Raw genomic sequence first — 143,468 nt, forward strand, 5'->3', positions numbered from 1 at the left:
GCGCTTTCGTTCGAATCAACAAGAAATTATTCTTTACTCATCATAGCCATATTTCATTGCGTAAACACCCCAAGCAGTGGTAAAATTTTATAACAAGGAAAAAGTGAGACGATACATCCTGCATTCTTTTCAAAGGTGTGCCTCTGTTGGTGAAAACTAACTGGGGTGTGGTAGAGGCCTCGGCCAACAGGAAGTTCAAGGCTTATGAAAACAGAGGCACTAGAGGACACCTCATCGCAGACAATGGAAAACTCGCAAATCAGTGAGTGCACTGCTTACTCTGACGGTCAGAAACAAATGAACAGAAGGTAGTCGGATGGGAAGTTTTGAAGCAGTTTTTTTTTTTAAAGCTTTATTTCCGTTCAACGATGATGTATTTCTTCACACAGATTTGTAGGGCAACACACAGTGCAAAGCAAAACCCTGGCCAAGCTTGAAAGAATTCCGAATAATACAATTACTTGGATGTATGTGAAAAGCATTAATTAACAGCAAACATCGATAAATGACATTGTTCACTGACTCCGGCATGCAGGAAAAAAAATGGAATCCGGCTCATATTTGTGAGAAGAACTGCTCTTTACCTTTCTCATAAACAGAAACAAAAGGTCACACGTGATTTAACTGTGTTACAAATAAAATACGTGGTTCTTTCCTTGTTTACTCAAAATTATTTTCCTGAAAACTTACTTGCAATGGTCCATGAGACCAAGGTCTGCAGCATAATATTCACTCACTCACCGTAGCAAATAATTAAAAATAAATAAATAAATAAATAAAAGTGCCACAGGAATTTCTGACAATGTTTTGGGAGGAAAAAAATGAGACCTTTTTTGAGTAGCGATGGAATGTTGTTTTAGTGGGTGGAATTAGTAACAACAGACGCTCACTCGGGAACATACTTATTTTTTTTATTTAGTGGAAAAATGCTTTTCAAACATGTTGTCGTTTATCTACAGTAAAACCAGTGAACACAAAAGTGAAATGTATTATGCATTTTCGGAATCATAAAAGTCAGACAAAAACTTAAGAAACTTCATTTACATGGACAATGTGTTAAAAACTAATGTAAAGTAATGTTTTTTAACATAGTGATTGTTAAGGTGGTCTGGTAATTAATGCTTCTCTTTGTTTTTACAAATATTATGATATAGATAAATAGAGATACCAATAGCTAGAAAGATAGATGATGGATAGATAGAGAGATAGATAGAGAGAGAGAGAGAGATAATAGACAGACATGAAAATAAACTACTTTATATCAATGGTTTTCCATATGCATATTTTAAGCAGGGGAGTGCATTTAAAGCAGAATCATTCATTTAACTTAAAAAGCTGTATTGATTGTATCATCAGCTGTACTGCATTGCTTAGGATCACAGGTAGATTGTCGGTTTCATTATCAATATCTATTGAATGTCCACAGTGCTCTATAAAGCAAGTACTCAGACCCTTATGCCAAAAATGCACAACGTGAAGAAAAAAAAAACCCCGAAAACCCACAATTTCCAAGCTCACCATTTCCCTTAACATCACACAGGAAGACTTCTGCAGAATTCACACGGCCTTGCAGCCTCTGCCGTGATTTCTATCATGGCCAATATTCCAATATTCAGGTGAGAGGAGAACACAGAAATCGGATAGCGGCCAGGGCCGCCAAGTCCCGCTGGGCATCGGCACTACCTCAGGAGCTGACGAACAATGACTGTTTTTAGTATAAATACGTCTCGAGTATTGTGTGCAGACTTACATACAAAAATTATTCGTCGTTTTCCTAAAATTCAACTTCAGTGAGGCCTCTGTGTTTTACCTGGCGTGGCTATTGGTAAAACCAATTTGATATACACACAATCTCTACTTTTCACTTTAGTGTGTTCATGAAAATCATACCAGAGAACTGTAAAATAACGATCATTTTACCCTTACTGAACATAAACTGCTACTTAACCAGAAATCGCCATTTGTATTATCAGATACCGCCGTTCATTGGCCAATTAAAATGCAAATTGAGGTGATTTTTCCTGATGCACATACTTCAGGGATAGATAAAACTCATGAATAACTGATTAATGATGAAAAATGATATGTGGGTTTTAATGGCACTGTTAGGGAAGTCAATCAATGAAATTGGAAGCAGGAAGAGGAATAAATGGCTGTATAATTATAAGATGCTTTATGGATTACACTAGAGCGAGACATCTCCTGGGGCTGGGGGGGTTGGTACAGGGGGCTATTTCTAGGAAGTGCTGGGGCACACGCAATCACGTCACGTGCTCCCTTCTCTCCCTAACCAGCAGTTTTGTCCAGCTGGAATCTACTTAGAGAAATTTCAAAGGCCCCCTTGAGGAAAAAGAAGCCACAAAAAGGCAAAGGGGAATTGTCCCATCGTTTGCTTTAGAAATCTGGGGAGAGAGTAGAAAGTGAATGTATGTACCAGTCAATTTAGCAATAACCAATGGGGAGAAGCAGTGGAAAAAAACTGAATTGACCTCTTGAGTTTCTCCGGTACCCCTCCAACAACGGGCCCCTCTAAGACGAAGGAAGGATGTCATCTTTGGTCTAGGGATGGCTTCAAAAGAGAACTCAAGAAAGTATAAAATATGGTCAACTGTCATTTATAACTGAGACGTCCAGGAGTCATAGATTTTTTTTTTTTTTAACACCTATGGCACCTGGGATTCCAAGGTGGCCTCCCATTTAAGTACTAACCAGGCCCGACCCTGCTTAGCTTCCGAGATCAGACAGGATCAGGCATGTTCAGGGCGACATGACCATAGACCAGGAATCACAGGGTTCAGGGAGCAAGAGGTAAGTCTTTTTTCTCTTAAAAATAATACACGCAGCTTGGCTATCAGCAATGTGAAGAAGATCCATCCCCAAGGCGTTTCCTTCCATCAGGTCGTGAAAGGCACCCGTCAGGGGTTTTCGATGTCACCCCCTAATCATTCCCCCTCCACCCGGACAGCCGGGCCTCAGTTACGGCTAGGACCAGGCAGCATTTATCACTCCCTTCGTCACGGCCCTATTTGGACTCTATGAGACAGAGGCCAAGTGAATTGTATAAAATTTTGTTCTGAGTAAAACTTAAAATGCAATAATCTGTCCTCTACTTTTGATGCTATTGGTCATCCATTTTCAAGTTTAGGAGGTCATATTTCAATGGACTTAGATTTACGTAAACAAAATCGAATTTCTTCCCACTGATAGAAAAATCATAAAAGATAAAGGATTTGAAGAAAAGCCGAAGTATAAAAAAAGCAAAGCCCTACAAGTGGTTACGACCTGTAATAAATCATGGGTGACTGTAGTGTGATTATAGTTTATCACACTTGGTTTTAAAGCTAAAGCAAGAGTAAAATCAGATTTATGTGCGATGGGCCACATAACTGGTATTTTTCCCGAATGACATTTTTTTTTTTGCTAGTTCAAAAAGAATCCATCTTATTAAAAACTTAAAGTTGTTTTTACTTAAGATAAACTTATATGACAATAGTTTCTCTAACGTTATCTCATTTGGGAGGGAGGTAACTAGGACCAGAGCAGCTGGAGACAAGATTGATGTATTATTGTTAAGAGAAGACCAGACTTCTCAATTCTGTTCCTATTTTGTACAAATACATTCATAGATTTTGCGTTTGTTTTACTTTAACAAATCATTTCTAAGAGTACGTGCTCATTTTTCACACCAATGCTGTAGTTCCTCAGAATACCCTTCTCATCTTTTATTGTTTTATCATTCTACGTTTCACATGAATAAGTCGTTTCTTTATTTCAAAACAATTTTCTGAAGCTCATTATTTAATGATAGGAGCTATAATTTTTAATACCAGACACATTATTGACTTGACAGTAATCAGTTTTTGTTACAGTAAAAAAAAAAATAGGTGTACATATAACATACGAAATTTACATGGAAATTTTAAATAGGAGTAGACCACAAAAATTATATTTAACCTGAAATGCCATTATCAGTAATAGCTACTTTCCTACCCTCTCATTCATTTTTCATATTGTTTTATTAATTTTTCAACTATTCTTAAAATTTTAAAACAGAAATTTGAAAAAATAATTCGATGAACCAGCACATTGCACACATTATGATATTTCACCTCAATTTTAACCTATGTTTCATAAAAAAAGGATATTCTCTTGTGTAATTGAAATATCATAACTAAGAAAATTAACAATAATTCCCTAACACCCAGTCTATTTTCACACTTCCCAAATTTTATGCAAATGCTTTTTATAGCTGGTTTTATTTTAGATTTTGTTTTCAAATAAAATGTAGTATTTCTACTAATCAAAAATTCTGTGCCAATCTCATGTATGAATATATAAATGTATATTCCATTTTGTATAGGTGTAAAGGCTTGATTAGATTTTATTTACATATCTCCATCCATTTTATAGGTGATATGTGTATTTCATATTGCATCGCTTCAAGAAATATATAATCTGACAATAATAGTCAGATTCTAAGACATTTCATGTAAGGCAGAGACAGTCAGGTGTCTCTAATGCAAGTACTTATAAATTTTGTGACTAAGAGTTAGAGTGAGTCATTTACGACTCAGCAGATGTGCTCCTAGAAATCATCGACCATGAAAAATTACAACATGAAAACTGTAGGGTTTGAGGAAAATGGAGTCAGAGGCACAAATTACAAAAACTTCATTAGTGATTCACTTAAAAAAAAAAAAAAACCACTAGGAAAAAAACAAAAGAAAGAAACCCAGTAAAACTCACTACAAATAGTAGCACAGTTTTACACATGTTAAATGGTTGAGAAATACATAAACACTGTAATAAGTATGGCATTTTCTCCCAATAAGACCTGAAATTGTCGTGGATTGTTCTCTGCGAATTGATGTTTTTTGACACCGTATGGACTCCCTGTTTCTTACCAACCTTTCCCTTCCTAGTTTTAGCATCCATTGATTACCCCTGCCGGAGTCAATGATTTTAATGGCAGTTGCAAAGCAGTGGCTTTCAAATTCCATCTGTCCTTCTGCATTTATGAGCTAACACTGATCCGCAGAAGAGGCTTCTCCTCTCCTGGCAGAGGTGGTCTGTGTTACCCCTTCGGCGTATGCACAAGTCTAATCCTTCTGTTCCCAGGTTCTTCTTCCAAGTTTTAAAACCATGCTTTTAGATTCCCTGAGTCTTCGTGTCTCCCAATTAAACATCCCTGTTCCTTTAAGTTTGTTTCTCACACCACATGCCTTGGAATTCCTTCACCATTCTGGTCACTGTCTTTTGAATAAGCTCCAATTTGCACACACAAGATATGATTCCCTAGTGGGGTCTAACAGGGCCCCAAATTTTTATCCGAGTCATCAATAAATTTGATCAGCAGAAGGCCAAAGACGAAGCCTCTCTTTGATTAGCATCATCTGACGTTTCTTGATTACGATCATTCATCCAGATGATCAAACTGTTCTTGCCTCTAGGTAACATTGCTCCATTGACTCCTCAAAGGTATTATATGAGAGACTTTGTCCAATGCTTTGCTCATGTCAAAATACCCTGGGTCTACAAAATGCCCCTTAATTATCCCTTTGGTCACACCGTCCAAGAAAGAAACAAGGTTAATGTAACATCACTTGTTTTTAGTAAAACGATGCCATAGCCTCATGATGCTGGCAACTCATTCATCAGTGTAACAAGAGATCTTTTTAAAAAGTAAACATGAAATATGTTTAGTAAGCATTATCTTAAATTTCAGATAAAATGTTAAGTTGTAATGCTACCTCATTTAAAATTATCTGAATTTCTACTGTGCTCTGACCACAGATGAATTTTGTAGAAGAAAATATAGTAAATGGCAATAAGAATGATTGGTTTCAAGAGAGCCTTTCATTTGTGTTTTTGATGCACTGTATTAAGTTTAATTGTTATATATTTTTAACAAGTTCTTATTATCTTCAAGAGTTTGCAATTTTCCAAAGGGGGAAAAAAAATGTTAAAGTCAGTCCTACTCTCCAAACCTCCAAATGTTAACATCATTAGTTTGGGACACCACTATGTAGCCATATTAAATAACATTTTTAAATTAAATTTATTGGCTTGATAAATAACATTTCTACATCACTGGCTTTATATGATGTTTGATAGGTCTATAAATCTATCTAAACAGAGTGAGGAGGAATCAGTTAACAGGGTCCAACTGAAGGGATCACTCAGTAATTTCATGGCAGTCAATCTGAAAAATAGATTGGGCCGTGCTTAAAATTTTAGCATTGCAAGTTAGATCCCGGAGTGAAAATTCATGCTGTAGAGTCGACATAACATTACTTCATAAAATTAAAATATCAGTGAGAAAAGTCCAATGACTATTTTTGTATAGATTGAGAACACTGAAGACATGTTTCTGGCAATAAATTTTCCTAGATCTAAAACAGCACCATCTTTGTCTTTGAATCCCTGTAGGAAAATCGATGAGTAGTGAAACACCCCAAATTTCTATTGTGGGTTACTCTTGCTGAAAAGCAACAGAGTAAGGTATGTGCTCAAAATTTTAGAGACACATAAATATGCTTTGACTGATGCACTGAAATATTTGTTTTGTTTATTTTAAGGTGTGAAGATAGATAAAGAGCTAACATCCAGGCTTAAGATTTGGGGGGTCAACAGTGAATATATAAATAACTTGATATGGACTGGAATGCTAGACATCTAATCCAGGAATATGCTTAATATTACCACAATAGATGAAAAGATCATCTCATTGTTACAAAATAGAACATACTGAAGTCAAATAATATCAATTTCAAAATAATTTTTTAAATTCTATTTTAAAAGGATTATTTAATTACTTTGTTTTCCTGAAAAAGAAATTAGCACTTGACTTTTATTTATGGGAATTCCATTAGAAATTCTGGATCTAAATATTAGTTGGTAATTTTCATTTTCTTTTTGATATTGAAATATCAATCTTTTTTCCTCAAATGTTTAATAATGTTCACATTAATCAAGGAATGAAATTTATAAGGAAAATGCTTTCTTCCTTTCTCTCCACATTGAAAACAAAACGGAAATTGCTTCTTTTTCAGTGATTTTTTTTTTTTAATCTGGGTAATTGCTGTGGTTCTGGTATTATTTATCATGTAGCCCGTATTTCAGAAAATTAAGGAATATATGTCACACAAATTAAATCAATTTATTAGTAGTAAATTACACACAATATATTTTAGTATGGAACGCTTAATGTGAATTTCATATGATCCTTCTGTAAATTGAGTTCCCTTCCCTCACCCCCTCTAAACAAACTCTGTGTTATCTGCAAACCTAGCTCTGGCTCAGGAAATTACTGACCTCGCTTTCCATCCATTTGTAGTGATTTCCCTAGGACCATAAAATTAGTGGAATAGAACATTGTCTAGATTTTGTGCCAATTACTTTCAAAGTAAACATTTTTTAACTAAAATGAATGTTGTGCCAATATATGGATTTGATTTAGAAAATAATTTTAAAATTAGAATAAAGTCTTGGCCTAGTTTCTACAGTGGTCTAACATTACCTGAGTTCATTATCCTTTTCAAATGGATGAGTTCCATTGTGGATGGCATTTAATCGCATATAATGCACATCCTTATTAATGTGAACGTTCTTATTTATCTTTTAAGAGGGAGTTCAAATAGTAAAAAAAATGTTATATTTTACTGGTCACATTAAATAATATTTTTTGGTTTGGTGAATATAAAAGGCTTTTGAAGTATAATTGTTTTCCAAACATTTATTGTGTTATACTCAATAACTCAATATTATATTAATTTCACAAACTGACAAATTAGGATTCTAATATTTCCCCCTCTATTTCTTTTGAAATAAACAAAAGTTCGTGTGAGTCTTAGATGTGCTGGTCATGTCTATTATCCTTAACTTTACACAAATACACTTTTTCTCTCTTCTAATATAAAAATATTTGTGAATAACCCACAGTATTCCATGATCCATAAAAGCAAAGGCATTCATAGAAAAGAAAGTTCTCACATAATTCGTTCTGAAATTATCTAATGTCATGTCACATTTTCTATTAGATATAAATATCAGATGATGAATATGCCCTATGCATTACAGTCTTAACTTTGAAGAATATATTTCAAAATAAGAAAATAAGAATGTAGCCACTTCTAGAGCGCACACACACACGAAGTAGACTAATTAGGACCCTTTGTTTCACACCCACACAGAGGACATGGGTGACATTATAATGAGTTCAGATATGTGAAAAAAAAATTGTATAAGAAGATAGAAAATGTATGTGTTTGCAACAAATGTCACAAATATTGATAGGAGGATTGACCTTACACAATCAGGGGACTGGGCAGGCATTCTCTGCCAGGCTGTAATCTTTCTGTCTGGGCTCTAAGCTTCCGTCTGCAGGGCCAGAGGCAGGAAGAAAGGACGGTGAAAAGTGGGGCGCATAAGGGGATCTGGAAACCACGAGCCTGGGCAGGAGCCTGCCAAGGAGGCTGGCGAGTCTCTCGTGGCTTCCAACGCCGGCGATGCAGCGCCCTGCAGGAGGACTGGGTGGGCACTTTTCATCTTAGAGCCGAGCACACTCCGGGCCCAGGCCCCAGAGAAGGGAAGGAGGGCGTGGGGGTGATGGAGCAGCTGCGGGGCCCAGGACTGTCCACGCCACCAAGGCGAGCCAGCAGGTAAGTGACAAGGTGCGCGAGCCGCCACGGCTCCTGTGCCTCTCCGCTCATCCATGGAGCGTGAGAGTAAGAGAACTGGTACTTCAGTCCCCGTCTCAACTGTCCCTGCCATACCTGGAACTATCCACGGACGAGCCCACCAAGGAATGTCGCCCAGCCCAGCCCAGCCGGCATATTGCCAAGCCGCCTGAGCGTGCTCAGGGATCATGCAGACAATGAAACGACAGCACCGTCCTAAAGCGTAGCCCCTCCGAAACACCTGCGAGCTACAGACCCGAATCGCACCTGCGCGCGCGCCGTGACGCGGTCCTGTGCCAATCGGAGCGCTGGCGGGAACCCAACATGGCCAAAGGGTTCAGCGAAGGCAGCTGGAGAAAGGGACAGTGCCCCGAGTGGCGAGTGGCGAGCAGAGTTAAGGACCAAGGAGGGACAGTGACGCCCAGGAAATGGCAACAGTGGGGAGCCATCCCCACCCAAAGTGGCTTGATTTGGCAGGAGGAGGGGACAGCTCCAAGGACAGGGGGTGGCGGCTGAGGCATCTCCACAAGACCTAGAGCCCCCGGAGAGAGCTGGGGACTGAGCACCCTGAATTCCCTCCACTCCGCGTCTCCACTCACACACTGCGCCCTGACGTTGCTGGACCCACATAGACCCCAGCAGCAAGGAGGCCCTTGGAGGAGGCCAGCCTCGGGGAGAGGAGGGTGGGGGGCGGACCGGAGTGGGAAGCGACTACGCAGCACACTGGTCACTCTAGAGCAAAATGGCCCGTTCACCAGCAGACTTCTTTTGCCGAGTGACGAGAGACGTTTGCTGATCCTTCTGAAGACGTTACCAGCCCATAACAGGAAGGTGCACGAAGGGTGATAAATTTCTGGGAAATGCTAAATTATGCCAAAGGTAACTTCCAAAGGTTTGTCTCTCCACCCATCACGGTGGTTCTCATTTGCTATTTAAGTCAGGCTCCCTCAGGGACCAGAGGAAGTGCAGACCCTCCCGGGCGCCTCCCACCCCCTACGTAGTCACCAGCTGTTGGGGGCCTGCTTCCTCCCCAGCTCTCCTCACCCCACCCCCAGCGCAGCATCCAATGGACACGCCATGCCTGGGCCGGAGGCCAAGGAAATCCAGGGCCTTTCCTGTCTGTAGGCCTGCTGCTCCCACACGAGGCCGAGGGACACAGGGGTACCTGGAAGAGGGAGGGCAAGAGCCTCATTCTGTCAGCCCCCCTGGACGAGCCCTGGTCCTGCCAGTCCAAGGTGCGGCAGCTTCCGCCAACCTCCTGCCAAGATGCTGTGCGCATGCGCTTCTGGCCAGGCGCATCAATGCCAAGGTAGACAGACGCGAGACAACCAGGAGCGGCTGAACGCGTGGGTGCCGAGGCCAGGGGCTCAGAGCAGGTGACAGACTCTGACTGGTGGGAGCTGGACCACACGTGAGCTGAGGCTCCAAAACCCCAGATCATGCTCCATTGTCCCATGGGATTTCACCAACAAAACTAATCCGAAGAGAAAGAGATTCTGGATTCCTCAGGGCAGCGTTAACCCGCAGACGGGGGCCCCTGGAACTGCGCTGGTCCCAAGCCAGCCCTGAGCAGGGCTTCAGGGCAATTTTTTCTTTTCTAGAAATTCTATCAGGGATTTTAACTGTGGTTAAAATGAAGCCAATTTCCTGTGTCTGGGACATCTTGCAAATATTCATGAAACGAGGCTTGAATCGTTGAACTGTTGAATGTCTTGGACCCTGAAATAAAGATTTTTTTGTTTTTATTTTTTTTCTAATTTAGTAATGGGGTTTTCTATTTATTAATTACTCATTAAGTGATGTTTTCTTGTAACCTAGCTATATTTCCAGTAACAAGAGCTTTTTAATACTGACATAGGATGAGAAGGATTTTATCCTGAAAGACAACTGGGATCCTTTTGACCCCTGGATGGCTCTGACAAGCTGTTGGGAGATATTTTACAGAGTTTTAATTCCCATTCTAAAAAACAAAAACAGAAACACAGCTATTTCAGAAACAAAACTATTTCGCTTCTTTCCAGATGTTTATTTGCATTCTGACACTGATAAAGTTAATTACTATTCTTGGACGAATATTTGACTCTTTTGGAGAAACACTAGAAATAGAAGATCCTGTGTAAACATTTCTACAACCTACCTGAGTTTCTCATAGCTGAGCTATCAGTATCAATTAATTTAATTATAACTGAATGTCAATTTCAAAGTGTCTATTTCCATTGATTTGATAAACAGAAAGGAATTGTCAAAATTTTGCCAACTATATCTTTGTTAGTTAAAACAATAACGGGAAAGCAATGATCTTGTCTTATAAAGCATGAATTAGCGTAAAATACTTTGCAGTTTTTCTTTTCTTTCTTGGAGTAATTACTTAGGAAATAGTTCATTCTTGTAACAGTCCTGAGTTACAAGATGGAATATATATTTAGTCTCTGATGTAAGAGACTAAAAGATATAAATAAGATTAGGGAGGAAAATATCTCTTGGATACTTCTGTTCCATGATTTAAAATAAGATAAAAATTCAAACAAAAAAATTGAGACAATGGGTCATCCTAAATGGGCAGCATTAATGTTAAAATATTTAATCATAGGATTTCTGAAAATTAGCTATTCTTTAAACCTGCATTTGTATTCATTTTTATTATATAGATGCTCATCGCCTCTTTCAAAATAAGAAGGTACACAAATGTGTATAATAATCGAGAAGCAGTCAGTAAGTTCTAGAAAATATAAAGAGAATTTATTTCATCTCACAGAAAACATTTGAGTTGTGTGTTGCTTTACAAATGTCTTAGGGTGGACGTTTTTGCTATGTCAAAGAATGACTGTGAAATGTGGGGCTTCTGTTGCTTATCTGCATGACAGAGCAGAAGTGACACTTTGAGGATTATGTTGGCTCTTCCCTCAGGAAGGGCCTGGGTCGAGGTCAGATGAATTTTCTCGGATCCATCCTCATCAGGCTCTTCAACTTCCGTGTGCACATGGGGCAGGCCAAATGCCGACCTGTCTAAAAGGTAAGCCTTGTTCCCTGTGTGAGCTGGAAATCGAGACCTAAATACACTCCAGCCATTTGCGGGAATAAAACGTTTCTCCTGCTGCCACTCAATTCTCAGCAGTGACTCAGTTGAGAGAGACTCTATTTCGGGCCGTCACTCCCCAGGGATGCCGTGAGTCCTCTAGAAAGGAGGGCTAAGCCCTTTAGACTGCTATTGTCGGCACTGCCATCCGCCTAGAATTGTTTCCAAACAAAACCGAACCTGAAAATAGTCCGCGACAGAAGGAAATCTGAATCACGCCGATGTTTCCTTAACGGCCCCCTAAGTCTTTTGTTGCTTTCTCTTTTCAAGTTAAATCCTGCCGTTGCCAGAATTTTCCTGAGTTTACGTGCGCACTCAGCAATATTTTGAAGGGCGAATCTGTTAGGAAAGTAGTCTCGAAGATCTTGGTCAAAATTACTCATTAACCATTTTTAACAGATGCTATGAGTTTGCTGTTAGAATGCAGTATGCACTGTATGACAATGAAAATGCAATATTCAAGTAGGTATTTATTGACAGGCATTCATTAATTTCCCGCGTGATGAAGAATTGTCTTTTGCCAAGTGCTTGTCTTGAGTTGATACGCAGTCTCTTCTACGTTGGGGTCTCATTCGACGTCACACTTTTTCATGATGACAACCTCGGGGTAATAACGGGAGAGCAGAGAGAGGGACGCACAGGTGGCTGACTTTGCATTTATCTTGTGGCAATTACTAACATGCAGCCGGAAGTCGTCTCTACCTCCCAGTTGTTCCTAGCTCTCTTGATGAAAAGTTTAGGAATGAGACGGCATGGGAAACTGGTTTGCCTTCTCCCCCTTTGCACGTAACTGTTGCATCATTTCTTCCCTACAAAATATGGTTACCATGGATACCACCAGAGGGTTATTTGGGCATCGACAGTAAGGAAAAAACAGGGAGACAGAGAAGGAACGTGGTCGAACTGTGCGTCTTCTTTTCATGAGGACACGGGGTTGAGAAATTCCTCGGCTTATGTACTTAGAGCCCTCACCGGTGGTGTTGAATGTTATTTCCTTAAAATGTTAACGGTTCATTAAGTTATTTAAATGAAACATCGAGTCTATTACAAATTAAATTTTAATAATTCGGGTTAATATTAATGGAGAAGAGAGCTAAATCAGGGTAAAAGAAATATGTTCCTTCTACAAAAAAAGAGAGATTTTTAATGAAAAGAGCACAGAATAATCTTTACGATAAAATATTCAATAGTTACCAGCTTCTGAATAAGTTTAAATGTATGGGAAGGCTCGATGGTTGCAAAATAATAATCGGTACTTTCCGCACAATGTGGCTGTGGACCCAAAACTCCTCTAAAAACAGTCTTTAAAATCTCTCGAAAAACATAAAATAGTATGCTAAAGTCGGGCACACTCACGTACGTACTGACCGCTTGGGAACCCCGCTCACCCCATGCTGATCGTGGCGCCTCCTCTCCGTAAGGGACAGAGGCACCGTGCGCGGAGGGGCACTGAGTTCAAATCCCGATTTTGTCACTTTTAGTAGCGTGACACCAGGCAAATTAGTTAACCGCTCCGTGACCGATTTTTCTCACTTCTAAAATGGCTACGGGTGCAAAACTAATCGCTTCAAAAGGTCGTAGCGGGATTTAAAACAGTGAAACACATGGTATCTGACAGCTTCTTGGGGCCAAAAGTTCAGAAGCGACTTAGTGGGGTGGTTCTGGTTTGGGGTCTCTTTGAACCCTGCAGCCGAGGTGCGCAGGCTGAGCTGTCGTTTAAGGCCCTGTCTGGGGCTTCCTGGTGGCTCACTCACGTGGTGGCCGTTGTTGGCAGGAGCCTCAGTTCCTATCCTTGGGCTTCTCCGTGGCTGCTCGAGGGCCCTTGCAAGATGGCGATGGTTCAGCAAGAGCCCCTCTCCCCTTCATGACTCCTCTTAGAGATTTTGATCACACCCACTGACCTCCCCGCATTCTGCTTATTGGCTACAAATCCCCAGCTGTCTGGTTACAGCAGGGAGCTGGATACTGTAACCATCCTGAAACCCATCAGAATAACGTCTTCCTTACCTAGTTCCAGCTCAGCTCGGCAGGTCCACAGAGCCCACGGGTGGCCCCCTGGCCTGCCGCACTCTGCGGTGCAGGCCTGTCTCTCTCTGCGTTCCGCTGCGGGTCAGGGCAGATGTAGTCATTCTGTGTTTTCAGCATTTTTCCATGTGATTCTGGCATCAGAACGCCCATAACTCAAATACCAAGGGCGCGGGTCAATTTCTCTGGTTTTCTTGAGACTTTCCGTCTATTGGCTTCAAGTGGGGAAGAAACTGACTCCTTCTCCACCTCATCGGAGGACAGCCTCTTCTCTCTGTGCCCTGAAGCTAGGTGGGTTGGCGAATTCAGGCCAAACAGGTTTTGGAGCCACTCCTTTGGCAAGTCTGGCATAGTTTAAGGCTTAATGCAAGGGCGCTTAGCACCTACTGTTCCCAGCCTCTGCCAGGACTCTGAGCCAAGGGGACCTTAAAATGGGCCCCGGCAGGAAAGCCATTCGGTGAGCACACTTCCACAGTACTTCTCTCGGAGGGAGCGCCTCTCTATCTCAGGTCCTCTGGCTAGCCACTGCCGACCTGTGACTCAGGACAGGACATTCGTACACACCGAGACCAAGGGTAAGTTTGTAATTGTTATGTGATAAGACGTCTGGATGACCCATATATTTTTTTTCTTGCCCTAGCACAAATCTCACGCTTTCCAAATATGTCTGCTGTTAATGAAAAAGAGTAAAATTAGTCCTATGCAAATTCTACTCGGTCTCAGCGCTTTAATAATCAGTGATCGGTGGCCTTGTGTATCACCACGTACATGCAGAAAGGAGGCAAGAGAACTATTCTGTGGAGCCCCAGCGCACATAAAAATATTAACATCCATAACAAAATTCATGTGTTTTTTTTTTCTGTTAATTAGTCTTTGGTCAGTTTCATTTGCATGCTTAAGAGATGGGAAGTTTTACCTCCTCTACCTTTTGGGTTACTGTGTTCTGAAAAATAACAGTGAAAGAAATGAAAGATGCAGTAAGGAATTAGGTTTTCATTGGTGGAGTTCAGGACATGCTACCCCCGAATGTGGCGCCCTGGCGCATGGAATTTCTCAGGCTGAAGGAATCTGAGGAATGGCCCGTGCAGGAAGGAGTGCCTGACCTTCCCCGGAAGCAGGTCATAAAAGGGAGGAAAGACTTTCCGACCCACCTCTGAAACAGGTCAAACACACCCTTTTTACATCAGAGAAAAGGATCGTCCTCATCTGCAGAGACAGAAGGACACAGCAGAATCTGAACACACCTGCTGAGACTCCCGAGTCACCACACCGAGCGCAAGCTCTCGGTCCTATCCGACCTTCCCACAGCTTCCCACTCGTCGCCAGGGATGAAGACGCTCGGGTTTAAACATTTCTTCGGATCTTATTTCTCATATGAAGTCTCCTGTGACACTTAAAACTTCCATTAAATAAATTCGTACGCATTTTAGGGGTTTAAAGTGAATCAGAAGAGTCAACTAGGATTCAAGGGACGGCGACAAAAATGTCAAAGAACTTCTAGATACGTTTCACAATCACCAAGCTCTTTCATCTTGCTCTTGAATTGTCCTCACCTGTTAATCTCTTAACCCCACCCTAATCCATTCACTTAACTTCTGCGACCCCCACCCTGGTCCCAATTGCCCTCACCTCTCTTCCCCTTGCTTCCGACTTGGTACTGCTAAAACCCATTCTCCACTCAGGCGAGGAGAGAGATCTTCTACGAACGTAAATGCAGCACGCCCTGCTCCTTCCCATGACTGTTAGGATAAAAATGGACCTCCCACCCGCGAGGCCTGAAATGGCTCGGCACCTGCCTGCATTCTGACCTCGTCTCCTGACGAGCCATTACCTCTCGTCATGGTCCAGACACACCTGTCTTCTTCCTTCCTCAACTATGGCAAGGCCCGTCACAGCTCTGAGCTTCTCCGAGAATGCTTCCCCGCCCGGTCCTCCGCATTGTTGCCTCATCTCCTTCCCTCGAGGTGCTTCCTCACGGCGGCCTGCTGGCGTAAACTCCTGCAAGCGCCACCAGCCCCTTGCCCCGTCCCCGCGGACCTCGTCCCCCTGTCTCCTCCGTGGCATGGCTGCCATTTTTGTTCCTTCGTTTAATAATGGGATATTGACTCTTCCCTCCCCTTTCTTCTCCATTCCCACTAAATTAATCTCGTAAAGGCGACACCTGATCTGCCCTGCTCACTCCCTTGTCCCCTGCACCTGGAACAAGGCCCGGGACAGAGAAGATGCCCCATCAATATCTGCTGAATACACGAAGCGGCAGGGTCACTCCGTGCGTCTCATGGGTCCGCTCCCTGGGTTTCCGCCCTCTCCAAGGACGTGGCAGCCAGTTCCCCGAACGCAACAGGAATTTATGGTCTCACGGTTCTGCAGACCAGGCGTCCGCGAGCCGCGTGCGGGGCAGGGCCATGCCGGCTCCACAGGGTCTTGCAGGGCGGGGGGACCCTCCCGCGCCTCTTGCAGCTGCTGGTGGTCCTCAGCGATCCTCGATCCTCCATCCTCGGCGCGCCTTCGCCCCGGGTGGCAGTCCGAGCTCTGCCTCCATCTCTCATGGCGCGCTCTCGTGTTCGTCTTTGACAAATATTCCTCTTATAAGGAATCTGGTCGGTGAATAGGGCCCACTCCAACCCGCTATGACCTCATTTTGAGTTGATTACATCTGCGAAGACTCTATCTCCAAATGAAGTCACCTTCACAGGTATGGGAGGGAGGTAGTTAAGACTTCAACAGATCTTTAGGGTGATACAATTCGACCCACAAATAGTTCCTAACGAAGGAAAATGTCTTTTCAATTTCGACTTTGTGACTCTTACTTTAGATTCTCTGCTCGGGTTGGAAGCCGGCCCTGGGCAGCTCACTTATCTGAGACCACGATACCCTCCGAAACCCTGCCAAGCCCCTCTTCGTGGGGCGGAGGCAGGGAGTGTTAATAATTCTGCTTGAACCTGCTGGTTGTCAGTTGCTACTCATTTCCGAAGAGCTACCACTAACGCACTAGACTAGCTTTCACAGGACACATGCCATATTGGATCCCTAGAAGGATTTAATATTCATTCTAGTTGTATAATTTAACTGTATTATAAGCTTTCTTGTTGGGTAGAGGAGCTAATCTGTGAATCTAATGACCATTTATAATGCTGCATTTTTCCTTAGAAACGTTGAAGTTATAATCTAAATTACAAATAAACTCTTGGAATGGAATTGCATAGATAAATTGGGCAACACTTAGAAAAGTTAAAAACGATACGAGAATCCAATAACAATATGATAGTAATATACGATCACAGGGTAATGAACAGCTGATGATGTCTAAAAGTGCTATTGCTTCTAGGGACGTATTTGTATTTTAATAACTTTGAATCTAAAGAAACGAAGTTGTAATATAGAATTTTAGTTGCTGTCACAGGAGGTACAGTGTTTTTTATTTGTTTGTTTGCTTGCTTGCTTGTTTTCTGGATTGGCAGGCCCTCTTGTTGCTTTAGAATCACAAGCATGGGGAGAAGTGTGTGTTACCTATAAATGCTGACTCTGCTGTGGATTTTGAATTCAGTGAACTAACAACTCACTCCATCTTGCCATAAAAACGAGGTGGCTTTAAGAGATGGGATTCTACTCAAGCTGTAGTCTTGCTAGGAAGAGGTGCTAAGTGCCAGGCCACCTGGAGCTGCCCATGGGACTTCTGGCTCTATGCCTGTTGGACGGAGTGATTCCAGCACTTTCTTCCATCGTTGGGTTAACGGGGGATTTCCTGTGATGTGATTCTCTGCTTGGGGACACACCTCCTTGTAAATTGCCTGCAGACCGAGGCGAACACATGCCATCAACTCCTCACTGAAACGGGTATTTGTTGGATTGTTTCGCACTAAATCGATAGGGTTACTTTACACAGGGAAATACTCCTCCTAAGTCATCGGGGGGCCTGGGCCCTGGAAGCAGAGAGGGCAGGCGAGTGCAAGGTATTTATTTTCATTTGTCTGCAAATAAAATCTTTGACTTGGGCCTGATGTACCAGGGGCTCTAATGTAGGAACAGTATTTTGTTTAAGTGCTACCTTTCTGGGGAAACAAGCAGGTGCCCACACACCTTCTGCCAGGTCTTAAAAGCCCTCAGAGTCCATTTTCCTGGGAGGTACCACCATTCCTTTAAGAGGTTCTCAGCTAACAGAACCTAGCTGCTGGTCAAAACTGCACATTTTCCCTAAATATTTATGCTCTGGAAACCAGGAATTTTTCAGTTCCCAAAGGACAACGCAGCCACCCCTGTTTCTTAAAAGTGGACTTTCGAAAGCGTTTTTGAAAGCCCATTTATTAACGGGCTGGCCTCGAGCAGATGGGGAGAGGAACGTTCACGTCCATATTTATTCATCACACGTTTCTGGAGTCCCGATTGCGTGAAAGCGTTTCTTTCAAGGCACAGGTACGGGAAACACAGAGAACAAACACAGCACCTGCGCTCAGAGGAGCGAGGACAGATGGGAGTCAGTGCAGAGTGCGAGGAGGGTTTGGAAGGGGAGGCACCTGGGCGGGTTTTCTGAGCAGGAAGACATCGCTCGCCTGCCATGGGGCAGGGCCGAACCTTGACTGACGATGGATCAGCTTTTCAATATAAAGAGACAATCCGGAGGGTGGGGCTGACGAGGAACTTTCTAGGCAGGGAGCAAAGCATGCGTTAAGGGCCGGGACTCTCTGGAGAGCAAGGTACCCAGCTGAGCCCAGGAAAGCGTGACAGGGGGAAGCCACGGGCCGACTCCGAGGCTGAGGCAGCAGTTTGGTCCAATTCTTGGAGAGCCTTGAATGCCAGCTGACTGAGTCACTACCCTACACTTCAGGTGAAAGGCGGAGCGAACACAGGATTTTTATCTGAAACGGAACGATTGTGAGATGAAAGGTGGCAGGCACTATTAACGTTTGTGCCTAGGCGAAGTGGGACCTGCGGTGACACTAGTGATTGGGAAACTGCGAAGAGAAGCCTTGACTGGGAGGAGGCTGCGGTGGCGTCATTACAGAGCGAGGGGCAGGGGGAGGGGCGGGCAGGCCTAGGGGCGCTGTGTTAGTCCCCTGGGGCCGCCGCCACGGAGCACCACAAACTGGGTGCTTACCACAATAGAAATCCGGTTCTGGAGGCCAGCGGTGCAAAGTCGAGGTGCTGGTCGGGCCACGTCCTCTCGGAAGGCCCCACAGGGGGGACGCTTCGGGCCTCTTCCTACTCGTGGTGGTGGTGGTGGCAGACCTGGGCTTCCCCTGGCGCGTGGACGCATCACGGCAAACCTCTGCCTCCACGGCGTTCGCCCTGTGAGCCTGCATGGTCTTCCCGTCGCGGGTCTGTCTCTGGGTCTCTTTCCCTCGATCACGTGGCATTCAGGTCCCATCCTACTCCAGTATGTCCTCGTACCAACTTAACCCCATCCGCAAAGATCCCACTTCCAAACGAGGTCATATTCGGAGGTTCTGGGAGGATGTAAAGCTTTGGGGCCCACTCTTTGCCCCAGTGCAAGTACCAATGGGGAACTGTGAATGTGTGGAGGGTAGCCAGTGACCCCGGCAGGAGGCAGGAGGCGGGGGAAGGGCCACGGGCAGGCGAGATCGTAGTGAGAGTGTGGAATCTGCTCACCTGGCAGCCTCCCCAGGGGCGTGGGGGATGCTCTGAGCACTGAGCAGGGTGCATTTGAAACATCAGGACAAGATTGCAAGGCTACCCACTGTACCTCGCCCTGTTTCCCGCCAATCTCCTCCAGTCTAGGCTCCTCTCTTTTCCCCTTCTGGAAGAGGGGGAAGGCGTTTCACACTAGGAATCAAACCGGACTTGAATTGAGGAGATGGCAGTTCAAGTCATGACTCAGCGGCTTTTAACTCTGTCACCTTGGGCAAGTCACGTGATCTCCGAGTCTGTCTCCTCTTCTATAAAATGGGGACATTGAGGATGACAGATCAAGATCCTCCAGGCTCTGTAAGCTAGGACTTTGGAGGAGGAAGAGGAACTGTGGTCTGCCGCCCATCAGGGAGCTTTCAATAGGACCCTTTGCCGTCCGCAGCGTTTAGCTGGTGTACCAGACGGCCCTTGCTGCTGCAACGACAGCAATTTCCGTGAGCACAACAGGGATTTATGAGAAGACTACTTGGGCCGGCACCGAGAACGATCTGGTCCCGGTACCATACCACACCGGGCTGGGTCCGGTTCCGCTCCTTTCCCACGCACCTCCCCCATGTTCCCCTTGCTTGCTCAAAGGTCAGAGTCTTGGGCAGGAGTCTCAGGCCCAGGCATGTCTTTCAGCTGTATTGTTGCTGTATTGTTATCCTGTTATCACTATTATTTTAATTTAGAGGTTAAAAGCTCATATTCTGAAATCAGAGTAACCTATGTCTGAATTCCAGCTCTTGCCCCCGAGTAGCTGTGTGACTTTGGGAAAGTTATTCACTCCTTATACTTGTATATACAGAGACCCCTCATCTGTAATGTGGGGCATACTATTGACTTTATAGATAGATTGTTAAAATTAAAGGAGAAGATATATGCAAAAGAGCTTAATGCAATCGATGCCCGGCCTGTAAGGTATACATTACTTCGTAATAATAATAGTCATTATGGACCAGGCAGCAGGTTAAGTGGCTTCTGGGCATTATTTCATGTAATCTTCACAACTATTCGATATAGTTACTATTAACCTCCTCCCCCTTTTACCTTCCCCTTCCGGCCCTCACACCCTTCTCATAAAACAGAAACTGAGGTTACAACTGAGAAACTTGGTTAAGGTTACACAACTATATGAATCGTCGAAGCCCAGAAGCCAGACCAGCCCAGCCAGACTCAGAAGCAGGGGGTCTTTATTCGTCTTTATTTGTCTCCCGGGCTCAGCCCGCTGCCAGCTCAGCGCTCAGCAGGCCTGCTGCACAGCTTCCTGTCCCCTGTCGTCTCGAGATCAGGGGAGGAGGGACACGTCTCCAATAGTGCACTCTATCCCAGGGGTCTTTATCTGAAGGGCCTTAAAGCACTAGGCGGCGGGGTCAAAATGTCTGCTGCTTTTCTGAGTACTATTTGTTATTACCGGCTACCTGCGTGATCCTTGTTTTTTAGTCTACATTCACTGTGATTAGTCATTTGAGAACTGAGGTGTGTTCAATCAGCGTAACGTAAGAAGAATGGTAGGGTTTGTTTAATGAATGAAAGTAAGAACGGAAGATGACAGTGGTCTGGTTAATCACACACAACAAATGACATCAGCGTTGTACGTACCATTCGGTCACACGAACTGATTGAATCAATCGCCTGCCAATCCAATTTTTAAATTATTAATCTAGATTTTGTGGTTAGATGAGTATTGTATATCAGACATTTGTAGGAATTAAGATCAATTACCCGACCTTTTTAACTAACAGCTTTTCTGAGATATAATTCAGAGGTAAATCCACGCATGAACAACTTTCACTTGTTCCCCTTGGCCTATTGGTTTCCTTTTTAAAAGGTCCATACTTTCACAGACAAGGCTTTTAAAGTCGACAATTCTTAGGTTAGATTTTAATACTCATCTTTAATCGCTTTTCTTCCAGAGAGAAAAACATATTTTCCTGGTGCTTCTCATTGACAAAAATAAAATTAGCTGTTTATTTTTTTTGCTACATATCAACAGCACGTTCAGCCAATTTCCAAAGAAATGAGTCAAGTTACCAAACCGCAACTCCACATCACACTATCTCGGAATTCAGCGGCGCAGACAATAGTGAACTATTTATTACTTGTTTGAAACCCGGGCTAAGCGGAAAAGTGGGTGGCTTGAAACGGGGACCAAGTTTTCTCCGAACCAGCAAAGGCGACGACGGAGCCCGGCGCGCAGCGGGGACGGGCGCCCCCCCGGCGGCCCCGCTCCCGCGAGCGTGCGCGGCCGCGGCCGGCTCTGCGGCCCCGCGGGGGCGTCCGGGGGCGCGGGCGCCAGGGGGCGGCGCGGGGAGCCGCGCGGGGGGCGTGGCGGGGCGGGGGGCGCGGGCCCGGCCGGCGGGGGCCGCACCCCGCCCCCGGACGTCCCCGCGCCCCGCGCGCCCCGCCCCGGACGTCCCCGCGCCCCGCCCCCCGCGCCGGGACGCCCGCTGCGCCGCGGGCCGAGTCGCGGGCGCGGGCGCGGGGCGCCCGTCCTGCAGCGGGCGGCGGCGGGGGCGGAGCCGGAGCGCAGGGGCCGCGCGGCAGTGGCGCCGGCGCCGGGCGAGGAAGCGGAGCGGGCGGCCCGCGGGTGAGCGAGCGGGCGGGCGGGCGCCGCGCGGGCCGGGCCGGGTGCCGGGCGCCGCGGGCGGGGGGCCGGGCCGGGGGGCGGCGCGGGGCGGCCGCGGGGCCGCGGGGCGGGGCGGGGCGCGGGGCCCGCGGCCTGCTTCCGCCGCCGCCGCCCGGCCGCGCTCGGGGCCGCGCCGCCGCCTTTGTTGCCCGCGGCCCGCGGCGCCCGGCGCGGCCTGGGGCGCGGCGCGGGGCCTGCGCGGCCGCCCGGCCCCCTCGGCCCGGGCCCGGGGCGCGGGCCGCGCGCCCCCCGGTGCCCGTGCGCGGCCCCGTGCACGACCCCGACCCCGTGCCTGTCCCCGACCCCGTCCCCTGTGCGTCCCCGTGTCCGTCCACGACCCCGACCCCTCCCCGTGTCTGTCCCCACCCCGGCGGGGGGCCGCGGCCGGCCGCCACCCAGGCCCGCCCTCCGCCGGCGGTGCGGCGCCCTCCGGTGCGGCCTGGGCTCGCAGGTGCCCGGGCACCCACGCGGGCCTCAGGTCCCCGTCCGCCCCGCCGCCGGCAACTTCGGGGACAGCGCGGTGGCGCGCCGGGCGGCCGCGCTGTTGACATTGCCCGGGGCAGGTCCCGGCGCACAACTTGGCGCGTGTGCAGCGATCCGGGGTGCCAACTTCACGTGCGGGCGGAATGTGGAATTCGGGGTTCCCGTCCCCACCTCTTGGAATCGAGGGCCAGGTGGGACCTTGCGGTGCGACCCAGGCTTCCGGGAGCGAAGTCCGTGAGGTCGGGTTCAGAGCAGCAAGTGCTTCCTGAACGTCCGCCCCGCAGGCGGCGCGGTGGCAGGTCGCAGGTCGCGGGAGTCCGGGCCGCGCGGGGGGAGCGAGGCGCGCGCGCGACGCGTCCCCCGTGCGTTTCCAGTGGAACGTGCGCCTTGGAATAAAAATGCATCTATAATCAAACAAAAGCAAATCACAGGAAGCATACACTTCTCTTTGACTTTTTTTAACCCAGCAAATACCACAACATGAAACACACCGAGCTCTCGAATGAATGAATGAATGAATTTTAAATGGAATAATCAGTGTTACGGAGAGTCAGCGTTGTTTAAAAACATGAACGGCGTTGTTGATCAAGCTTCACGGGGGAAACCCCGAAACTCGCCTGTGCTGCACGCTCTGCCTGCGCTTCCTAGTTTCTCCCGGCTGCTGCATCGCCCGGCTTGGATTCCCCGGGGATCAGAACCCCTCGGGCTTAAATGCAGTATGTGGGTCACTCCTTGGGTTCCAGCACTGTCCCTAATGCAGAAGCTGGCTCCCCGATGGGGACTGGGTAAGGGTTCTTAGGAGAACTCACTGTCACAGGTTTTGCAAGTGCTGCCCACCGTTCGGTCTGGGGAAGGATCAGCCAGCCAGGTTACTCACCTGAGCCTTTGCGGTTTCCAGGACTCCCTTCCGCATCTCTTTGAAACACTCTTTCCTTTTTTAGCCTTTATTATGATCTTCACCTCTGAGTCCGTGGGATGTATGTGCCCTGTCCCCTTTTCCTTCTTTACTGGGAAGATTGGCAGGCCATATACGAGACCCCCACAGGATCCAGGGACACACCCCTAGGTGTCATCTGGCACCCACCCAAGGCCGCAGGGAGTGGCAGAGTAGGGGTGAGGGTACCCCAGACCCGGGCCGTTGGTGGCCTGGGAGGACAAGCCACTGTGCTGACTGGACGCCTCCTTTCAGGTCCTGAGTGGGCCTTTGAATGGCCCTCGTTTCGGGGACGAGGAGCAAGTATCTTAAGATTGTCTTGTTGTGTAACTTTGCTCCTTAGAGAAAACTCTGTTTTCTCCTTTGTGGCCAGTCCTCAGGAAACTTGTGTGTTACTAAGAGTAGTAGCTTTTATTTTACTCATAGAAGTAATTGTGTGATCTTATTTAAAGTCATAATATGCTCTGGAAAAAGGAAATGTGTCCATTTCCGAGTTTGATGCAGTTAACTGTTCTCTCAAAAATATGCAGTCATGTGAAATGGGTGGATACACACAACTGTGTCGAAATCAGAGGTCAGATATCCCATGTTTGATTTCGTAAAGTAATGGATGTGTATAGCTCTATTTTAATAGCTCGTCGGGGTAGGTAGGTAAATGACCTAGAGCCGAGATCACCTCCTGCTGTTTTTCGTTTGTGCATCTTTTATGGGAAATGAAGAGTCTGTATCAGCTCTGTCTTCGTCCCTAACCTTTCCCACTTTGGGAGTGGCGCAGCTGGTGCCTGAGTGCTTCTGCGAAATTACTCCTTGTAAATGGAGGAATTTACAATAGCGCATGTCATAAAAAGGGGACACTTTTTTGTATGACTAGACGGATCCACAGAGTTGTCCAGGGGGCGAAATAGGAACAGCAGCGGGGCATGCATTAAACCGTATCGAGAGTGAAGTTGTCTTTTTGTTTTTATGGCTGACATGCAGTATATAACCTGTAGGTTCAGCTAGTAAGTAGTGAAAGTTTTAGGACTCAAGGCACATTTTACCTAAAACTCAGGGGCCTTGATGATTCGCACGAACATCAAATTTTACTTAGTTGGCGCAGTTGTTCTTAGGTGGTGGTTGGTCTTGTCGACGTTTCAAGAGTAGACATACTTGGATGAAGTCATTGAAGAGTTCAGTTCGCTCATTGCACACAGAGGGCATCTGGGAGATGCTGCATCTTAAGGAAAGAGTACACATGACTAACCTCGTGACCTTGAACACATATCCCCTCCGAGTCTTATTCCTCAAATGGGGCTAAAGTGGGGATAATAATCACTTTGACAGAGTTATTGTATTATATTTTGTTTAGAGTAAAATCTAAACTCTTTACCATGGGCTAAAAGGTTTGGCCTCGTTGTGCAGAAATTCATAAGGTGGGTTTTAAAATAAACTCTGAGTCTTACTTGCCTGGTCTGTAAAATCGTGCTTTTCTCAGCATTGGTGTGAAAACTAAATGAGATAATGCATATAGATGTACAAGTTCAGTGCCTGGAATATAACACGTACTAATAGTAATAATTAGCTTAAAATATCCTCTGATCAGTTAAAAGGAGTATCCTGGGTTATCAGCAATGGTCGTTCTTGTTAAATAAGCCCTGTGTGAGAGCGAATGGCAGGCTGCAGAAGCATGCACGTGCCCGCCGCTGGAGTGTGAGGGCCGCACGTGGTCGCGCGGGAGCTGCCGGGTGGCTGGGCGCTGGGCCGTCGTGGCCGCTCCCGGGCGGTCTGGGCGTCTGCGAGGCCCACGCTCCTGCGTTCACGCCGTTTTCATGTTCTTTTACCACTCAGCAGCTATCACACTGACATTTTTTCTTAAAATTATTAAAAGGGCCTCACACTCGGAGACCATGTTTGAGGAGCGGCGGCTCTCCCCTTGTCCCCGGGAGAAGACTGTCGAGTAGCGAAGAAAGAGAAGACGAAAGCATGAAGACAAGGCCGGACCTCTGAAGGCCGGGAGACAGCAGTTACCTGAGCGTCACAAGCCCTGAGCTGTCACTATGCCATCCCGAAGTTTCCCAACAGGTAAATTTGGCGATTTAAAGAGGCGTCTCTGTATACAGCAGTTCAGTGGCTGTATCAGATTGTATTTAATTACACCGCTGTGTTTATTTTTTTCAGAAGACATAAGAACATAGAGCTATTAGATAATATTTTTTGTCAAACACAATTTTAAGAGTGCGATGTTATTCTTCAGAACTGTTCAGAGAAGGTGTGTTCCTGGAGCGCTCTAGGTAGCCCGGTATTCGGGGCCGCCTACAGCTGGTACTCAGAGCCAGCTCCGGGCCACACCAGGAGCGGGCTGGGTGGTCGAAGCAACAGGACCAACACGCGTTTTCAGCAAGATGCATGCTTCCTGGTAGACGCGTTACTTCGTATGATTCTCCTTTCGTGAATTTCATTTTGATGTTTATAGTAAGGTTTTTTGTTACTGAAGCTTAATTTTGGTTTTAAAGGAAATAGTAACCCTTTGACGATAGTCATTTTTGTCTATCGACATTGCTTTGAAAGTGAACACAGACGCACAGGGACGAGCATTATTACCAAATATCAGACTGTCGGAACATGCGAGCCTGCACCAAACTTAGTCTTGTGTTAGGATTTTGGTGATTTGGGACATTTGCAGCATTACTGCATTGTAGAGTTAGAAGGAACCTTCTAGTCATTGACCAGCTCCGTTGTCCCACAGATGAGGAGGAGATTGAGACTGAGGGTGGGGACATCGCCCGCCCAGAGCCACGGGCCCTGTGACAGAGTTCGGAACGGAGCCCGCCGTGCGCAGCCCGTCTCGCCACTGATGCTAGATGTGTTCATTCACTCCCAGGGACTAGGATGTGTGGGCCGGAGTCTTCGTGGGGCGTGTCGTAGTCGAGCTGGCTCGCAGGGTGACCTGCCTTCGATCGGGAAGAGCCGCAGATGGCAGGGGCGTCACCTGAGACCCCGCCGGGCAGCAGGAGCTGGGGCATCAGCCTAGAGATTCTTTGCTCCCCGTTCTCTGTTTCTCAGTTTGCTTTGATCTGATGGAGCTTCCTGGACAGGCGATGGGGGTTGTGTGTACATGCGTGTGTGCACACGCGCGTGTGTGCGTGCTTGAGACCCTGCAGGCCAGAAAACGCCTGTGTTCTGAGTCTTTGCTGGGTGGTCTGGCCGTGCATCGGGGCCTGGGTTACGCCTTAGGGGAGGGCAGGCTGTGCCGGTGGCCGAGTCACTGAAATCCCGACGCGGGCCGAGGGCCTTTCTCGCGTTCGCCAGCTGGGCCGTGGCCCGGGGGCTCCGTGGCCTCTTCCTTCGGATCCAGCCCGCTTTCCCCTGCAGTTTCCCCACCCGCTCCCAGGCCACCTCAGCAGACGCAAAGACAGTGGACAGGCCACGGGCTGGCACAGCAGTGACGTGTGGCCTTTGCTCACAGCCCCTCGGCGAGCAGCAGCCGTATGCCCCTGCAAAAGTGCCGGGAAACGTAGGCGCACACGAGAAGGCGTCGATGGTGAACGTGCCGTACCGAAATCTGTCTTCTGCTGGGATTTCGAAGGCGCCGCGCGACCAGCTTCCAGGGCTGCCGCTCACTCGCTGTCCGGTCGTTCGTATATGATTTCTTTCCCGTTCTAGAAGCTTGGCGCTTTCGTATGATCTCCTAAATCCTGAAATTTTACCGTGATGTGCCCGAGTGTTATGTTTTCCTTTTGAGCGTTTCACGAGTCCTCTCAGTCTGTAAACCTGTGTTGTTGCAGCTTCGGGGAAATCGTAAACATTTCTTGCGTCATTTCCTCCCCGCGGTATTTTTCTTTTCCTGGCCGAAGCTCTTCGTCGGACGTGGGACCTCTTAAACTGATTTGTCGATTCACTTTTCTCCAGGTTTTCCGCTCGGAACATTTCTTCCAGCTTTTGTCGCTCATCTGGAGCGCGGCTCACCGCGGGCCGCGCGCTCCCGTTTGTTCCGCCGCGCGGCTCGGCTGCCGGTCGGGGCACAGCCTGGGGCGCCCGGAGGCCGCGTGTCTGGGGCACAGGGCTGCGGGCGCTGTGAGCTCCCGTCGCGTCTCGGGGACTCTGTTCACCTGGGTGTGGTCCGTGACCAGACACTCTGCATCCAAACCCTAAGTCCCGCTTCACTCTCCGCGTTTCCAAGCACGTGTGGCGAAAGTCGGCACCGTTCAGGCCCCGGCCCTGCGTCCAGCCCCAGCTCGGCCGGGGCACGGCCGCCAGCGCCACCCCTGTAGCGACGGGACGGCACAGGTCGCTCAAGCGACAGTCCTTCAGCTACGTGGTGGCATTTGGATTGCATGCCCTCGATGGCCTGGGCAGTTTGACGATCGCCTCAGAGTGAACACAGATATTGAATCTTCTTGATTCGCATGATTTCGTGGGGTTTCCTGGGTCGAATGAATAGCGAACCATTTTCAGAGGTCACTTCAGGCCACTTACGGGAAGGGCGCTTATCGATTTTTTTAAAGTCAACTTCCTTTTTTTTGGTTCTTTTTCTTTGGGGAAATTTTCTCAGTGTTTCGTTCTTTGAATTTTTCATCTTGGCTATAGGAGTTTTTGTTTTCTAACTGTTCTCTCCCCACCGTTAAAATGCGTAGCACGTGACTCTCGTTTCAGGTTTGTGACACCTTTTCTTGGGCTTCCGTTTGTTGCCTTCCCTCCCATGGGCTCGGCTTTCTCCGTTTGTCTGAGCCGGTTCACGCTGTCGTCACTGCTTGTCATGTGCTTTCCGGTTTTTATCGTCCCCGTGGGTTTATTATTGTTATTGTTGTTATTTCGGATAGTGGAGATAAATACATGTTTCATAAGAGGCTCATCCAGAGTTTTTTGTTCTTTGTAATAATTCTCATTTGTTTTGCCAGCATCAGTGACTACTAAAGCCTTTCACTTTGGGGAAACCCACATCTAATTTTTCTCCAAGTTAAAGTTTTCCAATAGCGTGTCATGAAGGCATGTCTGTCACTAAGCTCTGTGTAACTTAAATATGAAACGCCTGCTGACCTGTGGTGGGCAACAAAATGTTTTAAGTTGGATCATTGTAAAGACATCAAGAGGTCTCGTGTTCGGCAACCAAAATAAGTGATTACTTGTGACAGTTATTTTACAATACGTGCAGCGTTTTCCATTTTGCAGGATTTTTATATCGCCTGCTTAACAGGATTGTATTATTAATTTGAATAACTATTGCTCTCCGGGATCCCCTTTATCTCTGAAGATCAGTGAATGAGATTTGTGTTTGCTCTTCATATGTACTTAGTAAATCTACTGTGGATTGTTTTTTGTATCCCAAACCCGTTATTCTTAATTTCAGTGTACTTATAGAAATTGAGGAAAGGCACTTTTAACTGAAAGCTCATATTTTCTAACGCAAACTGACAGAAAAACTCTTACGCATTCTATGTAAAAGCATTTGAATAACTGACACATTGCTTTTTAAATCGGAGCTTTGTGTTAAGGTCTGAAGGCTGAGAGCATTCAAAGAAATCGTGTCTCTTTTCAGTTATTTCTATGCGTATGTTGCCTGTCGGAGTGAAAAAATTTTGCCTCAGTAGTTCAGTATTTAAGAGGCGATGTGTATCAACAACTTAAAACGTCGGAGGACTGAGAGCAGAGACGCCTCGCTGTGCTGGTGGGCGCCGCAGCCCCCCACGGGATGGAGACGGAACGGCAGGCAGGTCGCCGGGCCCTGCGCAGCTGTCAGTTTGTCAGCAGGTCCCGAAGCGTCTTCGCCACCAGGTAGTGTAAACAGGGAGGTCGTTCTTTCTCATGGGCATTGACAGTGGTGAGATTGTTTAGGGAATGCGCTATAATGCTTTTAGCTAAAATATTGGCACGTGAATAGAAAGGCGTAAAAATACAGACATCGAAAATGTAATATGCATATATAAAGAAAGCGATGGATTATTATGTGGGTGTACCGCTTTTTAAATCCAGCATGCTAAAATCTGAATCAGAAAATCGAGGCCTGAGTTTATGTCATTAATTCTTATAAGCCACCTCCATTAACATTTTACCTGGTTGAATTTATGACTTTTGTAATCAATTTAATGGGCACGTATTAAACACAATTATAGGAACAGCTGCTGAGAACTGCTCATGGAGAAGTTCTCTGTATGCAGGCGAAATTTCTGGCTGCATGTTTTTATTTTCTTTGCGTCCGCCACTTGCAGAGCCGGATGTGTTCCAGGCCTCAGCGTCTTCTGCGGGAACAGAGGCTCAAGCGCTTTCGGGCCCCGTCCCGCAGCGGACGGCCTGCCCCCCTGTGGTCGTGCGTCGGGGGCCTACGGAATGGGAGTGAATCACTGCAGAATTTACAGAGCATCTTCTGCAATTATACATTCATCCTTAACTTATTAAACTTTAAGTTAGACGACAGCTTTACACTCATTTTTCTCTATGTGGTTATCTCTAAGTTCTTCGTCCACCTCTGTAGCCATGCAGATATTCCTATTGCTTTTTGACATAAAACGTACTGTGGAAAGATCGAGAGGCCCTGAAAGAGGTCGGAGCGCGTCTGTCACAGCCACCGCGCTTCAGCTGTCGAGAGTGGCAGGCTCGCCCCGCGTGCAGGCCGACGGGTGGGCCTGAGGCGCTGCTTGGTGCTGCCCTCGGACCTGAGCGCCCCGAGCGGGGGACCGAGGACCCCGGATTCTGCATGCGTTGTGAAGGCAGCTGAGATGGGGACTTGGCGACACACTGGATGTGGAGTGAGGCGGGCCACGGAAGACTCCGGAGGCTCTGCTCTGAGCCGTGCAAGGACGGCGGGTGGGGGAGGGGCGGGAGAGGCCCCCAGGCTCGTCCGGAACATGTCAGGCCTCTTGTCCGGAAGACAGTGAGCGGCAGTGTCAAGAAGGGACTGTCTTGGCTTCTTGACCATCAGTAGCTCGATGGAGACAGAAATGTGGCGGCGGCTGGTGCATCGGCGTGATGTGCGGCGTGAGAGCGCGTGAGGCCGCCAAGGGGCCTGGGTGGGCAGAGCGGGGACCCCAGTCCAGTGCCGGGGAGCCCCAGAGTGGCGGGGCTGGGGGGCAGTCTGCGGGGGGGTCAGCTGCGGCGGACGCTGCTGCCGGCACCTAGGGTGAGGGCGGAGGATGGGTGCTGAGACGGAGGGAGGAAGGGGGTGGGGGAAGGAGGGGGAAGAGGGGTAGGAAGGGGGAGGGGGAAAGGGAAGGGGGGAGGGGGTCTCTGGTGTGGCTTTTAGAGGGAGCTGGGAGAGGGGAGCAGGAGCAGGTGCTTCTCCGGGTGTCCCTGCAGCGGGCGGGGATTCGAGGTGGAGCCTCCTCCCTCCCATGCCACCCCCGCTGGGGAAGGCGTGTCGCGATCGGCGTGTGTGCGCGTGAGTGCTCCAGCGTGGGACACTGTCGGCTCTCGTGGTGACGGAGGCGGCGGGTGGGAGCTGACGCCAGGCTGGGGCCGCCATGGCGCAGGGCAGGTTTCCTGTGATGCTTTTAATTTCTCAGGGCATGGGGAAGAGGAAGCTGGGCCGCCAGCTGAGACCCCGCGGAGCGGCATGCAGTGTTGTAGGCGTGAGGATTGGCGGGAGGTGGCCGGCGAGGAGAGCCAGCGGGCCGGGGAAGTGGGGCTGGGTCTCCAGGCCGCCCGAAGTTCACGATCACGACTGTGACATGAGGCCAGAGTGCGCGTGCCTTTCTCCAGCCACACGCCAGGTCAGGGCCTAGGCCCGGCTTAGGGCCGGTCGGCTTCACCCAGGGTCCTGTTTTTTGCCGAGGGGGGGGGGATTAAGGCCTGTGCTTGGGGCGGAGGGTGATTAATGGTGGAAAGCTCAAGCTCGTTGAGTAAGGAGAGGGCGAGGAGCACCGGGAAGTTGGCGGGGCGCCGTTCCTGTCTTCTAGGCTAAATATTTCAGGCGGGTCCCTGACCATATGCACCAAACAAAATGTCAGATCTGCAAAAAGTTGTTCTGGCTTGAGTGAGGAGAAGGAAGCTGTCTACGTTCTAAAAAAACAACAAAAATAACAATATTATTATCTACTGATTTATATTTTTGTTTCGCCATCATGGTTTAACTAAAACCCAAGAAAAGGTCTTGCGTTTTGTTTTAACCTGATAGATTTACTCAGCCATTCCCTTTAAAAAAGTGCCCTAAGAACAAACAAGCTCACAGACTCTGTTCTCTTAAAACCACTTGTGTTTATTATAGAATGTGTTGAAAATAACATTTACGAAGACTTCTTGCGATCCAGTTACCAGTTCTGTTTTTCTTACTGGTCCAGTTTTCCTCCCTATTCTTTCTACATAGTCGAGACTATATATACGATTTTGTTTCCTGTGTTTTTGCATTTAACAAATGAACAGTATGAACTTTTCTCCCGTGTTATTTATAACTCTGTGTAAATATCGATTTTAGTGGTCTCCTGAAGTCCCATTGTGTAGGTGTGCCATGGTTTTGTTTATAGTTCTACTGTTGGAATTGAGCATGCTTCTGATAATTAAGATTAAAATTTATTTTTTATCATATATGATAATTCAGTGGACATTATACTTTGGTTTCATATTATTTCTTTAAGATTTATAAAAATAGCATTGGCTCAAAGGGTATGAATATTTTTAAGAGTTGCACATAACCAAGTTATATTTTTACAACTATATTGACATTTTCATGTAACGAATATCATTATTTAGAAAAAGATTTGCTGATTCGACTTGTGCAAAATCATTGCTTTTTTAAGTTGCATGTCTTCAATTCTTATGAGGGTCAGTATTTTGGGGAATGTGTTGAGCCAGTTGGTTATTTATGTGTAAAAATGAAGGTTAATCCCTGCCTCACTCATAAGTCAGTAGTAGATCAATGAAGAACTTACTCGCGAAAAGCGCAACTTCAGTGTTTTTATAGGAAGCACAGGAGAATGTATACTTCCAAGCGCCAGGATTTCTTAAGGCATTGGAAGAGCCAAACAATAAAGGGAGACTGACAGAGTCGACTCAAGTAAAATGAGAAACTTCTGTTCCTCGGGGAGCCACGGAAAGAGTAAAGGTCAGGACACAGTCCGTCGCAGCCCCGGACCCGTCGGAGCCGCCGCCGCCGAGTGGTGCTTGGGTCTGGACGCGCTCGCCACATCATCCGTCTGTCTGTGCCGCACGTCAAGCCGTGCATTTACGTCACGTTCGCAGAAGAAGAGGAAAACTGTTGAAAAGTCCGCCGGCTTTGCGTCCCCACCAGCCGCGTGCGAGGGGCCCAGTTGTCTGCATTCTTGCTCCAGGCCTCCTCGCTAGCGGGCGCGGTGTGGCAGCGCATCGTGGTTTTCACGTGCATTTTCCCGGTGTTGTTAACGCGCCTCTCGTGTGCTCAGTCATTTGTCTGTCTGTGGTAAAAGGTCCGTTCAAGCCTTGTGCCCGTTTTAAAAATCGGGTTATTTGTCTTATTATTCAGTTGTGAGAGTGCTTTATATACACTTTCTGGGTGCAGATTCTGTATCCGATACAGGATACGCAAATACTTCCGGTCTGCGGCTGGTCTTTCTCTTAATGACGCGTTTTGGAGCACAGGAGTTTGGAATTCGAATGAAGTCCCCACGTTCGGTGTTCCCACACGCGGGTTTCCCAGCGGGTGCTGCCTGTGTCCTGAGTGCTGACACGGTTGCCGTGACAGCGTGGCCCGGCTCTGCAGAGGGGGTCCACCAGCCTCCTCCTTCCTGGATGCCTGGGAGAATCCCCCCGGGACACACTTTTCTTACGCCCATTATCAGATGGAGAAACTGAGCCGGGATCCGAAGGTCACCAGGGGACGGAGGCCGTGACTGCCTCGGGCCGGGCGCTTCCGGAATCCGGGCCCTGCAGCCCCAGGCTCTGACCCCCAGGCCCCACGTGGCCTGAACACAGCCACGTAAAGCTGGCACCTTCTGGGTCACGTGTCAGGGGGTCACCACTTGTGTCCCGTACTTGGGAGCTTCCTTTGCGACGTCGGACTTGATGAGGTTCAGTTTGCGCGCCTTTAAAGTGGAGATGACGATGGTACGTTCCAGATGGAGTTCTCAGGAGGATTCAAGGTTCGTTCCTCAGTGTGTACAAGTCGACGTCGGGACAGGCGGTGGTTGTGTGGCGTTAGTGGCAGTGGTGGCAGGAGCCCTCCCCTCCCGGGAGTGAGGCGGCTCCCCCGGGGTGATGACAGTGCCCTGAGGATGTTTATCTCACAGCCCTTCCTCTGGTCTCCTGCAGATGTTCTCCTACTTGCGTTCTGCACCAGAATCTAAGGCCCCGGAGGGCGTAAGAACTTTTTCTTCCATCCCTGTGTTTTGACTGTGGTTTGCAGCTGTCTCCTGGTGCTTAAGTGCCAAGACAAAGATGTGACTTGGAGTGATAAAATGGGACAAGAGCAGGAGGCAACTAGGTGGGCCGAAGTTAGGGGAATTTACAGAACCGTAGTGGGTGATGGGAACCAGTTGCCGTATGGGGCGAATTTGGTGCCCGGGTTGTTGGATGTCAGGTGTTTGGCTGGATAAAGTGTTCGCGCCTCGTGTCCATAGCGGGCAGGGCCACCAGGAGAGGCAGATTGGGAGGAGGGACGCAAAAGCCTGAAGTGTAGAGTGTGCGGTGCGTGGAGCGAGGCGAGGCGTGAAGGGGAGGCTTGGCACCGTGCGATCAGCAGCCGGGGAGAGCCGGGAGCAGCCGGGAAGGCTCGGGGAGAAGCACCGAGGACAGCTGTTGAGACCTGGACCCTGAGGGCCGCTCTTCCTGACCCAGGTGGCCGACGCACAGGCGCACGTTCTTCTGTTGTCGGTGGTGGTTTCGTGGTAACGGAAGGACCTGACGTGGAAACCGTGCCTCCGGAGCCTCTTGGCCCTGTGCCCGTTCACTGGAGGTGTGATCACCCGTACTTGGACGTTCTTTGAGACATTTCCTGTGCATATTTAGGCGTATAAATACGTACACAAGTGGGATTGCATTTGCATTTTGTTTTGTAGCTTGCCTTTTTCCAGCAATGTATTTTGGACCTCTTTCTTTATCTGCATAGTATTTCATTGTATGGATGGGTTATAGCTTACTGGTCCCTTTTTTTTTTTGATACATATTATTATTGTTTTCTGATATTTAGGTTAATTCCACGTTTTTACCAAAGTGAATCATGTGGTGAAGGCTCATGTAGCCATTAAGTGGGCTCATTCTGTAGAACCAGTTGCGTGGTTTTAGGCAAGACCCCTCCTCTGCCTCAGCCTCCCCGTCTGTACAGTGGGGATCTTCCTACTGCTGTTCACTGCAAGCACCTGTACAGCCTAGTAACGTGCTCGACATTCGTACAGGGCTTCACGTGTATTAACAAGTTTAAACTTACCGCTGACTTGAGCCTTCGATGCTGTTAGTTCTGCGGTCACGCAGCTGCTACACGGTGGAGCTGGGGTGCCCGAGAACTGGTCCCGGAGAGGCCCCCACGGTGTTCTCTTCATGCATGGGTCCAAGCGTGCAGCGCTGTGAGCAGTAAATGAGCTGCATTGTGTTCAGATGCTGAAGCCAAGCCCAGTGCCTGTTCAGCCAGCGTGTGGTCTGTTTTTACCTGTAGTAAGTGGGACAGTACTAGGTAAGTCATCCGGTAGTATTTGGCCCTCCCCCCCCCCCCTTAAATCAGTGCTGTACGAACATCACTTTCCATATGTCCTTGTTTTTGGCGTGAGCATATATCCAAAAGACAAGTTCCTAGGAGCATAATTATTGGTAAAAGCATATGTGAATTTAAAATTTTGATAAGTATTTTCAAATAATCCTCCGCAAATTGTCCCAGTTTATACTTCAGCTCCTCACACCTTTGGCAGCGCCGTTTCTGACTTCACGTCTCAGACTCACAGGTGGAAGGTAACGTCTTGTTTCGAATTTCCTTTTCAGTGGGTTTTTAAAGTCGAGACAGTTTAGTTCGGTGAAACTCCCCCGTTACCGTGTGCTGTCTGTCTGTCTGTCTGTTGGTTTACGCAAGAGCAACAGTCACATACGTACCCACCACCGCACTCAGGACATAGTCTGTGCTACAGAAATTAATCTGTTGTCGCACACATTTGCAGTTTTTCTTCAGTTTATTTTGGCTTTCTGCCATTTTTTGGCTATCAATAAATTTATGAATTTTGTATTGTTAGACTTATCGATCTTTTCCTTTTATGGAATCCAGGTTTCATGTTATGCATAGGAAAGGTTTGTGCAGTGCAAGATTTTTAAAAATATATTTCCAACTTTTCTTTTTTTTTAATGTTCGCATAAGTCGATCCTCCCGAAATTTATTTTAATGTAAGAAATAAAGTGAACACCTTGCCTTTCAGAGTTTTTCTTACTTTTTTCAGTTTATATGTCAGAGTTACCTTCCATATCATTTTGTCAGGTTTCTTGCAGAAACATTGTTGATGTTTCCTTGGGATCTTGAGTTTATATTTTGACAGGGGGTCGTTAAATTTTTTTATGTGTGTCTCACTTTCCATATGTATGTGATACTATCTTGTTTTGAATTCCCATATATGTATTATATATAAAAAACAATGATGATCTCCTTAGGAGTTTTTAAGTTTTTCATGTAGTTTTGAACATTTTTAAATTAATTCAGTCTTTTTAAAAACTATTATAAATAAGACTATTTTTTTACCAGCTTTTTAAAAATAGTCGTGATTTTTACCTATAACTTTTGTAATCAGTTACTTGACTGCGTTCTTTTTTTTTTTTTCTCCTAGTAGTTTAGCTGCCTGACAGTTTGGTCTTCTTTGCAATATTTACACATGTTTCTTACTCGTGTCTAAATGAATCGGCTAATATGTTGAAAATAATGTTAATGAAGAGTATGCTTTCATCATTTCTCCATTAGTCATGGCTCTAAATTTTGGTTTATATATGATATATTAAGTGTCCCTCTATTTCTGTTTTACTTTTTTGGGGGGTGGTTCAAGAATTGATCTTTAAACTTTTTTCAGGCTTTTTTTGTGATTTATAGCTATGAGCATAGGATTTTGCTTTTTTGATCTATAGTACATTATATTAGCAAATTCACAATAAACAGCCATGCTGGTGATCCTGAGTGCCCCTTACCTCGTGGACTTTTCCCCCACCGTGATGATTTCCAGTTTGGCAGAGTTAGAAGTTAATCACGTTTGCCAAGCAATATCTTATACAAAGGCTTAGGGTTTTTTTGTTTGTTTGTTTGTTTGTTTTTTGAGTATTGTCTTCCTAGTTCTTTAGAATGACTTTTGCCACAACTAATTCCACAAGAAATTTTTTTTAGCCAATTGCATTTATTTGGTATTTACAAATTAACTATTTATAGAAAGCATTTTTAAAATATATACTTATTTGTTCACAGGTTTAAATCATGCAGTGAATTTAAATTCAGAAAAGTGTGGATAAGCATCAGCCATGTCCAGGAACCGTTTTGGGTGCTCTGGATTACAGGTGGCCGAGACCGGTGAGGTTTCTCATCTCAGGTGGGATAGAGCGGAATGTGTTTCAACTGCTAAATTACAGAAATCACAGGCGTGCCAAAGAAGGTAGCTGACAGAGACTGGCTGGTATTTTGGAACTTTCTGATGAAATGGTTTTTGTGTGTCCTTTGCAGATAACATGACCAGATTTCTTTTTTTTAACCAGATCTGAAAAATCCTTTTTTCTAATATGTCGAGTTTATCCCATTCGTATTCATCGGTATGCCAAACGTCAGGCCCCAAATCCGTTGCGTTCCGTGTTGTCTTCCTTTCTGTTGCGTGGCCCAGCCCTCCCTGCGCCGCCCTTTCTGGAAAGGCGTCAGCATCCGATCCTTACGTTTCCTTTTTCACGAGGTCCTGGCAGGGTCGGGGACGGCGGGGCGGGACCCAGGGGCTGGCGTGGAAGGCGGGAGCCTCGGCTGCTGACCACGCGGCCCCGACGCGGCCGCCTCTGCCGCGCCGTTCCCTTCTCTTGCTGCCCGTTCGTCCGGATGCTTCTCTTACATGGAAAGTCTTTCTCTTTGTTCTTGGAACTGTCGTCAGGGGTTATTCGAGGGAGCGCCTCATGTGCGCTCTCTGGGTCCCCGGCCACAAGAATGCTCGGACGTCATTCACCTTCTTCGCCGTGCTGCAGCGTTCACTGAGGGTGGCGTCGATGGTGACTCACCACGGTAACGGTGTGACGTTCCCATGCTGGTCGCACGCTCTTCGCCTCCGAGCTCTCGTACCAGAAGGCAAACTCCGGTGACGTGTAGGGATGCCACTGACGAAGCTGTGGAAATCCCTGCGTTAAATCCTGACCTGCTGCTGCCCGCTGGGGCGCCTGGGCCGCCGCCTGGGTCGCCCGCCGAGACAGCCGCTCCGCGAGCCCCCGCGTCCCCGGAAAGCGCAGCTGGCGGGCTGGTCGCTCAGCTCGGGTTGCTAGTGGTCATTTTGTCATGAAGATCAGAGAAAGCCTGTCGCTTCATGGACGGATAAGTTCACGCTTTCGAGCAAAAATGAGAAAAACTTGCATCTACCTCTGTTAGCTTAACCGCTCCCCAGTACTTAAAAGACTTTTCCGACGAGGCGGGCGGTGGCGAGGCGGATGTAAGTCGTCCGTGTCGCAGTCAGGTAAGCGGCACGTGACGCCGCAGCGTCGGGCACGTCCGGGGGCTCCCTGGACGCGCAGGCCAGACCCGGGGGCGTGACGGAGGGAGAGGTGCTCGCCGTGGTCTCGGACGTCTCAGAAGCCGCCCGTCGTCGGCTTCCGGTGCAGTGCCACAGGAATGTGCACACGTACGTGGACGGTCGTTTCCTGCAAGCGGGGGGACATCTGCAGGAGGCCGGGCTCGTCCTTGCGCGCTGCAGCCGCGCGCCCAGCTGTCCGAAGTCGGAAAGGAGTCACCGTAGTGTCAGACGCCGCCGCTTCTCCCTGCACTTGCATGTTTGAGAAAGCATTTTATCTTTAATGAAAACGCTATGCACACGTAATGAGTATGTTGTTACTTTTAAATGAATTAACAGATAATTTTAAATCTTCTCAATTTTCATTTTTAATAGAATAAATTTCACTAGACACACTCCACACGGACGAAGCTTTTTGTGGTCTTCAATCATTTGTTAGAGGACAAACGGGTGCCGGGTCCAGAAAGCTGGGTGCCGCCGACCCCGCAGCCGCACGGCAGCGAGCCGCTTGCTGCAGGGGAGGCTGCGAACTTGGCCGCCAGCAGCCAGGCTCGGGGTCCGGACCTGCCGTTCCCTGGGGGCCAGCCGTTTAACTTCGTGGGGCGGATTTTATTCTCCCTGAGACCCAGTGTCCTCACTCGGCACATGACAGTAATAAAGCTCTTTTAGTCACTGAAAATTAATTAAGTAGCTTGATGTTGTGTTTTAGTTTTTTTTTCAGTAGTCACAGTGACAGCCATGACCGTATGCAGTCATTCCTTAGGAGATCGTGAAGTTACTTGAAGATGTTACCTTCTGCCCAGACGAATACCATATTCACATCTTAAAACCTTTTCCATTGAACCTTTATACACGTTTTCAAGTATATGTGTAAACTTAAAATTTTACAATTAGAAAAGCAGTAAAACTAATTCAGAACACTTAGGCATGATGGCACAGATGGTAATCCTATAAAAAGATGGCATATATTTTTGGAAGTGCAAACAGAAAAACAGATACTCTTAAAAATTCCAGGGTGATCTTTGCCTAGAAAATGAAGAGAAGAGGTAAAACCATATGGCCTAATAGAACTTTTTATCATTTCTAATGTCTGGAAGTGAATTTTGCTTATTTAATGTTCGTATCGAGCTGCATAGGGATTGGTAGTTGAACAAGGAACGATCATCAGGTGGAGAATCACCTGGCACCTTTCTCGCGGCGCTCAGTCTCCTGTGTTCTCTGACGAGGACGTGCTAGTGGGAAGCAGAACCGCACGCACCCCAGAGTTAGTGAGGTAACCTACCCGCGAGGACCTGTCACGGCGCAGCAGTTCACGGCCTGTCGCGGAGCAGTGTTCTCCGGTTCAGGGCTCACTGAACACACGGGCATTGAGCACCGCCCTTGGGCCAGGTGTGAGCAGGTGTTGGGGACGAAACGTTGCGAAGACAGGTGACACCGTCCCTGCCCTCCTGTGGGTTACAGTCTGCTGGGCTGGCGGGCAAACAGGTGCACGTCCCAGGCAGGTGGCCGTGCGGGCTTCCGCGAGCCTGTGACCGGGGGTCGCACCTGGTCAGGAAGGGCGGGCGTGGCTGCTGAGGAACCGACAGACGAGCTGCGGTTTGAACAAATTAAAGAGAAGAATGTGAAAAACATTTTAAATCAAAGGGCCAGTATGTTAAAACGTGTAGCCTTGAGGGAGAATGTGGCGAGACTCTCTCTCTCTCTCTCTCTCTCTCACTCACACACACACACACACACACACGTGCACACACACTTCTGATGTAGTCACTAGCATACCGGTAACAGCTGGACCCAGGAAGGGTCCGTGTCATGTTTCGACCTGTTAATAAGAATAATTCTAACTGATGTTGAATATTACTTCATTGTCACTCAAGTTTTATCACAAAACTGGGGCATTATGGAGAATTACTTGTCAATGGAACTAAGATCTGAATAAAATTTTCATGCGCAGTTAACTCATGTTCGAGTGTCTCCACTGCATCTGGGTTGAACTCGAACTCCGTCAACCCAGCCATCGTTAGGAAACCTTACGAGGCGCGTGGCTTGTTAGGGCGGCGTGGGCAGACGCTCTCGAGCTGCAAGTGGTTCCGTCGCGTTCCTTTGACATCTTACATTTTATTAAGAAACCGTTAGTCCTTTTTTTACGTGAGGCAGTTTGAGACCCCCGCGGGTTTTTGCGTTCCTGTAGGGTTTATGTGGGTCCTGGAGAGGAGGATGAGTGGGCTCGGACTCGGGGAGTGTGTATGTAAACGAGGCCACGCTGGTACTTAAACCTCGGCGCTCTTCCCTGCACTCGGAACCGGGCCCGGACGCCGCAGCGTGGCCCGCGCCTGCAGGCTCCCGCCTCGGGGCTCTGCACGTGCCCTGCCCTCTGTCCTCGCCACCTCAGCCTCCCCTTCGCGTGGCCGGCTCCGCCTTGCCAGTCCAGCAGTGGGAGAGGCCGTGGGGGGTGGTCGCAGGTGCTCATGGAGTCCACAGTAGCAACCCCAGTATTTTGTGATCACTTCCTCCTTTGTGATGTCTGTCACGATTGCCAGCGATCAGGTCCTCTGTGGCTGACCTGTTCTGTGCCCACGCTGGCCGGAGGGCCTCTCCACGGAGGTGGCAGGCAGTGACGGCGAGGGCCGCCGGGCCCTGTCCCCACCGCGGGGGGCTCTTCCCGCTTACCAGGTCTCTCTGAACACAGACCTTTTCGTGGGGACGGCTCCTTTGAGGACCTGATGGCGGCGAGGGATAGAGGACGTGGACGCAGTGTCCCATCTGTGGGTTCAGGGGGTTCACAGAGGCTAAGGCTGGCCCGCTCGCGGCTTTTACCCACACCCTGTGTGCCGTGCAGCGGCCAGGGTGCAGCCGGGCAGCAGAGCGAACAGCCAGCAGCCCTCCCCGGCGCCTTCGCCTGCCGCCCAGCCCGAGTCACAGCCCGGCCGCGGTCGTGGTGGGGCGTTCAGAGCCCGCCGCTCGAGAATTCTGTCCCAGGCTGGCTCTGCCCGGCATCTTCCCGTCATTGCTTTGGCCTGTCTTGGAGCCTACAACTTCTTATCTTAGTTTTCCATCAAACATCTTAACTCCTCTTGGATCTAGTAAAATATTTTACAATTGTAGCGGGAACAGGGTGGTAAGAGGGCCTTATGAAAAATGGCTTCCAAGCAGAAGGGACCGTCCAGCATTTACTGTAACATCTGGTGCTCAGTGTAGCCTGACGTTTTTCCAGGTTCCCGATGACAGCGTGTACCCCAGGTAGAGGTACGGCCGCGGCCTCTCTGCTTTTCATTCATCTTCAGCTTTTGGGATGAAAGATCATTTTTATTTTTAGACGTACTTATACAGCTACATGGTACTCCACCTTTTTTTGGTGGGGAATTATTTAATACATTTACTTCCCTTTGCTACTACGTATTTGGTAGAATTTCGTTGGGAGTCTGCCTGCCCGAGCACGCCCCGTGTGGAAGCAGCAGTCACCGCTGTGTGTGGTGGAGCCCGCTACCTGATCGGCACGTGATTGTCATGTGGCCGTTTCAGATGGAATGTCAGTCCTCGATCATTCGTAATGATGACTTTTGATTTGTATGGGAGATAGATGGCTTCATTTTCTTTAGAGATTTAGTTTTGTCCCGTGTGGTTTTTTCCCGTCCATTCATTTACTTGAGAGTCAAGGAATACTTGGTTTCCAAGAATTCAGGCACCGTGTGTAAATATACAGATGAGTGAGGCATCTCAGGCACGACAGTCCGGTTGGGGGGCGGAGGCGCGAGGAGGGCGCGGTCAGCTCTGCGTCACCGTGACGTACTGAGGCGCGACGGCGCAGGCGGTCTCGGTGGGTCCCTGGCCGACGGCGCGGGCGGTCTCGGTGGGTCCCTGGCCGACGGCGCGGGCGGTCTCGGTGGGTCCCTGGCCGACGGCGCGGGCGGTCTCGGTGGGTCCCTGGCCGACGGCGCGGGCGGTCTCGGTGGGTCCCTGGCCGACGGCGCGGGCGGTCTCGGTGGGTCCCTGGCCGACGGCGCGGGCGGTCTCGGTGGGTCCCTGGCCGACGGCGCAGGACCAGCCGCGTCGGGCAGCGTGTCGCCGGGGCCCGGGTCAGGGTCGGGGGCTCATCACCACAGGCCGTGGGTCGGGCTCACGGGCAGACGCAGTACGCAGGTTTTTACCAGAAAGTCGCTTGTTCATTTTTCCTTACTATGTCCTTGCCTCCTACTGTGTATTTCTCTTGTTGACTTTTTAAAATTTCAACATAATTTTATATACAGTTAATTTCAAGTGAACATATTATTTTACTTTGCTTACATTTTATATAAACTGCTTTCTAATGGCAGTAGTTCATCTTAATTATATCAACGAAACCTCTAAATTCCATTACACGACCGTTTTACATTTACGGGTGTCCCTGTCACAACCACAGTGCTTGGCTTCTTATTCTTGTCAAGAGATCAGGTATGGGGGTCTCTCTTACTTTGAGTACAAAACCTATACTGTCCGCTTGCCAGATGTTGGATATTGTCATATTATCCCCTTCATGTTTATGGATGGCCGTATTTTTGTCGAATAATCTAGTTAATAACTTAAATGTTAGATCATGACCTTGAGTGAGAGTCCTGTTAGATACTAGTACTTGGATATGAGTTCATCCACTATACAGCAGTGTTTAAAAGTAACTGGCTCCGCACATATTTTGTTTTTTACAACTTGCTCAAAAAACTTAGTACGTGACAGTAAAACTTAAAACTTGCTTCTTCCTTTATAGAGGTGATATTGCTGGTCCCCTGATAGGTTGTTCGATATGAGTGGTTTTTACTTTAAATTAAGGGTCCCCAGTTCTCGGACCGTGGACCGGCACCGGTCCGTGGCCTGGCAGGAACCAGCTGCGCGGCCGGAGGTGCGCGGCGGGCGAGGGGGCGAAGCTTCGCCTGTATTCGCAGCCGCCCCCAGCCCCAGCATCGCCGCCTCAGCTCCGCCGCGGATCCTCCGGCGTTAGCTTCTCATAGGAGCGCCGGTCCCTGGTGCTGACCCGGTTGGGGCCCATGGCTATAAATGGGTTCATGTAGATTGTCTACACAGTAAGCAAATCCTATCTATAACTAGAGCAAACATTTGTAAAATATCTCCTCTCAACCCCTACTGTGTGTCACGGCTGTATTACTAGTGGGTTTGTAGTATATCCATTCATGGATCTCTCCTACTGGAATACGAGGCCATAAACGCTTTATTAATCTGCACATCACCACACAGTGCCGGGTGTGTAATAGGGCCTTAGTAAATGCATAGCGAATCCGCAAACGCCATCAGGGCTGGAGCTGTCGTCTTTTGCCAAGAAAACTCTTGCTGAACTGGTGCTGGGGCGTCGGAATCTTGCTCTTAGTTTTATTAGCGTTTGTTCCCGTTGAAGCTCATCATCTTGTTATGACTTTATACTTCGGTGGGTACACACACTGCAGAACATGGCCACAGAGGAACTGTAATATACATAGTTCAGACAATGTTTTTGCAAAGCAGTTATTCCTATGATCAGTTAATATGACCATGAGGCAAAAATTTTTCCTCTCAAATGACTTCCAGAAAGTCTTTCCGGAATTGAAATCCTATCATTTCAGTGATGGAACAGTGTACAAAGGAAGTTCAGAAGTTATATTTCTGGATGCAGAAGTAAAAATTTGCCATGAGAAATTGCAAAAAGAAAAAAAAAAGAAGGTGTAATAAGTCTGGAAATAGGCGTCATGATCTTCTTGCGGGTAGATCTCCACCAGGCACACCTGGTTGTTGAGGGGATCCCCAGAGGGGACGTGGCCTGCGCCCCGAGCCGCAGCGGGGCGTCTCTCCCGTGGGTGGCACTGCAGTGTGAAGGAGTGCAGGCTCCGTCCTCAAGGAACTCGTGAGGATAGAGGGTCATTGCCGGGCTTTTGCAGTAACTTAGCACAGCTCGTGGAATGGTTTTTATTCGTTTTTACAGATGTTTACATTTCTAAAAATATGCACAGTTCGTTGAGGAATCGGCCGGACTTGTTCTCCCAGTTCAACGCGGTGTCACCTTTGAGTTTCCGCCACTGGGCGATGCACTCTGGTGGCTGGGCCCTGTGCGAGTTAGAGCTGCAGGGGAGCGTCAGGGGAGGCCCGGACTCCGGCTCTTGATGAAAGAGCAAACCGCAGGCCAGGCGCAAACAGAGAATAGGAGGGCTAGGGCTCGTTCCTTAAGGATTGTCAGGTACTTGTCGCCTGCTGATCACACAGTAGGCAGTGGTCTGGGTGAACTGGAGAAATTCCTTGTCTTAACGGACCTTCTTAGGGATGGACTCGGAGTCCCTTGTTCAGATGCTCAGGGATTAATGTCGAGTAAAATAAAACTTGTGGAAGCTCTATAATGTCTTCTTTTTTAAAAAAGAACGTATTTTATTTTATTTTTTAGAAAATGGCTCCAAAGGGTAAATGAAGCTGGGAACACATAGAAGCCGCATTCCACGCAGCCTCTCCAGATGTTGGACGACACTGTTTCGGAGAGAAATTGACCCCCTCGGACTAGGTAATTAGTCATAATGAAGAAAATTAGTCTGAAAACCTTCCGGAAATCTTTCAACTTGAATAAAAGCAAAGAAGAAGCGGAGTTCATGGTAGTGCAGCCACCCTCGCTCGCCGGCGATTTTGGCAAGGACGACTCCTTGTTTGGCAGCTGCTACGGGAAGGATATGGCCGCCTGCGACATCAACGGCGACGACGACAAGGGGGGGAAGACGAGGTCGAAAAGCGAGAGCCTGATGGGCACCTTGAAGAGACGGCTGTCTGCGAAGCAGAAGGCCAAGGGCAAGGGCGGCGCGCCGCCGGGGCGCGCGGCCGACGAGGACACCTTCTCCTCGGCGTCGGCGCCGCTCGTGTTCAAGGACGTGCGCGCCCCGCGGCCCATCCGCTCCACGTCGCTGCGCAGCCACCACTACAGCCCGACGCCCTGGCCGCTGCGGCCCACGGCCTCGGAGGAGACGTGCATCCGCATGGAGGTGCGCGTGAAGGCGCTGGTGCACGCGGCGGGCGCCAGCCCCGCGCTCAACGGCGTGCGCAAGGAGCTGCGCGACCTGCAGCCGGACGCGGGCTGCGCGGGCCCGGGCGGCTCGCCCAAGGGCGCCGAGCCAAGGCCCGGCGACCTGCGCCTGCACCTGGACGAGCATGTGCCTGTGGTGCTGGGGCTGCTGCCCCACGAGTACCTGCCGTACACCGTGCCTTTGCCCGGCGGGCCCTGCGCCGCCGACGGCCCGCGGGGCTGCTGCCTGGACGCGTCCTCGCCCATGGACGTGTCCGCCGCGCCCGGCCCGGGCGGCGGGGGCGCCTGCCCCGACGCCGAGCCGCGGGCCGACCCGGCGCTCGCCGCGGCCCCCGAGACGATCGCGGACCCCGCGGCCGACGGCGCCGCGCCGCCGAGCCCGCGGGCGGCGCCCGGCGACGCGCCGCCGCTGTCGCCGCTGCTGCCGCCGCTGCAGGCGCGCGCCCTGCGCCGCAGCCTGGCGGGGCTGGCGGGCGGCGACGCGCACGCGGCCGACGGCGTGCGCTGCCACCTGCACTTCGACGCGGGCGCGGCGCCCGGCGTGGCGCGCGTGTACGACGCGGTGCAGGGCAGCGGGCCGCTGGCCGTGACCAGCCTCACGGAGGAGCTCAAGAAGCTGGCGAAGCAGGGCTGGTACTGGGGCCCCATCACGCGCTGGGAGGCCGAGGGCAAGCTGGCCAGCGTGCCCGACGGCTCGTTCCTCGTGCGCGACAGCTCCGACGACCGCTACCTGCTGAGCCTGAGCTTCCGCTCGCACGGCAAGACGCTGCACACCAGGATCGAGCACTCCAACGGGCGCTTCAGCTTCTACGAGCAGCCGGACGTGGAGGGCCACACGTCCATCGTGGACCTCATCGAGCACTCCATCCGGGACTCGGAAAACGGAGCCTTCTGCTACTCGCGCTCGCGGCTGCCGGGCTCCGCCACCTACCCCGTCAGACTCACCAACCCCGTGTCGCGGTTCATGCAGGTGCGCTCCTTGCAGTACCTGTGCCGCTTCGTCATACGTCAGTACACCAGGATAGACTTAATTCAGAAACTGCCTTTGCCAAACAAAATGAAGGATTACTTACAGGAGAAGCACTACTGAGATGAGGAGCCCTGCATCTTGCACTTTGGGAATGAGAAAAAGAGATTGAAATACAGTTTACAAACCTTCATTGCTATCGAAATCTTTTGCTGCCATACTATTTCAGTTTTACGTGTAAAAGAGTGATCTGTTTCGGGGTGAGGAAGTGTCAACAAGGTGTCCTGGGTTTATTCTGGTTCTTTTTGAAAAAAGGGAAGTCTTGAGCTTTTAGAAGTGTGAATCCTTTCTTTAATGTGCAGAATAATCACAATGTGAATGATCAGATTCTCCTTAACCCCCTGCCCCGGTCCTTTGCTGCTATCCACTGTGATTTTTATGCATTAAAAGCACATTTCACGTGTGTTCAACCCTAAGTAAAGTTGAATGGAACTTATAGAATGCAAATTGTTATGTCTCTTTAAATGGCCCATTTTTTTCAAAGGTCGTGTGGAGTAAACATACCCCTGTGATTAAAACACAGAATTTACACACACACTGAAAATGATTGTCTAATCTCGTGCTTTAGAAAGATTTATTTAGGATTATGAATCGACATAATCTTGAGTAATGGAACACAGATCTGCAACATATCTTTTATAACACTCATTTCTAAATTATTTTTAAGGTTTTGCTTCGTGGGTTTTTTCTTTCTTTTTCTTTTTTTTTTTTTTTTGTTGTGAAAAGTTGAACCTTTCTGTTGCCTTCGTCTTCATCTTGTGGTTTGTCTATTTTAATGAATGGCCTTACATTAAAAATCGTGAAGGGATGTATACCACCCATTTAGAAAGTGTTGCCTTTTCTGTCATTAAGCTCTGGTACAAATTGGCGTAACTTACAAAGACCTATGGCACTAGAACTATCATTAAAGAAATGCTAGACCATAGTTTCCTGTGATAGCAGGTTTTTGTTTTTTTTGTTTTTTTTGTTTTTTAGCTATATTTTCCTTCGATAAAAAGTTTTATCTGTGGTTTCTTTAGCTTAGTGGACATTTTGGGTGAAGACTTAGAACTGATTTTCATGAGTGGACTAGATTCTCTTGAAACATTAGAGTTTATATAAAGTTTTAACTTGATTTGAATAGAAAGGAAGCATTGTTTTAAAGTCGGATTCATATTTTTCTTCTACGTAGTCACTATTAAGGTGGGCTTGGATTTGACGATTCATCTCACCGAAAAAAACAAAAAGCAAACCCAATGACTTTAGTTGAAAAATTGTGGAAATTTGTGGAATACCATATAAGATAAATATTAAAACCATATCAGATGTATGGAAGTCTATTGCCTACCATATATACTACCATTTAAAAATACGTTTCCTATTTGTTTCTTTTTGATATAGGTAAATCTTAAGTAAATTGGCATCATTAGTCAATTTAGGCATTTTTTTTCGGGGAGTGGGGGGGGGCAAGTGTGTTATCCATAGTACTTTTTAGTTATTTTGAAATTTAGTGTTTATTCACTGCACAGTTCTTCGGTGTAGTATTTTGGGATTGCCCATGCAGAAAATGTTTCCAGGTATACAGTTTTGAAGGAAAATGTTTCTATCTCAGATGAAACGTGTTATTTAAGACATTTCTTCCTTTGCCACTCAGTTTTCCTAGCTCTTACCCCCATGTAAGAACGAGAGTAAAAAGTGTTAATGTCTTTGTCATTCAGACATATCAGTATCCCCAGTTTTTTCCCCTCTCTTTGTTTTTCAGGGTAGAACAGGATTAACAAGAAAAGGCACAACGCCATGATGTCATAATGTCGTGTTAAGGTATTTTGACTTAAAGGGGAAAAGGTACTTCATTTTGGTGGAATGTCGACTGTACCTTGTTACAAAGAACTCCTCTTTCACTTTGTGATACGTTTTCACCTAAGATGGGATATTGAGTATACTGTAATAATATAATTTAAGTGTTCACTATAAGCTATTTGGATTAAGAACTATTAGAGTTGTAAACTTATCAAATTAATGCAAGACATTTAAACTATTTTTTTGCAAAACTATTTATTTTTAAACAATTTAAAATATATCTAGGGTGAATTAAAAGTCCCTGTGCATCTATATTAGATGGCAGGTATTGTCACAGAGTCACTGTGTATTAATAATAGATGTCAGAATGGCTTCTCTGTGTTTCTAGAAGCGTTTACATGTACTCTTTGTGAGGTCACGGTGCACAGAGGTCTCAGGACTGCCCTGACGCCCATCTTGACAGGTGGGCAGAGCCTGTTCCCCACACTTTCCCTCATGGTAATGTGTTGAAGATCTGGCCATTTAGTTGCAAGTTAAAATCATTCTGATTTCCATCTGAACTTTTCAAAATTGCATTTTGTGTTTTTATGGAGGGCAAGTCGTGATATCGTTCTAATTGAGAAAGCCAATTTTTATGTGCTTTCGTGCATCCTTAGTATAAAATACTTTAAAGTCAAATGCCCCGTTCTAATCTGGTTTGAAATTGCTTAGGTCTGCTAGTATATCGATAAAAATAAAGGTATTTGCCACGAAGTTATTTGCAAACAAAGGAGTATTGCAGTATTTTCTGCTTTTGCTTAGAGAACCATTTGGCACAGACAGCAAAACATGTGAGAGACTGGCTTTGTAGGGCACCAACACACTCCGCCTAAAAATGGAAAGAGGGGAAAAGAGGCAAATCTTCGTCCTGCAGTTTGGTCTAGATATAATTTGGGTTAATTTCTGGATTACGTAGAATGGCGGCTCAGATGACATGGACGCGACCTGCGAATGATATTTAACTATGTGCTTCGAAAAATCTGAGCTCAGGACAAGAAAAAGGAACCAGGAAAGCTCTAGCCTTTTGCCATAATAAACAAATCAGTTTTTTTTTTTTTTTTTTAAATCAAATGTTTTATCACAAAACATGATGGAGTCCAGAAGCTAGTTCCAGGCTCACTAGGACACTATCATGCAGTTTTATAAAAAGAAAACATAGAAAGTACTTGAAAAATATCTCACTCTCTAAGGAAAACTGTTCTTTTTCTACTTGGTGCAATAATCTGAAGATTTAGAAGTTCAAAAATATTGTATCACAGGAAATGATCATAGAACTAAAAATAGTGTTTAAGGAAACTAGCTATACAGGGCAAAGCATTTTGCTATTGAAGAAAATCATGTGCCAAAAGGCTAAATCATGGGCATATAGGAAATAACGTACACATTATTTCTGAGCCAGTATTATTGAAACAGGATAAAAGTTACTAAAATCTTAAATAGGTTATATGCAATGCCTCCGCCAGTGCTACAAGTCTAGATATCTTTCTCAGTGCTTTCAGAAACGCCACTTTTAATCGTACGTTTCACATGTACGAGAGATTTGCTTTAAAATGAATGACTTAAATACTATATTTTCAATCTTAATGGCTTTGAATGTGAAGTCTTAATTTGAAAATGAAATCACTACCAGCAATAGACAATTTTGTTGAAAACTCTAATAAAGGAACTATTGCTAGTTCCATGAATAACGATAAAATTCTAAAATAAAGTATTGGTACGCTAGGAATCACAAATTCGGTTTCTTCGAATACTTTTTTAATCCTGTAAAGAAGGTTTTTTATAAACGTCCTTTGTATTAATCAATCATAACATGGCAAATGCGTAGTTGCTGTTTCTGAAAAGATACACTCTCCAGAGATGATGAAAAATTCTTATAGAATTTTGTAATGAGTATACATGTTGGGTTGAATAAATTTTATAGTCGTTGGAGTGCCATGAAGTTAATACTTGCAATCCAGATTGCTGTAGTTTACACTTTTTCTGTATGTTTCAAATCAGGTGTGTACCATTTGTACTGAGAACACCACAGAGTGAATTATCCAAAGTCCATTGATTTTAATACGTGTTTTGGTTTGTAAACAAATTATAGTAATTTCTTGCACATTTTTGGAAGTTAATTGTATAAGGATTTACGTATCTGCTTCTAGATACAGTGTGTAAATAAAAATTTTGTTCACAAGATCTGCCTTGCAGTCTATTTAATACCCAGAAGCAGATTTTAAATTCATACAGGGTTAACTAGATAACTTTTGGATGCCCCATAAACTGGGCAGAGGCCGGGGTGAGCCGGTAGCACCTCTGAACAGGGCCAGCTAAAGGTAACACGGCCCCCAAACCTCAGGGAAGAGATTGGGCTGAGCGACAAACTGCTCGATTGTGACATTTTAAAACACATCTCATGAATAGTATTTTGTAGAACCAGAACCAGGTTATCAAAGTGTGTTGTGTAGAAGTCAGAAATTCATGGGTTAGAATGATTTCTCATCCATCGAATTTGATGATGTGCTTTAAAGTTCTTAAACGCCACACTGAGTGAAATGTTCATTTAAAAATGTTCTTTTTTTTTAACATGGCCTCTTTCATCCTAGCCAATTCAGAGGTGAATTTAAAAATGACCGTGTTCAGGATCTAGCACACATTTTGGCTGTAATAGAGCCCAGATAAGCATGGCGTTCTGGTGTTCGAGAGCTGGTCCCGATTTCGACAGCACAGGCTTCAGTTCTAATGCCCTCTCGTCTGCCGATGGACTGTGGCATCCGGGGGAAGAAGAGAGTGGGCAGGCTTCTCAAGGTCACGTACACGCGCGGCCAGGTAAACAGGCGTTTATCCTCACCTGCCCCTTCTTGAGGGCTCTTCAGCACGATGGAGTGACGGGGAGGGTGCCGAGCACCTGGTAGGTGCTCACGGTTCAGAGGAGGGAGAGGGTGCCAGTGTGCGCGCACACACACGTGCACACACACACACGTGCACACACACACACACACGTGCGCACACACGGTTAGACTTACTGCCGTGAGAGCAGAGGCTTCGCTGAGAGCGCCGAGGCGGCCGCCGGGCCCCATGATTCCTCATGCCGGCCACAGGTAGCGTCTTTCACTCCTTTCCACGCCGCCCTTAAATTCTTAACCCTCTTCAACCTCACGGGTTTGGCTCACCACTTTGACTAGGCTCTCGACTCTCCGAGTCGAGACTATTTGAACCTTTATTTCATGTGAGTTTAGTCCTTACTGTCTGCTATTTTAACCTCCAGTCGGGTTTCGCTTTCTTTCAAATCTTTAGCTTCATTTGAACGTCCTTGTTTTTTTGTTTTTTTGGTTTTTTTTTAAACTCTAATTCTTTTGGCGTTTTCCCTTTGCAACGTCCAGTTTTCAGAGTTCCCTACCCTTCCGGAAGAATCGCACTCTCCCGTCCTCCCTCCCGTGTCCGCGTGCTTGGTCTTGCTGAAGGGCGTCTTTGCACCGGCGGCTTCGTTCTCTCTGTCCCCGAGCCGGGTCCGCTGGTCACGCGGCGGCCCCACCGCCATGCAGTGAGGCGCTGCAGGAGGGTTTCGTAGCCAGACTCCTGGAGTGACTGTGCTCGTCAGCTGCGTTCTCCCTGCATCTCTTCTAGAGGAAACAGAGAGGGGCCCTCTTGGGACAGGATCCCCCAGGTTGTAAACGCCAAGGAGAGGCTGGCCAGAGAAGGGATCGTTTCCCAGGGTTTATGAAAAGGGCCCGTTACCTTGCCTACAAGTCATTTTGGGCCATCAAATCCTGTCCTTGGCAGCTGGCTTGCAAGTAAGTGTAAATCTCGAAAAGGAAACTCTTGCTTTTTGATCATGTGATGCAGATTTCCCCACACCGAGAACCTTCTAGGAAGCACAGATCTATACACGAGGCTGACTTCAGGTCTCTGATTTGGCTCCGTGGGCCTAATAGACACGAGGACTTGAGTACGCCAGCCTAGGTCGCAAGTGAATTTAGAAAGCGTCGTTTTAAATATATGGAATTCCACCCTGGAATCTCGTTAAGGAGAACCGCTCATCCCTCGTGTAAATAACCTGCTCTCCAGCCCCGCCCCTCACGGTTTTAACAGGTGGCCGCTCTAGCCTTCTGCATCCCGGACAGTCACTCTGAAGCCACAGGCTCACCTGCAGCCTTTGCCGCAGCCTGCGCCTCTCGCCTCACTGTGCTCCTGGCCGACCGTGTCTTCTCGCGGCTGCAGGTGGTGAGCACTGTCGGGCCCAGAAAATTACCAGCCTGACGATGGCTCTGGCGTGTGACGGTTGCCTAGGAAACCAATAGATATATATCTTTAAACATGGAAGAATCCACTGCTCTACAGTAAACAGGTTCTCCCAGCATCTGGTTAGTGGAATCGACGGATGAAACTTAACTGGATCACACATCCGAAGTCTCCTGCCGCATTTGCATGCCCCAAGCCTCCGCTCCCCGTGGGCCCCTCGCGTGCTTTGGGGGTGGTATACTTAAGCTGGATGTAGTGCCCAGGAGAATTAGGTGCTGCGTCACAGAGCCATTTTTAAAGACATCTCTCAGTGTCCGCTCTGAACTCCTTCGTTGCTATTTTTACTAATTTGCCCGCACTAACTGTATGGTACTGTCCAGTGCCGATGAATTCTTCATCAGTTCGATCTCTGAGAGTAAGTGTTGAGCTGCTATTATGTGCAGGACTGAAAGTAATTTAAGCGAGATGAGCATCAAGGAAAGAGGGTTCGATGGGACCTAATCTTGGGTAGTGGGGAGGCGAGGAAGGAAGAGAATGTATTCTATCCCATCTTCAATGAGGGAATACTTGTACTTCCCCCGGTCGGAGATGATAATGTTACGGTGGGGCAGGGGAAGGGTTCAGGATCTCAAGCCAGTAATTCCATGTCATCCGGACCCTCTTCTTTCACCTGGAGTCGCTGGAGGTCAGCTTTATTCTCGAGCTCTTCCCCGTGGGGGCCTAGCTGCTGAAGCTATTCCGCTAAAGGTGGAGATCTACAACCTCTGCTCCTCCCTTTGGTACAGCCCTGCTTCTTCTTATTTGGATTTCCAAATACAGCCACTTAAATGGAAAAATATGGCAAACATACAAATCAATACTTTTTTTTTCTGCTATGACCTTGGGGCTCTCAATAAGATGTGCTTGCAAGTCCCTAGATAATTTAAGAAATGATATTTTCGTGGCTTTGATCACTTTCTCAGCTGGTCTCTCAATTTACCTAGGCAACGGCCTCATTTTCATGTGAGAACGCCTCTTCTGGAAGCAACAGATGGGGAAACCAAACTTTGATCTATATCCTTTGATTATGGAAAAAATATGAAGAAAATTCACTTATTAGAAACCGTAATTTTGGGAGGCTTCACTTGGAATGTACAGCTAAGGTGTGCTATACAGGAGTTTATATTTATGGCTTCAAGGTCTCAAATTCTGACAGCTTCTAGCCCCAGTAATGATGGTTGGTGTTTGGTTTTGGTCACTTTAAAAAAAAGTGAGTTAGTTTTCTTTTCTTTTTCTTTTCTTTTCTCTTTTCTTTTCTCTTTTCTTTTCTTTTATTTTTTACTACTTCTGAGGAAGTAGTTTTTTACTGTTTTGAATTTAAAGACAATGGGTGGAATCCAGAAATTCAGCCAATGCCAACCAGAAAGGGACATCTGAACTTGACTATTTAGGATGATTTGAATAGAATATTGATTCCCCCACCCCGCTCCGTTCTGCTTTATATACTGAGGTGCCTACAGATTTATATTGTTTCTACACAGCTGTGGCTTTTCAAGCTATCCATGTTTGCCATGTGAAAGGAAGATGAACTGTAAATTCTGCATTTCACTAAATTCATAATTTAATGATTGTGAGTTATTAGCTCAAGGCGTGAAAGAGTTCATCTAAGTACATTAAATATGTAACATTTTTCAACTACTAAATTGCTGAACTTTATCCTTAATTGGCAGAATCTTGGCTTTTCAGCCTTGGTTAAACCGCCTCAGTGGAAGGGATTTCTCTGTGGGAGCAGGGTGATAAGGCAGAGTGACAGGGTGGCAATCTATTTCTAGTGTCCTGAGAGGAAACGAAACTCAAGAGGCCTAAATGTTCAAATACCTAACAACTCTTAAGTAAAACTCTGGGTAAAAGAAATACACATACTTTTTTTTTTCAGGTTTCATTTCCATGTTAGCCTTAGGGTAAAAATTCAATTTTAATACCACGATGTTTATTTCTATTCAGAACTTGTGCTATAAATGAGTATGTGGGGCACACAGGTGGGGTATGTATGAAGGTAATCTGTTTGAATTTTAATATGAATTTTTCAATTGCGTATCTCACAGACTTACAGCTTAGTAAATGTTATCTTCATCTAAATAAATGACAGGATAAAGTTATGGAGCAAATTTCCTAATAGCTTAAACCTGTCATGATTGTGAACGGATTATCGTGTGTTCATAGCTCTCGTTTGAGCACTTAATCAGACTGCTTAACTGCTCACTCTATAACTGTCTGGTCTCCACAGGGAGATTACAAAATCCTGGAAAGCAAGGCTATAATATTGGCATGATATCTAGTGTCTAGGACTTGATGACTTTCTTTAAAATTTCGCTAAAATTAATAATAAATTTTTTGGCAGGCACATATGCCAAAACTGTTCATAATAAAGATACAGGGGATTAGAAGTCTTTCTCATCTCAAATCCTTAAAATCTTTAAGTCTTAAAAAAATCTATCATGTTTATGTATCTTAAAAATTCTTCCTATGTTGCAAAGGGGACCAAGTTTTCAATATGAATCTAAAAAGGAAAAGGGAACTTGTCATCATCGATAATCATATTTCAGTAGCATAGACTAGAGAAATTTTGATTATTGGACATCAGAATCACAAATTCCACCACTTTTACCTCTGTTCTCTAGGATGGAAGGAGGATGTGAAATGTCCTTCTCTTTACTCCATTGCTACAGGATGCCATGGAGACTACTCTCTACACCATCCTCCCTCAAATCTCAGCGTTGCTTTGGAGATGGGGGAGAAAGACTTCTAACCCAGCATACTATTTAGAACCTAAGCAATAATGTAAGCACCTGGATAATGTGAGAGTAGAGTGAAAATGTTTTAAGACATGCAACCTAAGACATAGTCACGTACCTTTTCTCAAACTGCTACTAGAGAATGCGCTCCAGCAAAAAGAGGAGGTACACCAAGAGACAGGCGATCCTCGGATTGGAGGAATGTAAAGGGAACCCTGGAAGTGATACTAAAAGGGTATCTCCAGGCCAGTGGCTCCAGCAGGTTCGAGAGGCGTCGATCCGAGTTCCAATGAAAGGGAATAAGGAGGGATGTCTTCCAGAAAAGAGGGGAAAAAAATAGATGGATTATCTGCTGTGTTTGAGTGTCTTGAGAAGTGACTTTCAATTCTGATGAAAACTTCAAAGATGATCGACATAGAAGAACCGAGAGAATGAAAGAAATGCGACAAATAGTGACCGCAGTTATACGAGAAAACCGTCATGGCATAATTCGTGTTTTAGTGATAGAAATACTTACTTGCTTACAATGACGTAAGCATCCGGACCATGATGTGACAGGAAATTGCGATGGAACGCTAACTCCACTGGGAGGCGGGGAGGGGCGGGTACGTATGGACGTGGGGCCACGTGAGAGAGTTAGGTCGTTATCTTCTCAATGTTAAGGGTTAAACTCAGCTAGGAAATCCGGAAATACTAGTCTATGCTGGAGACATAGCAAAGATAGACTTCGGGGTCGGGGTGGGGACAGTGTGGTGGGCAGAGCCCGCAGATGTTCTCCCCTGACCTCCGGAACACGGGAGCATGTTAGGTTAGGTGGAGAAAGGGACTTTGAGGATGGGGATCAATGAACGATTTTGAGACTGGGAGACTTTTCTGGATTATCTCAGTGGATCCAATCTCATCACGCGAACCTTTGACAGCAGAAAACCTTTCCTGGCTCGAGTCAGAGAGGTGAGCGCAGCAGAGGCAGGAGAGAGGGGGTCCTGGCCTTTGCTGGCTCTGAAGACGGGGCCCGCGACCCCGGGACTGTGGGCGGCCTCCAGAAGTGGGGAGCAGCCGTCATCAAAGCAACAGAGACCTCAGTTCTACAAACTCCAGGAGCGACATTCCACCAACGGCTCGAATGAGCAGGGAAATGGATTCTCCCCCGGAGTCTGGAGGAAGGAACGCCGCCCTGGGCACGCGAAGACGTTAGCTTGGGGAGCGCTGTGCGGGACGATGACCTGTGGGACCGGGAGAGGATGAATTTGCGTGGGTCGAAGCCACCGCTCGTAGCGTTTCTTCCTGCAGCCAATGGAAAACCCATACGGTGAGGAGGAGAGATTATTTTTTAAGCTCTGTGGAACTAGTTTGCTTTTTTACATGAATACATTTGTTTTCAATATAAAACAGTTTAAAAGCTTTAGCGAAATAAGAATTGGTAGCTATTAATTAAAATAGTTATTTGATTACAAACATAATTAAACCGAGAGTCAGTCTCCTTCTGGCTCCCCTTTTATCAGGCTCATTATCCACGAGTTCTGGGCGCTTCTGCGGTCTGTGGAACTGGGGGCAGACCCCTGATCTCCTCCTCCCCGTGGTCCAACCCCAGGTCTGCGGAGTGGTGGCGTTTTAAAGTCGTGGCTGCAAACTTTTGGGTACCCACACTACCCAGAGGAAGGGGGTGCGCGCCCTCCCCTCTCCCCAGGCCGGTTTGTGACTGCTTCCGCCTATAAACAGTGCACGTGACATGGGTGACATTCGGAGCTGGATGATGAAAGACCATGCTGCTTCTGCCCCATTTGTGCCTGGGGCCCTGAGCCACCGGCGCGATGCCAGGCTACGCTGTCATCGCCATCGTCACATGCTGGGAGGCCACGTGGCGCTGCGCTCAGCAGACGCGGCTGGGCCGGCTCCGCCTGGTCCTCACCTGGGCAGGTGTGCCCTGAGGCTTCACGTGCACGAAGCCATCCTGGTACCGGAGCGGCCCAGCTGCCAGTCGGACACCAGCGTCATCTCTGCAACCCCAGACAGAACAGGACACTCGCCCAGCTGGTTCCTCCCCACATTCCAGCCCCACGGAGCCATGCGCTGTAGTAAAATGGTTTTGATCTAAATGAACAGCGATTTAACGTTTCGGGGTAGTTTGTTATGTAATAGTAGATGACTACTGCAGTATTTTCTGGAAGGCGGCGTGTCATGATGGCTTCTGCACCCACAATGTCAAATCTGGCCTTGTGGTCTTGGCTAAAACGCCAAGATGCATGGTGCTCAGCTCTTCACTGGGGGCCAAGGAGCCAGCGCGGCCAGGGCCCCCCACCCGCAGGAGCCCCGGGACGGGCGTCACCCTTCTCTTACCCTCTGAGCAAACTTGTTTACCCTAACGCATCCCACAGAACAAGGTAGCTCTTCCCCAGGCATGGAAATGGGGGGCTCGAGGTCTTCAAGTCCAACTATCTCGCTTAAAAAAGAAAGGAGGGATATTTCTCACGGACCCGTGGCAGAAAAACTACCACCAATAACCAGCGAACTCCCCAGCCTCCGTGAAACAAGATATGATCCAGTGATGGCAAATGGGCGGAGAGCAGGTGTTTAGATTTTACCAATCAAAAAATTCATGGTTGCTCACAGCACTGTAACCAGAGCATGTTTTATACTGTGGAATTTTTAGAATCTATTGAAATGTCTTCAGTGTTCTAAGATATGATCAATTCTTTAGATCTTCCAATGTTTATGTTAAATCCATGTACGCGTGAATATATTTTATACCTCTGTTTATTATATTGTTTGATTCTTCCAATGATTATAAACAACTACATAGTATTTCCTCTGGGCCAGGCACTGTTCTACAAACTTTAGATAACTCTGTATTCATTTACTTTTAGTCACTATGTATGTTTATGTTTAAAGTGTGTTTCTTGTGGGTGACATATAGTCGTATCGTTTTTTGATCTACTCTGATCAATCTCTGTCTCGATTGGTGCAGTAGAGCACTCGCTGACGGTCAGAGTGATTATCGATACGGTTGGGTCAGTATCTACCACATTCATCACTGTTTTCCATTTGCCTTCCTTTTCTTTGTTCTTATTCTTGTCTTCCGCTCCTTGACTGACTTTTTAGGTTTATTGGAACATTTTATAAGATTTCATTTTCTCTCTTTTCTTAGCATATCAATTATCCTTTTCTTTTCTTTTTTTTCTTTTTAGTGATTGGCCTAGAATTTATAATTTACACTTACAACTAACCCAAGTCCAACTTTTAATAACACAGCATCATTTCACCAGCAGAATCAGTACTTTATAATAATAACAAAATAATCCTAATTCCGCCTTCCCAACCCTGTGTCACCACCGCCATTTATTTAATTTTTATACACACACACACACACACACACACACACACACACAGGCATAAGAATGCGTGATTGGATACCTTATTGTTGTTATTATTTTGAACAAACTGACATCCCTTAGATCAATTATGAATAAGAAAAATACAACCTTTTTATTTCACCTTCGCTTATCCCTTCTTGGAGGCTCTTTCTTTAGAGAGCTGAGTTTCTGACTTGCATTATTTTTCTTCTCTCTAAAGACCTTCTTTTAAACATTTCTTGCAAGGCTGGTTTGTGGTTAACCAATTTCCTCAATCTTTGTTTGCCTGAGAAAGTCTTTATTTGTTTTTCGCTTCTGAAGGATCGTGTCTCAGGGCACAGAATTTTAGTTTGGTGGACTTTTCCTCCCAGCACTGTGGACCTGCCTCTTCACTCTCTTCCTGCAGGATGGTTTCTGAGGAGAGTCGCATGTAATTGATATCTTCGTAACTCTATAGATAAAGTGTCCTCCCCTCACCCCCCCCCCACCTCCTTTCAGGATTTTCTCTTTACCTGTAATTCTCTGTCATTTGAAAACGATATGTCTAGGGGTGCGTGTGTGTGTGTGTGTGTGTGTGTGTGTGTGTGTGTGTGTGTGTGTTTATCCTGTGTGGTGTCCTCTGAGCTTCCTCAGAGAAATCAATCTTCAACGAGGGAAGAGGCGCTGAGGCTGGAGCCACCACTGTTGCCCCCGTGAGCTTGGTCAGTCGGCTTGAGGCCGTGAGAGGTCGAGTCGTGCGGCCGCGTATGGCAGGGCAGGGGTTTGTGCCCAGGTGGCGGCATTTATACTCCAAACGTCCTCTGGGTTACGTCGACTTTATTTGCAGCCACCTCACGTTATTTCAAAAGAGTCGTTTTATGCCTTATTAACAAATGAAACTAAAATGCTGACGACTTTCGTTAACTCTGAAATAACACTCAACGTTTCTAAGACATTTCTTCCCTCTCCAACACTTCTCGGTACTCCATTTTTGCTTCCTTTGTAGACGTTATTTGAAAATGTATGTTTGAAATGTTCTTGTATCTTCCTTATATTTTAGTCTCCTTTTCTGTTTGTTCTTGTTGTTGTTTTAAATTCCAAATGTGTAGTAGAGTCACAAACAGACTAGGGTGTTTTAATCTCAATGATTCAGAGAGCAGGTTTGATTCACTGTTTTCATCTGTGTGCTCTGTGTCCTAGCCTCGTTTCTGGGTGGTGCAAGGGTCAGAGTGACTCATCTGAATCATCGGCATCATCAGGAAGATGCCCGAGGGACAGAGGCTAGACGGGGATTTAAGATATCTGGGCGGTAACCGCCACTGGCTCACGGGCTGTCTCCATACGGGGCTCCACTGCGACCACGGTTTAAAGGTAATCATTTCATGTCGGGTCCTTTGTGTCTTTCCTCCTCTAAAAATTGTAGCAATTATAACTTTATCCCTTCTCCTCCCCACCAGGATATTGCAAAGATTAATTATTATTAAAACGAAATGAAATCATCAATTCCTCCAGAGATGGTTGCTCTATAAATAAATGCAAGAAATGATTCTCACAATTTCCTCGCTGTCAGGGCAGTGCCTGTCGGGGGAGTATGCACTTTCTCTGTGAACAGAGCATTGTGACATTCCTTCTGGAGAAGTCTGGCATTGATTCTACACTGACCCCGAGGCTGAGGAAGCCCGGAATCCCCGCTGGTCCTTACTCTGCCACGTAAACGTTTCCATGAATGAACACGCCATTTTAAGCTGGATATTCATGGATTTGGCTGTTACTGTTGCATTGTTCCTGAGTAACTTTTGTCTTATATCTTTAGATCTGTAGTTTTATATGTCCTCGTGCTTAATCTGAGTCAGTATGTGTCCTTTTAGGTGCAGAGAACTGGATGGAACAATTTACCTGTTAAGAAAGGACGTTCGTTGTCAACTTGATACGCTGTTTGGAGGCAGGTGTTTCCAGGTAAGTTGCTGGCTTAATGTCTTGTCTTTCTGCTCCAACATCTGTCGTTTTGCTGCTTCTCGGTCACCAAACGGTTGCACAGCTACAGCCAGCAGATCTTCACAGGGCCTCGTACAAGCGACAAAGTACGGGGTCCATCCCGATGGCAAGAGAAAAGAACATGCCTTTTCCTTTCATCCGGGAACAAAAACCTTTCCCAGAAGTCCCTTCACCTCGCATCTGTTTGGACAGAAGGGGGGTCTCATGGACTCCGAGGGTGGCCGGACAAAGGAGCACCTCGCTTTTTCAGCAGCTGCGTTGGGAGGCGGGCGAGGAGGAGGCAAGAGGAATGACCAACCAAAGTGTTTGTCACGAACCGACCAGTTCCGTTTCTTCCTTTCCCTCTACCCCATCCTCAGAAGTCATTGCCTGTCAACAGCCTCCCGGCCTTGGAAACGGGCTCTGACGAGCCCACCACCACACAGCTGACGGCTCGCGTCCAGGGTGGTTGACCGGGGCGTCAATATTTATGCTACGTTTGAAAGCCGTCGGCTCCCGTCCGTGAGTGCACGAGCAGCTCTGTGCCAGCTGCTCGAAGTTTACCCCGTAGAGCACCGCAACGCCGTGCAGGCTGAGGAACCGAGGGGGTCATTTCCACACGTGTCGATCCGTGTCTCACAACCGCCTAGTGCAAGAGGCGGGCAACCATTAACACTGCCGACCCTAAAAATGAGATGCACGATGAACGGGGTAGCAATTTTAACCCTAGGAACGGGGTGTGAGCAATTTCGTTTCCGGCCTCTGAATGACTCAGGTCTAAGCCCCAGTCAGCCTGGGTCTGGAATAAAAAAAATCCTTTGCCGGGTGTTTCGCTCGGGGGTGATCCTTCGGCAAGTCACGGATGGTTTTGTAAAATTGAAGAGGCCGTTAAATGCCCTGAGAGCCTCCCGGAGTCTGACGCTGAAGCTGCTGCTGATTCTGGTCAGGACGGAAAGCTAGTGACCCATGGCATTTAAGGCAACCTGCACTGCCTGGGCGGACGGCTAGAGGCGTTTTAGGGGAGTCCACCGAGGTGGGAGTCCTGAACTCGAGGTTCACGATCGGCTTGATGCATTTGCGAAAACACGCCCACATATTATTTTGCAAAATTTGCAGTGTTTCAGGGCACGGGGCATATAACTCCTGAAGAGATAATAACTAACCCCGCTTCACAAATAGGAATCCACAGACACGTTTTTAAGGAATGTGCAATGTCTACGAAAGTATTTCAAAATGGCATTTATTCAGATCTGCTCGGATAATTTACCTGGATGGTGAGTTTCAGAAGCCCACAGCCATGGTCACGGTCGCCGGACGGCCTGCTGTGTCCAGTACTGCTCTTCAGCGTCAGCTTCTGTTTGCGTTTTGAATGAAATGACGCTCGACGGTCATTCAAAGTGATGCCGTCGACCTCCCAGTGCCGTGGTTTTCAAACCGGGCAGAGGCAGCGCACGCCATGGGTCTGGGGCTCTCAGCGGCCGAGAAAAGCCGCTCTAGAGATCGGCGGACGCGTCCAAGAGTTGTTTCGAGAGTTAGCTGTGTCGCTCAAGTTGTTCCTGTTACCAGAAACACAAGCACGGCAAGGTCTCGTCTCTGTCCTCGAGGAGTTCATGTTCTAATGGCAGCAGAGAGATGAGAGCCCGTGTCGCATTACTGAGAGGTTGTGCTGGGGTATAGAGGAAACCCAGAAAAGGACTGCGGAGAGGAACTCAGCCTCGCTTTGAGGAACAGATTAGAGATGGGACAGGGCTTCTTAGGGAGGTGACACCCTCGGGGGCTGAGAACGGTGCTCGGGTAAGCGGATCGGAGCCGGCCGGGCACCCCCGGCAGAGAGGGAAGAAGGGCAGGCCAAGCTGCAGAGGCGCGGAAGGGCCCGGGCATCGGGAGAGCTGCCGGGAACTCTCTGTGGATGGAACAGTGGGGGGTTCTGGGGGTAGCTTGGGAGGGAGGTGAAGGGGAGCCAAGAGCCTGGTCATGGGTGATGTCCCGAGTTTGTAAGGGGTGGACCCTGACGAGTAATTTTAAGCACGAGGCCTGCCGGATCGAGTTTGTCATTTAGAAAAATAATGTACAGCAGTGTGGGGTCACATTGGGGTCACAAAGAAAGGGGTTAGAATGGGGGCTAAGAAGTTGCTCTTTATTTTTAAGTATTTGCAAACATAACAACACAATACAAGACAGAAATAAGCATTCTTGTGGGGAATGGAGCGGTGGAGGAGCGGGAGGCTGGTAAATGCTGTGAAATCGGCAAACGCGGAAAGGAAGAGACAACTGCTTCCGTCTGTCCAGGTTTTGAGTCGTCTTCTGGGTCTCTCTGTCAAGGCGAAGTTCGGCTGCGATCGACAGCAGGCACGGAATAACAACTCCGTAAACGAGACCGCTCTCCCACGAACACAGACAGGTGTGTCCACGCCGTCCCCGGAAGCAGCCTCTTACCGATGGTCACTCCGCCACCCCCAGCACGGCTTCCGCCTCGCGGACCCGCCGGCTGCTCCGGGTGCACCTTCGCGTGCTCAGGACGAAGGACAGAGCGGGCAGGGACCACTGCCTCTCTTGAAGGACCCCTCCTGCAATCAGCACGGCTGCTCACTTCCCCCCAAGGGCGAGCACTCGGGCAAACGGTCACGCTGCAGGCAAGGCTGCAAAGGAGACTTCTCGTCCCAGCTGGCTGTGAGCCCCGCGGGGCTGCGTTACAGGGGAGGAAGTGGGAAGCGCACAGATCCCCAGCTCACAGTCTTCTTCACAGTCCCGCAGGAGCATTTGCATTTAAAAAAAGGACAGGGCTTGTCCATATGTTGTGATGTTTATCTCGGGGTATTTCTGTCCTTTTGGCGGAAATCGCAAAATGGGTCTCCCCTTTCTTTCATCATATTTTCTAACCTGGTGTTTTTTTCTTTTTATTAACTTGGTGATGGATTTTTATTAATTCTATGGTTTTTTTTTAATGCTTCTAATAATTTTTAGTCGACTGTCTTGGGTTTTCTCTGTACACAAGTCCATCATCAGAAACCGATTCTGAATATCATTTGTTACTTTATCTTTTGTATATTTTTTCTTTACTGGCTTAATTTCATTGGCTAATGATGCCAGAACAATTTTAATACTAATTTTGATGCTGATATCCTTGCTTTTCATTTTCAAAGGAATACATCTGGTATTTCTTCACTAAGTATAATGTGTGTATACTTTCATATCTTTAGTTTTATATATTTTAGATTTACATATTGAGACTTGAAATTTAAGAATGTTGAGTTTTATCAGATGCTATATGGCACCTATAGAGATGATTACATGATTTTTCTAGTAACATCACAAATTGTAATATCCTAATAACGATTTCCTCAGTGAGCTATGAACTTTCCTTGATCAAGATGTATTATTCATTTAATGTGTTGCTAGATTCCGTCCACTACTAATTTATTTAGGTTTTTGCACTCAGTGTTCAGGATAGAAATGCATCTGTAATATGTGTGAGTATTGGTTTTTATCTTTGTCAGGTTATTAGAATCAAGAATTTAGTCTTCCCAAAAAGAATTTTTGACTTCTTTTTTTTCTTGTTTAAAGTTACAGATCAGCTTAAATCGCATCGAAGTAATATTTTCCTTATAGGTTTGGTAAACTTCCTGCAAAGATGTTTAGATCTGGTAGTTTTTTGCTTTTGTTTTTTTTTTTGGGGGGGGGGGTGAGGGATTGGGGGAGAGCAACAGATCGATAATTATAATAATTGGTCTACTTCAATTTTTGTGTCTCTTTTGAGATCCAGTTTGGTCATTTGATAATTGTGTTTATATTTTGATAATTTATATTTATGCTTTCTGGAAAATCCACCCTCCTACCCAGATATTCAAATTTATTTGACTAGAGTTGGGCAGAAGGACCCTTTCTCATGATGTTTTTTGAAAAAGATGTAAAATAGTGTCAGGAAACACTGATTGTTTGCACCATGGTGGGTCCCCTCCTGAATCCTAGCCTTACTATTTTTTTGAAAAAAGTGACTTTCCCCCACAGTTTTAGTTAGTTTGCTAATCCTATCAGCTTCGTTATTACGATGACAGATCTGCATGAAACTCTCAATTTTTCTTTGTTTCTGGCGATCTGTATTTATGATTCCTCCGTCCTGGATGGCCCCATCCTTTAAATGTTTATACTACCTGCTGCAGATGCCCGCCCTCCTTAGTAGTGAATGTTTACCTAGTGGAACCTATTTAATTAGTTAATCTTATATCACTTTTGGTCTTAGTTGTATAAGCATTTTGAGATTTCTCTTCATGTTATCCTGGACTTACTGGAGGAAAAAAATGCAGTTTAAAAATTGTGAAGAAAATCAGTTTTCTCTAATGTAATAAGAGCTCTTAGTAAAAATCTACTGGTAGATTTAGCTACAGAATCCTTACTGCCCTGCCCCCCTTACGGCGTGGGGCTGGGAGAGGGGTCCCAGCCTAGGTGAGGAAGGGACCCACAGCAATTTGACGCATTGATTCAATGGCGATCCAACTATCGGAGGTGAACACACAGTGTAAACATGCACACGCCTTACTGTTAAAGTGTACAGCGGAAACTTATTGGATTTCGTGAACCAGTGTCACCATTAAAAAAATAATTAAGAAAGAAAAACAAAAGCGACGAAATCAACAGGACATGTAGGTTTCACAACGTACTAAAATGCACTAAAAATCAAATTTGAAATGTAATTAATTATGCTTCAAATTATTAATCTTAGGGGGAAAAACCTGAAACATCCCTATTCACTAACTGCGCAGGGAGGGACTCGTGGGGGTGCAGGACACCCCGGCGTCCCAGAGCTTTCTGTGTCCCCTGACCTGATTAGAAGCAGAGTACCTGTAAGGGGGCTGGGCCTGGGAATAATATTCTTGCTGATATTTGAAGGCTGGGAAGAGGTGACCCCGCTGCAGAAGCAGCAAAGGGTAACTACTAAGCAAGTAATACCAGGTAATTAAACAACCTAGAGCCAAAGGGAAAGCTTTTTCCGCAAGTAAGTTTCATTAGTGAATATAAAATGTGTCAGTTTTCACAGAGAGGGACTGAGGAGCAGGAGCCCTCCGTGCGTCCGCTTTCTGTCCCAGCCCGCTCACTCGAACTCATCTGAGGAGAGGAGGCAGCAGGCAGCTGGTTTGCAGGGCAGCCGCGGACACCTTCCGCCCACCTGCGAAGCCCCGCCTTCGGCAGGTGTTCCCGCCGATCCCTCTCCATCTCCCACTCTCTGCTCCCGTCTGCTTATCAGGCGACCATCAGTTTATCATTGTTTCTTCGTTTGGAGACAGAACTCGTAAGTCTTGGTCAAGCCCTGTGATTCATTTCCTTACTTTCAAGCCAAGGTCAATGCCGTTCCCATTCGCAGCTCTGCCAAGTGCTCCCCTCGCGGGGAGGGGTGCAGCCTGTGTCCTCTCGACCTAAGAGGACTCTCTGGTGGGGCGATGAGTCATTAATTCCCCCAATGTCTTTTGCAAGTACAGATAAAGCTCACGGTTGACTCAGTGATGGGGCAAGGTATGGGATGAAGGTTGGCACTGCTCTTGGAAAAAAACACTTTTCCTTTTCGAAAGTAAATTATTTATTTTGATTGGCTCACAGTACACAGTAGGAGTAATTAGAGTGAACAAAAGAGAAGTGCACTTTGGAGAACTGGCCTCGTATAAAGGAGAAAAAAATGTACACAGCGATGGGAAAAATTTACATCAATCCTATTGTGACTGAAAGCCTTGTTGTTGGCCTATAAAATTTGCTGGAGCTAATAGCTCTGTGGAACAATTTAGAACCACAGAATTCCAGAGCTAGACGTTACTTTACAAAATAGCTGATTCCACACCCTTATTTTGCAGATGGGAATAAAAAAAAAAAAAAGCCAAAGTATTTAGAGACAGTTTCCCAATTTTTGCATACCTTCAATTGAAAAGTTTAGGCAAATCACAAATTTCAATGGCCACAGACCTCCAGAATGATCTAAACACAGAGAGGAAACTAGCTGACTGGCTGACTGTCACCTCATTTCTTGGGGACCCAGGCTGGGTTACGGGGGTGGCCCTCCCCGAGATGCGCTGTACTCCAGAGGCTCATCAGGTGTGTCAGGACGTCTGGACAGGCGGGGGTCAGGCTCCCCAATGTCCACGTTAGTTGTGGGCTTCCCCGGGCTCCGAAGCCACTTAGGTATGCGGCGTGGAGGCGATGCTGGAGGTGACCCCCCCGCGACGCGCTCACGGTACTCTTCTGCTTACCGGTCTTTAAAAGCCCTTTGGTGCCAACAGCCATGTGTCGAAATGTAGGTTTTGTTATTATTCAGGCACGATGAAGCCAACAGATCAGCGGTTGCTATTGGAAAGACGTTTCGGTACTCACAGTTCCCGAGAGGCGGGGCGGTGCCGTGCCGTGAGGGGACGTGCAGGGCAGCGGGGCGGGGAGGGGGTCAGGGCGCAGAGGAGCGCAGCAAGGGCGCGGGCAGCAGCCCCGGGCGGTCGTGGGGCCCTCGTCTGAGCAGGTTCAGGGGCCCTGCGGGGCGGACGCCGCCTGCGGTTGCCAGCTGCCGGCCAGGGGGTGCCGCACCCCCTGCCGGACAGTCAGGCCGCCGCCGGGATGCGGGCCGTGTGGGCTCAGGGGGGCGGCCAGGTGCGTGTTGGCTGTTTTTAAGACTCGGCCCTCGCCGGAGGTCAGCGAGGCTCCGGATGCCAGAGCATCAGGAATTCCGAAGACATAGTTCACTGGACCGGTGTTCGCAGGAGCGCGCACCCCGGAACGGGTTTCCCGGGCGGTGAGGGCGCTGTCGCCCGTTTGGGGAGCCACTGCAGGCGGCTCCTCGCTGGCAGCATGTTCGCAGATCACGTGTTAGTCTAATCAGGGGGATCCTGCTTTAAAGAAACCTGTTAGTCTTTACCTGACACTGTTTTGCAAGCCGGTGTAACCGTACAATCCTTTTGAAAAACGTAGCGCGTGGTTTTACGGATACCTGGAATTCGGGGTTCCAGAGGTGATATCGGGACCAGGTGGACGGCCGTTTTTGGGAGGGACCTCTCACCAGACATGACGCGGTTACACTGCTCATCGACACCGACCGTGTTCAAAGAGCTCCCTAGGCATCAAGCCAGCTTTCTCCGGGAAGCCTCCTCTCGACGTGAGTAAGTGTGTTTTATTATCTTCTTCGTACGGAGGAAGACAGCGAGGCACGGAGAGGGGCGTGTCCTCCCTCTGCTCTAGAAGCCATGCGGTGCTCCAGGTGCGAGGCTCTCGGCCCGGCCCTCGCCTGCCCGGCTCTGGATAGAACCGGCTGTTCGTGATGACCAACCCGCTCTGAGCTGTTCTGACGTGGGCAGGGGCGGGGCGTGGCGAGCCGGGAGGAGGAGGCTCCCTCACACACCCGCCTCGCGCCCCGGCCACGGCCGTCTGATGGGGGCCACACGAGTCGTCGTCCCAGCCAGGGGAAGAAGCGCGTCTCCTGTTACGAGGCCCCGCTGAAGATCCGCCGTTTCGGAGTCGTGGACGATGCACACAGAGCCAGCATAGCAGGTCCCCATCCTTCTTCTGGGAGCTCGTCCCCACTCACCTTCCCGCCTCACCTGTGGGACTGTGACGTCCTCAGAGGCGCCACCTGGGTCCTGCTCCGTTCGTTCCCAGAGGAGAACTCGAGACGCAGCAGGCGCTCAGCAAACGCTGGTTCCATAAGTGAATTGCTAGGTTGACTAAAATTTTTCTAGGTTCGCCCCAAAGAATAGATAGTTTCTTAGGACCCAAAGCTACTAGGAACAAGAGTTTAGAAACGGTTGTCCCAGGCAGAGAACCAGGTAGGAAGGGCGTTCCTGACTTGTGTGCCAGGATACTGAGGAGGACAAAGTATGCGTATGTAATGAGAGGAAGCCACTTCTCGTGGGCGAGGACCTGTTTTACGGACCTTGGTACCAGTTACGACTGAATGGTTTATGTACTGAGAGAATAAAGTAGATGTTCCCGCTTTGCACTTAAAGGATGTTGCTTAGGCTAACGAGAACCTCGGTCTGGTTGGCAGGGCTGAGAATGAGGTTCGGTATCGAGAAAATGTGGTTGAGAAAAGGGTCGCTGGAAGGTGCCATGGGGAATAATTAAGAGATTGAATTTAAGAAAAGGAAAGCTACTCTGTTTAATTCTAATCCGAACAGTCGATATATTAAATCACAGTTTATTCAAATCAACCCTCACACGAATAGAGTTCTCAGATTTAGACCAGTTCTCGAATTTTAATTCGGAAGGATTCACATATGTGCTTCTGGCCAGAGGTAGGTAGGCAGAGGAAATATTTTTCTCTACCTTGAATGCCAGGTACCCCTGGTATGTGGGTGACACCCGAAAGTCAAAGTGAAATTCTCTTGCCTGTTCCTAAATTGTGAGGGAAACTGCTATTTTTTTATTGCTGTGGTTTTTTTTTGTTTTTGTTTTTATTTAATGGCCAGATCAAATGCTCAGCAGGCTTCGTCTAGTCTGCCCGTGTACATGTTCACACCATTGGCTAAAGCAATATTTACCACCGACAGCTCCGAGCACTACGCATGTACGGAGTAATTTAATTCTCAGAACAGTCCGTGAGGGAGTCCTCATCGCTCCCTCACTTTAAGATCAGGAAGCGGGGTGAGGCGGGGGTGACCCACACGGCTGCCCTGTGCTAAGCCAGGGCGCCCCGGCCACCCAGCCCCAGGGCCACGCTCCATTGCCGGGCACTGCAGCCTGCCTCACCTGCAGGGTCCCTGTGTAGAGTCCACATCTGGCCTCGGGGGATTATGATAATCAGTGTTGGGTGACATTCAGATATTGATAAGATATCGCCCACGAAGGAGATCGGGGTGTGCTGGGCTTACTCCCGCTTTGGGAAGCTACCTGGAGAAATGGTCACCACACAGGGTCTTCTGAAACACAGCCTCTAAAACCAGAGAAACAGGGTTTGTCACAGCTCTGGGACATGTGAACCTTACCGATGCTGTGGGTTGGGGACCCAGACTGTCCCCTCCCTGTTCCCGGCGGGGGGTTGGGGATCCAGACTGTCCCCTCCCGACTCGCTCCTTCATGGACTTGCAGCTGAGATGCTCCCTGGAAGCATTTTGGTCTTTTGATATTTGTTCAAATTCAGCCAGGCATTAATGACATTTTCCTGGAGATTTGCACAATATTCTTCTATTCGTTTGAATCCTGGGATGCGTTCCAAATGAGAAGATGGAGTGTGTTTTTTTTTCTTTTGTTTTGTTTTGTTTTCCATTTCTGTACCCCACCCCTTTCAGATGAATAAAGATGAGGTGAAAGAGAACAGAGAATGTAAACTCCGGAAGACGGCGTGGGTGTGTCGACCATGCTAAGTGACCAAACGGGGCCCCTGGAGGCGCTCTCCCGAGTCACGTTCACGCAGCACAGCCCGCTGCCTTGAAATCGGGGTTTTGCCAAAAGAACAATACACACAGGGTGTTAATCAACAGCGACTAATACAAATATAAGAACAGCTTCCAAAATAAAGGTTGGGTGTACCGGTTTTTTCAGCGAAGTGCTCGCGATCTCAAAGCGGGTGAGAGCGCTCATTTCTTAGAAGATAAAATATGATTTGAAAGGCACGTGAGATAAGTCGATCGGTAGAAGCACCAAACACCCCGTGAGGAGGCCTCGCCGTTCGCAGATTTTGCTTGTGTATTTTTGTATCTGATTCGTCTTTGATATTTGGAGCGTGTGTCATCATGACTGGAGCAGTCATGTTGTTGATGAGTTAAAAAAAAAAAAAGCATCCAAAGTGAGAAAAACGGTCGGGAGGAAAGCTGTAAATCTGAAGAGGCGAGTTAGGCAAGCGTGGATGGGCTGCTTCCGCAGGCCGACGGCGGTCATGAGTTATGGGACAGGCATTCAATGACAGTGCGTGGCCAAGGCTGGTCAAGGGCGTTTCGAAAGTGACTCCTACAAACACCATGATAGAGCCAGGAGAGAGAACGTCTTCGCGTTGTTCGATTTCCAAAACTTACGAAATATTTTATAATCGTAGAAAATTGCAGAGGAAAACGCGGCTACCACCTGGACACCTACCCCTTGTCCCCATCCAAGGTCAGCCTCTGGCGATATTTGTCTCAGATGGGTTACCACGAGGTGCGTCGAGGACACGTTCGATCCCCTTCTGCAAGGTCTTCCTCTCCGATCCTCCTACCCACCCCTTCCAGTCCCACAGCAGGGCGTGGTGTTTATCTTTGCCGCTTAGGTATGTATCTATAAATTACTGATCATATTTGAAGAGAGTCGAATGGTGGCCTCCCACATCCTAACCGCCGGGACCTGTGACTATGGCCTTATTTGGGAAAAGGATCTTGAGAAGAGATGACTCCGGATTTATCTAGCAGGCCCTAAGTCCAATGGCGAGTGTCTTGATAAGAGAGGAGGGAAGGCCATGTGCAGAGGGCGGCAGAGATCAGAGTGATGCAGCCATAGGTCGGGGAGCACCTGGGGCCACCGGAGGCTGGGGGACACCAGGAAGGGTTCTCCTCTGGGGCCTTCGAAGGGTCGCAGCCTGCAGACGCCTCCATGACAGACTTTTGGCCTCCAGAACTGTGAGAGAATAAGGTCGTGTTGTCTAAAGCCACCTGGCCTGTGCTAATTTGTCGTGACAGTCCTAGGAAACTAAAGCAGTATTACTTCGCATCTTTCAGACTTATGTAATGGTATCTTACCGTTCGAAACATTCTGCTACCTGCCTTTTCTGTTTGGTAATTTATCCACGGTGATATACGCATTTTTATTTCCTTCATTTTCTTTGCTCTGTAGAGTTCCTTCGGATGGCTTTGTTACTGTCTAGCCGTGTGGTCTTGGGCTCATGTCTTTGTGCCTCGATATTCTCATCCATAAAATGGGAAAAAGAGTAACTACGAGGAACGGAATTACCAGAAAACAGCAACAACACAACTACAGACCTCCTGGGGTTGTTTTGAGAATTAAATGAGTTCATTTTTTTTTAAGTCCTTCCAATAGAATACACTGCAACATTGTAATGGCCCACATGTTAGTTGAAAAAATACATTCATCCATTTGATAGCTGCAGGACTTACAGGCTGGTTCTACTTCGTCATACCCGGGCACGCGCTCCCTGGCTCACGGGGGGAGAATTTCTCAGTGGTCTACGCGTGGAAGTGGAATTCCTGCATCTTGTGTAGCCACCGCTTTGACTTTTCCAGATCCTGCCCACGTGTTCTCTAGAGCGTTTATAACAACTTCCCTTCCCTTCAGCTATACGTGAAGTCGGTTGTCCATGCCCGCTCCAACTCTTGTTATTATTATTGGACTGTACATGTTTTTGCTCATCTCATGAGTGTGACGTTGTTTAATTTCATTATTTGGTTTAATTTCACTTTTTTTTTTTTTGGTATTTTTTTGTGTGTGTGTGAGATTGAGAATCTTGTGAAATGCTTACTGACCATTTGTGTCTCCTCTTCTGAGAACTGTGGGTTTCTATCCTCTGTCTCCCTATTGGAGGTCTGATCTTTTAAAAAAAAAAAAATTATCACTTTCTGTGGATTCTGGGTGCTTACACGTTCTTTAAGTATCGCATATATTGCTTATCAGCGTGTGTTTTATCTTTTCACTTTGTTTATGGTGTCTTTTGATTAACGAAACTTAAAAAATTCACGTAGTCAGATACACCGGTCTTTTTCTTTATGATTTGTTCTTGTACGTGAGCGTCTTGTTTAGTTAGGAAATCTTCCTCATTCGAAGTCATAAAATCTTGCTTTTATAGTTCCTTAAAACGTTTTAATGGGTTTGCTCTTCGTGCTTAGGTTTTTAGTAGACTTCGAATTATTTCCGTGTATGACGAGAATGAGGAAGATACTATTTCCCATGTGGATGATCAGTTTTCGCGTATCTGTTGAAAGGACCCGTGGACTTCTGGCCTTTCCGCAGCTCTGGGCTGAGTTCCTATCCCTGCAATGAAGTGCACGCCTCTCACCGACGGAGGTTTCGTGATATCTATCATCCGATAAGGAAGGCCTCACTGTCCTCCCAGCCTTTCTTCTTCAGAAATGTTTTGGCTATTCTTGGCTCTGTGCTCTTCTTCATGAATTTTAGAATCTATGTGTCCGATTATAAGAAAAAACCCTGTTGATTTTTTTTTAAATTGGAGTTTCATTTTTTTAAAGATAAATCCTGATATAGTTAGGAGACTTTCATCAAAGCTTTTTTGCGTCCTTTAATGATGTTTATCATTTTCTCTACAAAGGTCTTGCCCATATTTTTAAAAGATTTATTCTTTTGCTTCTTGTAGTTTATGTTACTATTTTTTTAGCCTTTTTTTTCCCTATTAAATTTTGTACTTAGTTATTATTTGTTTATTCTAAAACTATTGCCGAACTCTTGAGTGGTTTTACTTACATGCTCAGTGGTTACACATTTTCTGCAAACTAGGGATCTTGTAGAAACGTCACCTTCAACTTTCTACTTTTGTACCACTTACTTCTTTTCCCCCTTTTCCTTGGACTGGGGGGGCCCCGATACGAGGCCGAGGAGCTAACCGTTACTTGTGTTCCCTGGGAAAGGGTGTCGCTGTCCCCGACGTAAGTGGCGGCATGACGGATGCGTGGGAGGGGTTTTCGTTTTCCTCACCCTGGCCCTGCGATGGTCGGACACGTGAGAGGAGACGGACAGAAAGCCCGCTGCGGGCAGGGCTCCGGGCAGCGCTGGCCGTCTCAGGCCGTCCGTAGGACAGCACAGGGCTTTTGAATACCCGCTAGTTGTACATACATTTCACCAAATTAACGAGTAAGCCCTTTATCCTCCTGACCGAAAAGAAATGGGCGGACGGAGCTCACGCACTTGGGTGAGGAAGTGGGTGTTTTATGGAGCCAGGAGAGGGGAGCCAATGGGGCCCTGGCATTTCACAGCTGAGGCGAGATTGGGACTGTCGCACGGGGAACTCTCTCCTCTCCATGACGTGCGAAAGAAGGGACATAGTTAAGCCTAGGACAGGCTAATGGCACCCAGCGCTTCTCCTTTATATTTTAACCTGTGAGTTTGGATCTTAAAAAATAAATTTTTTTTAAAGGTTGAGGCCCATATAACTTCTTAAACGTTAAAATGAGCATCTTTCAAAAAAAAATGCTAATCTGGGTCAGTAACATAATTTCAATATTCATGATAGAACATTAATCTGTCTACTGTAGTCATACAAGCACAAAGTTTAGTTCGAGGTATACTTTATACTCAGAGGTCAGAGGTCAGTGATCGTGTGATCAGAATAAAGATTTTAGCCCAGGCCGTAGTGTTCTGCTGAAGCTGCCGAGCGTTATTTCCTTAGAACAAGCAAAAGTAAACCGAGAGCATCTCTTGGGGCCACAGACGCAAACGTCGACTCAGCCAGATCGCCTCCTGGCCACTGTGTGGTTTGTGGGTTGGCCAGCGGGTCCGGACTCTGCTTCTGTCCCCGTCCAACAGACGGGCACCTGAGGAGGCGTTTGCTTCTGAAGAGTGCTCCCGGCTCTAGCTCACGCTCTGCGTCTGAAGTGGGTGAGTCTTTCTCGGAGGCAAAGGAGCTGGGAAGAGGCTCCGCGGTGAGAAGGCGGCTTACCGGCCGCGGGGCGCACCCGGGAGTCGCCGTCTCCCGCCCGACGGCGTGACTGACCCGCTCGCTGGCCGTGACCCATTGGGGTCACGCGACAGTCGCCTCGGCTTGTCCTGGGAACCTGATCCGGGGGTTTTGCTGAGCCCCAGTGTGGGACGCTGCAGGTGGGCAGCCCTGTCGGTGGCTTGACATCCGCCGGGACTGTTTGTTCATCTTCACTCTCCAAATCCTCTCGGTCCTTACGTCTGTGCTCAGAGGCGGACGTGTCCTCGAGGCCTGGGGAGACGTCCCCCCTCCAGGGACGTCCATCCTCTAATCCCCTCTCCCCCGATTCTGTGTCTCGTGTCCCCAGAGCAGAGCACGGCCTTCGGAGGCCGGCCTTGGTTCTGGTCCCGGCTCCGAGTCTCGCCGCGTGGAGACACCGGAGAGTCTCCTGAGGCAGGAGCCTCGATTCCCGCATCCGCAGAGCGCTGACAATAACGCCAACGCCATCCTGTTTGAGTGAAAATAAATGAGATGTGTACACAAATCATTCGAGATGGCAGCTATTAACCAACAGGGACCCGATCATCGATGACGGCCCTCCCCTTTACCACTGCTTTATTTCCATTTGGCAGTTGATTATTTAGAGGCATCTTGATTCACAGGGGTCTTACACTTGCATCTTATGTAACCTTGTACGCCCTGAGCCAAAAATAGTGCCTTGGGCGTAGCAGGCAGTCAGTGAAGAGATGTTGAGTTATGTTGGTTAAAAAAAAAATCCCTGAGAACTAAAAGGCACATGACCCGCGTTCCGGGGCTTCGTTTCTCACTCTTGAATTGAGACGATGTCAGCGGGTGTCCAGGCCCACGGACTGGGGCATCCCAGAGCAGGACCGAGGGGCGCCGAGTCCTTTCCGGAAAGAACCGCAGAGCCACTGTGACTGCCCCGAACCCCAAAGCCCCCCTTCCTTTCCTTGGCTGCATAGGACAATTGGCGAAACTGTTGTAATATCTGTGGGTAGATTAGCAGCTAGCAAAGCTAATTTTCTGCTTTCGGTCACTGTGGTGCCTCAGTGAGACCGACGCATTGAGGAGTTGGGCCATTATGACTGCGACGATTTTCTGACTGTTCAGGAAAAAACAAAACAAAACAAAACATACTTTACATGTTAAGACAGAGAGACAATGATAGAGCCAATGTGATAAAATGTCGATATTTGGGAATCTACGCGGAGGCTCTATGGGCATTCTTCATATTCTTTTTGTACCTTTTCGATACATCTGAAATTATCTCAAAAGAAATGCGGTTTTAAAGAGTCGTCTGCGATCCCATGCTCGCCTTTCCCTTGACTCGCGGCCGGATGAAGGAGCCGCCGGACCGGAACACAGTCTCTTTCTCCTCAGCCTGAACAAGACCGTGTGTGTGCGCACATTCCCCGTCTCCCCAAACGCCCACGCCCGTGGTTTCCTGTGCCCACCACCCCCCACCCCCGGCCCCTGACTCCTTTGGAAACCTGTTCACGTAACTTTCTGCCCACGAGAGTTGATGATCCAGTTCTGCCAGCAGGAATCCAGCTCGCTCAGGCAACCTCCGTTTTCTCGAGAATCCAGAACTGACTGAGGACAGCGGCCTGGCCCAGGTGGGGGATGTTGGTCCTGGTGCTTTTAATAGGATGTAGAGGTGTCCGTAGGCCCGGCATGCCCCCGGTGAGTCGCCTGGCTGAGGTGGGTGCTCTTAGCACAGCGTTTGCTTGGTGCTGAGAATGCTCCCGTGAATGGACATGGAATTTGACTAGACTTAGTGGATTTGGGGATGAATATTTTTGGATTCAATTATTCATTTCTCGTGACTATTTCTAAGAGAAGAATTAACAGAGACTTTGGACAATGGATATATGATCAGAATTGCAAGGAAATGATTATCATTTCATCTTCTCTTTATTACATTTTAAAAACAGCTGGCCGAATAGCGATTTTCTTCCATTATCATCAAAGTCCTGGCACTCGGTGGTAGTCATTATTTTATATATCAATAAATAAACATGATCAATGGCATTATTTGATACCTCTTTGTATAAGCAGTGAAAATTTAATAATCATACTTTTAAGAGGAGAGATTATTTCTTTGCAGAAACCACATTTCTTTGAGTGCACACACACACGTGCGTGCGCACACTTGCACACACGCATGTGCACACGCAGAAACATGCCTCCTGTTTTCCTTAATCTGACCACAGGTAAGACCTGCTGACTTCACCTCTAAGAGCCCCGAGTCTGTCTGCTTCTCCCTCTCTTGCTGGACTCCTGTGCAGACAGACCCCCTAACCACACTGGGTCTCCCCTCTTCCCCTCTTGCCGAGTTCCCACTCTGCTCATTTCCGCAGGAACCAAATGTGTTTCCTTTTTTCCCTTTAAATGCCAAATGGGGTGACAGTTCCCTTGCTCACTGGTTCCCCACTGCATGTGTGATAACGCGCAAACCCCTTCGGAGCCTGGGTTCCTTCCTCCCCGCTCGCCGGGCTCCGTCCACACTGGGCTTCGCGTTCTATGACCTGAAACTCGTTCACTGCTCTTGGCTCGCGTGGCCCTCAGCTCTCCACCTCCATGTCACCTCCCGAGAGAGGTCTGGTCCGATCACTCTGCCCCTGACTTCAGAGCCTTTATCAGACGTGTGATTGTATATTCATGAATTTGCTTGAGCACTTGTCACAGCTTCAGAGACCTGGGATCTGTGTGTGTGTGTGCGTGTGCGTGTGCGTGCGTGCGTGTGTGTGTGTGTCTGTCTGTCTTTTGTTTGTTGGTTACTTTGTCCAGAGCAATGAATGAATGAATATCCAAATGTTTCAGATCGGACTGGAACTTGGGCAACATGGATGGATCAGAATTGCACAAACTGGCTCCCGAACACCGCGGCAGGATTTTCCCAACAGTTTAATGGTGATTTTTCGCCTCTCTGTTTGCAGGATCTCAGCTCTCTGCCTCCCTCTGCCTTTGCCCCTCGAGCTTCCCACTCTCGGAACGAAGACGATGCAGACGGCTCTGCGGATACCGATCTCCCCCTTCCTCATCTATGCGAGAGCGTTTATTTCGTAGTTTTGTATTCTTACCAAAAGGCGTCGTGAGTGTATGTCTGACCTCCTCAGTTACAGGGTGAGTAATTAAAGACATGGTTTTTGTTTTTCCTTGGCATTGAGAGCTGAGTGAATTGAACACACACACTCACACGCACACACACGCACACACACATATATCAGAGAGGATAAACGTGTTATACGAAAATAAATTTCTCCCCTCCCTTAATTTCTCCTATTGCTTTTGAACGATGAGGATCCAAGTTCATTTTTGCATGGCATATATATACATATATATATATTTTTTTAGCATGTTAATTTTTTAACAAGTTGGTATTTTATAGCATGCTGTAACCATCTGTCACTCACTAAGTCTAAAAATCAGATACATCAAAATGAACATTTTTTAAAGAAGAAAATATAGTCATTCCTTTAAGATCTTTATACACCCCAAGGGACTTAGGGTAATTTTGCTTTGAAGCAATACTGACCCCCTGTGGCCAGGAGGGGCTTAAAAATAATTTTTTTTTCCCTCCTTTTAACCAAGTTTTCTTTCGAATAATTCCTCTGTCCTAGTACTATTTCTTTTCAGTCCACGACACTTATTTTAAGGTAGCAATGTTGATAGAGTCTCAATCCGTGACTGTCACCAAGGCAGCGCAGAGAGGACCGTCCCGTCCCGTGTCACACGCGGGGGCCCTCTGTGTCGCGGGCAGAGCGTCTCGGGGCGGGAGGCGCTGTCCCTCTGCTTTGGAGGGAGGCCCCTCCCGCCAGGCGGTTCTTCCTCCACCTACGGCCGGCCATACCGCCCTTTCCCCGAGTCCTTCGTTTCTGTAAGTGACTCCGCTTCATTCCCCGAGCGACTCCGCTTCATTCCCCGAGCGACTCGAGGTGGGAGCCGGCTGTGGCTTACCAAGCACTCGCTCCTTTTTCTCTCTCCATCGGTCGGCTTTTCAAGAGCCCGCACGCCTGGTTCTTTCCCTCTCTTGCCTGTTGGCGACCGGCACCGTCAGCTTCGGTGCAGACGACGGCGGCCCCTGGTGCATTCTTGGATTTCACGCCTCTCTCCCTTCTTGATTTGGGTAGAACTGCCACAGGACATCGCATTAATGTCAGACATCCGACACGACGATTCCGCATCCGTGCACGAGGCGGAAAGATCACCGCGGTAAGCCCGGTTAACATCCGTGACCGCGCAGGGGGCCGGGACGTTTATTCTCGCCATGGGACATGTTAAGCCCCACGCTCCGAGCGACTCGCCCACGTCCCAACGGGGTTGTTCGCTATGGTCGCCATTCGCTGTTTCCTGTCCTAGAAACCTGCTCTCGCATTTACCGTCGTTCGCAGCAGCCCCGGGCGGGCGGGGCGCACGCCGGGCCTTGGCCGCAGGACCCGCGAAGAGTGCCGGTTCGTCCCGTCCCGCTGGACGACGCCTCCTTAAACGCCTCCTTTTCAAGGCGCTGTCGTCTTGCTCACGGATTTTAATGTCTTCTCGTCTGTCGGTGTGTCATATCTGAACCGTCCTCGGGGTTTCCTGAGAAGTTTTTCTTCAGCTCAGCTGTCCGGCCTGCTTCCCGCGGTCCCACGGGGCCCTCCGGGACCCCGCGAGCGGTCCCGCACCCCGTTCCGTCTCTGCTTCTGGCCCTGCGGCCCCGTCTCCGACCGCCCACACGGGGCCACCGCACCGGGCCTGCCTCACGTGGACTTAGGGTTTCCTGACCATCCCGAGCCTTGCCGACCTTCCCCTCCACGGGAGGCCTGCGGCGTCCCCTGACCACAGGTGGCATGTGCGCCTTGGGCTGGCAGGGCCCTCGTTGTGGGGCGCTGCTGTCTGCACCCTGCTTTCTCCCGTGACCCCCCCACGGGCCCCGCGAGGTACCTGCCGTCTTCCGCCCCGTTCACGCGTGAGGACACAGACTCTCCGTGTTGAGTCTCACAGCCACGGCCACTCGGGTCGTCGGAGGTGCAGAGGGGTCGGAAGCAGTCAGGATCGTTCCCGAACGTCGCCGTGAGATATTAACTCTAGAGGGGAGGACGTTGGCCTTCGGGTCCCCGGGCCTCCCAGCTGGTGTGGCCGACTGGCACCCAGCCACACCAGCTGGGTGGCCCGGGGACCCGAAGGCCAACGTCTGCTGAGACCAATTCTGACAACGGGGGCGGCTTGAAACGGCAGACCTGGCGGCCCACGGCGGTGGAGGCGTCGAGTCTGAAGTCAGCGCGCTGGAGGGGCTGCTTCGTTTCCGAGCCCGAGGGGGCCTGGCCCGGGGCTCCTCTCGCCCAGCGTCCCTAGTCGCAGGGGCCCTGGCGTCGGCCCCGTCTGCTCGCGGCCCGCTCTGTGGAGTCCGCCTCGAACCTCCCCGTCTCCTCTCCTGCCAGGACCCCGGGCGTCGGAGTTAGGGCCACGTCTCAGTCCGGGACGACCCCCTCTCACGGAGCTTTACCGCGTTGACCCCGCGATGACCCGACTTCCAAACCGGGTCACGCCCCCGGGTCCCCGGGGTGGGGGCGCCCACACACCTTTCCGGGGGACCCTCTTCGCCCCACCACAGGGGCTGTCTAACGATGCAGCCCGCGCTGTCCCGTGCCCTGCACACTCGCATTTGAGGACATACGCTCCAGGCTCGTGGCCTCGTGGCTCGGCGCTCCACAAGGCTTCGTTTTTTAAAGCCGTTTGTACTCAAGGAACAGGCGTTAGACGTCTCCTCCAGCATCCCAGCACCAGTCACAGTGAGGACATGAAAGAGACGCTCAGCAGGGAGTGGCAGGTGTCGGAGGGCGAGACCCGCGGGGGTGGGAGCTCCTCCGAATTCTTCCTCGCAGCGTGCAGAGGGGAGCAGGCATCTGCAGAGGAAGCCGTTGTTTTCTGTGTGGGCAAACGGATAGGTAGGTATTCCGCTGACAAAAAAGAAAGCGTTTGGGAAGGTTTTTTTTTGGGGGGGGGGAGGGAGGGGAACCGATCCTTGGTTAGCTTCTAACTACCTGCTTGGCCTTGTCCCTTAATTTTATTATTATCTAATTCATGCTTCGTCCACTGACATTCGGAGAAACCAGAAGAAAAAAATGAAATGATCTAAAATAGCTAAATCGCAGTTGATTTGGGGATAGCAGTTTAGGTTGGCGAGACCGAAGAAAACAGTTTTGGGGGTTCTTGTTAAAAACGGTTCTTGGAAAATAACCGTGCCTCCGGGTGTCACCCGACTCGTCTATCCCACACATGCTTTTATTAAAAAGCGGAAGCCCGGCACCGCGAGAGAGGCTTTGTTTTCGTCTTGTCTGTCACTCGCGGGAAAGGTTTTAAGCCAAACGATGAAACTGCTGACAACTTTCAGCCCTCGAGTTTTCTCTCTCCCTGTCTGCCGACTCCACTGAGGAGGCGTTAAAAACAGTGGAATTAATTCAGAGCACAACAAAGCCTGGCTCAGGATTTCAGGACTGCGTTTGCATTTTAAACCTTCAGGAGTCGGGGTTTTTGTTTGTTTGCTTTTGTCTTTTTTACTTAGCCTTTGAGAATGTAACGTGAGAGCGAGTGAGAGAGAAGCCTCTCTGGACTGAGACGGGGCCTGGCCGGCCAGTGGTGACAGGTCACGTGGCCAAGTCGCCTCTCGGAAACAGCGTTTGAGGGGTGTGTGTGTGTGTGTGTGTGTGTGTGTGTGTGTGTGTGTGTTAAGTGGATCGTCCCCCAGAGAGAATGAAGAGGAAACGAGTCTCAGGTTCAGAAGCGAAGGCCGTGATGAGAAATTGGCTGAGGGGGAGGAAGGCCCAGGTGCCCCCTCCGTTTGCCTTCTGATACCCGCTTCTGTGGGTGAGGCTCTAATTCCGGATGTCTGCTCTTGAATATGTTCCTATTTTAAAATCTTTCTGGTGACTTGTCCGAGTCTGTCTCAATTCTCCTCCGGAGCGTAAACTGGAAGATTCTTTCTTCGTATTTGTACCGCGGTGGCGAGGAAAGCGCCTGTTGGCTTGGCAGCAGCGCCCCCTTGTGGCGTTTTCATGCATTTCTCAATTCTGAAAAAAAATTTGCAAGGACTGGGAGAGACTAAAGTTGGCTTATAAACGATATTTTGTTTTTCGAGTTGTTAATTATTATCTTATTTTGCTGGATCTGTCACTTCAGCCTAAAATACGTTTTTGGGCCTAGGGGACTGGTCTACCGTTGTTAAATTTAGAGATGAAGCCTGTGGCTGGGAGTGGGCAGAGCCTAAGTTCCTGTAAGATTTGAGGACATTTTAACAACAGTGAACAAACACTTAGACAGTGGCAAAATCTGCATTGAATCCTTGCACTTGACTTGCTTTTAAATGCTTGGATGCTTTAATTTTAAAGGATACTTTCCTCAAGACTGAAGTGTTTGTAATTGTTATCGTTATTTCATGGTATCATAGTCCTTTTATCTTTATTTGAACTCACGATATAAACAGTCAAGACTTCTTCATTAACTACTAAAATCTATATCTTGTACAACAGTTTATAAGCTCCTCATCAGTTTAAATTCTCTGTGAAATTATTTGAAGATTTCGTTGTTTGAATAAAAATTTCATATACGAGAGGTATAGACAGTAAATTAGGGCTACCATAGACTTTAAATTTCTGTTTAAAAAAATGTCTCCTGTTTCAAACCAGAGAGTTAAAACCCAGAATTAATACATTTCACACGAACTGAGTGTGGGGTTATGAGCTTCACTCTAACTAGATATTTTGGTGTGCTAATGAAACTAATGTTAAAACTGGTGCTCGACAACTTTTTACTTACGGCTGTCAGAGTTTCCGTTGCTACAACTGCTTTTCAACCTGTCCTTCAAGTTCTTACCTTGTTTGAATAAATTAGAAGGTCATTCAGAGATTGTTTAAAATAGTTTTTCCCAGACTATATTACATATTATGTTTGAGGGGTACTAAATGAATGTTTAATTATAGAAATAATCAGACCCAGGGCAACTGGTTTAGAGGCCCAGGGTGTGTGTGTGTGTGTGTGTGTGTGTGTGTGTGTGTGTGTGTGCGCGCGCGCACGCGCATTAGCATGTTTATGTGTATTTAAAAATCCTGTGGGGTTTTCATGTGTTTTGAATGTTTATTCTGGGGAAACATAGAATTCCTTATTGAAACAGTGGTGTCAGATTCTTTGACTTAAACATGTGTCTTCAGTTTCTTTCTCTCTCATCTGGGCCCCGGCTTTCCAAGTTAATTCTTCAACGTGCGTTATCAGCTCCGGTTACTGTAGGAAGCATCTGGTATCTGCCCTGTGCAAACTGTTCTGGTGTGAGTAACCGTAACTCTTACAGCAACCCGTATCTACAACAGAATACCGAGATTACTATCTGTGACCTGCTGACTTCTGAACTGTAAGATTATTCATCTCTGATTTATAGTCCAAAGTGACTCTATTTATTTCTGAAGAAAAATCTTTTAAAGGGATTTCTTGAACTTTATGAAAATGGGTTTTCTGATTAAAACCAGCTTTCCTTTGCTTATCTATCTATATATCTATCATCTACATATATATATGTGTGTGTATATATATACATATATATATATATATGTCTGTCTAGCTATCAATCATCCGGGTAAAATTCGCATAATATAAAATTTGCTAGCTGAGCTGTTTTTAAATGTACAGTTCAATAATGTTAACTATATTCATACTTCGTGTGACAAATAGCCAGAATTATTTCATCTTGCAAAACTGCAACTCTACACCCAGTGACCAAGTCCCCCTTTCTCCCACCCCCGGCGGGGCCTTATTCTTTTTGTCCCTCAAATACTGCGAGGACCAAGCATGGGGGTAGGGCAGTGACTCCGTAAGGCAGCTGCTGGGAGGAAGGGGGTCAGATAAAGCTAAAAAACCAAAATGCTAATTTGCATTATCATCAGTCCATCGCACCAAACTGCTCTCCATGAAAAGCAAATTAACCCTATCCCACTGATTAATATATCTCAACTACTTTTATGACTTTTCCCCCCTTATTTTCCATCAGTTTCGTTGATTTTTAAAAATCCAATTTCGTATATGCGGGAGGAATCCACAGTGTGATTTGCGCTAGACAGCTTTGACGTTTTGAAACCTAAATCCTATCTTTAAAAGAGCCTTCTAAGAAGTGTTTAAAAAATACGAACTGCATGGGCTCCTAGGGCCCGATGAAGTGGGTCTGGTGTCTTGAACTCCTTGGGAGAGGGCGGTGGGTCTGCTTAGCCTCGCTCACCTGTGACTGTGGGGAGGCTCCTGCTCACTTAACATGGTCGCTTCAAGGTCAGAACCTTGAAGACAGGTGTAATCTGCAGTCCTTCCACTCCGAAGCGGCATCTTCTCTTGAACTTGGGACTTTGCAAAGGCAGCAGGGGGACCGGTCGAGAATGATGGAGCCCTGCGACCCCCCCGGAAAACCCTAACAGGCCGCCTCTTCTTGCTTCTCTTGAATTCGTTTCCGGCAACACGATGTTGGGATGGCGGCTGGCTTCTCTCACGGAGGGCAGAGAAGGGAGGGAGGGAGCAGGGGAGGGCTAGTGAGCCGGAAGCCAGTGTCTTTTTGTAACCTAATCTTGCAAACGACATCCCTTCACTTTGCCGTCTTTCTTTAGAACTGAATGTAGCTCCCATTTGATGGGCGGCATGAACGGCAGGAGGCCGGGGGCTTTGGGGGCCACATAGAGGCTCCTAACCTGGGGTCGGTGGGCAAGTCCTCTCTCGGTTTCCATCACGGACATCTCTGGGATCAGTGTTTTCATGCGCCACATGGTTAAAATGGTTTTTACTTGCCAGGGCTGTTGTGAGCATTAAATAAGTTCGTAAGATAAGACACTTATCGCCGTTCCTGGCACGTGATTAGGGCCCAGTTCAAGTGGAGTATTAGCAACGTGCCACATTTTAAGGAAGAAACTGAGATTCACAGAATGCGAGGACCTCACCCAGAGCCCCACGACTCAGAAGGTACCGGGGTGGGGGCTGCTGGGATCAGAACCGGCTGTCCGCCTGGTCTGCTCTGATGCCACGTGGTCCCGCCCCCCGGTGCGTAGCAGGTGGCCAGACGTGTGTTGCCAGCTGAGCTGCTCTTGTCAGCGGCCGATCCGCTGGCCAGCTCTCGTTCATCTAGCCTATCAGGATCATCTGATACAGCTGACCACAACACGGGACGCGCTTCCTGGTTTCCTGCCTGCTGTCCCTCGTCTCTCTGGCCTCTAACTACTGAAGTGCCTTCATCTCGATGCTTGGGCTTCTTCCCTTTTTTAACGATGTTCCTTCCCTCTTGGTGCTCTCAGCCAGTCTCGTGGCTTTAAATATCGGCGTCACGGAAATGGCTTCCAAGTTCATATTAGTCCAGCTCTACCTCCTGATCTCCAGATTTGCTAATCCAACTGCCCTCTCAAATCTGCTTAGATGCTCTCTGCTTGTCTGCTGCATATCTCATCCCGTCATGTTCAAAACGACCTTCTCACCCGCCTTCTGAACCTTTCGGTTAATTCCAAATCCACGTTCTTTTCTTCCCATAGCTCTTAGCACTTCTCATATGTTATACAGTTTATTTTTTCCTTATTTCCCTATTTTGTTTTTTTCTATTGTCTGTCTCTGCCCTCTAAAAGCTCCAGGAGGACAAGGATTATTATTATTATTTCCTATTTTGAGCAACATCGAATCCTATTCAAGTACTCGAACATGGCAGAACATGAGCACAGCCAACACATATTTGATAAATAATTAAATTCAAGAAAAAAATGGAAAGGCTGAATGAACTTTTACAACATCCGTGACTCGCCTTGGAGAAGGACACGTAATCTCGTTCTTGCTTTTGGTATGTAGCTGGGGCCAAGAACCCCGGTCTCCCCTCTCACCCCATTTGAAAACAATCGCCCTGAACAATATATGCCGATCTGCAGCTCATCACGTGGTGCTGGATGGTGAGGGGTAAGTCTGAGAATGGGAGGGAAAGTCGCACAGGTAACCCGCACCCACAGTGGGTTTGGGGAGCGGGGGCGGGTGGGTCGGGAGTAGAGGGGCCGGCGGTGAGTTAGAAACGGTCTGGTGGTGTTTATCGATTTAAGGACTAGAATTATTGAATAGATGCGCGGAGTTCCGCGAAAAGACAGGGTGCTCAGTGTTGGTCATTTAACAAGAAGAGTAAATTACTTCAATTAAAAAAAAAAGTGCTTTAAATATGGAAAAAATTCCTGCAAACCCAATAGAGCTTTTTGTCCTTCTTGCTGTGAAAGGTCAGGGCGGTTCTAAGCCAACGTCCGGTCCCCAGACTCCGTCAACGCAGAATACTAGAACCAGCGGAATTTCAATCTCGGGCATTTGCCTCACCTCTAACCAGCTTTGGTCTGACTTGCTGCAATTTTCTCATCAAAAAGCTAATTTTAGGAGCAAAATGTCAAGAAAAAAATGAAAGAAAAGAAAAAAGGAGCCTGGCTTTGCCTAAGGCCGGGAGGCTTTTCAACTTGGGCTGCGCCGGTTAGCTTAGCTGTCCAATTGGTCACCACGGAAGCCTCTCCGATTTTCCTGTGTCGTGAGGAATACAAAATAAGACAAAACGACAAACACATTTGTCCCATTCCTTCATCTCAGAAGGAGGGCGGCATTCTGCTCCAGATGGTCCCTAAATTTTGACCTAATGATTAAAAATATATATATTTTTTTCATTTGCGTGAGCCCTCGTCATAATGAACACAGAGTATGGGGCTCCTTACCTGGGGGCACTTTCGGTAGGTGAAACCTAGGTCAGGAGGGAAAAATAGAGTTTCATCCTCTCGGCTGACATTTGGGCTGACATTTGTTTCACCGCTGAATGATCGCGATGAAGCCAGCAGCACCTTCCGGGACCAGTCCCCAGGGACCCAGCGGTACTCACATCCGGGTCACTCAGGTCCAGGCGAGATCCCTCTTGCTGAGATTCTGGGAAATCAGGTCTCATCGAATCAACGCGAAAATCACGAAACGTTTTTCCGATTACCTTTTGTACTGGTGAAAAGTCAGATTTCTAACCAAGAAGCCCCTGGCCTGGTTCTCTTAGCCCTTGAGGATGGCGGTTTCTTCGAGGCCTTTAACTGTGTTTGGTCTCCGCTTTGATCCTGGTTACGAGCTGCCTTCTGCCCATGAGCAAAGATGCAAAGTGGTAGCCCAGTTTTCTTTTTTGCCATATTATTTCAAGAAATTATTTTGATTTACTGCTAATCTATTCTAAGGAGGCACCACAGTGTGGCAATTAAAAAAATCCAAACGTTTAACTTTTTTTCAGGGTAGACAATCGTTATTGGCAGGTGTTAAGGGCGCAAAATAGTAGCGCGTCTGGAGGAGAGGGTGGGAGGGGAGCAGGGTATGGCTCCTCTGTCCCAAAGTTAGGGCCCCGCGGCCAGGCCACTTGGGGCGAGCACTGGACTTGCCTGTGTCCACTTGGGGCCGAGCACCCCCTGAAGAACAAGCTCTGCTGGAAGGCTCCTCACCGCAGGGGGCGCGGGGGCAGGGCTGGCCACGCCCACTACACGGCTCCATGCTCTGGGCACGGTGTTAGGGGACCCGGCTAAACCGAACCCTCTCCAAACCCGGTATCTGCGCATGCCTCAGTTTCTCTCCTCCCAGAGATTAGCCAGGTTGGACCACTAGACCCTGTTGGTGACCCGGCCTGATTCAACGCGAACAGTTCCCAAAACATGCCACATTTTACCCACTGTGTGGACGGCAGGCCCCAGAAGCCTGCCAGAACCAAACCGAACCAAACCAAACCAACCAACCCAAAACAGACGAACAAGAAGAAAAACCTTTCTAGGCCACAGAAATCTACCCAAGATAATGGGCACGGACGGAGGCCTCCGCCCCAAGTATGCTTCGTCTCCCAAGGCAACTGACCCCCAAGGCAATCACGCGGGTCCAAAGCCGTGGCGCGGTCAGGGCAGGGGTCCATCTGCCAAGAACCCGTGGGGCCTCATTCGGGGCATCTGGCCCGTTCAGCCGAAGCCCAGCCCTGCGGCGGAGCCCGGCCCGGGCACAGGCCGCCTGTCACAGGGTGCCCTCCCGCGGCTCCCGGGGGCCCTGTCCTGCCTGGTCCCTGCTTGCTGGCCAGGGTCCCAGCCGGTTGGTCGCAGGGCGACCAGGTGGGACAGGAGGCGGGGCCTCAGCCCGCCGGGTTGCGTTGCGCGGGGTCGCGGAGTCCCTGGCAGGGGCAGGCCCGGCCCGGTGGGCGCCTGGAGCACCGGCGGCCACCAGGTGGGCGCGCGGTGCCGCTGCGCCATCCGGGGCGCAGGGCGGGCCCTGCGGGCTGCACGCGGGCGCCACAGCTGCCCCGGGCCTCGGCCCGCTCCGGCCACGGCCGCCTGGAGGGAGTCGGCGCCCAACTCGGGCGGGCGCCCCGCGGACGCCGCCGAGGGCCCGGGGGAGGGGCCCGCGGCCCTGCGCCCTGTCGCCGGCGGCGGAACCAGGCCCGGCCCGGCCCGACCCGACCCGCGGGCGGCCGGCCCCCCTCCCGCTCGGCCGGGGGCTACTCGCTGCGCCTGCGACTTCGGAAGCATTTCGGGCGTTTTCAGCGCCGTGACTCCTCTGGCCAAGTCTTCTGCTCTGAAGTGGACCCCAAGGCCAGGATGTGGTCCTCAGAAATCCCTGCTTTCTGAGGTAAGGGCGCGTACCTGCGCACCTGTGCTCACCTGCGCACCTGCGCTCACCTGCGCGCACCTGCCGGCGCCCGTGCTTCAGGCGGGAGGCGGGAGATGCGCGGTGGGTGGGAAGGAGCCCCGGGCATTCTACCGTCCTGAGGTCCTGAGTTTGGCGTGTTTGAGGCAAGGACAGGACGTGGATCCACCACAGCTCTCCATTCTTTCTATTTATCTGCGTAAAAATGCAAATTTAAAGTTCCCGAACTTTTTTTTTATCCCTTTGAGGAAAAGAGAAGCAGCCCTCAGTTAGAGATGTGGCTATGATTTTGGAGACTATTTTAAGCCACGCAACAAAGCTAAGAGGGAGAGAATCGAGCCTTTCGTGAACCTATCAAACTTATGCCTTAAAAACAAACAAACAAAAAACGAACAAACAAAAAACCTCGCCAGCTGCGTGTTCTGATGGCTCGGGTATTTTCCGCCGGGATTTATCTGGGCCATTGCATTTTGGAGCGGCAGGTTATATTGCCTCCTCCCCGACTGCTTCCGTGAGCCTGCAACCTCACACGCTCTTCACGGCGTGGTGAGCAGCCAACGCCATCCATCCTGTTTCGCGGAGCTCACGATGCTTTAGGATCCAGAGCCCACGACAGAGCCTTTCCCTGCGGGAGAAAATCTGGAAGAATATTCAGCAATTTAGTGAATTCTTTTTCCTGCATTCATTTGTTTTCCATACATTCAAGGATACGTTGAATCAGAAATAAAACAAAAATACGAGCGATACGCCAAATGAATTAAAAATCAAACAAAAAATTGGGAAAGGATTTGACACACATTTAACAGACCGAGTGGATTTCGCCAAAGAAGTCACAAGCACTGACTGACATTGTGCTTCAGCCTCGATTCGTAAGATAACATATCGTGGAGTTGGATCCAGTAGCCGATTTTCCCCTCCGGTATTAGGTGTTTTGCAGGTGAGTGAAGTCAGAGCAACTAGAACCTGGAGGGCTTTCTGCGGCACCCCCAGGTTAGTTAGGGGCTATTTAGAGTGACCTCAGACATGTGGCTGCACGGAGTCATGGCCGTCCGAGCGTTATCGCCTGCTGCCCCTGACCGTCAAAGGCCCGGCTGGGATACCTGCATGGGTGGCTGGCAAACCGCCTTTCCGGGCGGGTTTGTGAGGGCGACCGCGGAGAGCTCAGCCTTTGACGCGGTGGCCTGGGTAGCGCAGGTGGGCGTCCTCCGGAGGCCGGGGCCTGGAGGGAGGGCGAATTCGCTCCCTGCTCCAGCCGGGACGTCGTCCCTCTTCTCCTGCCCTGGGACATCGGTGCCCCCCATCCTAGGCCTTCGGGCTGAGACTAGATTTACCCCCCAGCGTCCCTGGTTCTCCTCTTGCAGATGGCCGGCGGCGGGGCGTCTAGGCGCCCCGATTCTCGTGAGCCGGTTCTGAGAACAGCTGTCCTCTGCTGCGTGCGTGCGGATCCGTGTAGATCCGTCTCTGCGGACGGCTGCCGAATGCACCGCCGATCCTCTCTGGCCGTCATCATTCCTTGTGCTTGTCGTGGGGCCCTCGCCATGCCCTTTCTTGTAAAATGCAGCAGCTGCGGGGCCCACGGCTTTTTAAGAGGATTTGTGCCAACAAGTTTATGAGATCAAGACAGCTAGAAGGTGTCAGCTTGCCGGGCTGTGGGTAGCTGCTGTAAATGAAAACGGGGGGGGGGGGGGGGGGCGGCGCAGGGGAATGATTTAAAAGAATTGAGTGCAAAAAAGAAATGTTGCAACTTATAATTTTGCCTGTTCACAGGCCTGGCACCATTGATTTAAGTGACAAGGCATGTTTAAAGTGTCAAAATTTCTCAATAAGGAAAAAAAGCCAGAGGTAATTATTTTTTGTTCACAGAAAAGTTAGGAATGTGACCGATTGAGGCGGATCAATTACAATGTTTTTCAATCCGCTCCTAATTTAAAATCATGACTCCTTGATACCGTGGTGTGAGCTATCCATTTAGTAAATGTGAGGATTAGGGCAGCTCGTTTCACTGTATTATTACCAGTTAACGAATTAGGAGATCCTGCACGTATTAACACTTGAACTTTATCCTAATGAATTTCCCAATAGTTGCCAAATGGTACTAAGAACTTACAAATGAATAAAGAAGTCTCAGCTTGTCTCGGAGAAATTTTATTTTAATGGATGCACACAGCTCAGAACGTCTATTATTAGCATGCAAACGCTACCAGGTTCTGTTTTTGAAAATGCCGTCATTTGCAAAAGTTTAATGTTTTAATAGGAAAATTTCACATTAAATCTTCATCAGCATTAAAGAATCATCAGATCTATTAATACCAGGCAAGGCTTTGAAGAAATGTCGCCAAGGAGAGTTTGCAAGAGTTTTCCTCTGGTTGTCCTTTTCGAAAAACGATGGAAAAGATATTCCAGGTAACATGGTATATAGATCTGCACGGCTCTTTTTTTTTTAGTGACCCATGTGTTTGGATTCCGTGACATCGCTCGACCCGTGTGACAGCGCCGGGTGTCTGGGAGGGAGAGAGGTCGCCGCATTTCACGGGTCAGGAGGCGTAGAGGCACCGCCTGAGACGTTTGATCCGGGCCACAGCAGTGGAGAGTGGAGATCCCGGGTGTGCGTCACGACTGGCCTAGGTCCGGATGCAGTGCCCTCCGTGGCCCCGTGGTGATGCTTGTCCACTTTTAGCCATGAACTTGTCATTCTTCCCACGTGATAACCACAGTGTCGAGTGCCCGTCACTGCTGGGAGTGTACGTACTTTGCTGCTTATATCGGGCCCCTACGCCTGGCGAGAAGATGAACCGCAAACCAGGAGTCCCTGTGGATCCGCGGCAATGCCGATCTTACCTGGGGCGTTTCTACAGCCCTCCGAGTCTGTGAGGAAAGTTCAGCGGTAAAGGGTTACGGGCTGGTCGAGTTTCGTTTCGTCTGCCGTAAACACGGCACTTCGTTCCCGGGGACCCTGCTTTCCTGGGGATGAGTGATCTCTGTGTGTTCGGTTTTTGTGGAGGCGACTCTTTTTCCTTTGAAAATAGCCCAGCCTATTTATTTTAGCTGTTGATGTGGGGACGTTCTTTTGCTAGCAGCAGGGCAAGGCAGGAGGCAAACAAAGGCCTCCCGGCTGAGGGCCGGAGGGGAAGTCTGTGTCTCCTGGGTCCGGCCTAGCCGCGTGCCAGGCAAGGCCAGGTGTGCTTTCTGATCACACCGTGAAGGTAAACCAGGTCCGCCGGGGGGAGTGTGTCCCCCGTGGCGGGCGTCAAAGTCATGGCTTGGCTGGACATCCAGCCTGGGTCTTTGACATCCCTCCCCGGTGATGATTTGTTCGAGCTAATGCAGTCGGCGCTGTTGGCAGCCTGTGTGCATTTCGGTGACTTGGCCCTGAGGCAGGCCTGGCGCTGTGAAGAAGGGACGGGCCATGGGCGGGGGACAGAGTCAGGACAGCGGGAGGCGGGGCCTCTTGTTTTCTGAGTGGCTCGTGCAGGGGGCGAGCCTCTCCCTCCGCCCTCCCAGGTCTGGGTCTTTCAAAAACTCTGACAACAGGCAGATTACCCAGAGAATAGGTATACACGCTTATTAATTTTTTAATGTCACACGCACGGGGAAATCACAAGGAAGAAGTGAATACCGGAAAAGCCTGGAGACTTCAGAGCTGATGTACCATCTAATGGGAGGGCCAGGGGCACAGAGCTGACTCCGGGGACAGTAAACGACTTTTAGGGAAGGCGAATGGGCCCGTCCTCCCAGGGTGAGGACCGATGACAGCGAGTCTCTGGCGGGGGACGGCTTAGGCAGAGACGGGGCGTCCAGTGTTTCACTCACCTGCAGTTCAAAGTAATCAGATCATCTCCCGATTCTTCTCTCAACACGTGGGGGTGCTGCTGTTATCTCGGGGCTGCCAACCACCCCACGTCCTGCGCCCTGTCCCCAGCTCGCTCTGCAAGGACGGCCAGGGGAGGGCGGCCACGACGTCCAGGAGGATCTGTGCGGAACTGGCTGACGGGGGTCGCGGCCGGATCCAGGGACAGGAGTGGGCTCGTGAGAAGGAAGCAGAGGGCAGACCGGGCGTCTGGGTGGCGGGTTTCACACGCGGGGGTGTCGTTTCGTGGGCGCCGTAAGGGGCGCTGCCGCACGTTGCTTCTTAAATGTTTTTGGGACCTGACATTGTGCACCAATTGCCGAAGGCAGGTGTCATGACCTTGGAACGTGGGGTTCTGTCCCCTTCCTGACACTGCTTTGGAGGAGATCATAGCTCACCTGAAAAGAATCTGTTATTCTTCTGGTTATAAAAGGGATAAATGCTTTTCACAGAGTACTCGAGAAGTCAGATAAGTATAAGAAAAACAAAAATTGCCATAATTCCACGAAAAGAGGTAGCCACTGCCGATACTTTGGAAGTATTGTCTTTTATGGTTTTTGAAACACGTATTCATATGTATATAATATTTGAGATATACCACAGATAGAGAGTTTAGATTTTTTTTTTAAATTAAACAGCCTCATTGAGATGTAATTTATGTGCTATTATACCCACCCATCGTGTAAATGTACAATCACGTTACCCTTAGGCAGTGCGTAAACTTGCACAGCTGTCGCCACAGCCCAGTGCAGGGACATCGCCTTCCCTCCGAGGGTGACCGGTCCGTGCGCGGTTAATTCTCGTCCTCACCTTCGCTCAGCCCTAGGCGGCCACTGTTGAGCGCCGAGTCTCTACGAACCTGCCTGCTCTGAACGTCTCAGACGAACGGAATCGCTCGCGCTCCGGCCTTTCGCGCCCGGCCTCGTCCACTCCGCGGGTGTCCTCGCGGGCTCCGCGTCCCTGCCGCAGCGTCGCCGCTTCTCCGAGCCGCGGCTCGGAGTCCGGAGTCCGGAGTCCGGAGTCTCCCCGCTCGCGCGCGCTGCGTTTTGTGCATCCGTTCGCCTGTGTTTGGGCATGTAAATATCGTTGCGCCTGCATGCGTGTGGACACGGTTGTATTTCTATTGGGCAAAATCCCAGGAGTCGAATTTCCGGGTTGCACGTGCGTTTCTGCTTCACTTTTTAAGGAGTTGCCAGGCCGTTTTGCAACGCGGCCGCACCATCTTGCAGAGCGGGAGGCGCGCGGTTCTCCACGGCTCCGCGGCGCTGGTCGGTGTCCATGGTCCTGATGCGGCCGGTCCGGAACGCAGTGGTTCTTTCTGAGGTTGTAAGCGGCATTTTCCTAGTGACCAGTGGAGTGGCTTTTCGTGTGCTCGTAAACCACTTGCAGAACCTCCGTAGTGAAATGTCTGCTCAAATATTTTGCCAATTTAAAACATTGAATTTTCTTCTTAGTATTGAATTATGAGTTCTTTATTCTGGATACGACTTCTGTGCTGGACGTATGGTTTGCAAGTATTCCTTTCGTGGTTTGTGGTCTGGCTTTTCATTTTCTTAGGGCTGTCGTTAGAAGTGCAAAAGTTTTTAATTTCAGCGAAGTAACATTTATTCTTATTTTTTTTTCTTTTATGGATTAGATTTTTGGTGTTGTATTTGAGAACTCTCTGCCCAACCCAGGGTCATTGCAAATTTCTCTTATGCTTTCTTGCAGAGTTTTGTATTTTGACTCGTATGGTTCGGTGTAGAATCCATTTTAAATTAAACGTCGCACGTGGGATGTGATAAGCGTTTCAGGTCTTTTTGCTTTTTCTTTGATGTGTGCCTGTTCGATTGTCATTTGCTGGAATTCCTTTGCACTCGTGTCAAAAACCAGCTGATCTCAAACGTAAAGGTCAACCGTGGGACTTTAATTCTGTTCCATGGATCCGTGTGTCTTATGCCAGCGCCATCCAATCCAGTTCACTGTGACTTTATCGTCATCGTGGAATTGGGTAGTGCAAATCCTTCAACCGCGTTCTTTTTCAGAATTGTTGTGGCTGTTTTTGGTTCTTCGCATTACAAAAAACATACATTTTAGCATCAGCTTATGAATTTCTGCAACAAAGCCTGCTTTTTAATTCTCATCTGGGTTTCATTGGATTGAATTATTTTATCAGAGCATTTTTGCATGTTTTTACAATTCCAGCACTTGTAATTGGGCTAGTTTTGGGGGCATTTCCAGTGAGAAGAAGGGAGTCAGGCTAGATGACCTTCCAGTTTCCCGTTTCGTCGTGGTACGCGACAGGGTTTATGGCCCTCTCTGCTGATGTCAGGAGATCAGAGGCAGTGACCTTGGAAGAGTTCACACTCAATTTAGTTTTTATTGTTTCCTGAAATAGGAACTGTTTTCTGCCAGTCAGTAAGCAGCGGGCATCCTGCTGGATGATGGCCCTGGAGAGGTCGTTACTGCCCCTTATGGCCGTTTAACCGCAGGGCAGGCTTATTAGCGGGGATTTCGAAAGTCCAGGACTTTCGCCAGCCTCAGGGCTAATTTTATATCATGTCAGTGTTAACACTGTTACATGTGACAGGTTATGGCCACTTCAGAAGCAGAGGGAAGTTCGGAGACTCTCAAGTTTAAAACGCACCCAAAAGGAAAGTTGCTGAGAGAGCCGGGGGTCTGAGCCATTGAAGCTCAGCAGAAACGTGTCTGAGATGTAAGCCAAGCTGTCAAACGCCCCAGGTCAGAGTGGCACGGCCACCCTGGCAGGTGAGCGAGACATCACTGAAGCAATCAGCCGACTCACCGAGGAAAAGCACGATTCTGCAGGCGAAAGGCGTCGTTAGTTTAGAGATGGAATGATGGCCGGCCATTTTCCCCTGCGTGTTACGGGAAAAACGGCAACACCCGCTAACTATTCCCTGTTCCCGGCGGCCCGTGCCAACGGAGCAGCCGTCCTGGTGCAGCTCACACGAAAGAGCAGGTCACAGTGGCCGTGGAGGGCCACACGAACGTCCTCGCATTCCTCCTCGCGGACCGGTGAGATGTGCAGATGTCGGGGGGAGGCGGGGCCATGGGGAGTATGGGAAACAAAACTCAGAGACCTGCTTCCTCAGAGCTGGCGTGTGACCTTGGGCGATGCTGTGGATAACAAAGTCTGGTACCGGGAATGGACCAGAGTGTGTGTATGTGTGTGAGTGAGTGTGTGCGTTGAGTGTGTGCATGTGCGCACGTGTGTGTGTGTGGGGGGGAGAGACAGACATTCTCCCATTATTCTTAGTGCCTATATTCAAATTAGGTCCTGATGGTTACCGTGACGGAGCCTTTTATTTTTATAGCACGTCACAGTTTTTCAAACAAACATGCTAACGTATAGCATTGCCCGACTAGTTGGGTGGGCCAGGCTGGTCACTCAGTGAGGGGAGCCAGCGGAAGACCTCCCAGGAGGTCGCCCCATGTAAGATCCCATCCCCTCCCCACCCCAATGGGCCCGTCTCGCACCCCCAGCCCCCCACCCCGTGCTGCTTGCGGCTCCCATAGCACCCGGCACCGTCTAGTGTGCCGCCGAATGCCTGCGTTTACTATGTTTGCCTGTCTCTTCTCCACGAGAATTGCAGAGCTCAAGAGTCTCGCTTTAGTCCATGCACTGGTGTATCTCAGATAGTGCTTTGTTGGTGACACTCAGTACAGAGCCGATCGAATGGATAAAGATCGAAACAGACAAGCGGGGAACGTCTGTGGTCACCCCGGAGCCCGGGGGGCGGCTCAGAGGGCAGCGGGAGTCGGTCCCGTGGGCCACAGGTCTGGGCCCAAACTGGGTCTTTCCCGCATCGCTCCAGCAAGAAACGTCTTTCCCAACAGCGGATCTTAAAAATTCAGGCGTGGCGCTGCAGGCTGGGGACAGGTCCTTACCGGCTCCACGATTTGGTGAGCAGTCTGGAGTTTTTTACGTATTTTTTAAGAGTACATTTTTACATGTGTTTTTTTGAGACTCTGAAGCCCTGGAGACGTGGATTCCAGCAGCAGTAATTCGCCCTCCTTTTAAAATATGCGTTTTGCTAAAAGCCAGTCACAATGTTAGTCTAACACATAGAATTTGTCCTTCGTTTCAAACCATTGCATTGTACGTTTAGTTTGCCAGGTCGATAGCTAAAATCCACGCACTTTCACTAATTGAGAAAAAGGTCAAAAAAGAGGCAACGTCGGTCTCCGTGCCACAAAGGGATGTTCCTGGCAGATTCCCAGCCATGCAAGTGGGTTTGCGAATAACAGGTTCATTTCACCGGGCAGCAAAGCGCCGGGGAGGGCCGATCGTCTTCTCAAAGCCACGCAGCTACTGCCCGCTTGCTCTAATGGGGAACTTCCGGTGCAGCGGTTTTCCCAAAGAAGTCTGACTCGCGGGAGCGGTCAGTATTCACGTCCCGTCGAGGATGCAGGTGAGGAACAGATGGTTCAGTTTCCTCATTTTACAAATGCAGCCACACGCGTAATGGGTTAGTCTGGGTCCTTCCAGAGAAACAGAGCCGAGAGGGAAGAGAGATGTGTATGTATAGGAACATGTGCGTGTAAATGGTTTTTGCAATTCGTTATTTATTGCGACACGCTACAATTCATTGTATCTTTACTACGAATGTGTTTATTATTGTGACACGCTACAATTCATTGTATCTTTACTACGAATGTGTTTATTATTGTGACACGCTACAATTCATTGTATCTTTACTACGAATGTGTTTATTATTGTGACACGCTACAATTCATTGTATCTTTACTACGAATGTGTTTATTATGAGGCAAGCCGGAGGCTGAGGGGAGCAGGTGGGACAGTTCCAGTCGGAGTCCATAAGCTCAGGGACCAGGCCAGCGGGCGGTTGAAGTTTCAGGCCAGTAGGAGTCTGAAAGCAGGAGACGACCCATGTTCCCAGCTCAAAAACCACCAGCAGAGACGGCGAATTCGCCCTTAGGCAGGCTTCTTGCTCCTATCAGGCCCCGAGTGGCCTGGACGAGGCCCACCCATGCTGGGGACAGCCACCTGCTGTCCTCAGTGCTCTGAGCAGGTGCCAGTTTCGCCCAGAAACACCCTCGCACGCAGCAGTCGTATTTAACCAGGCACCGGGCGGCCCGTGTCCCAGTCGGGTTGGACCCCTGCAGTGAATGGTGACATGCAGCGGGTGACGTGGGCACGTCCCCCGAGAGCCGGGCCTGAGCCGCGAGGACCCCGGTGCCGAATATCCAGCCCCCCCCCCCCCCCCGTCCCGCCGCCTTCCGCCCCGTCTCCAGCTCTCCGCCTTCAGATCAACGTGGGGAAAACGCACGTTTCCGCCATCTCGGTGATTAACTTAATCACCTCGTGCTTCCCATCGGTCCTGGTTTACGCCGGTTTAAATTATTAATTCCTGACCAGTTCCCGCGATGCCTTATACATAATTTTCTTCAAACGCTTAGAAAGAGGCTATTTAATTTACATATTTAGAAGAATGCTTTAACTACAAATTAGGTCTCTCTCTTTTTTTTTTTTTTCTTCATAAAAGTAAATGGTTCATTACTGGAATGAAGATTTCTTATCGGTGCGCTGTCAGACTGTGATGCAGGAGATGGTGCGGGTATTGCTGAGGGGCCCGGCCTCAGGCCATTTAGAAAGAGACCCTGAAATGTTTTCTAGAGTGAGACGAGGCGGAAAAGTGGGGTGTTCTCTGTTGATTTGATCTTGTACCCCCCTTTATGGGAAAGAACATTATTTGACCTTTACATTACTGTGACCTGTTACTTAAATCATCTTGTGAAGATAGTAAGACTGTGCCGAGTGTTCTAGAAATCGGATGTGTCTACCTGAAAGCTGTCACACTGGTCAGAAGGATTTCATCACAAACTGTCCCCTGGCAGTTCCAAGGAGGAGGACTCTTTGTTCTTTAAAAGAGTCAGAACAAAATAACATGATGGAGATTCAAAACCAGCCTTTCGTACGCCTACATTAGTGTGCATGCTACGTGCCTGGATAATTTATTTAAAATCGATTTTACAGATTGAGACGTTTTCTCCAATTTTCCTTAAGAACTTTTATTGAGATGTGGTCTCAGTGATTAGAACGGACATGTTCCTTTCCTTTTCTGTCTGGCAGGCGTGTGCGTGAGCCTGACCGAGACTCCCCGAGCCACAGAAAGTTGGTCAAACGGGAGATCGTAGAACACCGTCCCACGTCAGATCGGTTTTCTGGAGTAGTGCGCTGTTCGCGGTGGTTGTAAGGGTAAGATCCCAAAAGTCAGCGACGGTGAAGGACTGGTCGGTTTGGGGAGAGGTCCTGCAGATGACAAGGAGTCCACTTTCCTTAAGTCAAACTGTAAGATACGGGTGGAGCCAGGTGTAATGACAAGACCGGACTCAGTTACGGAGCGGGTGAGGGAGACGCTCCCGAATCAGCCAGGCGGCGAAACCCCAGACGCTCAGGCTCGCTGATGGAGATGAGGCCTCTGCTGTCCGTTCTCCTCCTGGAGGCCCCCTACCTGCAGCCCGTGCCTGCTGGCCTTGCGCTTGATGAAGCGAGCGGGAGTTCCCTGAGCCGGAGGCTGCGGGGGGTCTGCCGAGACCCGGTGCGGGCCCCGGGGACTTCTGAGCTCCTGCACAATAGTGCCGGGGTCACCCGGCAGCGACCCGTGGTCAGGGCAGGGAGCCACTCAGAAATCCTGTCCTTTCTCCTGTCGGGCTGGTTCAGAAGAGTCCCGGGATGCGGGTACCTGTGACCTTCCGATGGCAGGCATCCTCGGCGTGTGAAACATTGGCGGCTGTTTGAATGCCGCTCACACCGCACCGGTATGGATTTGGGAGTAAAAAGAGGATTACAGCTCTCAGAATTAATATAGGCTTAATCTAGTTCTTCAGTACCCACAACACAAATGTCCTGAAGGAGAAATTGATGCTCTTTAAAAAAAAATTGCAGCTAATAATTCCGTAGAATTATGATCCTCGTAAGGAGACCATTCTATGCGAGCAAGGTGATTCGGAAGTTCATTTCCCGACCGGCCACTAACGGCAGCGGGCAGCACTGACTCGAGGAGCGTCGCATTCCGGCGGGCGGGCTGTGTCAGACGCGGAAAGCGAGTTTCCAGTGAAATGCCAGCCCGGCAGCGTTCCTGGTTATTAACCTTTGGAGGTGGACGTTTTACGAAACCTATTTTCTTTAATGTGGCCTTCTTATTTACTCATCATCATTCGGCCTGCACATTTCACCCCCAGGCAGAGGCTTCGGACCCTTTTGTGTCTGATTCTCCATCGTAACACGCAGTCATCATTGATATTTAAGATATTAATATCTATGGAGAGAGAGAAAAAAGAATGCCGTTATCCAAAATTTATTATTTTGGGAATAAGCCTCTGGATGAGTTAATAGTATTAATTTGGGGACTTTTCTTGATAAGGAGTCTAGCGACAGAAGTCAGGACTCTGAATCGTGAACCGTGTGGCCGCTAATTTTGGTGGCAGTAAGGGAAGGAGGGCCCGCACGTGAGGACGGCCCCGAGGCAGCACTTTCAAACGGGGCGACGTGGGGCCCCGGGGGATGTACACTCAGGTCTGAGGCTTTGACCTTCAGAACCAGAGAGACTTGGTTCAAAGCTGGCGTGGCTGTGAGCCGACTGTAAGACCTCACTACCCTCCACCTCCTCCTCCCTCAGATGGGGACACAAAGGGTGTTGGGGGGATGAACCCAGTTACCAGCCCAGCCCTGGGAGGACCACATGCAGGGGGCCCTGCTCTAAACGACGCGACCCCTGGCTTCCCACGGCCAGGCGGCCCCAGGTCCCCTGTCGCTGGGGGAGCGGGGGTCCACATGGGTCTGAGTTCGCCGTGGAGTGTGTGCGGTGCCGAGCCCTGGGCGGAAGCACAGGACGGTGAACGAAACCGGCGTGACTCTCGCTGTCACAGGCTGCGAGATCTGGTAGGGGAGACGAACTAATTAACAAGCCAAACACCCATCGCGTGTAAAAAGTGCCGTGAAGGAAACAGCTGGGTGCCGTGGTGCTGTCGAGAGCGGGGGCAGACCCCGCCGGAGCCGCCAGGGAAGGGAGGCCCCTCCGGGACAGCTGAGAGGGCTCAGGGCGGGATGCGCACCCCAAGAGGTGGGCGGTGTGGCCGGGGGACCACGAGCGGGAAGGGGAGCAGAGGGAGCAGCCCGAGGCATCCCTGTCCACCCTCCTGGCCTCGGCCACCGTGTGGCGTCTGGGGGTGACGTCCCGCAAAACAGGGGTCACGCAGCTGTCTGCAGCAGGTGGCCGCGTGCCGTTCTGTGTTCAAACACAGAACATAAGAGTTTCGTTTGCGTGGTTCACAGTCACTCTGTGAACCCCGATGGAGCCCGGGACAGCCTCGGTCGGACGAGCTCACGTTCTTAAGCAGCAGAAGTGAGTTCGGTGACTAAGCGTTTGGTATAAAGAGACAACACCTATGGGGCTGTCTTTGTTCAAAGAGAAAAGTCGCCGGTCAACAACATGGCCCTCCGGTTTGATCTTTCCTGGAAGGACATAGTGAAAGTTGTGAATAAGATAAAATCGTAGCCGTTGAGTGTTTTTCTTTATAATATTTTGAGTGGAAAAAGCAGGCTTTGCAACTGTATATCTATATTTTTTTACACCAAAATACATTTTCTGCTGATGGGCAAATTATTCACGTTAATGTTCACCGAGGCGAGACTTCTTTGCGTTATTGATAAAGGCAGCAAGGATGATTCTGTGATATTGGGTGGTTCACAGAGATAATTTCCGGGCTAGCTGGAATCTATCACCTTCGATCGAATGATCACAGTTTTGATTGTGGGGAATATAATCTTAGGATTTATTACGGAGCCCAGACCCCGGTACACAAGCAAGTCGGCCTCCTGAGCCTCGGCGATGCCCTCCACTGCTCAGAGGAAGAAATCAATGAGGTCTTACTGGGCCTATTTATAAACCACATCCTAGGCTGCCGCAGAACGTGAAGAAAAAATACTTGCTAGAGCCCAATCAGTCAGAGGGCGCGGCGGGAATCTGTTTCCTGTGATTCTCCGAGCTCATGTCGTTCAGACTGCCGGGTTGTGAGTACGGACAGCCTTCGGCTCCGGGTCAGTCCAGTCCTGTCAGTGCCTGGGGGGAAGGACGTCTTCGCCGTTTCTGAAGCCGTGAGCGAGATGCATCCTCGCAGTAGCTGACCGTGGTCACACTGCCCTTCAGAAGGCCACGATCGCCCTGTTCGCGAGAACCAGACCGACCTCCCGCCCTGCGGGCCCTGCGGCCCACGCAGCTGCCTACCCTCCTCAGTGCCAGGAAAGGCAGGTGACTTCACGTTTCGCATTGACTGTTTCCTTGAAAACCGTGATACCTTAGAAGCTTCCTCTGTGCCCCACGCCCCGTTCCCGCAGCGGAAGCGCGAGAAGCTCCTCTGCGTGGTTTCCCAAAGCCGAGCAGAAAGTAGCCAGCCTGCCACTCCCTTTCGTCCATCTTAATCCAAAATGCTGCATTGTGTCTTCGCTAACGCGCCTGAGACCGAGTCCGGCGGCAAGCGCGTCCGCGCGTGCAGGCGTGAGGACAGGCGCCCGAAACCTTCCCGGCCGGGCCCTGCGGTCCAGACGTTTGAACGCAGCCGATTCACGCGTCAGGAAGAGTTCACGTCTGTTCCTGTATCGTCAGCGCCGTTCGCTGCTTTTAAGCCATTTAAAACGTGTCACATCAACTTTGCAGCCCATCGAACTGTGTTTCACCTGGAGAGGGACACCTGGAGAAACACCTCAGGCGCCCATGGCCACGGGCATCGGTCCACACGGTGGTCACATGGTCATGGGCGCCGGTCCCCGTGAAGGTCACATGGTCAAGGGTGTCGTCGGTCCACACGGTGGTCATGGGCGTCGTTGGTCCTGTGAAGGTCACATGGTCACGGGCGTTGTCGGTCCCTGCGAGGCCTCTGTCACCGGGCGGGGACGCGCAGGGCCCCGCAGCCTCCATGGCGCGTGCGCTCCAGCTGTGCCGGGGCCGCCCGGTCCTCACTCTCCGTCACCGGGGCCTGCACTGAGCGCAGCGACAGGGCGCGGGCGCAGCTGCAGGTGGCCGGACCTGGGCGGTGTCCTGAGCGGGGTTCTGCACGACACCCAGTGACCCCGCGGCCCCCTGGACGCCCTGAGTCCTCCGGCGGCACTTGCACTTGGGAGTGCTCCATGCCCAAGGTCGCGGGAGGTGAGGGTGAGGGACCGAGCCGCCTGCCCGCGCCCCACATCCCGCCCGGTCCCCAGCAGCCCTGGGCGTGGCGGCTCCGGCGGGTCCGCCAGGTCGTCGCTGCGCAGGCTCAGTGCGCGCTGGAGACCGAGCTGCTGGGCGTCATTCTTTTTAATTTTTTAAATATAGTTTTCGAAATTTATTTAAAAAAATAATAAAGTCCTGCAGGACCAGGGTATGTGTAGCCCGGGGCGGCACCTCGGTCTCCCCGGCTCTTTCGCTGCTGCTAACAAGCGTTTGCCTCTGTTTTTTTAAGCACGCCGTGGGAGCGTATGGTGCATTCTGCACCGTTCACGTCCGAGGACCGTGTCCCAGAGGTATCCCCGTACAGGTGTCAATAATTCTCCCAGCTCCAGGTGTCCGCGTCGGATTCTATCGTCTAAGGTGCCAAGAGGGGTTCATTCGGTCTCGTCTGATGGACAAGGAGGGGTTTCCAGTGTTTCCAGCGTGGTGCTGTTACGACTTGCAACGCACCCACTGTCCTTGTGCCACTGTGAGCGGATGTGCAGGATAAACGCCTGGATACGTGTGGGCGTGTTTGTAAGGTTAATCACAAATAGCGACAGACTCTCCTCTGTAAAAGTTGAAGACACTTAGTTTCTTGCCAACAATACAGACAGCTTGTCTGCCCATACCTGAGTTCCCAAAGATTGCAAAATCGTTTAATCACTTGGATAGTTGTTAGATTAAAAATGCATCTTATTTGTATCCCATCGATCATTAGTGAGGTTGAGCATATATTCGAAGGCTTAAAGACAGTCCGTCTTTCCTTTTCAAAATTGCCCGTGTGTGTCTCTTGAGGAGGCTGGTATTTTTCTTCCTGATTTGCATAAACACTTTTTAATTAGTAAGAACTTCAGCCTTGTCATATATGTTGCAAAAACTTTCCCAGTTTCTCACTTGTGTTTTGACATTCGGGCGATATTGTTTTGCCCAGTGAAAATCTGCTATTTTATATAGTCAGATCACACAGTTTTGTCTTTATAATTTTATAACTTTTGTTTCTTGCTCGAGGGACCTCCTGGTATATTGTTAAATAATCGTCAACAGAGACTCGGCTTATGTACTGTCTTCTCTGTGTTGCCAAGTAGCTTGCAGGGTGGGAGTCTCAAGAATTTATTTATTTTATACTTTTAAATAACATTTTTTAAAGTTATGTCTCTCTCAAAAATTATCCCTTTTTGATAATTTTTTTAATCCGTAAATTTTCAAATTAATTCTTTTACTTTTTAAAAATTTATTTTTGTTAAGACACTATTGGCATAGTTTCAGGCTTAAAACCTAATGATTTAACATGTGTATAGCGAATTGATCACCGCGTATGTCTAGTTAACATCCGTCACCTTGCGTATTTATAGCAGCTTTCAAATATACAATACTGTACTATCAGCTCTGGTCACCATGCTGTTCTTACATCCCCAGAACTTATTTATTTGACAACTGGAAGTTCCAACCTTTCGACCATCTTCATCTTCACCCATTTCGCCCACCCTCCACCCCCAGCCTCTAGCAATCTGCTCTCTGCACATGGTCTGTCTGACTTGTTTCACTGAGCATAATGCCCTCGAGTTTCATTGATAGTGTCACAAATGTAAAGATTTCCTCCTTTTTTATGGCTGAATAATATTCCATTGTATGTATGTGGCTCCTTTTCTTTCTTCATTCATCCCTCCTCGGACACTGAGGTTGTTTGTGTCTTGGCTGCTGTGGAAAATGCTGTATTGAACACAGGAGCGCATCAGGATGCATTCAGGTGGCTTCTTTTCTTTTACTCCAGGTAAAATCAAGTCAATTCGAGCCCTAGACAGGAGCCCAGCAGACTCCCTCCCTTGTCCCAGAGGCCAGCCCCCTCCCCCAGAGTGCCCTCCCTGTCTGTCTCCCTCCTCCACCCTCCCTTTCTGGCCTCTCCCCCCAAAGTAAGGCCCGGAGCTCCCGTGGGGGTGGGGCAGGATCCCCCCCTAAGTCAGGACCAGGGCTTCAGTGTGCTGGACACTCTGTCCATCCCCTCGCGATTAGGGACCATTCGCCCCTCGAGCCCAGGACAGCTTTGTAAATGCACCTCCAGGAAGCCTTTTGCAGTATTGGTTAATTCCACAGCTTTCGGGAAAAAAAACATCAGTCGTTCATCGAGTGGGTATAGTGTTCAGAGTCCCAGAGGCCAGCAACTCGTGTCCTGGCTGTGGGTGAGCTCACAGTCCCAAAGGGGAAGACACAGGTGAAAGGTGACCTTGTCACGGGTGGTTAGTGTGACCATGGAGGGGCCGAGAACTTTGGGGGAAAAGGCTGAGACATAGCGTCCAGGTGGGGTAGCGTTCGGTCTGGGGCTTGAAGCAGTCATGGGAAGTCTACTTATCTAACTATGTCCTGTTTCTTTGGCAATGGATGTGTCTTTGTACATAAGTAGCTTTTCATTTGTTCGGTAAACATTTGTTTAATAGAGGAATGACACAGTGAAGAGAAACAATCTGGAACTAGATCTCTAATTTCAAAAAAATCTTAGTATTTTTTTTTTTTTTTGTCTTTGCACTGTGGGTCCTGGTAATACTCAGGAACTTTGTTTGCGGCAGTATTTAATGAATCGGCCAGCAGAGGGCGCTGCATACTGACCGACGGGGTCTCTCCGCGCAGGCTGCACTGATAATGCACCAGCCTCACCAGGCTGTAACTCAGGTGCGCTCGCTGCAAGGCTTTCTTCGCTACTGTTTCAGATAGAAATGTGTCAGAAGTCGAAGGAGGGCTGTGAGGAAGGAAATTAGATAAGTGGTATAGTTTCTCTTTGTTAATAAGGAAAAAAATGTATGTATGTTCAAGCGTGGTGATGAATGGAACTCTGTTTATCAAGAGGAGGTAAGTATAACATTAATTTCCTGAAAATCAGCGTTAATTCTGAATTCTCTTGAAAATGTTTTCGATTTCATTATGTGGTTTAATTCTCAGTCTTAAAGCTAAGAAACCAGTTGCTAATGCATTACATTCTTTTAAACATTAAGATAGATGTTATTGTTTGAATAGTATCAACGTATTGTGATTCTGCGGATTTCTTTTCATATGTGTTTACAAAGACATTTTAATTTATACTTGCCCGGCACGAATGTGAAGGTCGCAAAGCATTGTTAAGAGCGTACTTCCCCCCCCCCCCCCCCCCCCCCCCCCGCCATCCGCAGTTTATAACTCTCAGCGTATTCTTCCGTTTCTGAACCCAGCGGCTGGGGAGAAGTGGCGGTGTGGCCGCCCTTCGCTCGGCCGGCACAGCTGGCCCCCCAAGTCGGCGCACGGCGTTTGTGCTTTTCGTTTAAGGCGCAAACCGAACCGGCCCCGTGAAATGCCACTGACCCGATCTGTCAGAGCTCATCTATTTGATGTGAACACGGATCCCATCACATTCGCAGCGTGAAGACAGCCCCCAGGGGCCACGGCCTAGGTCGTAAACGCGATCACGAACCCACCTCGGATTTCTCAGAGTAGGAACGCATTCGAGAATGTTTTTGTTTACAGGATCCCAAACGCACGGAGCTGTAAGCTCTGCGTTTTGATGATTTCTTACTAATTTATCAAAAATGTTTCATGACAGCTGTCACAAGTTCCCACTCTGATAAGTGTTGTGTGGAATGAGAAAGACCTAGTCTGATGCTTTCATCCATGGCTCGATGTGCTGAGTCCTTTTACTTGGATTTATTGCTTGGCACAATAGAAGTTGAGTTGTATCAATAAGGTTTCACCTAACTCACACCGTTAAATATGACTGGGGAAACTTTTAAGGGAGATAGCTCTAATTTGGAACAATATCAGATAACAGTTATGCAGCGCGTTGTGATTTCGATATAGATTAAGCCACTACTTTGGACGAAATCGTGATTTGTTATTAAAAGCGGATGACCTTTAGCCCCCGAGTGGCTGCCTGGGTACCTGTGCGCCCTCTGCACCCCGCATCTGTGTGCAGAGACGGCCCTGCTGCAGCGCGGGGCGTCTAACATTCCATCTGGGCGGGGATTGGTGAGGCTGCCGGAGAGGAGCTGCTGGGGGCCGCCTCCTGGTTGCAAGCAGGATGCAGACTCCATCGGGGCGCCCGACGACGGCCTCGGGGGTGGCTTGGTGTGACGGCACGAAGATCGGCTTCGGGTCATTACATGTGTACAGTCGCTTGTTTAAAGGGATGATTGCTTGTAAGCTACTGTTCTCTTAAGAAGACCTTTTCTCCTCTTCGCCAGATCAGCAGTGGCTGGTAAGGGGTTCAGTGCCCGGGAGCCGTCGCTTCCTGAGTATGTGGGAGTGGCCAGCTCAGGACCCTCCGTCCTGCGGCACGAGGGCTGTGGACGCCAGTTGTCTGGCCAGGCGTCCAGTCCTCCCTCTGTTGCCTATGTGACTTCTGTGCCCCTAACTCAGTAAGAACTCAGGGAAGCCACCACTCCCCCGACCCAAGGCGGGTTAATTGTCCCCTCCTCCCGTGAGCATTGACGTGGCGTTCTCCAGGGCAAAGACAATCAGTCGACTGTCGTGGTGAAGGTCTCGGCCTTGGAGACAGACGTGGGCCAGCGAATGACGCGCTTCGTAGATTCAGTCAGACCGTTGAATGTCCCCGCCTCAGTTCTCCTCCGCCAGGCGGGCGCGGCGGCAGGTGGCGGTGGAGACTCGGAGCCACTATGTGTAACTCGGAGCCGTCGTTGTTGGTGGTGTCTGTGTCGGAATTAGTGCTCACATCTTTCTCACACACTTCAACATTTTAAATCAATGTTACAGTTTAGAGCGGTTTCAGGTTGACAGAAAAACTGGGGCCTTGGACTCTGCACCCCACGGCGGTGAGTGTGCAGGGCCACACCCGGGGCCCCGCGCAGTGCCACTGCGGAGCCGGGAAGCTGGCGGCCGGCTCGGGGGCGCGGGGCGGGGGTCGCTGACTGCCTCTGCGCCTCAGTGGCCTCCACTTTTGGAAAATCTAAGTTCCATAAAACTCTCTGAGAGTCAGTCTGGTAAAATAGGACAGGAAATGTATTTTTCCTTCCGTGTGATGTGGAGTTGGATGGTCTCCCTGAGAAGCTTCAAAGAGCAGGCACAAGAGGACGACCCCGGGGCCGCGGCTTCCCGTCCCCGAGGTGCCTGGCTGGCCTGGATTCGTCATCGTCGTGAAGTGGGCCAGGGCCAGAAACCTGCTCCTGTCCGCGTCCCGGGGACAAAGCTGTCACACTGGTCCGGCGTATGGAGGCCAGTTTTATAAAGTCGGGATGCCGGCCGGCTGACAGTGGCGACCTGGAAACCCGTCCTGAAGGTCTGCCAGCAGGTACGGGCTCCGAGCAGAGGCTCCCAGACGTGTCCAGGGTTTGTCGCCGGCAGGTCCACGCGAGGGGTCGCTCTGCCGGGCGCTCCTAGCGCGCATCTGTCGGTGGAGCTCTCTCCCCTCTGCGGGGCGGGGGTGGGGGGTGGGGTAGGCGTCGTCGGCACCTGTGATGAACACGGTTCTCTGCCGCCAGGTGGGCCATCTGCCTGTTGGATTAAAAAAGTGAAATGGGCAATTAGGGCGATGTCTAGTCTTGCAATCTGTGAGCAGTTCGGGTATTTTCTTTTTCAACGTGCATGTTCGTGCCCCGAGTTAGCCTCACGTTTATGCTCTGATTCCAGGAACAGTCGTTCCAGTCTGATTTCACAATGTCCCCGCTTCATTTCCACAAAGGGAAAAAAAAAGGCTTTTAAAAAATGGAGAAATGCGGCCGTGATCACAGACGGCGGTGATTAAACACCCGGGGATCACGTGAAATCAAGTGACTCCCATTCGCTAAGCCCGGGTGGGCTGCTGTAGCAAGCTCAGGGCAGACGGGCCGAAACGACTCACCTGGGTGCCCTGCTCAGGGCCGTGGACCTGGGCGTCTGGGACCCAGGCGTCAGCAACTCGGCGCCCGGTGACGGCTCTTCTGGGTTCCTGGCAGGTGGCTGTCTTCACACGGCGACAGGGGCAAGACAGAGCGCTCCGGGGCCTCTTCCACATGGGCACTAGTCCCGCTCACGAGGGTCCCTGTCTCGTGGCCTAACCTCGCCCAGAGGCCCCGCCTGCTCACACCACCCCATCGGGGATCGGGTGTTCATGTAAGAGTTCTGGGGGGGGGGGGCACACACATCCTTTTCACAGCAGCGCAGGCATAGATATGATATAGAAAGACTGAGAAAACCGTTTTCATGGACCCGGGTTCGATTTGGTACAACAGCCATTTGCTGGAGTCCTCCTGTGTGTCAAGGACTTGCGATGGGATCAACACGAGTGGATAAAACGGCCTTGTCCGTAAGGCAGTCAGAGGAAAAACGGACGGCTTACAGACAGACTATTTTAATTAACTGAGCAAAGGCAACTTCAGTTTTGCGTCACGTTTGCCGGTAATTTTGTTAGAAAACGTTCGCTTACCTCTTAAGGCTTTAGATAGAAACAGACTTTGATGCCGAACTGACATTTCAACGCTAATAATGATCACAAAAGCAGGCACTGCAGGAAGGCCCGGGAAGAGGCGGCCGAACGGGAGGAAACCGGACAGGCCTGACCCTGCACGCGGGTCAGGACAGAGCTCTCGCTAGTGTCCGACGATTTTATTTCATCAGTAAAATCGAAAGTACATTGTATGGTGATTTGCGCGTCTGTGTGGACACAATATATTTTAATTATTATACTGTATTCCTTCAAGACCCGAAAAGGAAGTAATTTTTTTTTTTTTTTTAAAAAAAGACATTTACTATGCCATCAGAGATTTAAGGTGTACTTACTTCGATTTACTTTAATGAATGTTTCCTCTTTAATTTTTATGATTTAAAACAGCGTCCCAGAACTTTCTGCTCTTCCGGAAGTGGGCGGGATGGGAGGAAGTTGCAGCCGAGGACATTCACCTGCATCCACCTTTGTTATGGAATTTTAACCACGCAACTCCTTTCCAAAGAAATCTTCTCAAAGGAGAACAGCTGAAAAAAAATTGCAACTAGGTGTGCACCAAATGTTTTTCTAACAGGCAGTTAGACTGGATGATATAAATCAAATGTATGGTGATAGCTTTCAAATTTCCGTTTTCTCCGGGCCCGTTTTATTTTATGGTTCTGTCATCAGGTTTCTCCGGTGGCTTCCGGTCTTCCTCTGCCTTTTCCCCTGCATTCTTTTAGTTTTATAACTGCTTTATTCTTTAATTGGAACGCGAGTCACAGGAAGTCATCCTTGCCACCTGATCTCTCCTTTTTCTCCATTTAGTTCTTTCAATTCTGCCTCTTCTTTCTCGACTGTTTTATACACAAACAGCCTTTTATCCCAAGTACTGAGGACTCCTCTAACTTAAAGGTTTTCTTTAGACTGAGATCCAAAAAGTACTGAGCTGCACGGAATCACAGGATCGGCAAAGGCTCTGATTAAATATGTTAAACTCCGATTTGCTTAGCCGTATAGCGAAGATATTTGAAAAATGATCAGGGCTCTCTCGGCAGAATCGTAATAACATTTGTGAGGGAGAAATGGGATCTGCTTCGGTTCGTGCACAGTTTTCTTGCCGGCATGTTCCGTATGGACGAGGCATGGAGGGATATCAGAGGCAAGCCCACGGCGTGCTGGGCAGAGGTCGCGGCAAGTGATTCTGTTCATGCCCTTATTTAGAATTTTAACTGACTTCTGGAGTGTCCGTTGTACCTGTGCATATGTTCAGGTCTCTTGGTTTTGTGGCTTACAGCATCTAGGGCGTACCTTTATCTAAAACGTCCCAACTGTTTTTTTCTGGGAAAGAAAGTGTGTTTAGGTGAGCGTCTGGACGATTCAGATTTCTTAGGAAGATAACACTGGCCACTCACAAAGCAAGGAGGGTGAGTCCCTCTCCCCGGAGCTTTACTTACTAACGACCGGGGGTCTGTTCTTTCTGGCTTCCCTTTTTCTGCCTCCTTCGCCGTGGTTCTTGAACTTGAGCGGGCATCAGACTCTGCGGGAGGCTTATTAAAACAGATTGCGGGAGCTCGTTCCGCCGTTTCTGATTTAGTACGTCTTGGGCGTGTGGCGAAAAAAATCGCGCGGTGCAGACGCGTTTCTAGTGAAAAGCGACGTCCTCCCCTTTGCCCAGGTTCTCAGAGGGAACTATTTTAACTCCATTAACCATTTGCTCTGATATTTTCCTCTCGATAGTCCTAAATAATACGTTAAATTTTTATTTCTGAATCCATCGATTTTTAGATATTTGCTTGTCTCGTGAGCGGAGCCCTTGAATCGTTAAACCCAATCTCTCTGCCTTCGTCCCAGAGTGATTGTATTAGTATTTTGAATTCCTCGGTTATTTTCAGACTCCGAGGAACATTTTTCCTTTGTTTCGTCAAACACAGACAGCATCTCCTGACTCCTCACTTCGCGATGTGAGAGTACCGGTAACGCCGTTCTTCCAGCTCTTCCCGCTGTCTGCGTAATTGCCCTCTTTATTGAGAGCTTGATAAGAACTTGAAGGTGAACTAGCTCACTCGTTCTGACTATGTGATATTGCTGCTTGCTAGAGGGCCTTGGACGTGGAGTTTGGTTGGTTTCACGTGGAGGTTCTTTCTGTTGCCTTATTTTGTTTGTCCGCTTGACTTAACTCTTTGCCTTTGCCACAGACTCATTTTCAAAGAAATCGACGTGATAGCACCCATCTGGTTGACTTTCTCTTTGTCCAAGAACCTGTCTCTGAGTCCTTTGTCTTTTTCCCTCTGCTCTTAAGTGGCTGCTCTCAAGAATGCCGCACGCACGGCGGCCGCCTCGGGGCGCCCTGCTCGCTCCCCTCGTCTGCAGGCACCCCTTCACCTGCTTCTTCCTCCTCATTCTGTGTCTTGCCTTCGTCCTTCCTGTTGCGGAATCACACCCTCAAGTTCCTAAGGTAGAAGCGACTATTCTGCGTCTCGGCACGTTTGAAGATGTCTTCGTTTGGCACTTACAATTGAGCGGTCGACTCAGAGAGAAGTTTCTGCTGAGAAAGATTTCCCCGTCAGAGAGGGGGAGACGTGGCCGCATGGTCATCTCCCATCCGGTGTGAGTGATGAGAAATTGGATCTGTTTTCATTTGCAGATTTTTTCTTTTCATATTGCAGGATTTCCTCAAACATCCGGTGATGCTCGGCTGCCCATTCGTGTTTAAGGACGGGGCGCTGACAAGCCCCAGACCGCACGCCTCAGTTTTTGATTCATTCTCAAACGCTGGGCTCCAGATGGCCTCGCTCAGTGCCAGGTCCCTGTCCTGGCCGTGTGCCAATAAAACTTTATTTACGGCCACTGGAGTTTGGATTTCATAGTTTTCACACATCGGAAACATTTTTCTTCTCTTTATTTTCTTTTTTTCATCCGTTTAAAAATGTGAAAGCCTCTCTCGGCTCACGGGCCGCTCAGCGCGGGCCCGGGCCAGCCCTCGGGCTGCAGTGCGCAGAGCCCCGCGGCAGTGGAAGCGACATTCCGCGTGTGGCCTCCGGCCCTCAGTCTCTCCCCTGAGCCGAGGGGACTTACGTGGGTGACTCGCGCACTGACAGGTGCCTCCATCGAGGCCTCAGCCTGCTATGCGGACGCCTCGGGCGCGGCGAGTGCGGCCGTCCTCCCTGTGGGAGTGTTGACCAAGCCCTCCCCGCCCGGCACCCGGGGAGGGCGCTGTGTCCCCCACATGCCGGGGGCGCAGCAGGGTTCGGAGCGCCAAACGGTCCCCGCGTGAGCAGCGCCCTCTGGCTGCGGAGGCTCAGCTGTCCCACGCCGTGTGAGCATCCTGTGCCCGTGGTGGCTTGAGATCGTTGCAGTGGCCTGGGGCAGAGCCCCGGGGAAGATGTCGATAGCTTCGGCCGTCCGCTCGCGGGATGCTGCCATGACCCGGCACCGCCGTGGCCACCCGAAGCGGGGACCTCAGCCCCAACATGCCGCCCGCCCCCGCCTGTCCCCTAGTTTTGCCCAGCGAGCTCCCTGCCAGCTCTCAAGCCCTCTCAAGGGAAGAAGAGGGGATCCGTCTCCGGGCGCACCCCAGCCCTTGGCCCCGCCCCGCCACGGTACCCAGCTCCCCGGGTGCCCTTTGCCGTCTCGTCCGTCCTCGGGATGGTGATGTAGGCCGAGCCGGGCCCGGGGGCAGGGAGAGGGCACGAGCTGCCGGTGGTCACTGAGCACGGCCACCCCTTCCTGCCCGGGGTGGGCTCTCTGCGCCGGTGAGCCGGGCTGTACTCACGCTGTCCCCGGTCCAGGCCCGCGCTCGCTGGGCGGTTCTGACACTCACCGACAAAGGTTTTGCTAGGTTTCCCCATCTCCCTTTGAACCCAGTACCCGCCTCCCTCTGTCCTGGGGAGCACACCCGAAGGGCAAGGACCTGGTGAAGGTCAGCAAAGGCCCGGACGGGATGCCAGGGTGAGCCTTACAGCCCGCTGGCTCTCAGTCCGCCCCGACCCCTGGGACCTGGGACGGCCAGGCTCTGCTTCTGCCCCAGCCACGGCCACGGGCCAGCCCCGTGCAGGGCGCAGACCTGCGGCTGGAGGCCGGGGTCCAAGGGACGGTGACAAGGCCTGACGACCTCTCACGGCACCACGTGACCCTGCAGCATCCGTTCAGGTATTTTCAGAGATGATACTTTCCGGGTGATTTAGAAACATGATTTTTCTTCTTGGTCTCTCGCTTGGCCCTGCTCACTGTTTACTGGGGTCTGAAAGGTCACATCGAAAGGAAGGACATTTCTGTCTCACCCCGTTCGTGGTCTAACATCGATGCCAGCACCTCTGTGTGGAACCGGGCACCGCAGAGATGAACGCGCAACGAACGGGCTTAGTTTTGAATCGTTCCGTGAGGACCGAACCCCAAGGACTGAGCTGCGCTAATTCAACACGGATCACGGCCGTGGAAAAGGATCCAGGGAAAGTCACCTGTTGGCACCTGCTCCTCGGAGAATGTCCAGCTCTGGTGGGGGCGGAAAGGGTGTCTGTACGGAGTCCGTGCGCTTGGCGTTTTGAAAAGCGAGATGAACTTGTGATACGGCGAAACAAAATAAATGTGAAGTTATCGTCGAAATCTCTAAATGTAAACTAAATTCTGTAAAAAATATTACAGATGCATGAAAGCGACCAAATGGGCGTGCCTCAGGGCTGTCTGCTGTCTGCAGCAGTCGAAATAGCCTCTGATACTGTAATTTCGGTGTGCGAGACCCACTCAGCCGCGAGGATGCTCGGAACGCGTTGCTCACGATCGAGGATGCACACGCACGAGGGGGTGATTACCTCAATGGCAGCGAAATATGCCGGCCAGCTGTAATTGTTTCGAGCCTGGCAGCATCTTCCTGTAAAAGGCGGTCAAATAAATCACCGCTTACAGTTCTCGACTCCGGGGGGAGAAAAGACAAGCCTCTTTATTGCTATTGATATTTTACTTCTTTGGGTGAAATATTTCCCACCTCCTTTCTCTCAAATACTCTCGGATATAAATTCTGGAAGAACCTTGTTAGTTCATTTAAAGATCAATCCGTTTTTTTTTTTCGAGTTTATACCCATATGCTCAGGGATAGATTTGGAACCAAACGAACGGTGCTGAACAACCAAACAAGTTTTCGTGTGTTTGTATTTAAAACCTGAGAGACAGATTGCGTCTCTCACGTTCCAGCCGCCGGCGGACGATGGTCACGTTCGACCCCGCCACCTGCCCTGAGGGTAGCATTTATTCTTGTAATTTTAAAATGAACTCGAGCATGGCATCCATAAACACGGTCCCGAGGTTGCAAATTCGGACCATCCTTGTGAACCTAAGTCTTTACTGGCCCCAGCCGATGTCATTCCGTGTCCCGGGGGTGGCCGTGGGCGTGAGCGTTCTGCTGTTGGTGTGGCAGGTCACACCAGCACCCACGTACTCCCTCTGAAAGTTTGGAAGTCCGGGGTCCGACCCGGTTTCCCGGCTCAGGGCCTCCCCCAGCCAAGCCGCTCGCCTGGGCGCAGGGCCCTCTTCCGACCGCAGTGGCTCGTGTGCGAATTCCTCTCCCTCTCGGGCTTTCCGTGTGGCTCCCTCCATCTTCGAGCCAGCAAGGTCCCTTTTTCCGTGCTCTGACCACCTACGTCCTCTTCCTCAGCAGGAAAATTCGCTGCTTTTAAGGGCGCCTGGGATTCCGCGGGGCCCGCACGGGTGACCCAGTCCGACCTCCCTATTCCGAGGTCGGCAAACGACAGCTCTGGCCACGCAGCTCGTGGGTGCGCCACCAGGGACGGTGGTCGTGGGGCCACGAAGCCGCCCACCAGCCTGTGGCATCCGTGTGGGGCTTTTTGAATGAACGGTGTCGGGGTCGCACATGTAGCTAACGTTTGTGAACTGCCGCCAAGTCCTTACCAAGAGGTCGTTGGCACTGTTGGGTGAGTTATGGACGTTGGACGTAACGCCGTTGTTAAAATCCTTTAAATCCCGACGGACTTGCACCCGCCAGCTCCCGCCGCCGACCCGCGTCCGCCTGGCTCTGCTCGCGGCTCCCGGGCTCCTCGCTTGTGGAGCACGAGTCCTCCTCAGTGGGCCCCGCGGGGGGCGGGTTGGGGTTGCGCCTTCTGGAATCTGAAGTACGTGCCTTGGCCGTTGTAATTATTATTATTATTATTATTATTATTATTTGATTTTGCAAAGGTTTTGGTTTTCTGTTTCACAGCATCTCTCCATAAGATCATCATAATGGCTCCCTCCACCCCCGACCCCGACACACGCACGCCCAGCCTCTCGTTTTCTTTCTCTCTCTTTGGTTTTGTTTCATTTTCATGTCCTTTTAAGGCCGATCAGACTTTTCAGTTCCATTTAGATTTTTCTTTTATGTACAGTTGTTTTGATTTGGGATCAAAACAAACATTCTTTTTTTAAGTTGTTGAGTTTAGCTCATTTACATTTATTGATATGACAGATGAGTCTTAGTTCTTTTGGGCTTAATTCTTTTATATTATATCGATGTATTTCCTGGCTTTATAGGTTTTAAAAAGCATTTACTGTGAAGTCTCTTCTTCTTTCTAATTTTGTTTGTGTGTGTGTGTGCGTGCGCGCACATGCATGTATGTTGTGTAGTATTTCTAATATTTTAAGGTTTATATTTCTGTGGTTTCATTCTAGGGAGTCATACACTTTAAATGTTTTATGAAATGTTTGGCCGCCGATTTTTCTGTTCCTTGGCATCTTTTTTTCTGCTCCAGATGGTGGTACTCACCTGTTCATTAGTTTTACTGACCTTTTCCCTCTTACGTTATTTTCCGTCACTCACCTCTGCATCGATACCTTCCAGTTCCTTGTATTTTGTGAAGCTTGGACCGCGTGGGGCCCCCCTGGACCACTTCTTGGCAGGCTTCCTGCGGGATATTAGGTAGACCAGAGCAGCGTTCCATTTGACCGGCTTTTCTTTTCCTCTGCGTTGGAAAATATGACTTGTTTGTAGCCGTATCTCATCTGGTTTTCGAAACAAAACTGCGCCCAGTGGGGCCCCTTGTTGGCGAGGCAGCTGATGAATCTGTTTCTCACAGCCGCGTGGCGCGGAGGAGGTGTAGCTCTCGCCCCGAGCGCGCGTCCACACTTGTGGACGGGCCGCGTGCGCGCCTTCTGAGCTGTGTGCCTTCTGCATTGCTCCCGCCCTGGCCCGGGATGTTTTTCCCAGCTCTTACATGCCATCTGGGGCCTAAGCTTTGCAGGAGCCTCCTGGTATCCTTGGAGGAGAGGCGAAGATCCTTGCTTGTTTCATATTGTTCACTTGGCCGTTGCGGGTACAGGGAAAAAGGATTGATTTTTACTTTGCTGATTTTGTACATGACTATCTTTATGATTTCATTCTTACTCATGTTCTTCAGAGCTGGGGGGCTCCCCTGAACTTCTGTATCTCTTACTTACCCTTCCAGGGTTAGCTGAAGCCCCAGCTTCCTTTATAAATGTGCTCCTGGAAGACTCTTTTCCTTAACCATTTCCCTTTTCTCTAAAAGGAGTTTCGGTCTTCCGACGCATTCGAGGTATTCGTGTTATCTCTATTGTCTCATAAATGGTTTGTTTTCTTTCCCACATACATACCGCGTGATGACTGCGACCGCCTTCCAAGGTATTCTCTTTCCACAGATGATGCAGTGATGAGATTGTGCCAGTGAACATCTGATCTGGGAAACCACTCTCCTCTACATAGAGCTGCTGTTAGCACGCTGACTGGCGTATCAGTGGGTTCTTATTATTCTAAACATATTTATAAAGAACACACGCTTTCGAAAGAGTCTGCCTTTTCCAGTTTTTTGTCGAGTCGATCGATAATAATAACTTAGATAATTATTCCCCAGCATAGATCATCGCTTTTCTGGAAAGAATGTGAAAGGCGAGCGAAAATCCGAGAAGGCCGTCTTCTCCTCGCACGGTCTTGTCCGAAAAAGAACGACCGAGCATCCGGCTTGGGTCACTCGGTGTTGCGGGCAGTTCCGCTGGCCCTGGCTTGAGCACACGCCCCGGGCGTTTGTCATCAGAAGCAGGCAGCGCTGATGAGCTGGCGACCCTGGAGGCCGGGCGCCGTGCGCTGACACCGGCCCGTTACCGCTGCGTGTGTTCACACGGGCCCCGCGCTGGCTTCCCGTTTCTTTCATTCAGTAACGTTGGCACTGTGGAAAGGAGCCGGCAGTTAAGCTGCTTGGCCGTTGTCCGCCAAGTCGGTGAATTCTGCTTTCTCGGGCAGCAGGACGGCCGTGTGGTTGACGGTGGGACCCCCGCCCTCCCCGGCCCCCCTCCCCAGCCAGGTGCTCGGTGCTGCTGACCTGTTTGTCTGCGTCACCCGCTCGGCCGGCTGCCTCCAGGAGCCTGGGTGTCTGTACTAGCTGAGCTTTATATCACACTTGGGGGATCAAGCGTGTAAAGAACCTGGAAGGACGTAAAACGCCTGTGTGCAGGCTTGCGGAAGGGACGCTTGTGCCAAATTCTCAGCATTAAGACGGCGGGGTTAGAAAACACGCTTTTTAGGAGACCGTGAGTGACGTTCAGATGCGGTTTCTTTATTTTCTCGGTCAGAGATGATGCGGGTCTCAATCTGCTTCCTTTTGGGGTGGGAGGAATGCATAATTCAGTCCTTCAAATTATGATTCACGTGTATGTGTAAGAGTATCATCTAGAAGAAGGTTCGTGCCCTCGTTTTTATAGTTTGGAAGCTGTTTTCTTAGGACAAGTGTAAACGCACAGCGAGACTGCTGGGAAGGCCGTTTCACCGAGGGCCGGACGAAGCGTCCCAGGGGGGACCTGGCTTGCTCGTCCCAAGAGTCTTGAAAAATGGGGGAGCTCGTCATTGGTCTGGAAAGAGAAAAGTGAAATAAAACCCTCCCGATTCTATGTTCTAACCCTATGCTATCGATTAGGGGACCCACCACTGAGGCTGTTTCTGTAGCTCTCTCCTCGGAGCAGTGGCGGGGGCTCGTGGGGAATCGAAGTCGTTTGCATAACATCTTCTCTTCAGAACCCGACTCTGGTGTGCATTTTATGCGCTTGCTTGACGAGCACACAGGAAACTGGGTCCGAAGTGTGCACCTTCTCGCATCCTCGTGCTGGGCCTTGGAACTGAGATTTACAAATATTTCTTTTTAGCAAGGCAGCCGGGAACATCAGCCCCTGGAAGCGTGGCTTTGGGGGGAAAGTCCTGCACGAGGCGCGGTGAGAAGGCCGACCAGCTGTCTGCCGCAGCCGCCCCGCACAGGGAGGTTCGCATTCCAGCCGGGCCCAGCGGGACCCAGACCCAGCGAGCCGGTGGGGCTCATGGGCAGTTAGCAGCTCCCTGGCATCAGAACCGCGCCCAGCAGAACCCGAGGCCGGGCTCCGTGCTGCTTGGCCACACAATCCTTCCTCTTAATTGTCACGATTTGTTTTTCCAAGTCGGGTCCAACCGCCCTGCTCCTCTGCTTGTCCTGTGCCCCCCAGCCCCCACGGTTATCCACTGCAGAGGGGGTAGCAGCGCCCCCTCCCAGAGGGCTGTGGGTGGGGGTGGGAAAGACGGAGACTCTGAATCCGAGCGCATCCACGTGGGACTGAAAGCCGCGGCGGACCTTCCCTGCGGTGGCGGTCCCGTGGGGGGGTCTCGCTGACTTCTCTGTGATGGGGGAAAGGCCACCATCAGATGAAGGGACCGGTGGCCCGTTCCGGAACAACCAGCTCTTCGGCGGGACAGGTTCCAGGCACACAGGGCTTTCCTCCGGTGCTTTGGGCCCGTTCCGAGCTCTGAGTCAGGCCCCACCCGACTGGGAGGAAGGGCAGCTTCCCGTTCAGGGCGTGGAGCCCGCAGAGCTGATTCCTCTCGGCCGGCTTTGTGGCTGCTATTTCTGGAGAGCGGAGCCGTTTGACAGAGTCCTCGGGTGTCCGGCCCAACTCAGGAGGGCCACGCTGCTGTGATCGTCTGCGTCCGCTTTTCCCAGTGGGAGCCCGAGGAGAAACCCACGCTTTCCCTGGGAGGCATAAGATACTCCTGCTGCCTTGTACTAAATTTAACAAAGCGGCGGGGTGAAGCTCACGGAAGTAGAGGAGGGACTCTACAGTGGCGGGAGCGTCCCACCTGCCCTAGGCCGCGCGCATCTGGCTCGGTACCCTGTCTTATCCGCCTCCGTTCTCCCTAGCGCCCAGCACGGGTGAGTTCAGAAATGCACAAGCCCTCAGATAAAAGGCGACAATCATTTTAAGTACAAAGCCACCATGATACGTGGGATTCGAATGGAAGGTGCGTCGCACATGTAGATGTCGATTCCGTCTCCAGGAATTGCCAAAGAGAAGTTAAAGTGGACATTGTAGCGCTCACGTCTTATCTAAAAGTTGCGCTCTCTCGGAGTTTTTGAAAACTGCGCTGGCTATAAACAGATAACAAGCAAAGGCTGTTTACTGGGAGCTCCATCTAGCAGGCGGTCAGCTACCAAACCTGGGTTTGGCGTTGACTCAGAGGCAGGCAGGGGGACGGGAAGCTTTGGAGGGAGGGAAAGGGAGGTTCCGGCTGTGTGCCCCGGTGGGGGCGGGTCGGGCGGGCCCTGGAGGCGGGTCACACGTGCACACCTGGGATTGGTTACAGGTGCGTATTTGGTTTTCTCCCCTTGGTCTTATGCGGGATGTGGGGGCAAACGTCAGGAAGGCCGTCAGTTCCTAAGTCCTGGCTGTTGAGGGCCGATTGTTGTCACAGGAAAGATTCTTTGGCTTCCTGGACTGGTTGCTGGAGAGAGAGGGCTGGTTTCTGGGCCCGTCTGCCGCAGACTGTGGCCAGCGTTCGGTTTTCACCTGTGGTCCGGCACTGTCGATTTCTGTATTCTGTGGCTGCCAGCGAACATATCTGAAAACGTCTGGGGTGAACCTTTACGTTACAGGCGCGAACTCAGCCACGTGGCCGTTTACGCACCAAAAAGACCTTTGTGCTCACAGCGCTTTGCAGTGCTCTTGAAGTGCAGCGATTCTGGCCCTAATTTTTAGGAGCTCTCCAGGCCGTAATTAGAAATGTTCGACTGAGAGCCTTTTCCAAAGTGACAGGGAAAGAGAGTCCGATTTGTTCAGCTTTGCGATTAGAACAAACGCGATTCCTCAGGACAACAGGGATGATACATCGTTTCGGAGAAAACTGTGGAGGGATGCAGAAAGTGAGGATAGAAACTTCTGGAAAGGAAAGTGGGGAGAAGTGCAGGTGCCCAGGGGTTACTGAAAAATGAGTGGGTGCCTTAAAGATGGGGCGGTTATCAGCCCACACGCCACGTGGAATTACAGGGGACCAGTGAGAAATTACAGCAGCATAAGAAATAATTTACAAGAGGAAACCAATCAGATTAAAAAGTGTGCGTCAAGAAAATAGCTTGAAGTCTGAGGCAAATCATAAAGCAGATGCTAAAACGACAGTATGCTTTATAGGATGTACAGGGTTTGAATCTGGTAGTTTGACTACAGATTGAGCACTTCTCATTATGAAATAGGTGAAATTTTTATTTATTTTTTTTCTGGTGAGAGCTTTTTAAGAGCAAAGTGACTACAGGTTTAATGATAATCAAAATGGCACCCAACTCACAGAAGAGGGACACCAAAAATACACCTTCCGTGGCTTGTGGCATGTTTGATTTCGATCCGTGAAAATTCAGTGTTATCAACGCCAGCTGCTGTCATGATGAGGCTGTTCGTTGCTTTTGTGGAAGTTCTGCGGTAAAAAAATTAGGTTGGTGGTTATATATTTTTGTACCCAGTTTATTCCATTCATTCGGTACTGAGCGGCTTTCAAACAGGGCACTTTCGTTTTCGTTTTTTTGATAAAACAGGGCACGCAGAGATAAAGAACAAAATGTAATCTCGTTTTCACTGCAAAATCTTTTCTCTCTTGTAGTCTGTTCTGGACGCTATAACAAAATACCATAGACTGGGTGGTGGAGAGACCACGGAAATTTGTTTCTCACGGATCCGGAGGCCGGACGTCCGAGGTCAAGTGCCCTCAGAGCCCGGGGCCCCTTCTCGGCTCCCCAACGACCTCGCTGTGTCCTCACATGGCAGAAGGGACAGGGAGCACTCTGGAGTCTTTTTTTTTTTTTTTAATTAAGTTTATTGGGGTACCATCGGTTAATACAATTCTATAATTTTCAGGTGTACATTATAATTGAACATCCGTGTATTCTATTGTGTGTTTACCACCCGGAGTCCAGTTTCCTTCAGCTGCCATTTATTTGACCAACTTCACTTCTAAGATCCAAGGGCATGAATCTCTTCGACGAAGGCTCCGGCACCCTGGGAAGTCGGGCACAAACGTTTAGTCCGTAGCACTCCAGATGTATTCCAGACCTGGATAAGCCAAAAGCCCAGATGTTAAAACAATTGGTTCCCTATAAATGTTACTATATTAAAGGGGATTTGGAAGCTGCCAATGTGTAGAAAGAGGAAAAGTAGTGATGACTAACGAATGCTACCATTCGAATAAAATTTCGCTTAAAAAGGTTTGTTTTAAATTTCCTTCCAGTATTTTTTCCTTGAGGATCACTTTTTAAAACATTTTTTAAATTCAATTTTTGTTTTTTTTCACTAATGATAACATTTATAAATAGAAAAAAAAAAGAACATCACACAGTTTCTTCTAGGTAGGAAATACAGAAGAATAAATTGAGTAGCTTTACTTTGCCAAACAGTCTTTTTTAGGTTATTTTATGAGAAGAGTCCTCTTGAGTCTACTTTAGTTAGTGAAATTCCTTAGAACTCTCATGGAGACATTCCAGTATTTACATCTCTGAACTTGAGCTTGTGGATCTCCTGACTTTGGGAAGGTACCTGGTTTAAGGTTACACATAAAGGCTTTGTTTGTCACCTCTGGAGTTACCCCCTCCTCCACCCCACACTGCCTTTTTCTCATGTTAAAACTTTTTAATGTGCCAAAGCTCAAACACCCACGAGAATGGGGAGAATAATCTGCTAAAGCCCTGCGTATGATCACCAGTTTGACTAACCACGAGACCTACTTCCTGGTTTGAGTTTGAATAATGTGGAAAACTTTTGTGGGGAACCATCATTTCTGGAGGAGTGTTCTGTGTGTTCAATACAAGATTATTCCCCTAAAAAGTGATGGCAATCATAACGAAGGATTGTGCTTTAAATCTCGATGAAGTCTTGTCCACATTTTTGGGTCCCTAATTAATTCAGCCAGCTTTGGCAATTGTAGGTGATGATGCTCAATAGGATTTTTGTGGTCGGGTGTTTTATTAGGAACCCCCCACCCCATAACTTCCTCTTTATTCCTAACGTTCATTTTCCTGTTCTTCAGTTCTAGTTTTGATTCATTTCTTGACTGGCTGGAGGCAATTTTTCAATATTTTATGAAAGGAATAATCCGCAGATTTAAAACTCCTTAAACACAGTACATGTTGCCCTATTATCTTATGACATTTAGTGTAGAAGAAGAAACTCTAAAGAAAAAAGTTCTTTTCCTCTTTAGTTAACCTCTTCTTTACCCAATGCTGTGGATGAACAAAAATGTCCCTGCCGTTAACATCACCGTGGTCCATCTGTTTCATTGGCTTTGCCTGGAGTGTGGTGACTCTGTCTGGATAGCGTTTGAGAAGCTCGGGTTATTATGTATCTTTCACGTCTTCCCACTCTCTATTTATTTATTCTGTTCTCTGCATCGTAACGACCTTAGAGCGCTCTCCCTCCACTCCAATCCCGGCTCCCTTGACTAGAGTATGCGCTATGTGCCGGGGTGATGCTTTTTATGCATTACGGGCTCATCTGAGGTTCGTCCTTTAGATTCGGGTTTTCCACAGCGGCAGCCCAGCTGTGTGCTACCTCCGACGTCAGTCTCAGTGTTTTTTTCCGTTGAGAAAGTTACCTGCAGATCCTTCTCATTCTATTCACCTTCCGTCTCGTTGGCTTTTTGCAGCGGTGCCTCTTGCCGATTTTCCCCTTGTGACCTTATCTCCTGTTTCATAAAGTGATTGCTTGTCTTTCGTTGTGATGGTGAAATATACATAACGCGATCATCGGAAACTGCTAAAGCTCGTTTAGATGTTGTGAAGTCACCCAATTAATAAAGCTAAAACGAAATGGTACGTAAAAAACACTACGCGTACCCAAGAACAATTGATTCGCGGGCTAAGACGGGCAGCTGCCTAGTGTATGGCTGAGTCGCAATATCCGAACCAAGGGGGCTTTTGGGGAAAGAAAGGGCATCGACATCCATTCGGGGTGGCGAGTTTTTCTTAGCATCGGTGTGATTATCGATGCCTTAACTCGTGGTGGGCTGTTGGAGTCCATTTCCCATTATTTCTCGTAATTTCTATGCTAAAAACAACAGAAATGTCGAACGCTTCTTCTTAAATCCATGAAAAATCCTCGTTTATCTCAGAACCTGTCAACAATATAAAATAATTGATAAGAGAAAGTTCAGATTCAGGTTAAATGACCAAGAATGCATTTATTTTCTAAAATGACTCATATTCTGGCCTCGTCTTTGGACACCTGTGAATTTTCATCTTAGTTGTTTGTGATTTTCTGTCTTATAAACAAGCATTAGAATCAAAGTGATCCAGACGACTTAGCCCACTCCTAAAATAGCGCCCTCCTCACGTAAACACCGTCGCCAGGCACGGGGCACAGGGCCCCGACTGGCTCCAACGTTCTTGCTCGTGTGCTTCTGCCGTAAGTGGCAACGGTGTCCCCGGATCTCGTCCCACGTGCAGCCGGGAGCCTCGTCCTTCCCGCTGCAGCGGGGTGCTCCGCTTTCAACCTGCCCCGGCTCCGGGGCGGGCGTTGGCTCCGGGGCCGGTCCGCTCAGGCTGCCCTGTGGATACTGCGGGCCGGGAGCTTCAGAAACACAGTTATTTTCTCACAGGTTTGGAGGCGGGGAGCCCGGCGTCCAGGGGGGGCTTGCGGACAGCTGCCTTCCCGCCTCGTCCCCCGTGGCCTCTCCCCTATGCGCGCAGTGTTTCTTACGCTTCTCGTGAGGACACCAGCCCTGCTGTAGGGTCCCACCCTGTGGCTTCCTTGAACCGTGATCACCCCCTTAAAGGTTTCGTCTCTAAATGCAGTCACGTCGGGGGTCAGGGCTTCAACCTGTGGATTTTGTGGGGACACAGTTCAGCCCATAACTGCCGCCTTCTGCACGAGTCCGCTGTGCAGCGCGGCACAGAGAAGAGGGACCCGGATAGCCTGACTACATACTGGGGTCACACACGTGCCGACGTAAGCAGCAGGGGTGCAAAGGCTGCAGAGTCTCCTCTCTTTCGTACTGATAGGGGATGCTTTCGGGTTCACCTACTATGAAAGCAAAACGTTTTAAATGGCTTAAGGTTAATAATTGTTTCCCGTTTCCCTGTTCTCAGCGGGAGAGCCCTGTCTACCAGACGGTGACGCGCGTCCGTCACAAGGCCCCGGGGTGTCGTCCTTGAGAGCGCCAACCCTGTCTTCGCAAAGCCTCCCGTGCAGCGGTGTTGTGAGCTGAAGGTTTGTCTTCAGGCGCCTGGTCAGTTAGTCGGCGTCTGCACGTTTTCACGTATGAAATCGTTCGTCGTTTAAGAAGCCTTCCTACGTGCGTGGTTCCGGGCTGGATGCTGAGTTCTCAGACGTGTAATCTGTACCAGCTGTCAGGAAAAGGGATCTGATTTTATTCTCGTTTTAGGGTAATTCGCCTTGAATCGTTAGCTGGAGCCGGAGGGCACCGGGAAGCCGCGTGGCCCCAGGGCTCTGCTCGTGGGCCCTCGGAGACCTCGGACACTAATCGGGGCGCTCGCCCCGCGCACGGAGCAGAGCGCGGCTGGCCTGGGGCCACCCAGCGGGCAGGCCAGAAGTCCGCAGGACGGGCAGCAGGGCCGGGGCCCGGCGTCCCCTCCCGTCCCATCGATCCGGCGTTGCCGTCCGCGTCCGTCCAGCGCGTCACCAGCAAGGACGGGGCGAGTGGGTGCCCTTCCGGTCTGGGTTCCCATCTCGGGAAGCAAGACTAATGGCTCAGTAATCTACCTGAAAATTAAGTTCTGTCCTGATGGTTTCCTAGGGATCTTTTCCAGCCGCTAGATGTTAGGACGGTGCCCAGGTTCCAAGACATCGAGGAAGCCAGGCATCTTGTTGGCGGTGCCGTCCGGATTTTAGAAAGGGGTTTGTGTGGTTTCGTCCAAAACGCATTTTTTCTTCCTGTCGTAGCCTAGCCTTCCTCAGCAGGGCCCAGAGCTGATTTCTCCTCACAGGACTTAGTGTGGTCATACCATTTCTCCTCCAAAAACAATTTCCACTTGGGTTTTTACGGACAAAGAACTTCAACTTTGTGGCGGTAAATGACGGAGAGAGAGGAGGAGAAGGGGGTGATCGCGGAGCACACGGTCCGCACCCCGCAGAGCCCGAGCCCGAGCCCGTCGGGGCTTGTAGCAGGTGCAGGCTCCGGCGGAGACGGCTCCTTCGCGGACGTCGCCTCTGCTTCGTGACCGGGATTTATCTTCTCGACAACAGAATCTCCTTCGCGAAGTTCTGCCGACCAGGCGTCCGTCATTTCCCACGGGGCCGGGTGCTGTTTATTTACGGGACTGCTGTGAAAGCAGGCTGGGGTGATCTGAGGAAAAGGTGCACAGCTCCCTGGGATGGTAGAAGGGCCCGGAATCTTCCTGTGCGTAGATGTCGAAGAGGCCCTTCCTGGGGTGTGGCGTGTGACAGATGAAGGGCTCTGTCAGTGTTCTCACTAAGCCTGCCGCTGGGGCACGTGTGGCTAACCGAGCCGGCCTGCGTAGCCTCGCAGATCGTGGAAAGTCTAACGCAATTCGCTCTCTCCCCTTCCCGGAGACCATTTAGCATGTTTCATAGTTAGCGCGTCAACATTTCGCGTGGATTACTAAAATTGCGACGCAGACGCAGGTTAGACCTCTCCCTTTCTCAGCTCGTGGCGGACCTAGAGGTGACGCTTTCGGAGAAGTGTGAGCCTAAGAGAGGGATGTTCACGTGTCAACCTGGCGGAGCCCGGAGGCTCCCGCCGGGTGGACGGCCAGTGCCTGGGGCCCCAGTGCTGCGGAAATGCGAAAAGCCCCGAACCGTCTCTTCCTCCGAGGCTAGAGGGTCTGGAAGCCGCGTTTGTCTGTCGTTTTTCTCGTCCAAGTATGTGCTTGCTCGGCACACAGCTTCGGTTTTGTTTGTTTTTTAAAAAAAACAAGAGTCCTGTGTGTGGCCAAATGGCACTATGCGTAAGAGAGGTCGGAGGCGCCCGCGTGCGAGCTAGTTCTTCAGAACTGGCGGGTCCTCGATCGGCACAGCGAGTGACGCCGGGGACCAGCGGCGCACCTGTGCGGTGCGGATGCTCGCCAGGCGGCAGGAGAGGCTGCGGAGCTGGCCGAGGGGCCGGCTCGTGGGTGACGCGTGCCCCCTTCACACGTGGCGGCCGCTTCCTCGAAGTCTGGGCTGCAGGTGTTTTTCTCTCGTGACCCAACCACGCTCCCCTCCTTTTGCATTCTTCCTTCAGGCTGTCGCTGCGAGCTTTCATGCACCCACCTTGCTGCCCTGGTTCTCCCGTGGGTCCGCTGACACCCGGTGCCGGAGGAGGCGTGTCAGATCAATCCAGACGGAGCAAAAGCCTCTTCGTCTTTTCAAACAGCACCCGAACTTCATGGCCACATCGAGTAAGTGTTACGTGTGTTACATGTCCTGAAAACTCCACATCCTTTTGGATAGGAACGTGCTGCCCAGGAGGGCGCTGTGCTCACGGGTGTGGCTTGTGCGCCAGCCCAGTCGTAAGCATCGGGTGTCTGGGTTTTTGCGAAGAACCTCGAGGCGTGTGTGCACACCGCTGTTTCCAAACCGGACATCACAGGCAGCTGTGGGTGAGCCAAGTAGACCGAGCTTTTGGGGGCTCCGGGGTGTGAGCCTAGCACCGGCTTTAGAAATAGAGCGTTTTCAAATAGAGTAAGTGAAGTCAGGAGTCTTAGCTGCTCTGTTGACATAAGTGACTCTTCTCTCTGGGAAGGTTTACGAGTGGCTCTTTCCATGACTGTACATACGTGTGGAGTAGGTTCATGAGTCTTCTCAGCAGAGTTATTTTTTAACCTTGTAACATGTCCAAATTCTTACTTTCTTCACTCGGTGGTATGTAGTTGGAAAAAGAAGTACTTCCATACTTGGAAGCGTTGCTTAGGCACTTTTCTGGGTTATGCAAAAGTTGGCAGGTTAGCAGCCATTTTCCTGGGATTTGCTGCAGCCAGTATTTCGTGACTTTGTTGGACTGCCTCTGATGTGTGCAGCTGATCACTGTGGGGGGAAGTGGATTCATTTACCTGAGAACCCCACACCTTCAGGAAGGTAAAGCACCCAGGTCCTCCCACGATCAGCTGGGAGAACTAGCAACGTGGTTACGGAGGCACTGGCTGAGGCTTGGTGGTAGGGAGGGCCGTGAAATCTCTGGAAATATAATTCCCCTGAGGGAAGCGTGAGCCTAGGCTGGTGACCCAAATGCAAGGCATGGAGCGAAGAGCTCCGGGAGTCAAACGGTTCACACATGACTGATGCCGGAAAGTTTTCTTAGTTCAGCCTCCTTGGTACGGCGATCGCGCTGTGAGGAACTGTAGCTGAGCACGGTGGCTCGTCCCGGAGTCTGGTCCAGGAGAGGCATCCTGACATCAGTCATAAAGCATCACACATCAGAGGGTGTAGGACCGCTCACGGCAGCCACTCCGCGTGGAACAGGAGCGCCATTCAGCTCCTCGAGGACCAGGTCTGCACACAGGACTGAGACCCCACGGGAGCGGGGACCTCATGCGGATACTGCGACTTCCTCTGGGGCGGTGGGGACCAAGTGAGTTATTTGGTTAAATAAAGGGACATGCCCATATCTGTTAAACTTCCTTCGTGAAATACAGCCTCCTAGTTTCGTAGGCTGTGAGTGTTCAGTGAAGACTGTTTTGAGTCGGGATACGTGATACAGCGAAGGTGTGATATCGTCAGCTCGTTGCCCGTTTTAAAAAATCGGTATTTCCTGCCACTCTTTAACGTTCTGCGTTCAGGCAGCGTGAATTCATTTCATGGATAGTTGATGCCCACTGAATAGTGGCCCCGCAGAAATGTAAAGGGAAAGAAATGCTCAGCTTTTGAGTTTCAAAGTGGACTTTTGTAGTCCATGGCAGAAGTAATAGCCTTGAGAAAATACTATGTGAGGCCCGAGAGGAAGGGCGGTTTTGGAGAATAAAACACAGTAGCCATCTACTCAGTGTTATTATATGTTAAGAGAGAAATCAGGTATAATAAAGATCGCACTCGGAAATCCTTAAATTCCAGAAATCAACATCAAGCAGAAAACTCGGAGTTCAGAAATGAATCTGGCCTTTTCTCTCTGCATTTGGGCTGAGGTGTTGGGGTAGTGGAGGTAAGGGTTTAGTTCGAAGGAGCGGGAACGGTCAGAGGCATTACAAGGCAAGTAAAGGAATTTTTAGAAGCTCTTTTTTTATTGAGAAAGCGTACTTCTCATGGATACAGAGAACGGATTGGTGGTTGTCAGGGATTGGGGTTTGGGGTGGAAAAAATGGGCGAAGGTGGTTAAAAAGGGGTTTACTTCCAGCTATAAAGTACATAAGTCATAGAGATCTAATGTACAGCATGGTGACTATAGTTAACCATACTCTATTGTATATTTGAAAGTTACTAAGAAAGTAGATCTTAAAAGTTCTCATCAAAAGAAGAAAACTTTCTAATGATGTGTGGTGATGGGTGTTGACTTACTGTCCTGGCCATTTTGTGACATATACAAATATCAAATCATGATGTTTTGATATGAAACTAATATTTGATATGAAACTAATGTAATGTTATATGTCAATTATACTTAAATAATAAAGGAGAAAGTGTGCTTGAATTCGCACATATGACAAGCAACACGCTGTGCTCCTCAGATTTCCGCAAAGAGGAGTTTAAAATCTGTCTGATCTGGGAGAGAGAGAGTTTCAAATATTTTGAGACAGAAGGAAATTTAACTTTGGGGTGGTGAACACACAATGCAATGTACACACGACGTATGACTGATTTGTACACTGGCAACCCACTGATTGTATTAACCAGGGTCACCCCAATAATTTTAGTCATAAAAGGTTGTTAGACGCCTTTCAATATGTCTGGTTGGACCTCTAATGATCTAACCTGTTTTGGGGTCCTCTGGCTCTGCCTCAGAATTATGCTAGACGGTGCCAGAAACATTACGTATCACTCAAGAATTTTTTTCCCTGTGTCATTTCAGCATTGTGCTTCAGCCGAAGAGTAGAAATCGAGGCATTTTGTGTGTAGACAGAGAGGAATGGAGGAAGATTCCTGAGTCTTTCATGACCAAATGCAGAAGTGTAACAAATGGCCGATATGGACACTGGGGAAGTTATAATTTCTGCTTAGAAGTATGTAGAGTGTTTAAATGAAGGAAACGAGGCTGATAACAATGTAGATATAAGAAGCCTAGTGAGGAGGGCTACGATTGTGGATGTCAGCAGGGCATTAACTCTCTCACAGCTCCCCGTGATGATGCCAATCCCTTTCCATCAGTTCATTCCTGCAGGGATAGAAGGGAGCATCTACGTTCAATTGTGACCTGGAAAAGTTCACATCCTACTTTATAGCCTGACAGCTTCGAATCTGTGGACGCTACACAAACTCTTATACATTTATATCAGCAAATTGTAATTTGAACTGATGAAGGTCAGCCATTTGCTACCCTCTTGCATTTGGTCATGTGGAGCTAGGAACTCAAATTTAGGGAGATGTCCATGCAACAGTAAAGAAGGAAGAGGTTATCTGATGAGGTAGATGAGCAGAACTAGCCTGGATCTTTAGATTCTAGGGTCAGATGAATTTTACTGAGGCAAGCTGGCTTATAACACGTGATGACCTTCACATGTAGGATGGGGCTCGGTAACAGCTATCCTCACAGTCAAGGATGTGGCAAAACTAGTATCTTTTGTTGTGATGTAGAGTGGCTAGAGTCTCCACACCTGGGGACGTTGTGAATGAATCATCTCTTCGACATCTCATGCCATCGACCTTGGGTTCAGTATTCACCCAAAGGAGATACCGTTTAATTTAAGGTCACAAAAATGCAGGACGGAAGAACAAAGGCGTCATATAGAAGAGTCACTTCTTATCGAGACATGAGATGTCTTTATTTCCAGGTGGTGCTGGCCAGGGGTAGGCGGGGCCACTCAGTTTCAGTGCTGCATTCACTTCTGTTCGGCATTCACAGAATGAGAATAGCACTGTGAAAAGAGGAGTCCCTTGGAGAAGCCTTGATGTGTTGGCTGAGGCGCCACCCCGAGGCTCTGTGCAGAAACGAAAGCATAACAGCCCTCTGAAGGGACGTGTCTCCATCACTGCGTAAGGGAAGTCAGTCTCGGGGCGTTTCTTCTTAGCGATTTCATTATATTTTGTGCAAAACTTACTATCCAGGACTACATAAAAGCTTGTCTGTTTTGGTCCCCTGTTATGAATCTATTTTATGCTTGAGAATTATTTCTTCAATTAGGTTTCTGAACATTAATATATTGCAGAGTGTAAACACAATCGCATTCAGCACATCCATTTAAAACGGAGCTTTTAGTGAGATTCATGGTAGATATGTTGCAGTTCCCTCTTGCTGAAGACCTGGAGAATTGTGACGTAAGCTGTAAGTAACGTTGTCTGAAAGAACAAAGCAAGGTGATTTAAGCAGCTCACCGTCATTCTGTGAGAAGTTCCATTCTAATTTATACACACCTTACAGCACTTCCCTATACTTTGCCCTGGGAAGCTGTGGGGTATGATGCTCTATAGAATTGTAGATTTGTAACTCTAATATTCATTCCCCAAATACATTTGCAACAGGGTAGAAGAAAGTGCATCCATCCAAGGGTTGGATGAGCAGAATTCTGGGCCCGATTCCTCTGCTTTTTAGCCGTTGAATCTGAGACAAGCCAACAACATCTCTGAGTTGAAATGGTCCCTTTTTGAAAAGGAGCAAACTAACACTCAGTGTCCTCTCGAGCTGTGAGAATCAAAGCAGATGTTAGGTGAACCTATGCTTGGAAACTGCGGTGTACAACGCCAATGAAACATTGATGAGACAGTCTGGAAAATAGTGTGGATCGTTTTAAGCTGAATACGTCGTCTCTGTGGCCAGTGGCGGACTCCTGTTCTCGCTCCAGCCTGGTGGGTACAGGTTGCATATTTCAACCTAAATCATCCCATCTCCTGACTGTCAGAGGCTGATGCTATGCGTGGCGTTATCAGGAGTCATGTCCTAGCTCACAGGCTACATCACATGGAATCTGATCGTTAAAAAATCCCAAGCGATTACCGGGCGTGACTAACAATGGGACGCCCATAGTTTTTCCAGTTGTAACACTTCGTTCCTGTGTCAAATGTTTTTGTTATATCCAAGGTCTAATGGGTTTTACAGGTGAGACCGATGAATTCACGGGTCTCTCCATCTACTTGGTTGGTAGAATTCTCTTAAATCTGTATATTGGAGCACAACGTTACTTGGAATGCAAGTATTTATTCTTGTAGCATTCTTTTTAATGGAAGGTTTTTGTTTGTTTGGTTGGTTGTTCGTTTTGCCTGCTTCTCCCAACAAAACCTTTTAAGAATACTTTTTTTCTTTTTCTTTTTTTGGTAAACAAGTCTTCACCTGACACAAGGCAATGGGTGGAGGTAGACTTTCACAGAAGCTCCGATGGTATTCCCGACGGGCGCTGTCCCAGTTTTATAAATTAGAAATCTGGTCCTCGCAGCTTAGTGTCTGAGAATTGCCAGCTGTCTTCTCTTTCTAACACTGCAGAGAGGCTTTGAAGCGGCTTCTGCATTGTGTTGGCAACATTAGCAGAGAACGATCTGAAGACCGTCATCGCTGGGAAAGGTTACACGGCCTCACGCAAGCGGCCACGGCCATATGAAATGCGGCCTGCCCCGCTCGGCGAGGAGGTAGACGTCGCTTTCTTGTGGCTGTGAAGGAAAACAGAGTAAATCAGGATCACCTTTGCTGTTGCGTTTCCAGGTTCAAAGCTGCGGATCTGTTTTGAAAGAGTGTCTTTCCTGGCCGTGGACAGTAAATTCCCATCCGGTCCTGCTGTACCGACAATATGTTCGCAGCCTAATGAGTCAGCTGCTTTGTGTTTCTTTCCAGCTTTTTCGTGTAGGGCAAACGCACTCATCAAAAAGGGAGCAGTGTGTCGAGGGAAATCATCATTTTAGTTTACTTACCTTCAAATAATTGTCAGGTAAAATAACTGCATGGAATTTAAAAAAAAATCAAGATGTAAAGCCCAAATGTTTTGCATTTTTTCATTATAAATATTCAAAATGACTTCTAAATAGCCAGAAATCGCTTTTCATCTCAACGGGAATCCGTTCACTACATGCTGAATCCACTCAGAGAGCTGTGGTCTGAGCAAGGAGATATTTTAGTGGGGAAAAAAAATTCTTTGTTTTTGTTTCTGTTGCATCATTTGAAATCAAAGGGCGAGTTAGACTTCATCTTACTTTCCCTTTGTGTGGTTTCGGGTTTGTTTATTTGCTTGAGTCTAATAGGCCTTTAGGAGACCACCTGTAGAAGGACCGGACTCATTCTCTCCATATTCATTACTATACCTTTAAAAATGAATGTGACAAGTCACTCAAACCAGGAGGCCATCACGGGAAATCCTCTGAGATACTCTTAAGAATTCAAACAACTATTCAAACAACTTTCGCAAGACAAAACCTCCATGAGCACTTTTGGAATAGGTATCAGGAGAAATAAAAATTTCCCTATATTTATATGTCCAACCAAGGATCACAAAATCAAATTCATTCCAAGGACGGAGAGAAACGCCATACTCATGGCCACTACCAGGGTTTACAAAAGGAAAGAACAATAAAGGGACCACTTCCCAGGTATTTTAGAGGTAGTAGAAATAAACCTCTAAAGAGGAGCATACAATATTTATGGAGGAGTACACTGTACTCTAGCATTACACGGGGCAGATGACAGTGATTAAATGCTCTGTGGCTACATCGAGAGATGCCGAGGGTTTAATGCAGAAGATATTGATTACGAGATGAATCCAAATAGTTTGTTTCCTGCAGTTGCTTGCAACATGGGAAGGAGTGCAAATAACACATAAATTGTTGTCGGCTACATTGCATGCAAAATGGAGCAGGTGATGGGCTACATGAATGATGAGTGTCCTTCTCTCATTCATGAACGTGAGAGCTGTGTAATGAATTAGCCTGTGTGAAACCAGGAAGTATAACTATAGCATACAATTATTGAAAATGCCAATGAAATACTCAGATTTTCACTTCCACTTTAAGACTTCGATTTTCATTTAATAGCTCAACCTGCAGGGCTATTTCTAATAGCGGCATTAAGTGTGTAAAACAGGACCCTTAAATAAATCAGAGAAAAATAGGGGGAAAATTGGATGTTTTGAAATGATTCAATGGCATTTATGATGTCAAATATTTTGTGTAGATGAATACTACATAGATCACATTAACATTTAGCTAGTCTGATTGTTATCAACATCTTTTATTTTTCTTTATTGCTTAACACCAAGAGTTCATTTTGAATAGTGTCACCCTCTAAATAAGAAACAAGTAGTAAAGAAGGAAATTAGAAACAGAATCAGGAGCGGGGTGACCAGATGCACACGAGAACTTGAGCACAGGTGAGAAGTTAGGAGAGCCTGAGACAACTCTACTCTCCGCGTTCTCCCTGCCCGCCCTGCAGGACGCCGTCTCCCCCGCTGACCGGGCCCTGACTGAACCTTGCCACCTCCTCACAGAAGTAAACCCAAAGAAAGGAGAAGCCAGCCCAGTCTTGTTTCTGTGATTTTTCTTCAACGCTCGTTGAAAAAAAAAATGGAGGCACGTGTCAATGTTGAATCGGAAAAGAAGACCTTAGCAGAGAGCTCTCTCTTGATAGTTCTCTTCTCTCTCCTGAAAGCTTCACCTTAATGGATGGCGAAGTGAAAGGTGAAGTAGAGTTCAGGAGAGAGACAGAGTTTATGGCTAATGGGCTTTAGATGGACTTACATCCCATGGCGTTTGTCCCCTTGCGTTTCTTTTGATAAAAATAGCTGTGTGTGTGTGTGTGTGTGTGTGTGTGTGTTTCACAGATCATAGACTAAATCCATATATAAAACGCATTTTAATCAAATCATCAGCAAGTTATAATATATGAAGCACCTGGTATATGATATACTTGCAAGTATATTGTGTAGTAGGTAATGAGAAAGGATGCTAATTTTTAAGGGTGAAAGCAGTATAAATGTTTTTTGTTTGTTTGTTTATTTGTTTGTGTTTTTTTGCAGTGTACCTACTGGGTAGGAATGGTAGGTTGCCATATGAAGAATGATCTATTTAATAATAATCCCATCCCAGATATGTAAAGGATCGAAGTCATCAAATACATTTAAGATGTTTTAAATTGAAATGTAATTATTTATCACAAGGAAAAACGTTAGAGAAGGAATAATATTTATTAAACAGTTTTGTTAATTGAACTTGCAAACATCTGTAAAATTAGAAATATTATGATGAACCCGGAGGTCCTATGACCCAGCTTCAGTGATTATTAGCATGTGACCAATGTCGCTTTATCTAAATCCTCAAACTCTTTACCCCAGCTCTTCTCCACTAGGGGCTTATGTGGAGGCAAATCTCAGGAATCATAGCATTTCTTTGACAGACGCTTGAGTATGCATCTCGAAAAACAAAGTTCTCCTGTTAAAAAAATGAAACCACTGTGCTATGATCATTGCCTAAAATGTTGCACTTGTTCCTTAATGTATTGAAACAGTTCAGCCATGTTCTGCCCCCAATTGCTGTATATATGTTTTGTTTGTTTGTTTTTGAGTTTGAATGGGGACCAACCGAGTTCACATCTAGGGGAACTCATTATATATATATATATATATAAAACAGTAACTCAGAAACAAATATGCCTTTTGGAGCCTAGAACTCCATGTTTATAGATACAGCTGACGGTTCTCTCTTATCTTTGTGATTTGCTTATCTTTCTTGAAACTATACATCTCCTGGTAGGTGTTTTCTTCTGAAGCATTGTTGAGACCAAGGACCCCTTTGAGGCATTGGCTTTCTTTTCTGAATCTACAAAGGGGACGAAACCCTCTAAGGGGACAATAACCCAAGACTATGGTGACATTTAATTTGGGCACTGAACACTGACCACGACACTTGTGAATCTAAAATGTGTTCTTTCATCTGTTTTAGCTTGTCAAAAATTTTATGACTTTGACCTTGTCTGTCCCCACAACCTACACAAATATAGTAGAATTTAAAAGTATTTTTGGCAATCAAGATTTTCTTCTGATCCTTGTATGAAAAAAGAAACATTTATGATCTTGAAAAAAGGATATGTTAACTTTCTTTGAATTCTTTAGATCAGCTAAAAGATGAATTTGCCATTTTAAGAATATAATATTGAAAAGATCTGTCTTCAAAGGGAGCCCATGCAGGAATACTTTTTTATCTTAGGGAATTTCTATATTTTTAAAGGAAACAGCAACCAAATTTGAAAACCAGTATGTAACCAATGGATCAAGCTTTTCAAAGAAGCATGTCTCAAAAAATAGAGCTTTTGATTTCTTAAAATGATCTCTGAAGTCCCATCTTGAAACATATAAGTCAACAAATTGAATTTTAATGGAAAATCAAGGGTACTTTTCAAAAGGCTCTTGAGTGAAGCTTTGAAAGATATGAAGACAGAATTATCAACTTGTTATCATGCCATCGAGTTGACTCCAGCATTTTATTTTTAAGGCAGAAAGGGTATAACATCCAGGACAGATGAAGAAAACAGCTTGTTTAAAAAAAGAACTGGCACCTTTTTCCTGTCTCTGGACTTTCTTATTATTCCACTGACCACCTGGCTGAGCTCCAACTGCAAAAATCATTTTGATGAGTTCTATGTCCACTTCAGTATAGTTGTAGCTGCCTCTTTAGAATGCTCATGATACATTTATCTCTCAATTATAAAATAATAAAATAGAAGGGGAGGTCGCCATGTTGTATAAGTCATCCGGTGAAAGCTTGATATAAATTTCTTCCCATCCATCTAATAGTATCATATCGATAACCTAAAAGCACGTGGGTCTCGTACGTACGTGAAATCCTTGCAAAGCAACGCCGTGAGATTTATCGTGTTGTTTTTCCCATGCGACAGGGTGGGACCTGATGCCGGGGGGTTGGGCGAGGAGCCAGGTCAATGGCGGGGGCTTCTCAGGCTTGGGATTTAGCTGCCGACCACATGCGTGTTCCACTTTGTCACGCTGCTTCTCGTACTCATCCGTGTAAGAAAAAGGACAAACGCGCGATGAAAAAGTGCAATGTCAGACTAAGGAGAGGCTCCCTTTGAAACTTCGGGAAAAATGGAATAAGGCAACAAGCAGGAGGAAGTTGAGAGTAATTGCTCAAGTGCTAAAAAGTGGAAATGGCAGCATCTTTTGGAGTGTGGCGAGGACCTCGCCTTCATGGCTGGCCCTCTACGGTTTGCTCCCTGTGTGTTCTCTCAGTGGGGAGAGTGGTAGCTCTTGTCGCCGTTTGCTGAGTTTCCTACTTTCCGACGTTGGGTAATTGCAAAGCGTAGGTAGTCATTGCGGAGGGAAGTTATTTGTCGGCTAAGGCCGTGCCAGTGGATCGTAATGAGTAAAGGATATGATCAGATCTGACGTTTAAATGAGTACAGATAATCGAGTAACATCTCGTGGAGTGTTATGCCTCTCCACGAGATATCAAGTCCTCCGTGTAGAGAGAAGACAAATAAGAGAAACACCGCCTGTCTGCTTATGCTTACAATTCACTCCTCGAGTCTGAGCTTGGTTTCAACCACACCCACGCTCTGGGTCCCAGGATAGTTTTGCTTAGGGATTGTGTGTGTGTGTGCGTGCGTGCACATGTGTGTGCATGTGTGTGTGTTTCCATAAAGATTTAAAAGTGCCCTACATTTGGGATGCTATGGAGTAGTGATTTTGCTTCACATAATTGAAATTAGTTCCGTTTGGGATTCTACTGATAATAGTTATCGAAACAAATCAACTTTATATTCTTGCTTCAATAACATATGATGTTGCTTGATACAAATTAAAAAAAAAAACCCCTCAAGATTATGTGTGAAAACTATGCATAGTTTGACTAATCACCATGGAAGCCTCAACCCCTCGGTAGAGTTTTGTGTGAAAAGTTCAGCGTGCTGGTTTCTGGCACTATTTGCTTCCACGGATCATTCCGTTCGGAGCCCCCTGTACTGTGCAAGCTCAGCTCGTGCGTGGCCTTCCTGCTGGATCTGGGGTTTTCTCGTGGGTTATGCGCATCCTTAGACATGTCCCAGAAGAGCCACCGGAGGTGTGGTGGCCCCAGTCTGCGTGCCTGGAGTGAGAGAGGGAAGATCAAGGCTTCCCATTTCAGTCTGCTCCGGGTACAATCTCTGCACAAATTCCATGCTGAAGAAGGAGGTTGAACTCAGTGAATTCTGTGATTACACATCAGTTAACATGCTTTTGAGGTGTGGCCTTCTGTTCTTTAACCAAAATCTCTTCATTTCTTTAAATGGTTACTTCGATTAGCCTGAAACTTAAAAAAAAAATAAAAAAGACATTTGAAATGATTTTTTTATTTACATCACTGTATGTTCACATTTTTTGAGTGCACTTACCTAATTGAATCTGCTATTATTTAGATATTTTTCTACTACTAATTTTCTTTTTTTAATATCTTATTGCTTTTTATTATCCACTTATTTTATGTGGTTCTTTAACATCTATCATTTCTTAATTATAATTTCTTCTGTAAACATTTATTTTCTGTCAAAACATTTCCACTTCTTTAAATGTATTTGACTCATTTTTATAATCTTAATTTCTTTCTTTACATTTTTTAAGATTTTTACCTTTCTTATTTTAAAGATACCTGAATCATCCATATTTCTTTGATCTTCGTCTTTTTCACCTAGCTTTCAGAATTTTTCATTCATTTTCTTAACCTTTTAAGTTATTTTCCAAGACTTTTGTTTCAATAATTATACTTATTTTAATTACTTGTATTTATTATCTCTTAAATGAAATTGCGTTTTTAAAATATTGGCACTAAAAGAAGTGTGGCTTCGGAGAATCCAGCACTTATGAGCGTCCACCTCACAAGGGGAGGTGCTGGGGGCACCCCCGCCCCCCTTTATTCGTCTCCAAAGCCATTCTTCCTATTCGCTTTTATAGGTTTTCTTTCTTTGCTGATACCACTGTGCTGGGCATTTCTTTGGGCTGCTCAGACTCATAGGATAATCCCCTGTTTAGGAAGCTTGTGACAGTCACAAAGCAAAGTTCACGTGCACTGAAAATGCAGTATTATTCTTTGAAGCTGAGCATGATACCCTTTGTGGGACAAAAGTACGTCGAAAAGCTCTGTTTCATGACCAAAATAAACATTAGATTTTTGGCAGACCGTCAGCAATACTTGCAAAGGCAGGAAGTGAAAATAAGCAAGACCTCAATCTGATGATAAGGTAAGTCCTTTTCGCGGGGATTCACCCGGGTCTGGAGAACCAGCAGGAGAAGCCGGATTTCCTGATGAACATCCCCGAGGTTCAAGGACTGCCCCCCGTCTCTCCCTGGGGAGCAGTAGTTTCGCATTTGCTGCTTCAGGGTTCATGGCGGCTTTGCAGAACCGAGCTCCCGTGGAAAATAAGAGACATGGCACCAGAGGGTTTGCGTGGGCTCCTGGCGGTGTCTCCATGGCAGCTGGCCTCTCGCTGACCTCGGTGTCACCCACATTCTTTTTAGCCCATCTTAAAAGTTTTATGCCTCAGTTTTGGCTTTTTCCTCAGCTGCCTCCTGGAGTTACCTAGGGCCAGCGAAGTCCAGCCAGGACTGGAGTGATCGCTGATGGGGATGTTTAGCTGGGCCGTCTGCGGAGTAATCTGGGACCAGGGCATTGGTTACAAAACGAAAACAGAAAAACAAGACAACAAAGGCAACACACACACACACACACACACGCGCGCGCGCGCGCGCGCAGAAAATAACCCCACAGAAAATAATAAACCTAAGGGGACAAGATACCCTTTTCATTAATTGATTTCTGGCCTTGGTCTTTCTGATAAATCTGAGAGAGATGCCAAAGGGATTTGCGTCCCACTAGTCTGTTTAGGATAAACACAGAAAGCCATTTGGGGACACTTAGAAGTCCCCAGGCAACCCAGGCCACAGCGCGTTCGGGACATAAAAGTCCCCTCCTCCTTCTCTTTTTTCGACTTGGCAATTGCTTTGAGTTGTCCGCTCAAGTTTGCTTGTCTTGCTGGGCTCCACGGCGCAGAGACAAAGACTGGGTTGAGCTGTCCACGCTCACTGCTCAGAGTTCCTGCACAGTGCCGGTCAGTAACGCTTCCCCTGCCTTTCCGACCCGCACCTTCGGTGACCCCGGGCGCTTCTTCCTTGGACCTCCCCAGGTGGTCCGCGAGACTTCTCATCTGCTTCGCTTGACCCCTGTTCCCGCTCCAGCTCGATGTCTTGGTTTAGGACTCTTCCAAACTCTCTCGCTCCAAGCTGTCAGGGAATCTCTTATTTCACGGCGTGGGTGAACATGGAATGTTTGATATAAATCGAATGACAAGATGCCAAGCGACAAGGCCAACCGTGATGTCCTTTTACATCCGATGGCCTTTCCAGATCCAGTCTTTCAAGGATTAAGACTTTTTTTGTAGAATACAGCTGTTTTTGTCCCCACAGGAAAGGAAACCCAGAGAATTGTTGCATACTTAAGGAAATGAGCAGAGACAGTCATTGATTAATCTACTTTCTGTCACATGCACATGCTTTTTTGATAAATATCTGTTTCTCCTAGTCTTGGTAGGCTTCTCTGAAGGCTGACTGTAACCTGTCTCAATGGCTACCTGGGCACATGGGATAACCTTTGAAGTATTATTTGTTCCATATGGAGCTCGTTAATAAGATCCCAGCATGCTCGAATTGGCAGTGGGATTAGCAACGCCTCCCTTCCAGTTTTTGAGCAAGTAGAACGCTGCTTCCCCCAGGGCAGATCTAGAATGCAAATGCCAGGCATGAGTTTCTGTTCTTGGGGAAGTCTTCTTATTCTAGTTATTTCTTAGCTGTCACATAGATGTAGAGGAAAGTAAAGCCTTTGGCTGGTCAGCTGGTACTTTTCCCTGGCTTATGGTTGAAGTGTACAGGTTAATGAGGATGTTTTATGTTTAAAAAAGACTTTTAGAACTCAAAGTACTAAAAGTACTAAAAATCCTTATTGATTTGTTTCTCTTCTAGAATCCTATTGATTCCAGTAGAAAATAAACATTTATATCAGATGAGTAAAATGGACAATAAAATTATCGTTTTCACAAAGTTTCACTGATTTTACTTTTCAATTTAATTTTAAGAATGTCATTAAATAAATGTAGAGTAATTTTTAGGTTTGTTGGAAAACTTCTTTAATAAATTAGGTCAATGGTAGGGAAAATGATCAATTAATTATACTGGAGCTCACAAAATTGTGATAACTATCAGAGAAATTTCTATCTGATGTTCTAGTCTCTTGATAATAATTGCCATGCAAAATGAAAAATACATTACAGAAATCTGTTTTTTAAGGCATTTATTCTCATAAATGCCTTAAAAAACAGTAAAATTATACACTTCTATTTAAATTGTAACATAAGTGTTATAGTTCTTTCAGCTGCCTTTCTAGTACCTTCTTGCCAAATTAAAAAGTTTAAAAGTAAAACGAGTTAAAAGACTCTATTATAAGGTCCAAGTACTAATAGGAGTTCCAGCCGAATACCTGGTTATTCTCTAAATTTATACATACGTATGACAAGAGACGCCACGCTTTTGAATCATGCAATCTGTTTCGGTATTGATTTCTTGCATTTTGTTTTACGATTTCGATAAAACCAATTTTCAAGAGCGTATTCCTCAAGCATATTGGTTTGTTCAGAACTGCAGCAAGGATGAAGGTCAAGTATTGTATGTATATGAACATATATATGAGTTAATTTATTGATATACTAGTTTTCATTAAATTTGCATGAATTTAAGAGGAGTCTCAGATGTAGCCTGAAAATTAAGTCACTGGACAGTCCTTCTTTGGGTGATAAAGAGTGAAATGTAACACGGAATAAAAGTCTTACTGAAGGAGACAAGTAAGTAATAAAAAGGAATCGAGAATTACTACTAATAGTATAAGAGTTGCTGCATGGTTCGATAATATATCATCATTTCCTTGGCTGAAAAGAATATATGGGTGAAACCCAAGGAGCTTTTTACTGATACTGGGTTTCTAATTCTTCTTATAAATTTTATATCTTACCAAGTTAACAGTCAGAGTGTTCAGAATGATCATCTGATCTGATTACACTCTCTTCCATTTATGTAACATTACGTAGTTTTTTAAAGGGATTTCATACATATGATAATATTCCTGCTAAAGGAAAAATAACAATAGTAGCACTTGAGACAATATTGTAGAGAAATATTCCATCCAATGTTATCTTCACGACAAAGCTCTATGGGAAGTAGGTCGGGGATTAATATTTTATTTAAGTATCATTTAAATGTTTCAGTGGCACATGTGTGAGCATGACAGTCTGTGTCACAAGTTTGCTCCCACAGTGACATTCCCCATAGGTGATCATTATGAACAGTTTCCCCTTAATCATTTCATAATTTTTCTAAATTCTGTATTAATTATGGACCTCAACGTTCACATAGAGCACATACGTTTGCACGAATATATGTTTACATATATTTTGTTATGTGTAGGATTTTTATTTCTTTATTTACTTATAGACTGGGGATGTGCTATGTATTTTGTGCAACCGGAACTTTCACCCAACTTACGTCCCTTTCTGTAAATTGGAACATTCTTTTGCTTTGATGCCCCCAACTTATTTAACGTATAGCTCCTCTAACGATAGGTACTTATGCTGTTTCTACTTTATTATTTTACTTTATTCTGTTTTATTTCTGTTTTATAGAAATACTACATATAACTCTACAATTATCTGTTTACATATCATTTTAAAGGTACTTGGGATTTTTTTGTGGCTTACCTATTCTAGTAGTTCTGTTAACCTATTCTAATAGTTCTGTTGGCTAGAATCTCAGAAGTGAGATTTTTACGTCATAAAGGTTTGAGCATTCAAAACTTGATAGCCACTGTGAAGCTATTTACCCCCAAACATGGTACCATTTTGTACTCCTAAAGACACCGCAAGTATGACACTGCTCTGCGCTTCTGCTGACAGTGGCCATCGTCAGTCTGCATCCTGTCGTTTTGTTTGGATTTTCTCTAATTATTAGCGAGTTTGAGTAACTTTTCAAATTTTGAACAATCATTTGTATTTTCACTCTTTTTGGTTTACCTGCTAACATTCTTTGCTTATTATTTCATTGTTTTTCCCTTTGGTGAGCTGTAGTAATTGCTTAGATAGTCAGCATATTAAATTTTTGTCTTCTATAAATATCCTAAGGACCTTTTCCCATGCTTTTGCTTGTTATTTAGATTTGCTTATAGTGGTTTTTTTTTTTTTCATCAAAGTTTTAAATGTATGCAGTCAGATGCTTTTTTTCCCTTTCTGTCTTCGTGCATTGCTTAAAAATTATTTTCATAACACGAAATGGTGAACAAGTTATCTACGCTTTCTTCTAACATTTTTATAGGTTAGCTCTTCAAGGTGTCGCAAATTAATTTTTGTGTTTGGCGTAAGGTAGTGATCTAACTCTATCTTTTTCTGATGTATAGTCTATTATCCCAACATCATTTATTAAATTATTTCCTCATTAAGGTAAATGCCACTTTTTTCATATGCTAAATTTCTCCTGTCATCCAGGTCTCTTCTAGATTTTTAGTATGTCTCATTGATCTATTTGCTAATTTCCGCCCTACTTTAGACTTTAAAAATTCTTATATTTTTGTGTCATATTTTAATAAACTACATAATTTCTGCCATACTTCCTTCCAATTTACATATTTGGCTAGCTTTGCAGATTTTATCTACTAGATATATTTTAGAATCAACATGTCAGTCACCCTAAAAAAATCCTGTTGGGATTCTGAGCGGGCCTAAATAAACTCTACCATCTAATTTTGATGATTATCACAGGTTTTGCTTATGTCTAAGGATTCGATCCGACCGAGGAGGAACACGTAGGTGCTCACAGTTACCGTGATGAATATATTGTCTACTTGCTCACATTTCAATTTTATGTATTAAAGATATTTAGAGTTTTAAATTTTTTGGCATTTATATGAAAAATGACGTATGGATCTTAGGTTTTTCCTTCAAAATGGATGGTCGGTTGTTAACTGCGGCATTTCTTGCACACTCAGTCCTTTCCCTACGCTTTAGAACGGAGATCCAAGACATTCATCAGGACGTGCACAGAAGACGATTCCTCTCAGGCGTCTTGACCTGAGGGAGCCGGGCTCTGCTTCTAGCGGCATTTTCTCCCCTGGGGTTTGAACGACTGAGTCATTCGTTGAGGGGAGCTGCAAGAGTCATGAGCATGTCCAGTCCCTTTGTGTATATTTTAAAGAGGCTCCAGGATATACTTCTTCTGCTGTTGTCGATGGACAGATTGGGGCGGGGCTGTACGCGGCCTCCTCTGAGGGAGGGAGATTCTACTGTCATTTATCGGAAGGGCGTCAGGAAGCGCAGATTTCTATTCTTAGTTGTGGGGCAGAGTATACATCTCCGTGTTAACACCAAGTGTGTGTTCTCGGCCCACACCTCCCCACTAGCCCAAAGTAGGCCAACTGATCAGTGTCTGGGGTGTATGCTCTGCAGTTTACGAGGCCACGAGGAGACAAGGCAACTCAGAAATAACATATTTCATCGAATATGAAGAAGTGCTGATTTTCACTTCTTTCTCTTTTTGAAATTAGGAAGAGTGATGAATGGTAACACCTGCACTTGAAATTTTTCAGAGTAAGATAATATTTCATGATATAGGAAAAAAGACTCGAATTTTTTAAAGTATTGTCTAGGTAAGAATGAGGCTTAAATTACAAGGTAAGGATTTTAGGTGAGTCAGATGGAAAAACTCCAGACATTTACATATCGATTAAGAAAAATCGAGATGACACAGACGTCCTTGAGTCCTTGGGAAAATGAAAGCAAGAACATGCATTCATTCCACACACTCGGATCAGCTAAACTGGGCGGTGGGCGGAGAAATAGCAAATATGTAGAAGAACACCAGGAAAAAATAGCAAATACGCATAATGGCAGGATTCTAAAATTTTACCCGTCATCAGGACTAATACAGTGGCTCTGACAGAATGAAAGCCAATTAGGGCAAAGAGAAAGTTCCGAACAGCAGCCCGGGTGCAGGCCGCGGGAAGGACGAACCGCCAGCGCGGACGGACGCCGTTGGTATCGGGCCCGTCCCGCAGGCCTGGGGCGCCGGGGGCTTCGCCTCGTGGAAGCTGAGAAGCCCGCGCGAGGCATGCCGAGCGGAAGGCGTGGCTCTGCCGCTTTAGGAGCTTACCCTGCGTGTCCAGAGCCCGCGTTCCCTCAGCTCCCGGTGGGCCCCACGTGCCCTTCTGCAAAGTGGTCCTTCCGCGATGGGCCTCCTTCGCAGCCGGTCCCGCTGCGA

General features: G+C 48.2%; 1 protein-coding gene and 1 pseudogene across 6 annotated transcripts; one reads left to right on the forward strand and one right to left on the reverse strand.

Annotated features, from left to right (window-relative positions):
* Window positions 1–2,660: 2,660 nt before the first annotated feature.
* Window positions 2,661–2,779, reverse strand: LOC118610260 (annotated as a pseudogene).
* Window positions 2,780–11,618: 8,839 nt separating this feature from the next.
* SOCS6 (suppressor of cytokine signaling 6) lies at window positions 11,619–50,079 on the forward strand. Of its 6 annotated transcripts, XM_036230134.1 has the most exons (4): window positions 21,879–21,994; window positions 25,318–25,511; window positions 28,966–29,201; window positions 44,430–50,079. In XM_036230134.1, the coding sequence occupies exon 4, from the start codon at window positions 44,557–44,559 to the stop codon at window positions 46,141–46,143; it is 1,587 nt and encodes a 528-aa protein (XP_036086027.1). In that variant the 5' UTR covers window positions 21,879–21,994; window positions 25,318–25,511; window positions 28,966–29,201; window positions 44,430–44,556; the 3' UTR covers window positions 46,144–50,079. The 6 variants fall into 6 exon arrangements, 5 of the variants coding, with proteins under 5 accessions (XP_036086026.1, XP_036086027.1, XP_036086024.1 ...); XM_036230133.1 differs by lacking the exons at window positions 21,879–21,994; window positions 28,966–29,201 and adding an exon at window positions 11,619–11,691; XR_004953769.1 differs by lacking the exons at window positions 28,966–29,201; window positions 44,430–50,079 and adding an exon at window positions 26,176–28,281.
* Window positions 50,080–143,468: the final 93,389 nt, after the last annotated feature.

The sequence above is a fragment of the Rousettus aegyptiacus genome, unplaced genomic scaffold, assembly GCF_014176215.1.
Source record: "Rousettus aegyptiacus isolate mRouAeg1 unplaced genomic scaffold, mRouAeg1.p scaffold_m13_p_12, whole genome shotgun sequence".
Taxonomy (NCBI): Eukaryota; Metazoa; Chordata; class Mammalia; order Chiroptera; family Pteropodidae; genus Rousettus; species Rousettus aegyptiacus.

What these genes read in the sequence shown, in the direction of transcription:
- SOCS6 (XM_036230133.1), top strand. Translation starts at nt 44,557, where the DNA reads ATGAAGAAAATTAGTCTGAAAACCTTCCGGAAATCTTTCAACTTGAAT.